The sequence below is a fragment of the Pelophylax lessonae genome (assembly GCF_965119305.1).
Source record: "Pelophylax lessonae genome assembly, chromosome: 1".
NCBI classification, from domain to species: Eukaryota; Metazoa; Chordata; class Amphibia; order Anura; family Ranidae; genus Pelophylax; species Pelophylax lessonae.
In genome coordinates, this window is record NC_138768.1 from 77710021 (window position 1) to 77854199 (window position 144179).

At 43.8% G+C, this 144179-nt stretch overlaps 1 protein-coding gene across 2 annotated transcripts; it reads right to left on the bottom strand.

Moving 5' to 3' along the window:
- Nucleotides 1-1631: 1631 nt before the first annotated feature.
- On the bottom strand, nucleotides 1632-93723 carry RANBP3L (RAN binding protein 3 like). 2 transcript variants are annotated; one of them, XM_082243333.1, is made up of 15 exons: nucleotides 93496-93723; nucleotides 48650-48708; nucleotides 46331-46367; nucleotides 41121-41198; nucleotides 36401-36469; nucleotides 29233-29304; nucleotides 25761-25867; nucleotides 24896-24987; nucleotides 22207-22291; nucleotides 19163-19262; nucleotides 15954-16078; nucleotides 14924-15044; nucleotides 6627-6769; nucleotides 4872-5067; nucleotides 1632-2528 (listed from the first exon to the last, which is right to left on the bottom strand). In XM_082243333.1, the coding sequence occupies exons 1-15, from the start codon at nucleotides 93686-93688 to the stop codon at nucleotides 2485-2487; spliced, it is 1521 nt and encodes a 506-aa protein (XP_082099459.1). In that variant the 5' UTR covers nucleotides 93689-93723; the 3' UTR covers nucleotides 1632-2484. The 2 variants fall into 2 exon arrangements, with proteins under 2 accessions (XP_082099459.1, XP_082099458.1); XM_082243332.1 differs by having other exon boundaries at nucleotides 24896-24990.
- Between the last annotated feature and the right edge of the window lie 50456 nt (nucleotides 93724-144179).

Here is a 144179-nt window from a genome sequence, read left to right on the forward strand (position 1 = left end):
TATTTAGTTGAAGGTAGTGGCATTTTCATAATGACCACCCAATGTACTAATCCTAGCAGGAGCTTCTTGAGGCCTGAAAATTATTTAAATTCCTCTGGGGGTAAAACATTTTAAAAAGCCTGCAGTACATGGTAGATCTAAAGGAAATTATACAGATTGCAACATGAATTGTAAGCTTTAGACAGAGATTCAGATATCAAAAAGATAATCTTTATCTGTTTGTGTCTGTCTTTACACGTTGAATAACCAATTTCACTGGGGCAGTAGTTGAACGGAGGGCCCGTTGGCGACTATTGGTGTCTGCCACTGAAAACAGCTGTAGCCTAACTGATTGCTCTACAGGGATTCCCAAACTACGGCCCTCCAGTTGTTCAGGAACTACAATTCCCATCATGCCTAGTCATGTCTGTGAATGTCAGAGTTTTACAATTCCTCATGGGATGTGCAGTTCTGCAACAGCTGGAGGGCCGTAGTTTGGGAATCCCTGCTTTAGAAAACATACATTTTCAGGTCATGCAGCTCATTGCTCATACAGGCCTAGTAATGTGCCCTTCACAAATCCTTCCGAGTGACTAAAGCCCTGTACACACGATCAGATTATCGAACGATCTGTCGTCTGTTTTTTTGTGGCATGCTAGTCTGATGTTGAAAGTGAAGAGGTTATTGTCATACGAATTTTCCCGTACGACAGAATTCTACTTCAGAAGTGCTGTCATGTGTTGGATTGCTTTCTATGTGTTCTTTCGTCTCTGAGCATGCCTAGTCTTGCTCTTAAGATTTTTTTCTGTCGAAATCTGTACTAAGGAGACGAAAATCAGACGTTGTTTTGACAGATGACAAAAATGATATACCCCACTGAAGAAGTCACGCCCACTGACGCAACGCGTACGGGGGAGGAGCTGTGACGTCACCCGCGACGCTCTGGAGGTATCGCTGCATCGGAGCACATCATTGCTACATGTTTCTGTCATATGTCTTCCTTAATGCACTGGGAAAGTGCTTTCTATGTGAGTAGTACCTTTTAAGCATTTAATAAAAGCCGTTTTAGATGGAGAGCACTAGATTTTTTCATGTCTTTTATGGGATGAACGGCTGCTGATTGATCTTGGAGTCTGCTTCAGAGCACAGGAGATCGGGTTTTTGCAGGAGTCCATCTGGCTATTTACCCTGATTTAAAGTGCAGTGACCTTTAGTGGTCGAGTGATGGAGGTGAGAGGCTTGTACTAACTTTGGTGATGGATTCACGTTTGACGTGGTGCCTGCATTCATCCTAACAGCCCGGGTCTCCTTAGCACACATCTGTGAAGTTGGAGGGACTACTCTTTAAACCTTAATACTTGTTTTTATATATGGACATTTTTTTGTATACATTTAGCAGTTATTGCGATTTATTGTATGCTATTTTAGCGCTGCACCTCTTTGATTTTATTATTACAAAAATTATATAGCCTGCACATCATGATTTTGTCAGCTGAAAAGTCGAAGTCAGCTGTCGAAAGCACCATACTAACAATCCGAAAATCGACAAATCGGTCGTCGGACGAATTTTCCCTGCAAATTTTCTTAGTGTGTACGGGCCTTAAAGAAGGAAACTCACGTCACATCATCAGAAATGAAAACTTAACGCAAAATTCAATTCACATGTAAACAGAGTAACACTTTATAAACGTGCCAAGCAAACCCTGTTAAATAGATTCTCTCTAAATATGTATATATTACACTACCATAAAACAACCTTTAATAAAATATAAATATATATTTATATTTATATATATAGAATGAAAATTTTAAATACACAATAGATTAGATATATATTACAAATTAGCAGAAAAAAAAAAAAAAAAAAAAATAGCCCTCTAAAGTCTCAGCCACCGTGACCAAATAAAAATGATAAAACATGTCAAATAGGATGTAAAAGACTGTAATTGTGTGCAATAGGAATATGGCAATGCATATACAAAGTAAGCTTGATCATTGCCATCAATATGATGCACAGTATTGTGACCAAGTTATACCTATTTTTTTTTTTTTTTTTAATTCACACACAATGCACACTTTGACTTGCTGGTATAATGCATGATCACGGAGCTCCAAATTAATGAATATTAAATAACAAGGGGAGGAGAGACGTTGTTGATTTTGGGAATGTTTGTCTCAAGATCCTTTGGCTAAAAATTAAGGTGCACTCAGTCATCATTCTTGAGGTATGTATATATATTTATATATATGTTAAAGTGTCCCAATTAATGATCCTGTCAAATAAGTCTTTAGTAGATACTGGATTCCAAACGCGTCGCAGAGGCCGGCAAGTCTATCCATTGGTATTATTTTGACACTCCTTGTCTGAGTAGTACTTTTTAATAGATGATGATTTTGTTCCATGTAATTCCTTCTCCCTATCGGATTCCAGTTTGAGATTGGCGTTCTCGCAGATGATGTTGTACAAAGACGCATGACTGAGAGAGGATGGATGGTAAGCAACTGTCAGGAGTACAGGACGGGCCGCTGACGGATCAGCTGGAGATGATCTGCAAAAGGGAGAAAAGTTTTAATTTTGATTTTGTGTCATTTTAATACTGTGTAATTCAAAATCAAAATAATTTTTTTTTTTTTTAATTTCCCATAGTTTTGGGAAACACAGAAGACTGATGGCAAGAAAGAGACCAAAAGTGATTAAATGGGGTTGATATACTAAAATAGACTGCGCCCTTTGCAATGCAGTTTAACTCTGCAAGTACAGCTGCTCCAGGGCTTAGTAAATATGATAAAGCTTCATTTCACAATGAATACACAAACCCCATGCAAGGATAATAAAAAAAAAAAAAAATTAGCATTTTTTTTTTTTGCACGTGACTGGGTGATGGAAGTCAGCAGAGCTTCCCTTCATTTGCTTTGCCTTTAGTATGTCAACCCAATAAAATCTGCCATTTCACAGTATTTCAAACTATTGCCAAAACTTTTTTTCTGCATATTGAATAGCACAACAGAAGGTTTTTCTCTGTCATCTGTGTACAATTGGGGCGATTTCCCTTCACTTCCCGTCCCAAAGCCAGAACAGGAAGTGAGAGTAAATCCCTCTAAACCGAGGTTGTAAAGTTGACACCAGTGTCCCTATTGAAAAATTCCCCCCTCTATTCCTTCTGAGGTCAATCTACACTGAGATGGAAAGTAAATCTCAAATTTTAATGGTCACAAGAACAACTAAAGGTAAGAGGGTGAATTTCCCTAATAAGGACAAAGACAGCAATAAAAACCTGACAGGTGTTCTGATCCTCCACCACTCTATCCAAAACTTAAAAGGTTTTGCCTTTATAGATTAGGTGATTCTAAAGCAGGCATGTCCAACCTGTGGCCCGAGGGCCACATGCGGCCTGGAACCTCATGCAATGCGGCCCACTGCCCCCTGACAATTTTTTTTTTTTGCTAGGAAGGAAGGAAGTCAGATCGGGGGCGCGGCCACAGCAGCTGCCAACTAACGGTAGGAAGAGGCTGCCTCAGAGGGGATGGGGGGAGGGGGGGGAGCATGTGCAGTGTTTCTGACTCCTACCACCATGACCACTTCAAATCACTGAAGTGGCCATGGTGGTTAGAGTGTTCCTTTATTATCGCTCAGAAAAAGTAAACCTCTGTATATTGTTTCCATTTCATTTGATCATCCTCTAGTTGTGTTAAATTAGTGCGGGGGGTGCGGCGGCGTGGGAAGGGCGCAGCGGCATTTTATTACTTATATACCTTAACTATAGTATATATTTTATATATACGGCCCGAGAAAAATTCTCTACACACAATGTGGCCCAGAGAAGCCAAAAGGTTGCACACCCATGTTCTAAAGGCAGAAGGATTTTTACCTTGACTGCTTAAGGTCCACCCTATAGCAGTTTTACTGCTACAGGGCGGCACCTCTGCACCCGATCACGTATATACGTGTGACTCGCACTTCCGGGTAGGGGGTGGCATGAGTGCCGCTGGTGGCTTTCTCCTTCTGTGATCACACACAGTGGGAGCCAAGTGGCAGATACTGTGAACTCAATGTAAATAAGGCAGATCCCCGTTCTGACAGGAGGGAAGGCATGGATCCTGTGTCTCTGCAAAGCAGGGACGTGGATCCATGTCTCCCCCAAGTAAAAGCACCTCCCATTGTACATATAAACACTGGCTAGGCACACAGTTAACCCTTTATTTGCCCCTGATGTTAACCCCTTTCCATCCAGTGTCATTAGTACAGTGACAGTGCATTTATTTAGCACTGATTACTGTCCCTGGTACCCTTTAAGTGTCAAAAGTGTCAATTAGTGTCAGAATGTCCACTGTAACATTGCAGTCCAGCTATAAGTCGCTAATCGCTGCCATTACTAGTTAAAAAACAAAATTATAAAAATATTCTATAGTTTGTAGACACCATAACTTTTGCGCAAACCAATAATTATACATTTATTATTATTTTTTTTTTTAAATATCAAGCAGAATACCTATTGGCCTAAATTTATGAAGAAATTTGAGGTTTTACATTTTTTAATGGATATGTTTTATAACAGAAAAAACATTTTTTTTCAAAATCCTCTGTCTTTTCTTTTTTTGTTTATAGCACAATCAATATTAATAAAAACGCAGAGGTGATCAAAGACCACCAAAAGAAAGTTCTATTCGTGTGAAAAAAAAATGACAAATTTTATTTGGGTACAGCGTCGCATGACTGCGCAATTGGGAGTTAAAGTAACTCAGTGCCGTATCACAAACAAATGGCCTGGTCATGAGGCGGGGGGGGGGGTAAATCTTCCCGAGGTCAAGTGGTTAATGAATTCTATGACCATCTTATGCAGAGCGTCTGTTATGATCGTTCATCCATTAATCTCATTTATTGGCAATCATACCGGACATCTTGCTAGAACAGAATTTCATTTCGTCATCCTCTTCATCCTCAGAGTCGCTGTTGGGAAGCTGTGAATGGCAGCTGTTTTCATCCTCAGTGATGGGCATGCTCTGCTCCTGCCTGGCCCGGAAGCTGCTCATTGCAATGAGCCGATGATGGATTGCAGCATGAAGGCGTGCGGTATCTTTCACACTTGCCTGAAAAATAAAGAGGGGCAAGAAAATGCAAAAACACTGATCAGTGAATCTGGTGAACGATTTAGTAAAAAATTAGCATTGAGAATGAACAGAAGCTAATTTTATTGCTTCTGATGGGTAATCAGCAGAGAAAGATTAGGGGAGTTGCAGACAACTACTTAAACATTTCACTGTAAAGAAGAAAGCTTCATAGTCTCAAAAGTGGGACTCTGCTTAAAGCGGAGTTCCAGCCTGTATTAAAATTAAAAGTCCGCAACTACAAATACTGTAGCTGCTGACTTTTAATATAAAAGGACACTTAACTGTCCAGGTATCCCGCGATTTCGGCACCCCTAGCCAATCCGTCCATCGGCTTTGGGTGCAGGTGCCGGTGTTCTGCCGAAAACTACAACTTGCCGAGAACTCCAATCATGTCACTTCCAGTGATTGTACATCAGCAATAATTGGAGATTGACAACTTGGTGTGATTTCACAGAACAGGCGGCAGCGTATACACTTCTGTGTACATGCTATAATGAGTGGACATGGTTAGTTTGTCCGCTAGTAACCAAAAACATGGCTGCCTCCAAGGCGGCGACAACTAGCAGACGGACTAACAATGTCCACTCATAGCATGTACCGAAGTGTAAAGGCTGCCAGTGTTCTGTGAAAACATCAAGTGGTTGAAATCTCCAATTATTCCTGGTGTAGAGTCACTGGAGACAACGTCGTTGGAGTTCTCAGCAAGTTGGAGTCTTCGGCAGAACACCGGCATCCTTACTAAGGGAACCAGGAAGTGAGGCCTTGCGGCTTCACAGCCTGGTTTTCTACTGTGCATGTGCGAGTTGCGCGGTGCTTTCTGAATGGTCCCGCTGTCTTCTGGGACTGGTGTGTGTCTCAGAAGGCAGCAGAGGGGGGGGGGGTTGTTTGTGGGGGGAAGGAGGGGCCATAAAAAGGTTGGTCACCTTGGTGACCTTACTTGGAAGTGGGAGCGGATTTCTGTTTTTCCTGTTCCCCCCGTTCCCCCCCCATCATATGAACTGGACGACTGTAAGTGGTTATTCATAACCTGATGAAGCAGCAAAACCCCCGAAATGTGCTGACTGTATATCACCAATGTTTTTACCAATTATTATTATCATACAGGATTTATATAGCGCCAACAATTTGCACAGCGCTTTACATTATGAGGGCAGACAGTACAACTGGTGTGTGTCTCAGAAGGCAGCAGAGGGGGGGGGGGGTTGTTTGTGGGGGGAAGGAGGGGCCATAAAAAGGTTGGTCACCTTGGTGACCTTACTTGGAAGTGGGAGCGGATTTCTGTTTTTCCTGTTCCCCCCGTTCCCCCCCCATCATATGAACTGGACGACTGCGCTGTAAGTGGTTATTCATAACCTGATGAAGCAGCAAAACCCCCCGAAATGTGCTGACTGTATATCACCAATGTTTTTACCAATTATTATTATCATACAGGATTTATATAGCGCCAACAATTTGCACAGCGCTTTACATTATGAGGGCAGACAGTACAATTACAATACAATTCAATTATAGTTGAAAGTTGGCCGCTATTAATTCACCTGCACCAGGAATACTTTGAGGCTGTGGTCGGTCAGATCGGTGGCGGTGATACGCAGACTCTTCCTGTTCGCTCTCTCCAGCTTCATCTCATTGAAGATTTTACTGTTCAGAATCAGCTTCAAATTGCCGTGATTCCGCATCACTAAAATAAAACATGCACGGCTCTTAGTCTGTACATAGTAAACTCGAAAGTGAACATGCTACCCATACATTACAGTAGAACTCCAACCAAAAGTGATTTTAGAAGCTCTGTCTGGTTTCTACTCTGAATAATTTCTCTTCATTTCTGTTCCAGCAAAGAAAAATCACAGAGGCAGAACATTCTGTACCTCCAATAGGGACACAAAGTAATATAAACACTGAATGGGGAAAGGCGAGAACCGCCATCTTTCCAGTATATTTTTAAGTTTTGCTTCTCACATTGCACTGAAGTTAATAGTTCACAATTTTACACGGCAATAGCTGGCAACATGTAGCAAGAAAATAAAAAACATTTATTCAGTATATTTAGGTTTTTGTTGAGAGCGCTGCACCAACCCAACTATATTTGAACTGCTTTACTATTTGCCATTTATAGAAAGTGTCCCGCAGCTTATAGCACTCAATTTTGCACATTATTTCTGGAGGCGCAGAGGTTCATTGCATTATATTTAGTTTGTATGCAGATCTAGGTTTGCTTTCCTGTAGGGGGGTTTCTCCTTACTTACAATACTAGTGATAGAGGGCACTGTGAGAGTAAACAGGCAATGCAATCTTTTTTATCATGCTTTTAAGTGAAGTCACAGTGTATGTAGAAGCAAAAAAAAAAAAAAAACCAACAACTGATTCTAGGGCAATATCCCCCCTGGACATAATCCCCCCCGGACAACATCCCTCCCCCCTGGACATAATCACCCCCGGGCATAATCCCCCCCCGGACATAATCCCCGCTCTAACCCTATGTCCGTCCAGGGGGGATGTTGTCCTGGGGGGATATTATCCGGGGGGATTATGTCCAGGGGGATGTTTTCCGGGGGGATATTGTACTGGGGGATATTGCCCGGGGGATAATGTCCTGATACCACAACGACTGTACATCTCTGCAACAAATTCATGCACATCCCCCTGTGATTTACCCCTTAAAAATGCAGCAACTACAGAAAAAAATACCTATAACAAATATGACACCTGCGCTGTTGTTGAGAATGTGTATAAGACAGATTTCAATCTATGAATGAAGCTGCTTTTACATCAAGACATACTGGGAATTTTATTTTTAATTAATAATTTAATTTTTCTAGTTTTTACACTGTTGTTGTAATTTTCTTTTTTTAATCACTTTTATTGCTGTCACAGGAAATGTAAAACATCCTTTGTTGACCGCAATAGGCAGTGACAGGTACTCTTTATAGAAGAATCTGGGGTTTATAAGACCCCCAAATCCCTCCTCTACTGTTGAAAGCATTCAAAACACCAAGATCAGTGTTTTTGAATACTTTCGATTTTCTTAGAATAGCGCCGTTGACATCCAGGTAAACTGGAAGTGATGCCATGTCAGCAGAGACCCGATCAAAGCCGATCCTAGGTTTGGGTATCCGCCTAGCAGTGGACATTCCAGCTAGTAACTTGAGTCTCCTCCTGGTAAAACGGGGGTGGGGGGGGGGTGGTGGACATCCCCTCCAACTGCTTGTAATAGCAATCGAATTGCTAGTTAGCCTCTCTCTACTAGGCTGTGTAATTTGGTCCCTTCTATCACCTAAAAAAAAACCTGGCTGAACCTGCTTGACTATACTCTCCCCTCTGTAAACTGACCACAGTTTATCATGGCTGCTGAGCCCTGACACCATGGTCAGTTTATGTGCCTCCATCATCTGCAGTTCTCCCCTCCCCCGTCCTCTACCCCCTCCCCTCCCTGCCTGTCAGCTCCGTCTACTCCCCAACCCTTCCCTCCTGCTGCTATCGTAACTATAGTATAACCATACAATCCCCTCTGTAAAATAACACTATGTGTCCCGGTGTCTGTGTTAACTAAAAAAAAAGATGCAGATTTCTACCTTATATCAGAGCGTCTCCCAGCATTCACGTGACAGCTCGGCTCTCTCTCCTCTATCCTCCCCAGATGATGTCAGAGGATGATTCTCGGCCCCTCCTGCTATAGCTATCAGCCTGGGAGAGGAGAGAGCCGAGCAGTCACGTGAGCGCCGGTAGAAATCCGCATCTATTTTTTTTATAAAACACAGATACTAGTACACAATGTTATTTTACAGAGAGGATTGTCTGGTTCAATTGCAGTGGGTTAACAACCACTTTAATGCTGGCCATACATGGTGCACATTTCTTCTTCATCAACACAGACAGTGCTGACAGGGGAGTCAGCAAATTGTCTTCTCCCAGTGGGGGAAGAAAGTGATTATCACTATAGCAGTCGCTTGTGATAATCGCAAGAGAATCTGCCAGGCTGGTTGTACCCCTTATAGCAGACGTTAGCGATAAAAGAGAATCCGACAGGTTTGTTGTACCCAAGGGGATTGATCAATCAACTTGGTAATTTCTGTCTGCCCATTAACCTCTTAAGGACCAAGCCCATTTCTGACACATGTTGGTTACAAGTTAAAATCTGTAGAAAGTTACTTAGAACCCCCAAATATACATACACACACACATATATATATATATATATATATATATATATATATATATATTTAGCAAAGACTCTGGAGAATAAAATGGCCGCCGTTGCAATATTTTTGTCATGCGGTATTTGTGCAGCAGTCTTTCAAACGCAATTTTTTTTGGGAAAAAATAAATTTTACTGCATAAAAAAATAAATAAATAAAAACAGTAAAGTTAGCCCAATTTTTTTGTATATTGTCTTTTTTGAGAATTATTGCTCTCGTTCTGGCGATCGCGGTGATACCTCACGTGTGGTTTGAACACCGCTTTCATATTCGGGCACGACTTACGTATGCGTTTTCCTTCGTGCGCGAGCTCAGGGGGACAGGGGCGCTTTAAAATATATCGATTTTTTTCCTATTTATTTTATTTAATTTTTAATTTTAAACCAAAAAAAAATCAGATCACTTTTATTGCTGTCACAAGCAATGTAAACATCCCTTGTGACAGCAATATGCAGTGACAGGTACTCTTTATGGAAGGACTAGAGGGTCTAAAAGACCCCCAAGCCCTCCACTGCACTTCAAAGTATTCAAAATGCCAAAATATGCATTTAATATGGACTTTTTTTTTTTTTTTTTTAAATTGGCGCCATTAGCAGCAAAGTAAACCAGAAGGGACGTCAGTTCCGGGTTACATGATCGGAGACCGGATCGATGCCGAATCTGGCTTTGTTCGGGACTCCAACCAGCCGGTGGTTGGTTGCTCGGGTCTCCCGGTGGGACAGACGACCCGAGCAGAGCAGCAGAAAGCTGTGGGAGGATGCCCAATCCAGCTCACTGGGATAACAAATCAAGCAGCTGCTGAGCCACGTATTCTGCAAGCGGTCGTACCGTGGTTAAAACGATCACCTTGTAAAACAACCCATCCAGTTTAAAATAGAAATGAAAGGCAAAACATTTGCGTATAGATACATACATTATAAATACCTTTTTTGCCCATTTTTTTTATAAGTGATCACATTCCCTCTGTTCTCAGCTGCATAAGAGCTGGGGGAGGAGAAGCAGCAGCACACTGAGATTCCCAGTGAATGGCTATGCAGCAAAGGGGGTGTCAGGACGAGTCTGATCCTTGGAGGAGAGCACACTGAGATCCAAGCATAGAGAACTGACCACGCTGTGTTCTCCTGCTTAGTGTGGTAAATTTTTAATAGGAATGTAGAGGGACTGGAAGGAACACCGGGGATTGCACTCAAAGGAAGCAATACATAAAGAACAGGAGACTCTCATACAAGTACATGGTACAGCAGACACATATCAGGAATATGAAGTTTTGGGGGGTATCAAACACTTTAATGGTTCGATTCAGCAAGAATCAGCGGAGATTCGAACGGTGTATGGCCAGATATAGGCTTGCAAACCCCATCCGCCTATTTCTCGTCTATGGGACGTGTTTTAGATACGATAACTTGTCAACACGGCAGTAGATTAGGAAACTGCCTACAAGCTGTGCCTTACATTGTTCAGAATAAAAAAGCATGCAAAAGAAAGAATGGACCATTTCAGCTGATAAGAAGGGGAACCAGCCAACTAAAACTATTCTTTTTTATTTTCCTATGAGCACAATCTTGATGGTATTAAGAGTGAAACTTCGGAATGTGCAAACAATTGATAACAGACCAGAGGGAGAAGATCAGCTGACCGCGGTATCAGCTAGTGCGCAAAACGCCTGAGCATTCGCTTGTTTTTAAATCTAAACATGACCTTTCCCCTACATTCCGAGCTGTATGAATGAGAAATACAAAGAGGAAGTGATAGTAAGAAGCAGAATCATAGGACTGTCCCTCCATGGTCTCTGCAGACACCATGTCCACTGCCAGGATCTCTGCTGATTTATTATTAATAAACATCCTGATTGGCAATTCTGGTCACATTATTTCCTGTTTGCTTTCTTTATACACTGCTACAACTTTGTTAGATAGGATTTACTATGCAATGTGGAAGTAGCGGGTGGAAAAATAATCACTCAAAAAAAAAAAAAAAAAAACAACTTAAAAAAAAGGAGAAGTACAACCAAAGCTCGTTTGTCTGTACATCTCCTATGGATCACAGGAGTGCAGGAATAGTGTCCCACCATTGGTGTCAGTGGGAGGAATAGTGCTTCAGCTGACAGCGGGCTGAATTCTGCCCACTGCTCATGTCACAGATGTCAGTCCAGGCTCGGGTGTCATCACAACCTCGTGATCCGCTAGGTACCTGGACCGACACCTGGCTCAGCCTCTCAACGAGCCACTAAGAGCCTGAGCCGGCCCCTCCCCGCCCCTCCACAGCCCAGCGCTCCAATGAGCGAGGAGAGAGCAGAGTAGAGAGCGGCGATTGACAGTCAGCAGCTCTCTGCTCGGGGAGCTGTCAGAACCGAGCGATCGGCGGTGTTCCATCGCTCGGTTCTCAGTGCAGAGGTGCCGGGGGGGGGGGGGGGGGTTGCGATGCTGCATCCACCTGGGTAAGAATACATCGGGGGAAAAAAAGGAAACCCCATACTTCTATTTTAAGCCTAAAACTCCCCATTGCAAAACATGGCGTTCGTTATAGCATAACCCCCCCCCCCCCCCCACCTACCTTTTTAGGCTCAATTCAACCCTATGCATGTTGCCTTTGAGCATTTCTGCGGGTGCTTTTTTGAACACACTATTTTGCTGCGTTTTAGCCGCAATTTGCTTTTGTGCTTTTTTTTGTGAAAATGTTGTTGGGCAGATTAAAAAAACGCAAATCGCAGTAAAACACACTACATGCATTTCTGCAGCTTCTCCACTGAAGTCTATTGAACCAAAAACGCAAAGAAAAGCACTGTTTTGGGTTTCAAAAAGCCCCTGACCCTTTCCAAAAACACAGATGCACAAAAATTCATTGATGTGAACGTGTTCCATAGGAACCCATGTTAAAAATAAATGTCCTGCATTGCTGCAAAAAGCATGAACAAATGCATTGGTGTGAATGGAGCCTTAGGCAAGATTTTCAGGGTACTAAAAACTCACTTTGCTGCTGCCAAAATGCAGTCTAAGGGGAGATTTACTAAAACTCGCACACGTAGAATCTGGTGCAGCTGTGCATAGTAACCAATCAGCTTCCAGGTTTTATTGTAATGTTTAACCAATTGCAGACTTACTGAAGATTTACTGTGGCAGGGCGGCTCAGCTGCGCATAATCAGTTAGATCTACGCGATTATGTGCATTAATGTGATTAGACACAGCGGGAGTCAGACCGCGGGAGGAGCGGGCGCGATCGCTGCCGGCCCTTCCACTATCTTCGGGGAAACTGACAGGAGAGACGCCTGCCTATGTAAACAAAGCAGGCGGCTCTCCTGTCACACAGGCACAATGAGATCATTTGTCTCAGCTAAGCTGAAACACCGATCTCTGTGTGGCGTTCACAGAGCCCTCCCCTCCCCCCCCCCACAGTTAGTAAGCATAATTAGGCTCACACTTAACCCTTTGATCACCCCAGTATTAACCCCTTCCCTGCCAGTGTCATTTATACAGCAACAGTGCATAATATTTAGCACTGATCACTGTAATGGTGTCACTGGTCCCCAAAAAGTGTCACTAATGCCCCATACACACGTGCAGATTATCTGCAGACTTTTGTCTGCAGACTTACCTTTTCTATGTAGTGCAAGGGCCTGCCGGATTGCATACAAATTGAAAGTGTTTAGGTTTGACCTCATATTATATGGTTTTGGTAAGTCTGCAGACAAAAGTCTGCAGATAATCTGCACGTGTGTATGGGGCATTAGTGTCAGATTTGTCCGCTGCAATGTCGCAGTCCCGTTAAAAATTGCTGATAAAAACAAAACAAAAAAATAAAAAGTCCAAAAATCTATCCCGTAGTATAAACGCTATAACATTAGTGCAAACCAATTATACGCTTTTTGGGGATTTTTTTTTACCAATAATATGTAGCCGAATACAAATTGGCCCAAACTGATAAAAAAAGTTTGATTTTTTAATTTTTTTTTTTTTATTGGGAATGTTTTATAGCAGAAAGTAAAAAATGTTTTTTTTTTTTTTTTTTTTACAAAATTGTCGCTCTTTTTTTGTTTATAGCGCAAAATCTAAAAATCGCACAGGTGATCAAATACCACCAAAAGAAAGCTCCATTTGTGGGGAAAAAAGGACATCGATTGTATTTGGGTACAATGTCGCACGACCGCACAATTGTCCGTTAAATAACGCAGTACCGAATCGCAAAAAATGGCCTGGAGCTGAAGTGGTAATTGAACAAGCTGAAGTTAGAAGCTGATTGGTTACTATGCACAGTTGTGCCAGATTCTGTGCCTACCAGTTTTAGTAAATCTACCGCTGTATGCAACGTCATCACTAAAGCTCCGTACACACGTACCGATTGTCGGCCGCAAATATTCGGCCGCCAACCGATCGCCGATTGTAGGCTTGTTAGTATGATGCTTCTGACAGCCGACAGCACATTTTCGGCCGAACAGAATCTGTCATGCAGACTTTAAAATATTTGTTGGCCAACACCAGAACGGCCGATTGTTCGCCAGTCAGTACAGATTTAGGCCGACAGACAGCAGATTAGCAAGACTGGGCATGCTCAGAGAAGAAAAAACACAGGGAAAGTCAACTATCACATGACATCACGTCTGCAGTCGGCTGTTGTTGGCGGACAAAATTCGTGTGCAGTCTTTTGCAGTTTTCAACAGACACGACAGCCCTGGACAAAAGACGGCCGATCGTTCGGCCGACGATCAGTACGGGTGTACGGGGCTTAACTGCTAGGCTGCTGTAGCTGAAAAGTGTACATAAGCATAGGATTGGCGGATTAAAAATCTGAATGTTAATGTTTGCCACTGTGGGTACAGCAGCAAAGAAAAATATATATAATAGGTTGTTCAAAATGAGGCACATTTTTTTTTTTCTTTTAGTGGCGGGGTAATTAGAATAGGTTTTTATTGTTGTGTCTCACTGGGGAGATTTCTCCCCCCTTCCTGTCCTGATTGTCACAGTCACTTAGGCAGGCCATACACAGTATAGATTTCTTTCCTGCAACCACGGGTTGCAAGAAAGAAATTCACACAATTCCCTCATCAACACAGACAGTGTTGACAGGGGAGTTAGCGATTGTCTTCTCCCGGCGGGGGGGGGGGGGGGGGGGGGGGGGAAGGGGGAGAGCCATCCCGCCGGGAGAAGACAAAGATTATTGCTAGTGGCTATATCAGTGGCTAGCGATAATCTAATCGCAAGAGAATCTGGCAGGCTGGTTGTACCCAAGTTGATAGGTCAATCAACTTGGCACATTCAGCCTGCCCATTAACGGTTCAAATCTCGGCCGGTTCCAGGCCAAGGTTCAAACTGTGCATGGCTGGCCTAAGACAGCAATGACAGAACTAACTAAATGGGGGTGCAGATAGAAATAAAAAACCTTAAAAAATATTCTAGCCCCTACCCATTCTAATACTTTTTGTATTGTTATACAATCACATGTTGAAAAGTCCCCCCCCCCTCCCTTAATGGCAGCTGGGGAAGTGTCACATGAACCCGCCACCATACAGCAAACACCCTCCAGCTACAGCTCATGATTGATGATGAGGTTACACTTTGACAGGTCCTCACCCTCCCCCTCTCTATTGAAAGTTTTAAAGAACCAAAAAGCTTAGTCTGGAATTGAACTCAAATCTTCCCCTTACCTATACGAGATGGGAACGGTCCATTATCATCGACAGCCATGTCATTTAGCCTAAGGTAGCCCCGCCCTCTTTCTGTCCACGCCTGATTTTCTTTGTTAAACACAAAGAGCTTGCAGCTAATCTGTGGAAAGAAACATGTCACATTCGGTTATAAAGTAGCGCAAGTCATCATACATCATACAAAAGACACCATACAAAACAGAGGACCACACAATGTTCTCATTCATAAGCCACAATCAGATATAACAAGTGGCTGTGAGTAACACTAATAAAACATGAGTTGGGCTTTAACAGATGATAATGGATGGATGGATTGATAGATGTGTGTATACACTATATTACCAAAAGTATTGGGACGCCTGCCTTTACAGACACATGTACTTTAATGGCACCCCAGTCTTAGTCCGTAGGGTTCAATATTGAGTTGCCCCAGCTATAACAGCTTCAACTCTTCTGGGAAGGCTGTTCACAAGGTTTAGGAGTGCGTCTATGGGAATGTTTCACCATTCTTCCAGAAGCACATTTGTGAGGTCAGGCACTGATGTGGATGAGAAGGCCTGGCTCACAGTCTCCGCTCCAATTCATCCCAAAGGAATAGGGTTACCAATAGAATTCCAAGGAGGGTTACTAATCTGATTGGATACAGCTGTTTTGGCTGGCACATTCCGTTTTTTAGTTGAAGGATGTTGGGCAGGATGGGGCCAATAAGGCACCCACACTAAGTAGATTTCGGAGAGTTCATCAGGAACTTGGCAACATTGCTCAGGGTATGGCCAGCTTTAGGGTTACAGTAAAGATTGGTGAGAGAGTTACAGGAAAGCTGTTCCGGTTACAGGAAAATATAATGTTAGAGATAAAGGGAAGGCTAGTGACCAGGCTGGAGGTAATGTTGGAGATAAAGGGAAGGCTAGTGAACAGGCTGGAGGGAAGGTTAATGTTCGGGTTGTATTGGTTATAAAACCGAGCATTTGCCGAATGGTCTGAGCAAGCAAAAGGAGCGCAGAGCCACATGTGCAATAAACTCCCCCACCTGCAGCACATTGCGCTCGGACTCTTCTCCAGTGATAACGTTCACTTGGTCCAGTTCATATTTCATTCTTGGCCTGGAGGTGTATGCTGCAGCGGACTCTATGAGGCTCGTATGCAGTCTGTGCTCTGGAAAAAAAAAAAAGTAAAATTAGATTTAGAAATCCCTTGACAAGTTTTATTCACAGCAATATTGAAGGCTATTGCATGCAGCACTGAAGTCTCTAATGGCTTGACTGCCAAAGGCAATGCCAATACTGGGACAGAGTAGTGAAAAGCTTTCTTTCCAAACAGCACCAGAAAGCAGGCAAGGGCATCCTCCAATCTGGGAGGGTAACCCTTAGCTGTGACAGGCAACAGCCATCATGACAGGTCCCCTTTAAAGAAATTGTGGAATAAAAACACCTTGTGATAAGCTGACATGAGGTGCACAAAAAGACAACATGTCTGCATATTTATGCAACCCACCTCAATGCAGCATTGTGGTGTGAACAGGGAACAGGACACATAGAAAACAATTGCTGATCTGTGCAGATTGACGCACATGGTGTGACATAGGAAGGAAACCAGCCGGATCATATGACCCGATTTCAGGGGTTTTTTTTGTGTGCCAAGTATGCATATAAAGGTTTATTGTATATGCCAGGGGTTTCTCTACCGAACAATCTCTTTAGTAGGGAGTCATGATTTCCACTTTAAAGCGGAGTTCCACCCTGGATTTTAATACCCCCGGGACAGTCAGGGCTAGTGCATTCCACAATGGCTAGCCTCTGATCTGTCCCGGGTTGCACTTACCTGTTAGGACAAATACTTACCTTGCAAACGTCTTGTCCAGCGCTGCCATCTCAGATGTGGGCAGCTTGAAGCCAGCGCGTCCTCTTCGGCGTCTTCTTCCGCCTTCTTTGGTCCCACGATGCTCTGCGCCGGCCCCGACGTCACTTCCGGGTCGCGCGCGTCATCCCTCCACAGCTTCTGGGCATGCCCAGAAGCTGTTTAGAAGGGGATGACGCGCGCGACCCAGAACTGACGTCGGGGCCAGTGCAGGCGCAATGATTCCTGGGAGCTATGACGTCCAGCTCCCAGGAATCATTGCAGAGCCAGGAAGTGACGACGGGCCGCGGCCGAGGAAGGAGGAAGTAAGGTAAGTATATTTTCTTCGCTACGAGGTAAGTAAAAAAAAAAAAAATATGCGATTATCCATTTCTTTTTCAGGTGACCCGGAGCGAGAAGATGGAGGTAAGTATAAAAATAGGGTGGAACTCCACTTTAAGTATAACAAGCATTCTGTAGAAAGACAGAAGATTACACAGACACAACCTATCACATGCAGTCACTGTTTAGGTACTTCGGCAGCCACGGTGGCATGAATACAAAAGCTGATATCCTCCTGTATATTATGTAATCCAGTGCTCTGTGTTATGTAGTCCTGCGCCCAGCGCTGTGTATTATGTAGTCCTGTGCCCAACGCTCTATGTATTATATAGTCCTGGGCCCAGCGCTCTGTGTATTATATAGTCCTGGGCCCAGCGCTCTGTGTATTATATAGTCCTGCGCCCAGCACTCTGTGTATTATGTAGTCCTGGGCCTAACGCTCTATGTATTATATAGTCCTGGGCCCAGCGCTCTGTGTATTATATAGTCCTGGGCCCAGCGCTCTGTGTATTATAGTCCTGGGCCCAGCGCTCTGTGTATTATATAGTCCTGGGCCCAGCGCTCTGTGTATTATATAGTCCTGGGCTCAACGCTCTATGTACTATATAGTCCTGGGCACAGCGCTCTGTGTATTATATAGTCCTGGGCCCAGCGCTCTGTGTATTATATAGTCCTGGGCTCAACGCCCTATGTACTATATAGTCCTGGGCACAGCGCTCTGTGTATTATATAGTCTTGGGCCCAACGCTCTGTGTATTATATAGTCCTGGGCCCAACGCTCTATGTACTATATAGTCCTGGGCACAGCGCTCTGTGTATTATATAGTCCTGGGCACAGCGCTCTGTGTATTATATAGTCCTGGGCACAGCGCTCTGTGTATTATATAGTCCTGGGCACAGCGCTCTGTGTATTATATAGTCCTGGGCACAGCGCTCTGTGTATTATATAGTCCTGGGCACAGCGCTCTGTGTATTATATAGTCCTGGGCACAGCGCTCTGTGTATTATATAGTCCTGGGCACAGCGCTCTGTGTATTATATAGTCCTGGGCCCAGCGCTCTGTGTATTATATAGTCCTGGGCACAGCGCTCTGTGTATTATATAGTCCTGGGCACAGCGCTCTATGTATTATATAATCCTGGGCCCAGCGCTCTGTGTATTATATAATCCTGGGCCCAACGCTCTGTGTATTATATAATCCTGGGCCCAGCGCTCTGTGTATTATATAATCCTGGGCCCAGCGCTCTGTGCATTATATAATCCTGGGTCCAGCGCTCTGGGTATTATATAATCCTGGGCCCAGCGCTCTGTGTATTATATAGTCCTGGGCCCAGCGCTTTGTGTATTATGTAGTCCTGGGCCCAGCGCTCTGTGTATTATATAGTCCTGGGCCCAGCGCTCTGTGTATTATGTAGTCCTGGGCCCAGCGCTCTGTGTATTATATAATCCTGGGCCCAGCACTCTGTGTATTATATAGTCCTGGGCCCAGCGCTCTGTGTATTATGTAGTCCTGGGCCCAGCGCTCTGTGTATTATATAGTCCTGGGCTCAGCGCTCTGTGCATTATGCAGTCCCGTGCCATTTGCCAAGAAAAATTTAAAAATAAAAATATGTCCCCAGATTTCATTTTAAAAATCTGGTCACATTACTCAACAAGGCATTTTCGTCCACACAACTGCTGCTCACTGGATATTTTCTCTTTTTTTAAACCATTCTCCATAAACCCTAAAGAAGGCTGTGTGTGAAAATCCCAGTAGATCAGCAGTTTTTGAAATACTCAGATCCGCCTGTCTGGCACCTACAATCATACCACGTGTTCAAAATCACTTAAATCCCCCTTTTTCCCCATTCTGATGCTCAGTTTGGACTTCAGCGAGTCGTCTTCCCCACATCTAGATGCCTAAATGCATTCAGTTGCTGCCATGTGATTGGCTGATTAGCAATTTGTGTTACCAAGCAATTGAGCGTACCTAATAAAGTGGGCGGTGAGTGTATATTCCTAAACATTTCCATAAGCATGGCTCATTACAGAATACAAATATATACAGAAAGCACATCTTACTCTGATAAGGCCAGTTCCTGTTATATGATAATCTAGAGGACGCGGATTCCCGCCTGCACAGCGGTACTCTGGTCTGAGATGGTGTCGGCCTCTTGGGACTCTGAAAATAGAATGGATAGTTTATCTTACACTTTGCTATTAATACATGTTTGTTGCTTGTATGCTGTAGATCGTTCCAAATCCTTTTCTGTTGCATAAATCCAGTGCACAATCATTAAAAAAAGGACACATTCAGGCCTATTTAATACGGCAGTGCAAAGGAACGCCCCATGTTTAAAGAGCAGTGTCCCAGGACAGCCAATCAGATTTAATCTTTTTCCACCTTTATAAACTAAAAGCTCATTGCCTGCTGGGAGTTCATGCATTCTGCCCATTGTCACTGCACTTCACGTCATCCTTCAAAAGGAGAGATCAGAAAACGGCACAATATATTTTTTTTATAGCCTACAGGTTGCATTTAACGGTTTAAGGCATCTTTCACACTTGTGCGACTTGTTTTGCGACTTGGGGCTGCAAAGTCACATGGCAACTCGTACGCCATTATTTCCTATGAGTACCATTCATATCTGTGTGACTTCAAGTCGCAGTGACTTCAAAGTAGTTCCTGCACTACTTTGGTTTGACTTTGATGTGACTTACGGTCCCATAAACCTCAAGATTACACAGGCATTGCTTCAAGTCGTGTCAAAGTCACGTGACTTTCAGGTCGTACAAGTGTAAAAAGGGCTCTAAAGAGTGTTTAAAATGCTTGTGCTGCAATATATACACATTGCATAAGTTTATAGAACTTTGTACAGTAATAACCGCTTCCATTAGGAATAGTTTGACTGCTGCAAATAGCCACAGTTCCATATTAAGAGCTCTGTGGGAGTTTATTTCTGCAGACGACCCGTCTCCACTCTCCAGAACATATAGGATTATACTGTCATCCTAACTCACAGGCAACTACGGTCACTTGACTTGGGATTCACATTACAGACCGAGCACTCGGGGCCAAATCCAACACCCATAAACACAAACGGAGAGGATCAATTCTTTAATCACTGGTCTTCCCTAATCCCAACCATATACAGCTTGAAAGTACAACTGCCATTAACAGCTCAGCCTACTACTACTACTTTAGGTAACCTCACTTTTATACTATTAACCACTTTAAGACCAGGCCTCTTTTTGACACTTGGTGTTTACAAGTTTTTTTTTTTTTGCTAGAAAACTACTTAGAACCCCCAAACATTATATATATATACATACACACACACATATATACATACATACACACATTTTTTTTAGCAGAGACCCTAGAGCAGGGATCCTCAAACTACGGCCCTCCAGCTGTTGTGGAACTACACATCCGATGAGGCATTGTAAAACTCTGACATTCACAGACATGACTAGGTATGATGGGAAATGTAGTTCCTGAACAACTGGAGGGCCATAGTTTGAAGACCCCTGCTCTAGAGAATAAAATGGAGATCGTTGCAATATTTTTTATCACTCCGTATTTGCGCAGAGGTCTTCCAAACGCAATTTGTTTGGAAAAAATTAACTTTTTTTTAGTTAAAACATAAAAAAAACAGTAAAGTCAGCCCAATTTATTTCCATAATGTGAAAGATAATGTTTCACCGGGTAAATAGATACCCAACATGTCATGCTTAAAAAATCGTGCACGCTCGCGGAATGGCGACAAACTTTGGTACTTAAAAATCTCATAGGCGACACTTTAAAAATTTCTACAGGTTAACATCATAGAGTTACAGAGTGTTGTTTGATCACCGTTTACATATGTGGGTGGGGCTTCTGTATGCGTTCGCTTCAGCGTGCGAGCTAACGGGGACCGGGCACTTTAATTTTTTTTTTTTCCTATTTATTTTATTATTTTTGATTTTTACACCGGTTTAAAAAAAAAAAAAAATAGAAATAGCCATGACAGGACCTCTTTATTGTGAGATCTGGGGTCAAAAAGTCCTCAGATCTCACAAGTACACTAAAAAAGGAAAAAAATAAAATTAAATAAAATTGGCTCTTTAAGCCAGTTGCTAGGCAACGACGTTTGACATCGCTCCGGTCCTCCAAGACCACAGAGTTGAGTGAGGGCCATCTTGCCCTCACTCAACTTCCTGTCTAAGAGGACCCGGGACTGGATTGTTTTCCCCGCTGGCGGCGGGGGCCCGGTAAGCAGGGAATAAGAACCAGGACGCGGCGGAAGGGGGCACCTCTTCCGCTGCACCGTAAGGGTGGTCCCGCGGCGAATCCACCGCTGAGACCGCCCTTACCTGAAAGCCGATCGCCATTTTTAAAAATACCAGGGTTATGGCAGCTATCTCCATAACCACGGTATTTAGCGTCAAAGTAGCGACATACATCTGCGGTGGGCGGTCTGTAAGTGGTTGACTAAGCTGTGGCCTGTATTCATCCTTTATATGCCAGAGAAAGTAGCCTATGCTTCCCTACACTCTAGGGCAGTGATGGTGAACCTTGGCACCCCAGATGTTTTGGAACTACATTTCCCATGATGATCATGCACTTTGCAGTGTAGTTGAGCATCATGGGAAATGTAGTTCCAAAACATTTGGGGTGCCAAGGTTCACCATCACTGCTGTAGGGCAGCTCTTCAAAACAGTGACTTCTGGCTTTGAAACTTGTGAAGCCTGTAGTAGCCTTTGTACCTTGCTTTATTTATGTGGCAGAGACTAGAACGTTCTCATTGACCTATATAGCTGCAGGCACTGTGGAGCAAATCATCCTTCAAGGTCACAGCAGTAGTTCTGATGGATTTTAAAGTCTCATCAGCTCAGTTCTCCCTGCTCCCCTCTTCCAGAGTTCCTGTTCTGTGTTTAAATTTGAGACTGTAATACCGAACGATGTGGTGTTGCTGGAAAGAGGGGTAGGGGAAGCTGAGAAGATTTGGATTTCTGCTGTAGGCTTTGTTCATAAATTGCTTCACAGTGCTGGTTTAGAATGTGGAATAAGGAACTACTAGTCTCAGCATTACAAAGAAGCTACTTAAAAAAAAAAAAGGACACGCCCCATGTCACCTGCTTACCATGACTCTCTTTTCCATGTTTTCACCAAAGACGAAATCTGTTGTATATTTACGCGACATCTGATCAAAAGGCTGCATCCTAGATCTGGTACAAGAAAAATATATATTTTTTTTATGAAAGAAAACATGGTTGCATTCCCAAACCCTGCACCTTCAATTCTATACCCCACCCCACTATTTACCTAAATTACAGGGTGCTTCTCTCTGCAGACGTTTGGTTTTAAATTTAGGGGACACACAGCACCTTCATCCATTCAAAGGGATCAGTGAATGGAATACTACAAATCCCATCTGACACTGCAGCAGAGGGACTCACAGATTGCGCAGGCAGCAAGGTGATGACATCACCACACTTTTTGTCCATTTTTTACTTCCTCTGTACTTTGTATGGGCCTGGAGCTGAGGGTAACCAATGCAGGAGCCTGTGCAATGCACCCACAATGCACTGATCTTTTGCAATGCTTTGCAAGCCTAAATGCAAAAATGTAATAAATGCACATTTGTTGTTTATTTAACCACTTCTGGACCGGAAGGATTTGTCCCCTTAATGACCAGGCCATTTTTTAGCGATTCGGCACGGTGTTGGGTTACTTTGACAATTGCGCAATCGCGCGACGCTGTACCCAAATAAAATTGATGTATTTTTTTCCCACAAATAGAGCTTTCTTCTGGTGGTATTTGATCACCTGTGTGATTTTTATTATTTGCGCAATAAACAAAACAAAAAAAAAGGCACAATTCTGAAATATATATATATATATATATATATATATATTTTTTTTTTTTTTTACTTTCTGCTATATAACATTCCTAATAGAAAAAAAAAAAAAAAATTAAAAAAACAAAATTTTTCATCATTTTAGGCCAATATGTATTCTGACACATATTTTTGATAAAAAAATCCCAATAAGTGTACATTGATTGGTTTGCACAAAAGTGATCACGTCTACAAACTAGGGGGACGATGTCATTTTTATTTATTTTTTTATTTATTTATTTTTTTACTAATAGTAATGGTGGCAATCAGCGATTTTTAAACGGGACTGCTACATTGCAGCGGACAGATCGGACACCTACCTGACATTTTTGACACTTTTGGGGGGGACCAGTGACATTACTACAGTATTCATTGCTAAAAATATGCACTGTTACTGTAATAATGACACTGGCAGGGAAGGGGTTAAAACCAGGGGCAATCAAAGGGTTAAATGTGGCCTTAGGGGTGCTTTCTAACTGTGTGGGGGATTGGCTTGCTGCATGAACACTGAGACCTGTGTTCATAAATAAGAGAAAAACTGGATTTTTGTAAGAACTTACCGTAAAATCCTTTTCTCTGAAGTCCATTGACAGACGCAGCTCTTATGCTTCATAACCATTGGGTTATGCGCCATCTACAATGGTTAATAAGCATAAGAGCTGCGTCTGTCAGTGGATGATAGAGAAAACTAGTTTTTTGTAAGAACTTACCGTAAAATCCTTTTCTCTGAAGTCCACTGACAGACGCAGCTATTATGTTTCTTAATTTTTGGGTTATGCGCAATCTACAATGGTTAAGAAGCAAAGAGCTGCGTCTGTCAATGGACAATAGAGAAAACAGGATTCCTGTGTTCATAACTGACAGAACAGCGGTCTGCCTCCATGGGGAGCGATCGTGGCTGGCCGACCCACGAATTGGCTTCCCCTGTGGTGAATGGGCGCACGTGCCCCCGTTAGCGGTCCTGCGGAGCGACGTACAGGTATGTTGTTTTTGCGGGACAGAGCCGACAGTATATTTACTGCTGGCGGTCGGCAAGTGGGTAATGTGGGAGCATTACATTTTTTTTTTTTTTTTAAAGGAGACTGTGCCTTTTTTTTGTTTTTAATGAAAAGTTTTTGTGGTTTTACAAACCCAAAAAACAACATTTCAAACTCCAACAGAAAGGCAAATCTAAATGTAAAGGCAAATCTAAATGTAAATGATACAAGCATGTACAGCATCAATCTCATATGACTGCCTTCAAATGTGTAGGTTCCAGAGTAGTAATCATCATCAAGCCGTCCCCACCTAGAGAGTCACTCACCTGGATACATGCACACAGCCAGTCCAGTGTGCAAGGCCTGAACTTCTATTCCACATGGTTGCTCCAGGTCAGAGACTCACTAGGTAGTAAAGCCAGAATCAGGATAACCATCCTGGAGCCTACCACTTTCTAAGCAAGTCAGCAATGGCAGCTTCCAGCCTAGCAGATCTCCTTTGATCAACATAAAAAGGCTTTTCGAAAGTTTCTGACTGATTAGGGTTGTTGTATTTTCATGATGTCAGGATGACCCTCTATTGATAGAGGCAGCACTTTATATATAGAGGTTACTGTGGATGCGGGAACATGATTGGTGCATTGAAGGAACATATTTATTGGAGTATTGGTCAAGACATTTGTACAGTTGTTAATAGACTGAAGGCTGCGCAGAGATTTTCACTATAAAATTATTGACCATGTCTCCTGATACTGGAGACCATTCAGACTTCCACTGGTCAGAACTGGATATGAACCCTTTGCTGTAAAGCTGCAGTAACTCCGGATGGAAGGAATCAATCAATCAGATGCACTGCCTGCTAGCAGATCCTTGTACAGCATTAGTTACACTCCATAGTCAATAACACTTGCCTCTCTCAGCTACTAGAATCAGCTTTAATATTCTGTCTGCTCACCTCGTTTCCATCCCCAGGATGCAAGTAGATCCATGAGCAGACTTTGGCTGTTCTGCATTATTCACCAGAGCTTTGCTTTCTCCTTCTTGGATCTGCTAATGACGAAAACCAACAATAAATTATTATGAAAGATTTATATAGATCCAACGGATTGCACAGTGCTTTCCAAAATGAGAGGACAGTACAGTTAATTACAGGAGAACCAGGTAGGCCCTGGTTGTTAGAGTTTGCAATCCAAAAGGGATGGGCAAGTGATACTCAAGGCTTCCCTGAGATCAGTTTTCAGGGATCGGCTATAGGGTAGGGGGTTCCAGAGGATGGGAGAGACTCTGGAGAAGTCCAAGAGGCGAGCATGAGAGGAGGTGACAAGGGAGCTAGAGAGCAGGAGGTCTTGGGAGGAGAACAATGGACAGTTTTTAGGTGATATTTTGAGACATAGTGGTGAAGTAGATTGCGGTAGAGTTGGGAAATAAAAATGAGAAAACAAAGAAATACTGATAGTAAAATGCTGAAATAAAATAATAAAATATAGAATCATTTTCAGTAAGAGATGCAATGGCTGCTACTACTCTCCATTTCATTTATTTTTAAAGATTGTAACAAGAATGGGAGGTTCTCACTAATAGGGCTCTGAAAAGATGAAAGAAACAGACAGGTGGCCTAATTCTGCAGTATCAACCAAAATGTATCGGTTTTAAAGAACATTAAATCTTTTTTTTTTTTTTCTTTTTTTAAACTTTCATTAAAAGATTTCGATTTGGACTCTTCCTGGTCATTACAGGCAACATTTTGTACATTTTCTTTTTTCGTTTTATGCCATAAATTGCCAAAACCCACTGTACAAATGCGGAGATATAGGAGCTACCTTCTCTTCAGTCCAGGTCTGTGAATTCTCAATGTCCGAAGACACAGTTACTTGTGGAGGCTGTAATGTCGCTGGTTTTATAACTGTCCAGGTATGCAACATTTCCTCTGCAAAATAAGAATTTTCATTTAAAATCAAGTGAAAATATTCCACAGATGTAAAAGCAGAAAACAATTTGTTGTAGCCTATCAAAACTCAAGTTGCAGCAGCTGCTTTCCATTGTTCTAGAACAAGCTCTGTGGCTCATTTTTAGAAAGTGGGAGAAATAAAGTATCTGAATTGGCGAGCCAGCCAAAAATTAGCGGTTGTTCTTAGTTCAGGTTATGGCTCAGAAGGGCAACACAAACACTACTTTTTAGAAAACTAAATTTGTTGTAGCCTACATGAGAAGATGAGGGGGTTTCCTATAAACAGTCCACCATAACAATCAGTGCTCTTATTGTAAGGGCAGTTTGAGTTGATCAGGCTGTTTTCAAGCTTTTAGGTTGCACAACTGAACTGGTGGAAAATCTGTGAGCTCAGCCCAGTTGTTCCTTCTTTTATAGGGCAAAATAAAGGATCAAGGTAGCACACATGTCTACAACAACCACAACAGGTCTTGGTGTTCCAACATCTCATCCATGAGTGGGCAGATCTCTTCCTAACCCTTGTATTTGGCGAGTTAGCTGCAAGACTATAGGCAATGCCAAGCTACACAAAGTTAGAAGGGAGCAATTGTGTATTGTGCCCAACATCAACCAATCAGAACTCCAGTTGCAGCAGCTGCTTTCCATTGTTCTAGAACAAGCTCTGTGGCTCATTTTTAGAAAGTGGGAGAAATAAAGTATCTGAATTGGCGAGCCAGCCAAACATTAGTGGTTGTTCTTAGTTCAGGTTATGGCTCAGAAGGGCAACACAAATACTACTTTTATTCCCCTATTTTTAATCAGCCCACTATCCCCAGACTTGTAGGGCCAAGTCATAGGATTTAGGCTTACCAATACCCTTAATCAGCTATTTTTATCAACCATTATTTTGTTAACCACTTGACTTAACGTCTAGCCACGTAGACCTACGTTGGATGACTTTGCGTGGTTATACCGGCGTAGTGCCTCTAGCTAGAGGCATCACCCCGGTACCGTTTAGAGCCGGCAGTAACGACCGATGCGGCTTGGGAGCCGCTTGATCGTTACCCCGGCGAGCAGGAGGGGACGTCCCCCCCACCTCCCGCTGCTCTGCCTGGGTCTCCCGTCCCACCGGGAGACCCGAGCACCCAGCCGGCATGTCCGCCGGCTGGATGGAGTCCCGGCTTCAATCGGGTCTCCGATGACGTAACCCGGAGAACGGCGTCCATGACGTCACGTCCGGGTTACTCTGCTGCTAAAGGCAGCAGATTCAAAAAGCGACTGTATTCAAAAATGCAGTTTTCGGCGTTTTGAATAAATGGAAGTGTAGTGGGAGGGGTCTGGGGTCTTTTAGACCCTCGATCCCTCCATAAGGAGTACCTGTCACTGCATATTGCGGTCACAAGGGATGTTTACATTGCTTGTGACAGCAATAAAAGTGAGCAGATTTTTTATTTTTTTTAAAAAACCTATGTTAAAATTAGAAAAAAAAAATATAGGAAAAAAAATAAAAATTTAGCCGCCCCCGTTAGCTCGCGCACGAAAGAAAACGTATAAGGAAGTCGCACCGCAAATGAAATGGCTGTTCAAACCACACGTGAGGTATCGCCGCGATCGCCAGAGCGTGAGCAATAATTAAAAAAAAAAAAAAAAAAAGAAGAGCTACACTCTAACTCTAAACTGGTAACCGTTAAAAAATTTTAAAACGTCGCCTATGGAGATTTTTTTTGACCGTAGTTTGTCGCCATTCAGCGGGTGTGCGCAGTTTTGAACCGTAACATGTTGGGTATCTATTTACTTGGCGTGACATCCTCTTTCACAATATATAAAAAAATGGGCTAACTTTACTGTTTAGTTTTTTTTAAATGCAGTGAAATGTGATTTTTCGTAATTTTTTCCAAAAAAATGGTGTTTGAAAGACCGCTGCGCAAATACCGTGTGACAAAAAATATTGCAATGACCGACATTTTATTCTCCAGAGTCTTTGCTAAAAATATATATATATATATATATATATATATATATATATATATATATACACACACACACACACTATTATATATATATATATATATATATATATATATATATATATATATATATATATAATGTTTGGGGGTTTTAAGTAGTTTTCTAGCAAAAAATACTGATTTAAACTTGTAAACAAAAAGTGTCAAAAATAGGCTCAGTGGTAAAGTGGTTAAACATGGAATTGAACAGCAATCTACAAAATAACTGCGGAATTTTGAAACAATCACTAAAAGGATTAGCAGTCTGTGTTCGTTCTATAAAGCCCAGGTGTTAAGATTGATGCAAAACCAACATTTCTCAATATTTGTAAAAGCCAAGATCACATTTTTAGCTTTGGGAATTTTTACTGAATTTTAGTAATATAGGGCAATAGTGGAAGCTGAAATAACTGAATGGAATGTAAAGTCTATGAGCAGCTACGTGCATAGCTATAACAATTTACAATACTTTTTTGAACTCTGTGGATAATAGAAACTGAACAGCAAAATCTGTAGATCTCATACAAGCAAGTTGTTGCCAATAACAAGATCACTCAAGGAACACTTACCTCCTTCTATGATGTTGCTCAATTGCAGGTCCCTCCCTGGCAAGAGAGATTCTGCATTGTTCCAACCCGTGAGGGTGCAACATCATAGAGTAGGCAAGTTATCTCTTTAGTGACCTTCTTGTTTGCAAACTGTGGCCAAAAACAGAACCACCAGTGTGACACGGCCATAAGGTGCCCATAGACATAGAAAGATGGTCAGATGTTTTCCAACACCACCTACAGCAGATCACTCCATAAACATGCTTTCTGGCTTGGAGGGGCATTTGTGTTTATGTTATGGGCAACATGTGGCTCATTTCTGCCTTGCACCACCAGGGTCCTCGGTGCAAATCCCAGCCAGGACATTATCTGCATGGAGTTAGCATGTTCTCCCGGTGCTACCCTACTCTGGTTTCCTCCCACACTCCAAAGACATGCTTGACAGGGTAAATGACTGTCTAAAAGTCGCCCCAGTATGGGTCCATAAACTGTAATATAAGGAAAATTGAATACATAAGTGCTGTGTAAATTAATGGCACTATATAAATACCTGTAATAAATGAATACATGTAATGAAGTTGCTTATTTCTGGGTGAGGAAACAAGCTCTGGACAAAACTTTAAACTTTGAAACTTTAACATTTCTGAACAATGTTCCCCTTAAAGTTGGGTATCTGGGGGTCATCTGCCTCATCTCTCAATCATATTACTATAACCTGGTCTGCCCAATGGTAAGGTCATATCTATAAGCAGTTAATACAGAAACAGGACCGGTCACAGAAAAAACCACACCAACTCTTTCTTGCACTTACTCGAGTCTTTATTGTTCTGCTGTGTTCGTTCTTGCAGGAGAGTAGAAGGCATGAACACATTGTTTTTCAATGCTGTAAAGAAAATTTATGGAAGAATTTTACTACAAACATTTAGTATCCTAAAAATAACAATAGTTTGTTGTAAAAGGAAAACAAAGAATACTGCATATGTAAAGTCAAAACTTTTTTTAGAAATTTTGGTAGAGTAAGAATTGGGTTATAAAAGCGTAGCGGGGAGGGAGACCAACGAACCTCTATTCAATGATCTCCCCAAGCTGGAATGAACATGCAATCAATGTAAATTTCATCATTTCCGTGTTCAGCTGTCACTTTCCCTAACCGCTGTGGCCGGGGAGAAGATAATAAAGCACAATGCACTCCATTGACTAAGATCAAATGTATGATCTGTTCTTATCAGTGATCCAGTAGGGGTGCTGTGTAGGCATTCTGACCTGACCAAGGTTGGAGTGTCTGGCTATGTATCCTTGCTGGAGGTCTGGGGGCTTGAGAGTAATCCCTCCGGGAAAGCTGGAAGAGCCCAATACCTCCTAATTTGCGTGGATCCACCTTGTCTGGCCATGGGCTGGGAAGGCAGAGAGTCTGCAGTGTCTGTGCCCCCTGGGAAGGGTCGCCCCAGGGGTGCTCTTAGTAACACTTGGGTGTGGGACCCCACTGTGTGAACAGGCACATGGTCACAGCCACCAATTTATTATTTTCTGCACTGTGGCTTTTAGGGCTGGGCCCTTTGGCTAAGTCCAGGTCAATTTTTGTCTTCTAGGCCTTAGGGCCCGCCCAGTGCATTATTGCACGGCCACTTTTTTTTGGTATTCATTTTTCTCCCACACTTTGTCTCACTTTCACTTTTGTGTGCGTTTTCTCTTTACTGAATTATGGGTGTGAGTCCTTGCGCTTGCCCTGTCGTCTAGGGTGAGGATGTGAGGCCCTTAGATTCTTCTTCCCCTGCCCCTTGGGGGGGGGGGTGGTCTCTTCAGGAGAGCCCCTCGACCATCTATTCAATGGTGGCTTTGGCTGACCCAGAGCAGAGTCTGCCAGGCAGACCATTGTAAACCCTTTGTCCCTGTCAGGAGCCTTGGGCCCCCGGGGATCAGGGTAGAGGTCCTACCCCTTCGGGAGGGTGGGCTAAAGCTCACCCTCAAGTGCACTTTTTATTGTGCGTTTCACATGCACTTTTTTGTTCACTTAATGGTTTTCCATTTCAGGTTTTTTGCACCACCATGGACTTAAAAGAAAAAACTAATTTGCGCTCCATTAGATTTAGTGGAGAACCTGTCATAGCAAAATGCTATTACATAGGGGAATTTTAGTACTCTTATGTGATTAAAAAAAAAAAAAAAGTTTACAAGTGTACAAAATCAAAGTTACACTTTAGCACTAAAAAAATAAATAAAAATAAAAAAAGGAAACACATTTTGAGCCCTCCTGGAATGTATGTAAACACCTGTTATGTGCCACAACGCACACTGAGATGAGAGAAGTAATTATAGGGTCATTATTCATGGTTAATTCTAAAATGATGACCCGTAGAGGCTTTCAAACAATGGCCTGTGGAAAATTTTGGATACTGAAGTTGATCGCCGTTTTAAAGACAGCGTGCAATTTTAAAATGGGACATATTTAGTATCCATTTACGTGCAAACTCATCCTTTATATAGTACCAAAAATTTACTGACCTATAATGGCTGTGTGCCCTAAAAAATGGATTTTTGTAAAATCTTACCGTAAAATCCTTTTCTCTTAGCTCATCGACAGACGTAGTCCTCGGTGATACACCACCTTCGGGTTATGTTACCTCCGCAGGAGCAGGACTAGACAGGAAATTAAAAAGCTCTGGCCACACCCTAGGGGCAGTCCCAGAGGGTATATCCTCTCTCTCTCTGCCTCAGCAAATCAGTTATGTGAAAAAGCAGTGCTTAGAGAATTTAACCCAACCCAACTCCAAAACAGAGGGGCGGGGACTACGTCTGTCGATGAGCTAAGAGAAAAGGATTTTACGGTAAGATTTTACAAAAATCCATTTTTCTCTAGCGCTCATCGACAGACGTAGTCCTCGGTGATACACCACCTTCGGGTGGGTCCCAGAGCAGTATCACAACTGAGGGGTGGGAAAATGGAAATCAAATCCCAATCTAGAAGGCCCAACCGGTGCCAACTAGAAGTTTACAATGCTCATCCTTAAAGATGAGACTCAACCAAAAAAAAAAGAGAAAACAATTTTTTTTTTTTTTTCAAACAGAAAAAAACCCTCGAGGTAGACCACCGGTCTCCTCAAATTGCGGCCTGCAAAACCTTGCGGCCAAATGAGGCATCCGCCGATGCCGTCACATCAATTTTATAGAATTTTGTAAAGGTATGTACCGACGACCAGGTGGCCGCCTTACATACCTGGACCACTGACGCCTGATGGCGAAAGGCCCAGGAAGTACTGAGCGCTCGAGTGGAGTGCGCCCTAACAGGGAACGGAGGACTCTGACCCTTAATAGAATAAGCCTGTACCACCGTTTGTCTAATCCATTTGGCAATGGTCGCGGCAGATGCAGGCAAACCCTTTCTGGGGCCATCCGTGATCACAAAAAGTGAATCCGTCTTACGGAATGATTCCGTAGCTTTCAGGTATACCCTGATTGCCCGAACCACATCTAAGGAATGCAACGCATGTTCCCGATGATGCTTGGGCTGAGGACACAAGGAAGGTAGTACAATATCTTCATTCAGATGAAAATCTGAAACCACCTTGGGAAGAAAAGATGGCTTAGGATGAAGTACTACCTTATCCCTATGAATCACTAGGTATGGTGACTGGCATGATAATGCAGCCAGTTCTGACACCCTGCGAGCAGAAGTAATAGCCACCAAGAAGGCCACCTTCTGGGATAAAGTAAGCACGGGAATCTCCCTGATGTTTTCAAAGGGAGGTTTCTGTAGAACCGACAAAACCAAATTAAGATCCCAGGGCGGTAAGGGCGCGCGGACTGGAGGAGCCAGGTGCCGCACCCCCTGGATGAAATTCCGCACCAAGGATTTGGTAGCTAAAGGCTTCTGAAAGAAGATTGCTAATGCTGAAACTTGACCCTTGATGGTGCTCAAGGCTAGCTTCTGCTCAACCCCTTGTTGCAAAAAGGCCAATATACGAGTCACCGAATAGGTACGTGGAGGAAATCCTAAAGATTCGCACCACGCAATATAAGTCTTCCATGTGTGATAATAGACTTTGCTGGAAGTCGCTTTCCTTGCTTTAATAAGGGTAGGAATGACTGAAGTAGACAAACCTCTGTCCTTCAGTACTTGGGTCTCAATGGCCAGGCCATTAAAACCAGCGACTGTACAGCACGAAGGTAAATTGGTCCTTGAGACCACAGACACTCCCTGAGACGAAGTTCCCACGGAACGTCTGCGACTAACATGTCCAAGTCGGCCAGGCCGGCTTGAGGAGGCCAGCCTAGAATTTCTAGGACCACTGGCGCTGATTGGATCTGAACCAGGCGTCCCTAGAGCTATCTGGCCCCGACCATCCGAGAAAGTCTGGTCGTTTTCTGTTCCCACACATTTATCAGATACCTGATAGTTATCAGGAAAGGTGATCTTTTCTGGTTGAACCTCAGGGACCGAAGTCACCCGACTAGAGGCTACTTGGCCTATCTGGTCAACCAGATCCGATTCCTGTGAGGTATCGGGACTAATCTTAGGAAAAGGTAAAGGAAAAGATCTTTTCAGGGAACGGTAACTACCGCTACCTGTGGTACTTAAATGTTGGAAGGGAAGAATCGCACCGGTAGTAGTGGTTGATGCTCGATCTAATGTCCTGAATACCGGTGAAAACGTCCCCCCAACCTGAAACCGGGTGGGGGCGCACCTTCAGGCTGTGTACTCCTTTGCTTCGGGTTTGGCTGGGTTGGTCCCCTTCTTGAACCCTCCTGGAGGAGTCTTGCCTTTCCCGCTAGTACCAGCCGGGCGCCCTTTATGGGCGGTAAAGAAAGGTCCTCGCTTGTTGCGAGGTCCCTTAGCTTTTGCAGCCTGTGGCAAAAAAGTGCTCTTGCCCCCAGTGGCATCCTTAATGATTTCATCTAGGTTGGCTCCAAATAGACGATTCCCCTGAAAGGGGAGATTGGTCAAGGTCTTTTTGGAACCTAGGTCAGCTGACCAGCATTTTAACCACAGCACACGTCTGAGGATCACCGCTGACATAGATGCATGCCCTAATAAGGGAGTAGTGTCCAAGGCTGCGTCACAGATAAACCGTAGCCCTTGTATGATCTGTTCCATCAAATCAGATGTCTCCTGGGGAATATCTTTTCCCCTAAGATCTTGGCGTACCATTTTCGCCCATTCCGTAAGTGTCTGGGAAACTAGACCAATAACAATTACTGGTCTAAATGCTGACCCTATCAGAGAAAAGATAGTGCGGGACTCTGCTTCTATCTTTCGATCCACCGGATCCTTAAAGGACGAAGTGTCCTCCACTGGAATAACCGTGGCTTTATTCAGCCTGGAAATAGGCGGATCCACGACTGGTGGTACCGTCCATTTCTTAATGATGGATTCCTCAAACGGATAGCGTCTAGCAATACGCTTGGAAATAGTAAAGGTACGTTTAGAATGCTCCCATTCTCCTTTAATCTGATTACCAAAACATTTAGGTACAGGAAAAGCCTTCGCCGTCTTGATGGGCTTATTAGTCCCAAAAGGCCTCTCTGTTTCAGTTGCCTCTGCCGGTAAAGCCTCAAGTTTTAAGGTTTCTTGCCCTGCCACAACTAGTGCGTCCACCAATGCTTCTTCCTGAATTATAGCAAGAGAAGAAGCGTCCTCCTCACTGTCTGAGGGGGCTTTACCTGGGATAACAGCCCTTGCAGAGGAACCTGCAACTGCCGTGACCATCTCTGAATCGGAGTCAGAGGTGTCAGATGGTATAGGGGTAGGCGGGGGTCGCTTCCTTGACCCCCGTCCCTGACAGGCCGCCTCCACCCGAGCCACCATAGACTCCAAAATTGCTGTAAATGACTCTATACTCTGTGCACCGGTGGGTCCCGAGGCCCCCTCGAGGGAAACAGGTGGGGGAATATGTGTGGCAGGGTCCATAATAACTCCAGTTACTTCCTGGATAATATAATTCAAAAGTAAAGAAAAAACTTTTTTTTTTTTTTTTTTTTCTGACCCCCAGCGCCACAAAAAAAGCCCCTTAGTGTTACCTGCTTAGGGATCCCTATCGATCGAGAGAGAGAGAGATAGACCCCCAGGCTCACCACTTGATGCTCAGAGTTAAACTGCAACAGCTTACAGCGCTGTCTTGACAAACAGGAAGTCTTTTGGCTGGCTGCCCAGGAAGAAAGGAGGCGGCTCCGCCCCTCTGCACGCCTTCCGGCGCCTCCCCCAAGCTCCACGAGGTGTAGGATCACCTCAAACATGGCCGCCCCCATGCTGGAGACACGAGGCTACGCCAAAATGGCGGCTCGTGCGATCCAGCAAAAAAAATGGCGGCGGCCTAAACTGAATAGCGGTGTGCTGCAGGGCACACAACACTCTCTCTGCATGGGGATATGGCGTGGTTGGCGGTACCGGCCCTGGCGGACCGCGTGGCCGTTCGGGAGGCCTGCTAATAGCTGGAGATCTGATTTGGAAGGCAGTCTACATGTCCGTGGCTTCTGACTGGTAGGTAGCTTATACTCAACCCATAAGATTCCCAGAATGCCACAGATTACATCTTTAAAACATGTATACAATAGATTGTTAGCTCCCAAGCCAAGCCTCCTGGCTTTTGCACACATAAATCACACTCAAAGTAGGAGGATTTGTGACATGTTATAGGATAGAAAGGACTCTTTCTTACCATACAGAGAGGGGCCCGCGTTCACCACAAAACCCGTCAGGGAAAAAGGGGGAACATACTACTCACCATACCGGAACCAGGCGGGCACCAACTCCTGACAGTACCCCTCTCCACCGGGGCGGGAGGGCTGTCGACCGATACGGACGCCGTGACTCATGGTCTTTGGCGTTTCGGCGAGACGTTTAACTCGCGTGGACAGTCCTTTAATGGGACTTTGTCGCGGCCGACCCAGCGCGGAGCTATGGCCTGCACGCGCTCGTAGGCTGAACTGGGGTGACCACCGGATCTCAACATCCAGCCCGTCGCCCAGTTCAGCTTTCTTGCTTGAAGATCTCACAGGAACACTGGAGAAAAAAGCTGTCTAAAAAAATCCTTTAAGAAAAAATTCTTGCCAGGACCTAAGATCCCAGCAAGGTGTCTAGGTCCTTACTCCTAACTAGACAGAAAATAACTGATTTGCTGAGGCAGAGAGAGAGAGGATATACCCTCTGGGACTGCCCCTAGGGTGTGGCCAGAGCTTTTTAATTTCCTGTCTAGTCCTGCTCCTGCGGAGGTAACATAACCCGAAGGTGGTGTATCACCGAGGACTACGTCTGTCGATGAGCGCTAGAGAAATTACTTTTGGTGATTATTTTACTGAAAATTTTAGCTTTATAAACAATTGCGCTAACATTGTGCGATATAAAAATTTGGAATTACCACCATTTTATTCTCTAAGGTAACCGTTTCAGAATATACATGACTGTGGGTTTTAACTAATCTGCAGGCCTATTTTTTTTTTTTTTTTTTTTTAACTGGCTCTGGTAGCTAAAGGGTTAAAAGAAGAAGTTTGACTAACAAGATTAGAGCTTCTTCACACCAAGTGTATTTTTTCGCACTTTTCAGTGTTTTGCAGAGTAGACAAATAGCCCCTCTCAGCTCCTTCGGACTACCTACTGCACTGAGTTTTCCGTGCCCTGCTCGCTTTAATGCAAATTTAATTGCAAAAACGCAGTGTAACGCAATAGATTTTAGTGCATTTGAATCTGTGTGACCGAGGAAAATTTTCTAGACTGTCCCTCATCTGATCGACTTTAGTCAAGCGGGGATGGCTACATACTGTACGAAATTTGGAATTTTGATCAGGGCACGGCCAGCTTAAACCAGTCTGCCCCACAATGTTTGCAGATGAAGACAGAAAGAATTCTGCAATTATCTGACATCTATCCTTCCTCCTGGCAATGTGAAAAGATAAGAAGTGGCGAGCAATGACAGGTGAATTGAATTGAGTCTCTGCATTGCCTCTGGGCTCTTCCATGGTTCAGGTTGTAGAACGGCTGCTGTTACCTGGCTGATTTGGAGGAAAGGCGGTCAGAAGGCTGAAGGAAGAGGAACGCACTCTTTTTTCACTTGGGCCTGAAAAACAATGGAAAAACACATGAAAGATGCAGCATGAAAAAAAAAAACCCAAAACAGGTCATATATATATATATTATACATTTTATAAATTATATAAAAAGCTAAAAAACGTTTTCCTTTTTTTTTTTTCTAGTTTTGGATAAAGAGAAGAATAGTTAAAAATTGCAGATGGCGATTCACTATCTGGGGTAGATTATAAAAAAAAAAAAAAAAAGAAAAAAGAAGAAAAAATCTGATGCAGCTCTGCATGGAAAAAAATCAGCTTCTAGGATTTATTGTAAAAGCTTAAAGTGATACTAAATACTTACTGTTAACTTTACATTGTCACTTTTATTTCCGTATGTGGAAAAAGGCAATGTAATTATTTTAATAATAAAAAAAAAAAAAAAAACATCTGATGACTGCATTTTCTCTGCCATACTGTGAAATGTTGTGACTGATCATATTTCACTTGTACAAAACCTTTCATTGGCTCATCTGTCTTTAAATCTGTATGGCATATTTCTATTAATAAACCATGAATGTTTGAAAAGAAAAAAAAAAAAAAAAAAAAAAAAGTACCTTTTTCCTAATCGATTTATAGCTGTCACATGACCCAGATCTTTCCCAGCCTGTCTGCAGGGAAACATAAGCAGGAGGAGCTTCTAGTCCTCTTCTGCTGGTCACATGTTCAAAATAAAAAAAAACAGCCTTTGGAATACAGAGTAAAAAATAAAGAATTAATATCAATAAACTGTTTTAAATAGTCATACAAATAAATATTTGAAATCAAATTTTTATTATTTTTTGGCAATAACAGGGTGAGGATGGATTTCGGCCAGTCACAGGCTGTCAGCCCTCTGTCTTAGAAAAAGAGGGAGATGAAGCCTCCATCAATCTACATGAAATATTCCACCCCCATTGTGTTTAGCTGGTTAGTGGGCATGGAGGAGGGAGGGAGGGGGCTGTTATTTACCACTGTGTATGCGCCCACATGTATCACTCTTCAGTCGACACGGGCTGCTCAGATGTGATAGGGAGGAAATGCTCAGCATAGAAACTCACTGAAAACTGAGCATGTGCAGAGTTGCCACCACAGCTGCAAAATCTCTAGCTGAATTGGAAACATGAACAGAAGAAGGTGGAGAGAGAGAGTAACAGAATCAACCAGTTTTTTTGCAGAATACAGAAAACTAATCTCATAGTGACTAAGGGTCCATTCACACTAGCGCGACTTGTCAGGCGACTTGGTCGCCTGACAAGTCGCAGTCGCTCGCCATTGAATAGTACAGGACCCGTTCTAATTGGAGCGACACAAGTCGCTCCGACTTAGAAAAAGGGTCCTGTACTACTTTGGGGCGACCTGGAGGCGACTTGCATTGACTTCAATTATATGAAGTCCGTGCAAGTCGTGCTGAGGTCGCAGTGCACAGCGTGCACCGCGACTTCACAGGTCGCCCCACAAAATCCTGTCGCGGCAGTGTTAATGGGCTGCGAGTATGAACAGCATGTAATGCAACATTTATTGATAGATTTTAGGAGGTGGGTTTAGTGACACTTTAATTGAACAAGCTGAAGCTAATTGGTTACTATGCATAGCTGCATCAGTTTTAGTAAATCTTCCCCACTGTGTTTTTCCGAGTTATTTTCACTGGGTGTGAAAGTGATAGGAAACCTAAAATGTTACAATTCTCACTGGGACAGGAGAAAAGCAAAAAAATCCTCCAACAAGGACACCTAAGAGAGCATTTACCCCTCACTAAGGGGAGATTTCTTCTTACTTCCGGTTGAGTATCTAGGGGCTGGGAGTGATAATCTTCACAATAAAAAAAAAAACACAGGTTCTTTAGCAGATCATTCCCAATAGATTTTTGGATGAACTTTAATATGAAAACTCTCAGTATATTTAATGTGCTTTAAAAAAATTGTTTGCTTTTAACAATTTTGGATTTTGGAACAATTTTGAAACTAAATTTTACTTTGCTGAACCAACCACATACTCTAAAAAAATAATTTGTTTGAAAAAAAAAAATAAAAGTTCCATCCTGCTCCTTCACATTTTCTCGTCACTGTGGTCAAAGTCAAATGAACATTTGATCCCTCGAATGATTAGGAAATTGAAAAAACTTTCTTAAATACAAAATTCTACTAGTGTATAGCCAGCCTAAATTATCCAAAACAGAAAAAAAGTTATGTTTTTAGTTACTCCTTAATTACTTTTTTCTAATCAGTGCAGCCTATCAGTGCCCATCAGTGCAGCCTATCAGTGCAGCCCATCAGTGCAGCCCATCAGTGCAGCCCATCAGTGCAGCCCATCAGTGCAGCCCATCAGTGCAGCCTATCAGTGCAGCCTATCAGTGCAGCCTATCAGTGCAGCCTATCAGTGCGTGCACATCAGTGCAACATATCAGTGCCCATTAGTGAAGAAGAAATCTACTTTATTCTAACCAGTGCAGCCCCCCCTGAGCCCACACCAGTGCAGCCCCCCCTGAGCCCACACCAGTGCAGCCCCCCCTCAGCCCACATCAGTGCAGCCCCCCTCAGCCCACACCAGCGCAGCCCCCCCCTCAGCCCACACCAGCGCAGCCCCCCCCTCAGCCCACACCAGCGCAGCCCCCCCTCAGCCCACACCAGTGCAGCCCCCCCTCAGCCCACACCAGCGCAGCCCCCCCTCAGCCCACACCAGCGCAGCCCCCCCTCAGCCCACACCAGCGCAGCCCCCCCTCAGCCCACACCAGCGCAGCCCCCCCTCAGCCCACACCAGCGCAGCCCCCCCTCAGCCCACACCAGTGCAGCCCCCCTCAGCCCACACCAGCGCAGCCCCCCCCTCAGCCCACACCAGGGCAGCCCCCCCTCAGCCCACACCAGGGCAGCCCCCCCTCAGCCCACACCAGGGCAGCCCCCCCTCAGCCCACACCAGGGCAGCCCCCCCTCAGCCCACACCAGTGAAGAAGAAAAATTACCTATTTGCAAAATTTTACAACCAAAATGAAGAAAGGGTTTTTTTCCCCAAAATGTTCAGTCTTTTTACCTTTTTTTTTGCTAAACAAACAATGGTGAATAAATAAATATCACCAAAAGAAAGCTCCATTTGTGTGAAAGAAATATGAAAACTTTAATAGATACGTGTTACATTACCGCACAATTGTGACAGCGCTGAAAGCTGAAAACTGGCGTGGGCAGGAATGGGGTGAAAGTCTCCGGTGTAGAGGTGGTTAACCACTTGCCGACCGCCGCACGACTATCTACGGCGGCGGTCAGCCCCTCACAGGCAAAGTGACGTAGGTCTACGTCGCTCGCCTGTGAGGGTTTAGGGAGCGAGCGCGCGCCGCCGGAGGCGCGCTCCCGCGTGGTCACGGACCCCCCCGCGTGTGACCGGCGGACCCGATCGCCGCCGGCCACTCTGCGATCGGCGGGGGAGAGGGAGAAAGTCAGGCAGCTTGTGTAAACAAGCTGCCTGTCATTCTCCTCTCTGTATGAGAGATGATCATATGGATCTACTATGTAGATCCATTGATCACTCTGCATACAGTTGAAGCCACAGCCAATCACAGTTAGAATCACGCCCCTAGGGACACACACAGCCCCTCCCTCTCAAATAAAGTTAACCCCTTCACTACCAGTGTATTTTTACAGTAACAGTGCATATATATAGCACTGATTACTGTAGAAATGTCACTGGTAACCCCAAAAGTGTCAAAAATGTCAGTCAAGGGTCCGATCTGTCCGCCGCAATGTCGCAGTACCGCAAAAAAAAAAAAAAAAAAAATCGCAGATCGCCGCCATTACGCGTTAAAAAAAAAAACAACAAAAATGACAAAAATCTTTCCCTTTGTTAGTAAACGCAATAACTTTTGCGCAAACCAATCAAAATACGCTTTTTGCGATTTTTTTTACCAAACATAGGTAGCATAAAACAAATTGGCCGAAAATATTAAAAAAATTTTGATTTTTACATTTTTTTGGGGGGGAATTTCATATAAAAAAAAGGAAAAATATTGCTATTTTTGCAAAATTTACGCTCTTTTTTTGTTTATAGCGCGTGATCAAAAAATCGCACAGGTGATCAAATACCACCAAAAGAAAGCTCTGTTTGTGGGAAAAAAAGGACGCCAAATTTGTTTAGGTACAGCGTCGCACGACCGCGCAATTGTCCGTTAAAGTCACGCAGTGCCGAATCGCAAAATACCCTCTGGTCGTTTAGCAGCCAAATCCTCCAGGCTTAAGTGGTTAAACACACCAAGCTGTCCAGCAAACGTGGCAGCTAGGGGGTTGAGACAAGTCATTTAACAGTGACAATGGTCAGCTTTTAGGGCCAATTTGCACTGCCTGCATACAAAGGCGTCTCCGATGCTCCATCCAGAGTGGAGACATCCTAAGACAGGAAGTGTTACTCGGCAGATCAGCAGGTGAAAAAGGAAAAAAGCCTAAATATAGAAAACTAAGGCAGCTATAACATCTAAATATTAGTAAACAGACATATATAACATTTTTGTTTTTGGGTTTATACCGTTTTACTAACACTAAGTGCCTATACATATTACATACTGTCATGTTAAAAAACCGAAGCACCAAGTTTATGGATATTTGATTGGGGTATATATTAAGAGTAAATGGGAGGAAAAGAGGGCAGAAACAAATACATTGATAAAAGAAACACATTTCCTACCAGTTTCACTAGAGGAGCTGGACGGCCTGAACGTGAATGAAGAGGATCGGAACCTCTTCTCCTCGTACGCACAAAGGCCTGAGAAAAAACAATAATTCAATACAAATAATACAGAAAATATTTTAAAGGTTTGCCAAATCAGTTGGTTTTGAAAAGAGTCCTCTATATTAGGGTATCCCCAAAGCCAGACTGGAATGGCTCACTCCTCATACAAAATCTTTCAGCCCTGGTTCACACGGATGCGGTGCGATTTCTATGCGTTTGAGGAGCAGTTGCAATGCGATTCTGGTACCATTTTAAAGTGACTGGACTCTGTTCTGGCCAAAATCTCTCTCTAAAGGACCTCACAAATACAGTCTTAGAAAAACGCACTGAAATTGCTGTTGAATTAAAACTGCATTCAAATCACATAGGTGTTCAAATTTAAGCCTAAGGGGCTCTAGAACGCACCACATCGCACCAAACATGCACAGGACCCTTCTGAAAGTTGCATCAGATTTGGAACGCACAAGCGTGAATGACATCTATAGAAATCTATGTTATCTCACTTGATATGCGATTTGGTGTGTTCTGAAACAAATCCAAAACCGCTTCAGTGTGAACCAGGGCTCAGGATTTCAGTTGGGCCTTACATAATATGGAGCACATGGGTTTTAATCATATAAATAATGATATAGGATCCCCTTAGGCCTGGCTCACACCTATGCAGGTTGCAGTTTGCATATTCCAGGTGCATTTTGCGTTTTTCAATAAACATTTTTTGATCCATTGAAGTCTATGGAACCAAAAACCAGAAAAAAAGTCCCTGGCCCTTTCCATAAAATGCACAGATGTGAATGGGACCGGAAGAAAACCATGTTAAATGGACTGTAGTGTGTTTCTGCAAAACTGAAAAATGCACTAAAAAATGCATAGGTGTGAGCCAGGCCTTAGGACTGAACAATACAAGTGTAAGGCTTCGTTCACAAGTGCAGCTAGGGGGCAGTAAAATCAGGGGGTTGAGCCGTGCACGGCTTTATTGTTGCCAACCACCTGCCTCAAGCAATGTGTGTAACTGCTGAGAGCTGTACACGGCGCTGTCCTTCGCGGGCTTGGCAAAAATTAAACAGCATTTTGCATTCTCCAAACGTGACCAATGCAAGTCTAAGGGGCCGAACCGGTGTGGCATTTACAGGGTTAAATCAGGTGGAGAGTAGGCAATTTATTACCTCAATTCCTGGCAAACACCCTCTGAAAAGTGGTCCACTGCAGATCGCTTTGTAGAGGGGTGGCAGGGGCTGCCGCATGCGTGAACGAGCCCTAAAGTAAAAATGTGTCATACACATACTGAGCAAAGGGATAGGCTCACTTTTCATAAGGCAGTGGGATAGGCTCACTTTTCATAAGGCAGTGGGACAGGCTCACTTTTCATATGTCAGTGGGACAGGCTCACTTTTCATAAGTCAGTGGGATAGGCTCACTTTTCATGTGTCCGTGGGATAGGCTCACTTTTCATAAGTCAGGGGGACAGGCTCACTTTTCATATGTCAGTGGGATAGGCTCACTTTTCATATGTCAGTGGGACAGGCTCACTTTTCATATGTCAGTGGGACAGGCTCACTTTTCATATGTCAGTGGGATAGGCTCACTTTTCATATGTCAGTGGGATAGGCTCACTTTTCATATGTCAGTGGGATAGGCTCACTTTTCATATGTCAGTGGGATAGGCTCACTTTTCATAAGTCAGTGGGATAGGCTCACTTTTCATAAGTCAGTGGGATAGGCTCACTTTTCATATGTCAGTGGGACAGGCTCACTTTTCATATGTCAGTGGGATAGGCTCACTTTTCATATGTCAGTGGGATAGGCTCACTTTTCATATGTCAGTGGGATAGGCTCACTTTTCATAAGTCAGTGGGATAGGCTCACTTTTCATAAGTCAGTGGGATAGGCTCACTTTTCATATGTCAGTGGGATAGGCTCACTTTTCATAAGTCAGTGGGATAGGCTCACTTTTCATAAGTCAGTGGGATAGGCTCACTTTTCATATGTCAGTGGGATAGGCTCACTTTTCATAAGGCAGTGTAAACAGGCTCTTTCCATGTACTTTCCATGCTCTCCACAGATCCATGGCCCCGAGAAATCCCTGGTACTAGCAGATATGGGGGGTAGAAGACACCTGCCTCCCTTCAATGCAGCATTTGATGCATGAGTGGCCAATCATCAAGCCTGAGGGTTGTCACATGGGAGCCTACAATGTAGATTGAAAGCTTACACAGGATGTTAGCCATGTAGAGGGGCAGCCGGGGAGACTGGGGGAGCGTAGGATACGGATGCTGCCCCCTGTATGACAGTATGGGTAAAGTACCTCTACTTTCAATCACAGTGCACACACTTTATATAGGGCCAGATTTGCTGCAATAAGCTGAATAGAAGCTCCGACAGCAGAAAAAGGAACAGAAAAAGGGATGTGGAGAAAGAAAGTATTCACAGCATTAAATGGAAGCACACAGCCAATAAACAGGGATGTGTTGGGTGGAGGGGTAATAATAGTGATTCTCAAACTCCAGGAACTTTATTTGTTATGCCAGAGAGCTATTTATTAAAATTATACGAAACCCTCAGTTTTAATGTAGAACTATAGGCAATTTTTTTTTTAATTTAGGATAGAGTAAAGGAGTAAGGGAGGGCCATAACCCCTGTCAATTTATTTTTTGCCATCTGTGTCCCATTGGGGATATTTCCCCTTTACTCCCTGTCCCTCATTGGAAACAGGAAGTGAGAGGAAAACCCTGAAAATCAAGGGAAGGTCACCAGAACTAGTGTCCCGATTGGAAGATTTCCCCTCTATTACTTTTCTGGGGACAACCCCACATAAGATTGATATAATTCGTGAGGAGATCTCCACTATACAGATACCTTCTCCACCTAACGCTCCATGTCCACAGGTACAATCATTACTTCCTTAATTCAACCCCACCACTATTGACGAGGTTGCTAAACTTTTCACTAACATCCAGCTAACCACCTCCCCCCTGGACTTTGTTCCCTTAAAAATTCTGCGTTCACCCTCTGGCTCTACCCTACACTCTCTAACCTAGATCTCCAATCTCACCCTCTCCTCTGGCATCTTTCCCAACTCTCTAAAACATGCATTAGTCACCCCCATAGGTAAAACCACACCAATCTTAACCTTCGCCCCTTTTTATCCAAACTCCTTGAACCTCTGGTCTACAACCGACTGAGCGATCCCCTTCCTGAGACTAACGTTCTTGATCCCCTTCAGTCTGGATTCCGACCCCAACACTCCACAGAAAACTGCTCTCCTAAAACTCACAAACGATCTGCTAATGCTAAATCCAATAGACACTATTCTGTACTCCTACTCCTGGACCTCTCTGCTGCCTTTGACACGGTGAACCACCCCCTCCTCCTCAAAAACCTCCACCCCTTTGGTCTTCATGACTGTACTCTTCGCTGGTTCTCATCCTACTTCTCCAACCGCACCTTTAGGGTTACATACAATTCTACTTCCTCCTCTTCTCTTCCTTTCTCCATCAGGGTTCCCCAAGGTTCTGTTCTTGGACCTCTCCTATTCTCCATCTACACCTCCTCCCTGGATAGGGCAATAGCCTCCCATGGCTTCCCAATACCATCTCTATGCTGAGGACACCCAAATCCATCTCTCTACCCCTCGGCTTACTCCTTCAGTCTCCTCACATATCACTAGTTTACAAACAGAAATATTAGCCTGGATGTCACACCACTTCCTCCAACACTTCCCCCCAACTCAATCTATCCAGTCTTCCCCCCATGTGCCTCTTTCCCCTGATCTCAAAATCAATGGCACAACTAGCAGCCCGTCCCCGCATGCCAAGGTTCTAGGTGTAATCCTGAACTCTGAACTATCCTTTTCGGCCACACGTCCAATCACTGTCCAAATCTTGCCATCTCAACCTCTGTAACATCCCCAAAATATTCCCCTTCTCAATCAACAACACCGCTAAGCCCCTAATTTACTCCCTGGTCATCTCTCGCCTCGACTACTGAAACTCCCTTACTATTGGCTTACATTGCACATAGCCTAATCTCCCTTCAGTCCATCATGAATATTGCTGCCAGGATCATCAACCTTACAAACCACTCAGTGTCTGCTACCCCTCTCTGCCAATCCCTCCATTGGCTTCCACTCACCCAACAAATTAAAGTCAAAACACGGACAATAACTTACAAAGCCATCCACAACTCTGCCCCCAGCTACACCACCAACCTAGTGCCAAAATACCAACCAAATCGTTATTTGTTCCTCCCAAGACCTCCTGCTCTCTGGTCTCCTTGTCACCTCCTCCCATGCTCGCCTCCAGAACTTTTCCAGAGCCTCTCCTATCTTATGGAACTTCCTATCCCCATCTGTCTGACTATCTCCTACTCTGTTTGCTATTAGACGATCCAGGAAAACCTTCCTCTTCAGAGAAACCTATTCTGCCTCCACCTAACAACTGTACTTTTATTTTCTCCATCAGCTCCTCCCCCACAGTTTTTACCTTTTGTATCACTTGACCCTCGCTTCTAGATTGTCAGCTCTCTGATTCCTCCTGTATTAAATGGTATAAATATAAATATATATAATGGTATAAATATATATATATATATATATATATATATATAAAAAATGGTATAAACTGTACTGTCTGCCCTCATGTAAAGCCCTGCGCAAACGGTTGGCGCTATATAATAATAAATAATAACCCACAATTTGGATTTTCTTTTACTTTCAATGGTAGACAGGACAAATAGAGAGGTTTAATGTGCCTAATGGGGGGGGGGCACAGACAGCAATAAAAACTGACAGGTGTTCTAATCAAGTGGTCCTCAACCCCGGTCCTCTGGGCCCACTAACAGGCCAGATTTTAAGTTTTACCTTGGGGAGATGCAGACTAGAATACTGCAATCACTGAGCAGCAAATGAGATCACCTGTGATGTTATTTAGTTATCTTGCAAACCTGGCCTGCTAGTGGGCCCCGAGGACCGGGGTTGAGGACCACTGCTCTAATCCACCTCCACTCTATCCAAAAAAAAAAAAAAAAAAAAAAACCACTTTGCCTTTATTTGTTCTTTAAGCACTTTCAAGCTGATTTAATCATTTACTCTTTTTTTTTAAACCTTCTGTATTTTAATTCCAAATGGTTTTCTGTAGGAATGTGCATTAAATCCATCAGATATGACTTACCATGTTCAGACTTCAGTGCAAGATCTCCTGCATGTCTCTGCAAGTAAGAACAAACATTTACAGAGTGAGAACTTTCCATCTGATGGATATCTATGCTGACTCCGATATATTGGGATTTGAATAATACATGGGATTACAGGACTAAGCAGGTTTTTTTCTTTTTACGTTACAGAAAACCCTGTAGCATTTAGCTTTTAAAAGAGATCACCGCCCAAAACCGTCTTCTCTAGGGTAGAAGGGATTAGGAGAGGTAAAGCCTAATTCAACTTTCCGGTTCACTCAGCTAATTACAGTCTAGATGCATTAAAACAAAAAGGTCTTCAATTATTTACTATTTGTTTTCTTTAAAAAGCCGAGTCGAAAAGCCTGTCCCCTGCCAGCATGCTTCAGAGAGGGACCCTTGCTCTCCATGGGTAAGCAGTGATCTCTCTGCAGAGGTGCGCCACAGCTCTGCCATCATGAGATTTGCAGATTACAGAGTTATAGGTCTAAGATCAGTAGGTGATGTGTCAGACCTCTGCAGAGAGACCACGGCTTCACCACACACAGTAAGGATCCCACTGCGAGTTGCCGGCATGGGACAGGCTTTCCTACTCTGGCAGGCTGGAACTACTTTACAAAAAAAAAAAAAAAAAATACAAGACATAAAACACTCTTTGTTTCAATGCAACTGGAAAGAATTTAAAGGGTAATTCCACTTTGGTGGGGAAATCAATATCAAATAAAGAAAAAACAATATAGTGTATAAAATTGTGACACAGGTCATATTGTAATTGATTGTTATTAAAAATGACCTTTCCTTTTCAATCTGCAGCTGCTGTCATTTTCTGAAAATGCAATGCAATATGGCTACCTGGAGCTGTTCTGTACACAGAATGTATACTGACCACATCCCAGACACATCATTTCCTGCTTATGTGATTGGCTCACTAATTTTCGCAGAAGTCTGCACTAAGATACAAGTCAGATTTCTGGTATCCCCTGCAACAAAAATGTCATTTTTGGCAAGATACTCCCAATAGGAAATCACGTTTAAAAGGGATGCAGGCCCAGCAGCTTTCCTCATTAGTGCTCTGCAGCTGCACAGCTGAGTGGTAATTATGAAACCACTCCCATTATTACCTCTTCCGTTGGATCCACTCATGACAGGGGCACAGAGGAACAAACAATGATTTCTTCAGAACAAAAAAAAAAGTAAGAATCTGCAACAAAGTTTGTTATAATTCTTGTAATGTACAGTGATCACCCAGAGGGGAATGTTTTTTTCTTAACAAAAGTAGAGTTAGGCTTTAACCATATAATAAATATAAAAAATTTGTATAATATATATATATATATATATATATATATATATATATATATATATATATATATATATATATATATATATATATATATATATATATATATATATATATATATATATACACACATACATACATACATACATATATATATATACACACACACACACACACATATATATATATACACACACTATAATTATATATATATATATATATTTATATTTATATTTTGTTTTTTTACTTTCTTCTATATAACATCCAATTAAAAAAAAATTTTAAAAAATCTAATGTCTTCATCAGTTTAGGCCAATATGTATTCTGCTACATATTTTTGGTAAAAATAATCCCAATAAGTGTATATTGATCGGTTTGCACAAATGTTATAGCGCCTACAAACTATGGGATATTGATTTCATTTTTTTTTTTTCTTACTAGTAATAGCAGAGATCAGAGACTTATAGCGGGACTGCGTTATTGTGGCAGACAGTCGGGACACTGACACTTTTTGGGGACCAGTGACACCAATACAGTGCTTGGTGCTAAAAGAAATATGCACTGTCACTGCACTGGCGGGTTAACATCAGGGGCAATCAAAGGGTTAAATGTGTGCCATATATCTGCTTTACTACTGTGGGGGAGGTGTGTGTACTACCAAAAACGCAGAGGCGTGAATGCAGCCTCAAAGATGGAGGGCATACATGTGAATACCAGCACACACACCTCTCCCCAAGAGAAAAAGGGTTGCACTATTAGAACTTTTAGATACATTGCCCAATCAGGACAGGGGATTTGTAAAATGTCCTGTATATCCCTGCCAATCACATCCCTAAACTCCAGAATCCAGATTTCTGTCCCTACAAGTTACTTTTTAAGTCTCCCTTTTAGTTGGGCATACTTGCGGCAAACTTTCCTACATCTTCAACCACTTTTGATTTTGGATTTAACTAAAATTGAAAAAAATAGTTCATTCTGCAAAAATTGAAAAAGAAAAAAAAAAAAAAAAAAACTGTACCTTAATTGAACGTTCCTTCTTGTCCTGTGCAAATGCTGGTTGGGCAAGCAATGAATTATCTGAAAGACAAGAGTCATGTGACGTGTTACTACCAATGAATGAGAGGTTTTAGACACTGTGCACATATCAGCATTGCACGCCCTGAAAGAGTGAACAAAGCATACAGAAACATGATATGCAGTCAAATAATGCAGCAATGGGTTTTTATTATTATCTCTACACATTCCGCTTCGGAATTAAATTCTTGTGGGATGCATACTAAATTGCGCACCATTTTTGGACCGTACCATACACAATATGATTCACGTACAGTAGAACCTTAAGTCCCGGTTCACATCAGTGCATTGTCAGACATCACATGTGATTCGCAGCGCACTGCTCTGAATATCACGAGATGTCTGTGCGATGCGAATTCAGCCATATAGATTGTATGGATGAATTTGCATCACATTTTTACACAACTCGCACAGGACCCTTTTTTGGGTCCACAGCAGAATCGGATCGCATGGTGGTTCACACCTATGCGATCCGATTCATGTCCGAACTGACATTTCGCACTGCGATATGTGAACTAATCTGGGGGCGTCGTTAACTTTGTATTGACATCCCCAGCAATTTGCATATGGCAGTGGGAACTGCCTGTGATTTGAATGCGATGTGGGAACCCACAGTGGATTCGCAGGGTTCCTGCATCGCATATATGTGATCCAGGACTTCTAGCGCACTCTGTGATCCATGAGAATCCAGCAGGGGGCATAGGACACAGATGGTTTATCACCTTTTCCCTATCTCCTGAAGAGATGGATATGTTGGAGTAGGCGACACCAATCACTCAGCTGAATTGTCAAGCCCCATCAGTATGCATCACACCTTAAAGCGGTTGTAAATCCCACTTAAGGCACGTACACACTTGATGACAATCGGACGAAATATCATCCAATTTTTCTCGCTCATGCTCAGCGTTCATTAGCACAGCCTTTAATGTCTAAACCGCTGGCAACAAAAGTGAGTAAAAATTTCCAAATCAGGGCCAATCAGCCATTTTCCCTCCCCGGTGTCATGTGACCCGTTAGGGTTACTGGGTCTCAGATGTGAATGGGGAGCAGGTGTGTTAAATTTGGTGTTATCGCTCTCACTCTCTCATACTGGTCACTGGAAGTTCAACATGGCACCTCATGGCAAAGAACTCTGAGGATCTGAAAAATAAAAAAGAATTGTTGCTCTACATAAAGATGGCCTAGGTTATAAGAAGAAGACGACCCTGAAACTGAGCTGCAGCACGGTGGCCAAGAACATACAGCTGTTTAACAGGACAAGTCCCATTCAGAACAGGCCTCTCCATGGTCAACCATGGAAGTTGAGTGCATGTGCTCAGCGTCATATCCAGAGGTTGTCTTTGGGAAATATATGTATGAGTGCTGCCAGCATAGCTGCAGAGGTTGAAGGGGTAGGGGGGTCAGACCATACACCGCACACTGCATCAGACTGGTCTGTATGGCTGTCGTCCCAGAAGGAAGCCTCTTCTAAGAATGATGCACAAGAAAGCCCGCAAACAGTTTACTGAAGACAAGCAGACTAAGGACATAGATTACTGGAACCATGTTCTGTGGTCTGATGAGACCAAGTTAAACTTATATGGTTCAGATGGTGACAAGTGAGTGTGGCAGCAACCAGGTGAGGAGTACAAATACAAGTGTGTCTTGCCTACAGTCAAGCATGGTGGTGAGAGTGTCATGTCTGGGGCTGCATGAGTGCTGCCAGCACTGGGAAGCTACAGTTCATTGAGGGAATCATGAATGCCAACATGTACTGTGACATACTGAAGCAGAGCATGATCCCCTCCCTTCAGAGGCTGGGCCACAGGGCAGTATTCCAACATAACGACACCAAACACTCCTCCAAGACGACCACTGCCTTGCTAAAGAAGCTGAGGGTAAAGGTGATGGACTGGCCAAGCATGTCTCCAGACCAAAACCCTATTGAGCATCTGTGGGACATCCTCAAAATGAAAGATGGAGGAGCGCAAGGCATCTAACATCCACCAGCCCTGGGAGGATGGAGGAGTGGAAGAGGACTCCAGTGGCAACCTGTGAAGCTCTGGTGAACTCCATGCCCAAGAGAGTTAAGGCAGTGCTGGGAAATAATGGTGGCCACACAAAATATTGACACTTTGGGCCCAATTTGGACATTTTCACTTAGGGGTGTACTCACTTTTGTTGTCAGCAGTTTAGACATTAATGGCTGTGTGTTGAGTTATTTTGAGGGGACAGCAAATTTACACTGTTATACAAGCTGTACACTCACTACTTTACATTGTAGCAAAGGGTAATTTCTTCAGTGTTGTTACGTGAAAAGATATAATAAAATATTTACAAAAATGTGAGGGGTGTACTCACTTTTGTGAGATATTGTAGATTGTAAGCTCCTGGAGGGAGGGGACAGGCATGGGTGTGTGTGTATATATATTTATTTTGCTGCGTAAAATGGTTGGCCTACAATAAATAAATGAAAAATAAAAATCTAGCAAGCTTTAGCTTGGAGGGACCAGGAGGTTCAATAGTCTAATCTGGACTATGTTAAAAAAAAATTGCCATGACTTAAATTCAACTTTAAAAAGTAAAAAAAAAAAAAAAAAAAAAAAAAGCTCCTTGAGGGAGGGGACAGGTGTGGGTGTGTGTTATATATATATATATATATATATATATATATATATATATATATATATATATATATATATATATAAAAATTTAGATTTATTTTGCTGCGTAAAATGGTTGGCACAAAATAAATACCTGTAATAAAAAAAATGAAAAATAAAAATCTAGGAGGGAACAGAAGGTTCAATAATCTAATCTGGACTATGTAAAAAAAAAGTGCCATGCCTTGAATTAAACTTTAAAATGTTTTTAAAAAAAATAATAATAAAATTATATAACAATAATAATAATGAAAGTATAAATCTCAGCGTAAAATGGTCAGCGTAAAATGGTCAGCACGTATTTGGTACCTGTAATAAATAAATAAAAAATAAAATCTAGCTAGATTTCGCTTGGAGGGTCTCTGACCCTAATGAGGAGGGTAAAAATAGTGCCACTAAAAAGGTGGTAATAAAGTTTCAGCATTGAAATAAATAAAAAAAAAAAAAAAAAAGTTAAACAGCCATTTCTTTCATAAAAAAAAATTGCAATTCTATATTTTCTATATAAACGGGATGGTTCTGCGAGAAAACGATGTCCTAAAAATAACCAAACGCAGTGAACGCCTCCCATCCAGCCTAGTGACCTGAGCCGTGTTGTCGATGACACATACCGGAGAGCTGTATTAGGCTGAGGCTCAGTGGCTGGCAAAGGTTAATGAGCTGAGCATTATGCTAATCATACAGTAAGTGTGGATGGTGCTGCCATCCCGCCCAACTCTCCAGAGCCTGCTGGACACCAGCCTGCAGCTGCACGGGGAGGGCAGGAGCGACCAACTCACACTGGATCAGACTGGGCTGGGCTGGTTTGCTGCTCTTGGCGGATGCAAAACTGAAACAACAGGATCAGAGAGAGCGAGAGAGAGAGAGAGATCTGTAACAGGCTGATGGATAAGTCCCAGCAAAGCTGCCAGATCTGGCTGCCAGACAGGAGCAGTTATACAGTAATTGTTCACTAACCTGCTCAGGGTCACATTTACAGTAACACTTCCATCAAGGCCCCTGGCAGCAATGACCATATATGAAAACCACAGGCAACATTCTGCTAACAAAAAGGAAATGCAGCAAGAATTGCATAGATGCAAATTTCGCTAAGATCCAAGGCTGGCCATACACTATACAATCTGATGGAACAATCTCTGTAGAAAACCCATGTAATATATGAGGACAAACCTAAACCATTAATTCAATTAGTATGAAATCAGGCAGGCGGCCCCTATACTATAAAAAAACCTCCAAAAAGTTGCACAGTAATTATTTATTCTCAGCGATTACAAAATTTTACAAATTTTGCAAAAAATGCTTCTGGGACTGGTCTAACAACAAAGGATCAGCAAAGTAAATGTTGTTTTGTGTCCCCCATAGATCTAAACAGACAGGCATGGCCCCAGTGCAAGGAATAGATTTTTCCTAGAGCTGGGCTTCAAAATTATATATATATATATATATATATATATATATATATATACATATACATATATATACATACATATATATACATACATACACACACACATACACATATACATACACACACACACACACACATATACATACATATATATATATTTTTTTATTAAGTTTTCAACAGGCAACAAATCAAACATACAGGTGGTATGGGTAAAATAACCAAACCCCACCCCCCCCCCCCCCCCATTAAAGGTTCAGTTTTTTTAAAACTAACAAACCTGCTCTGTGCAGTGGTTTTGCACAGAGCAGCCACGATCCTTCTCTACTTGGTTCCCCTACTTGTGCTCCTGGCTCCTCCCTCTTGATCACTGCCCCCAATTGCAAGCTGCTTGCTATGGGGGCACTAAGGCATGCTCTCTCCCTTGCCCAGCTCGAAGCGTCCATAAGACACAGAGCCGCGGTTCAGTCCTGCCCCTCGCTCTCTTATTGGCTAACTGGCTGTTATTGACAGCAGTGGGAGTCAATGGCTCCCACTGCTGTCTCTTCTTCAAATCATACAGAACAGAGTGAATCAGGAAAATTTGTTTTTATGGTCACTAGATGGAGCAGATGACCAGAAATAAATACTTATTTACTACAGTCATCAGTGCCAGCTGGTGGCTATAATGTGGTATTTTCCCATCAGTGCCAGCTGGTGGCTATAATGTGGTATTTTCCCATCAGTGCCAGCTGGTGGCTATAATGTGGTATTTTCCTCATCAGTGCCAGCTGGTGGCTATAATGTGGTATTTACCCCCATCAGTGCCAGCTGGTGGCTATAATGTGGTATTTTCCCATCAGTGCCAGCTGGTGGCTATAATGTGGTATTTTCCCATCAGTGCCAGTTGGTGGCTATAATGTGGTATTTTTCCCATCAGTGCCAGCTGGTGGCTATAATGTGGTATTTTCCCATCAGTGCCAGTTGGTGGCTATAATGTGGTATTTTCCCCATCAGTGCCAGCTGGTGGCTATAATGTGGTATTTACCCCCCATCAGTGCCAGCTGGTGGCTATAATGTGGTATTTTCCCATCAGTGCCAGTTGGTGGCTATAATGTGGTATTTTCCCCATCAGTGCCAGCTGGTGGCTATAATGTGGTATTTTCTTATCAGTGCCAGCTGGTGGCTATAATGTGGTATTTTCCCCATCAGTGCCAGCTGGTGGCTATATTGTGGTATTTCCCCATCAGTGCCAGCTGGTGGCTATAATGTGGTATTTTCCCATCAGTGCCAGCTGGTGGCTATAATGTGGTATTTTCCCCCATCAGTGCCAGCTGGTGGCTATAATGTGGTATTTTCCTATCAGTGCCAGCTGGTGGCTATAATGTGGTATTTTCCTCATCAGTGCCAGCTGGTGGCTATAATGTGGTATTTTCCCATCAGTGCCAGCTGGTGGCTATAATGTGGTATTTCCCCCAATCAGTGCCAGCTGGTGGCTATAATGTGGTATTTCCCCCAATCAGTGCCAGCTGGTGGCTATAATGTGCTATTTCCCCCAATCAGTGCCAGCTGGTGGCTATAATGTGGTATTTCCCCCAATCAGTGCCAGCTGGTGGCTATAATGTGGTATTTCCCCCAATCAGTGCCAGCTGGTGGCTATAATGTGGTATTTTCCCATCAGTGCCAGCTGGTGGCTATAATGTGGTATTTTCCTCATCAGTGCCAGCTGGTGGCTATAATGTGGTATTTTCCCATCAGTGCCAGCTGGTGGCTATAATGTGGTATTTCCCCCAATCAGTGCCAGCTGGTGGCTATAATGTGGTATTTCCCCCAATCAGTGCCAGCTGGTGGCTATAATGTGCTATTTCCCCCAATCAGTGCCAGCTGGTGGCTATAATGTGGTATTTCCCATCAGTGCCAGCTGGTGGCTATAATGTGGTATTTCCCCCAATCAGTGCCAGCTGGTGGCTATAATGTGGTATTTCCCCCAATCAGTGCCAGCTGGTGGCTATAATGTGGTATTTCCCATCAGTGCCAGCTGGTGGCTATAATGTGGTATTTTCCTGATTCACTCTAAAAAGAACACTGGAGCTGGAGAGAAAAGCGCCTCAGCAATCTGTTTTTCCCCCACCCACAGGCAGTTTCACAGGACCTTTAGCGTTGCAATTTTATTTAACAAGTAATAAGTGTCTTAAAAAAAAAAAACCTGCATTCCAGGATGGGGTCATGTTCACCCGACATGGCGTATACCTTCATACAGCTTGTATACAGCTATTTATTATTATGGGCGGCTGTATGTTGCAGCTGTCCCTCCCAGGCGTGCAACCACACCTGCAATTCCTCAAACTGCCTGTGTGCATGAGGTCATACATATTTCAGCAAAAATCTTTTCTATGTATATCTTGTATTTATATACTGTATATGCTGGAGATGACCTGAAATTTCAGCAGCTGAAAGTCGTGTTTTCGGCATTTTGTCGATAGAGAAAAAAAGTGAGACTTTGCCACAATTTTACCGTGCGTATGGTGTGTTTTACATAGGTCATGCGACTCAAAAACTGCATCAAAAATGTAACAGGGTGCGCTATTGATGCGTTCTCGTTACGTTTTTAATGCATTTTAACGGTGAGGTGCGTTTTCGGTGCTGTTTTTTAAACCGTCAAAAAATGCAGCAAGCAAGATTAACACCACAATGGAAGCCAATTGACTAATGTGAAATATATATAGAATTTAAAAGGGATGCATTGCTTAAACTTTTCTTGCGCTAAAGGTGCCAATAATGACCGAAAATAAAATCATTTTAATTTAAATAAATTATTTTAATTAAAAAGTCGAATACACACACACACAATATATATATATATATATATACACACATATACACACATATACACACACACAAATATTATACACACACACTATCTCACAAAAGTGAGTACATCCCTCACATTTTTGTAAATATTTTATTCTATCTTTTCATGTGACAACACTGAAGAAATGACACTTTGCTACAATGTAAAGTAGTGAGTGTACAGCTTGTATAACAGTGTAAATTTGCTGTTCCCTCAACAAAAACTCAACACACAGCCATTCATGTCTAAACTGCTGGCAACAAAAGTGAGTACACCCCTAAGTGAAAATGTCCAGATTGGGCCCAATTAGCCATTTTCCCTCCCCGGTGTCATGTGACTCATTAGTGTTACAAGGTCTCAGGTTTAAATAGGGAGCAGGTGTGTTAAATTTGGTGTTATCGCTCTCACACTCTCATACTGGTCACTGGAAGTTTAAAATTGCACCTCATGGCAAAGAACTTGAGGATGTGAAAAAAAAAAAAAAAAAAAAAAAAAAAAAAAATTGTTGCTCTACATAAAGATGGCCTAGACTATAAGAAGATTGCCAAGACCCTGAAACTAAGCTGCAGCACAGTGGCCAAGACCATACAGCGGTTTAACAGGACAGGTTCCACTCAGAACAGGCTTCACCATGGTTGACCAAAGAAGTTGTGTGCACGTGCTCAGCATCATATCCAAAGGTTGTCTTTGGGAAATAGATGTATGAGTGCTGCCAGCATTGCTGCAGAGGTTGAAGGGGTGGGGGGGGTCAGCCTGTCAGTGCTCAGACCATACGCCGCACACTGCATCAAATTGCTCTGCATGACTGTTGTCCCTGATGATTATGCAGAAGAAAGCCAGCAAACAGTTTGCTGAAGACAAGAAGACTAAGGACATGGATTACTGGAACCATGCCCTGTGGTCTGATGAGACCAAGATAAACTTATTTGGTTCAGATGGTGTCAAGCGTGTGTGGCGGTAACCAGGTGAGGAGTACAAAGACAAGTGTGTCTTGCCTACAGTCAAGCATGGTGGTGGAGTGTCATGGTCTGGGGCTGCATGAGTGCTGCCGTCACTGGGAAGCTACAGTTCATTGAGGGAACCGTGAATGCCAACATATACTGTGACATACTGAAGCAGAGCATGATCTCCTCCCTTCAGAGATTGGACTGCAGGGCAGTATTCCAACATGATAACGACCCCAAACACACCTCCAAGATGATCACTGCCTTGCTAAAGAAGCTGAAGGTAAAGGTGATGGACTGGCCAAGCATGTCTCCAGACCTAAACCCTATTGCCGGGCACCTTCGATTGCTCCCCGCTGAGAGAGAAGGACGGTCAGCTATTGCAAACACAGCTGACCGCTCTCTCTGAAATGATCACAGAGCGAGCGCCTGTGATCCTGCTATATAGGATCACAGGTCTCGATGGTCATTTCCCAAGCCCCCCCCCCCACAGTTAGAAAACACCCCCTAGGCTCACATTTAACCCTTTGAGTGCCCCTGGGTTAACCCCTTCCCTGCCAGTGTCATTATTACATATATGTTTATAGCGCAAACAATAAAATCCGCACAGGTGATCAAATAGCACCAAAAGAAAGCTCCATATGGGGGGGTCGGTTTGAGGAAAGGACATGAATTTTATTTTGGTACGGTGTCGCAGGAACGCAAAATTTTCCGTTAAAGTAACGCAATGCCGAATTGCAAAAAAATGGCCTGGTCATTAAGGGGGCAAATCCTTCCGGTCCAGAAGTGGTTAATGTTGCTAGGAGGAGGTGTCTGTTGTCATGCAGGAAATGCACCAAAAAAAAAAAATAATGTACTTTTTCTTACATTTCTGATGCAATTCCACTGAAGTCTTTGGAGCTAAAAACGCACCGACTTACATGTTAAAAAAAAAAAAAAAAAAAAAAAAACGCACAGGTGGAAACTGCATAGAGGTGAACGTGACCCATAGGAATGAATGGTAAATGGACTGTAGTTCATTTCTGTAAATCTGAAAACGCACTGAGAAATGCATAGACGTGAACTTAGCCTAGGAAACAATTTTAATGAAAAACAGATTACAGAACTGGTAAATCTGTATGAAATATTTTTGGAGAATGAGCATTTTATTTGTTGTCACTTCAATCACGTATAAATCTCAGCCACAAAGCAATTCCGATCTGTTCCTCCCCCGTGTCGGAAAAGAGACGCTGCAAAATGTGATTATAAGCACACAATTCGGTCCATTGTTGATCGCTTAATCATAAAAACATCGTACAGAAGAGCAGTAGAGGGAGGTAACCAGTACAAACCTTCCGATTGGCTGCCTGTCTGCTGACACTCTGTTTACTACAAGAAGCAACATGCGGCCAACACCAAACCAGCTTCTGGGCGGAGAAAACCAAACAAACGTAAATCCTACTCCGTTCTCCAATCACCCGGCCAGGTCAATCGCACACTCCGATTATTTACACCAGGATACCTTTCAATTCAGCATTACGTGGATCAGAAACCCGGCTTTGCAATTCAAAGGGAGGAAAAAAAGAAAAAATTGTGGTGTAATAGAGCGACACAAGGAGCCGTGTATAGAAGTGGAAGGGAAGCCCTGCACTCCATCCAGCACAGAATGGACGCTTTGTTCAGCTTAAACAGCAATTCTATTTTCCATCGGAATCACGGGATTGTCTGAGCCCAGGCAGAGCTGAAAGGGAACGCACAGGCAGCGCTGAAAGGAGAGCGCACAGGCAGCGCTGAAAGGAGAGCGCACAGGCAGCGCTGAAAGGAGAGCGCACAGGCAGCGCTGAAAGGAGAGCGCACAGGCAGCGCTGAAAGGAGAGCGCACAGGCAGCGCTGAAAGGGAACGCACAGGCAGCGCTGAAAGGAGAACGCACAGGAAGAGCTGAAAGGGAACGCACAGGAAGAGCTGAAAGGGAACGCACAGGAAGAGCAGCAAGGGAACGCACAGGAAGAGCAGCAAGGGAACGCACAGGAAGAGCAGCAAGGGAACGCACAGGAAGAGCAGCAAGGGAACGCACAGGAAGAGCTGAAAGGGAACGCACAGGAAGAGCTGAAAGGGAACGCACAGGAAGAGCTGAAAGGGAACGCACAGGCAGCGCTGAAAGGGAACGCACAGGCAGCGCTGAAAGGGAACGCACAGGCAGCGCTGAAAGGGAACGCACAGGCAGCGCTGAAAGGGAACGCACAGGCAGCGCTGGAGGACAAACGGCTTTCAATTTACACAAATGTAATATTCTACTTAAGGAAATTGGAGCTTGTTACGCCTCTACGTTCGAGTGCCAGTTCACACTTTAGCGATGTCAGACATTGCATGTGATTCGGAGCGCACTGCTCTGCAAATCCCATGCAATGTCTGTGCAATCCGAATTCAGCCATACAGATTGTATGGCTGAATTCACATCGGAATCGGACAAAAAACTCACACAGGACTCTTTTTTGGATCCGCAAGCAGAATCAGCGTTCACACCTATGCGATCTGATTCATGTCAGAACTGACAGTACACACTGATAGGCGAAATAATCTGGGGGTGTCCCTAACTTTGTATTGACACCCCCAGCGATTCGCATACGACAGTGTTAATACATTCTGTATGGCTGAAATCGCAAAGCACAGACAACGTATGTGATCTGCACAGCAATGGGGTGCAAAACACATGCAATGTCTGGCATCGCACCAGTGTGAACCAGCACTAAATGTGTACAGAGCCTGTCAAATGCTGTTTAACCACTTCCCATCCGGGGCCAATTCTGACACTTCACTCCTACGTGTAAAAATCGAATTTTTTTTTGCTATAAAATTTACTTCGAACCCCAAAAATTTACTATATATACACAGTATCTCACAAAAGTGAGTACACCCCTCACATTTTTGTAAATATTTTATTCTATCTTTTCATGTGACAACACTGAAGAAATGACACTTTCCTACAATGTAAAGTAGTGAGTGTACAGCTTGTATAACAGTGTAAATTTGCTGTCCCCTAAAAATAACTCAACACACAGCCATTAATGTCTAAACCGCTGGCAACAAAAGTGAGTACACCCCTAAGTTTAAATGTCCAAATTGGACCCAATTAGCCATTTTCCCTTTCTGGTGTCATGTGACTCATTAGTGTTACAAGGTCTCAGGTGTGAATGGGGAGCAGGTGTATAAAATTTGGCGTTATCGCTTTCACTCTCTCATACTGGTCACTGGAAGTTCAACATGGCACCTCATGGCAAATAACTCTCAGGATCTGAAAAAAAAAAGAATTGTTACACTACATAAAGATGACCTAGACTATAATAAGATTGCCAAGACCCTGAAACTGAGCTGCAGCCTGGTGGCCAAGACCATACAGCGGTTTAACAGGACAGGTTCCACTCAGAACAGGCCTCACCATGGTCGACCAAAGAAGTTAAGTGCATGTGCTCAGCATCATATCCAGGGGTTGTCTTTGGGAAATAGACGTATGAGTGCTGCCAGCATTGCTGCAGAGGTTGCAGGGGTGGGGGTCACTGTCAGTGCTCAGACCATACGCTGCACACTGCATCAAATTGGTCTGCATGGCTGTCGCCCCAGAAGGAAGCCTCTTCTAAAGATGATGCACAAGAAAGCCGGCAAACAGTTGCTGAAGACAAGCAGATTAAAGACATGGATTACTGGAACCATGTCCTGTGGTCTGATGAGACCAAGATAAACTATTTGGTTCAGATGGTGTCAAGCGTGTGTGGCAGCAACCAGGTGAGGAGTACAAAGACAAGTGTGTCTTACCTACAGTCAAGCATGGTGGTGGGAGTGTCATGGTCTGGGGCTGCATGAGTGCTGCCGGCACTGGGGAGCTACAGTTCATTAAGGGGAACCATGAATGCCAACATGTACTGTGACATACTGAAGCAGAGCATGATCCCCTCCCTTCAGAATCTGGGCCGCAGGGAAGTATTCCAACATAACGACCCCAAACACACCTCCAAGACAACCACTGCCTTGCTAAAGAAGTTGAGGGTAAAGGTGATGGACTGGCCTAGCATGTATCCAAACCTAAACCCTATTGAGCTTCTGTGGGGCATCCTCAAACAGAAGGTGGAGGAGCGCAAGGTCTCCAACATCCCCCAGCTCTGTGACGTCATCATGGAGGAATGGAGAAGGGCTCCAGTGGCAACCCTGTGAAGCTCTGGTGAACGCCATGCCCAAGAGAGTTAAGACAGTGCTGTAAAATAATGGTGGCCACAAATAGAAACTTTGGGCCTAATTTTTACATTTTCACTTAGGGGTGCACTCACTTTTGTTGCCAGCGGTTTAGACATTAATGGCTGTGTGTTGAGTTATTTTGAGGGGACAGCACATTTACACTGTTATACAAACTGTACACTCACTACTTTACATTGTAGCAAAGTGTCATTTCTTCAGCGTTAAGATATAATAAAATATTTACAAAAATGTGAGGGGTGTACTCACTTTTGTGAGATACTGTAGTTACAGTGGCCCAGCTTGCATTTTCTGAATGAACCTAAACAGTTCTCTGATTGGGTGAGGTGGAGAGGCGGGGCAGTAACATCCCGCTTTCTCTGTCTCGTCCAATTAAGGAACGTTTTGTATTCATTCAGAAAATGCAAAAACATTCCCCAAATAGCACTTGTGCCTAAGGCCCCGTTCACACTGGGGCGATCCGACTTCCCGGGGCGACCTCTGAGGTCACGGTGCGAGCAGCGCGCCGCGACCTCGGAGCGGCCGGCACGGACTTCCTAACATTGAAGTCTATGACGGTCGCTCCAAAGAAGCTCCGGACCCTTTTTCTAAGTCGGAGCGACTTGTGTCGCTCCTATTAGAACGGGTCTGCAGCTTCTCTATGGAAGGCGACCTACGGCGACCTGTGAGGTGACCAGGTCGCCCCACAGGTCGCCCCAGTGTGAACGGGGACTCAATGCCAACCTTCTATGTTCAGGGTGCAGCAGGACAGTCACTGGGCATGGGACCTAGAATGTGGAGAGCATTTGAATATACTGTAGGTGTCTTCTTCAGTGATTTCCAGCTTCCAGAGACATGATGGGCCAGGTTTGGTGTGTGTGTGCGTGCGTGCGTGCGTGCGTGCGTGCGTGTGTGTGTGTGTGTGTGTGTGTGTGTACACACATACACATACACACACACACACACATACACACACACACACATTATATATACACACATACATATATATATATATATATATATATATATATATATATATATATATATATATAATATAGTTACATTGGTCCAAAACAAAAGAACCCCGCGCCCCCCCCCCCCCCAAAAAAAAGCACAATTGGGGTTACAACTCCTCCCACAAAAAAGGTGCTCCACAGGGTTTTGAGAAGCTCACATTCTGTCCAAATTCCCCCCATAAATTCTCAATGGGTAAATCTGATACTTCTGGCCATTCAGTGTGGCGCACGTTTGTAGCAATTATACAGGAAAAGTGACAACTTTACCTTTACATATGTGAATTTTAAGGAAAGAGTAACGGTGCAAACAGGCAGAAGTAATGCATTATTATCACCACAAAATGACAAATACTGCCTATACTATGAATGCCAAGAACAATACAGCTTTGTATGACCACCTAAGTGTAAAACTCTAACAGGGAGGGCAATCCAGATAAACAGAGTGTGCAGTAAAGTCAGCTTGCCAGTAATTATTTTTGGATGTCATCTCATGGGAAAGGTATACGTCCAAACTAAGTAAGTGTGCCACTAACATACAAAGCCAAGAAGAGTGAGCCAGAACATACTGTCCTGAAAGATACAGCAGTGATCCCGTGCTCCCGCCTGCTACAGCTCCACAGGTTGTCAAGAAATACATTGATAGGGATACACCATTGTTATGTGCATTAACCTATTAGTCTCTTATCTGATGGAATGCGGTAATTGGCCAGCACCTAAAATATTTCACAGCTTAGCACCATCACCCCTACTACTAGGGCATGGAAAACTTTGTCAGTGCCCATTTTTATTGGGATTCCAAAGGCCAGGCTGTTAGGAATGAAACCTAATAACCACTTAAAACTCTGGGAGAGATACTGGAGGATTTACAACAAACACAGAACAAAATCATAAAAAAATAATTTTATATATTATATATATATATATATATATATATTTTTTTTTTTTTTTATTTTTTTTTATTTGTTTCTTTGAATTTAATGCAGATATAAAAGAACAAAATTAATGCAGCCCTATATTCATTAATATATCACTTAACATTAAACAAATGTTTTCGAAATTCAAACACCATATGTAACCAAATCTGACTAGGCATCGGTCTCTTGCAGGACCTGTACAGCAGAGCTTAGAGTGCGGAAGTAAAATTGGCCGAAGATGCCAATTAGTTGTGTTGCATTGCAAAGAGCATGCTGATAGGAGGAGAGGTTGCCACTGGAAAGAATGCTCTTTTACACTGGTGGCTTCTGAACAGAAATCCTTTCTACATTGGTGGTTATTGAACAAAGCCCCCCCCCCCCCAATACATTAGTGGCCACTGGAAAGAATGCCCCCTTACATTTGTGGTCCGTAAACAAGGCCCCCCTTACACTGGTGGCCATTGGAAAGAATTCCCCCTTACACTGGGGCCATTAGAAAGAATTCCCCCTTACACTGGGGCCATTAGAAAGAATTCCCCCTTACACTGGGGCCATTAGAAAGAATTCCCCCTTACACTGGGGCCATTAGAAAGAATTACCCCTTACACTGGTGGCCATTGGAAAGAATTACCCCTTACACTGGCGGCCATTGGAAAGAATTACCCCTTACAGTGGGGGCCATTGGAAAGAATTACCCCTTACACTGGGGCCATTGGAAAGAATTACCCCTTACACTGGGGCCATTGGAAAGAATTCCCCCTTACACTGGGGGCCATTAGAAAGAATTACCCCTTACACTGGGGGCCATTGGAAAGAATTCCCCTTACACTGGGGGCCATTGGAAAGAATTCCCCCTTACACTGGGGCCATTAGAAAGAATTCCCCCTTACACTGTCGGCCATTAGAAAGAATTCCCCCTTACACTGGGGGCCATTGGAAAGAATTCCCCCTTACACTGGGGCCATTGGAAAGAATTCCCCCTTACACTGGGGGCCATTGGAAAGAATTCCCCCTTACACTGTCGGCCATTGGAAAGAATTCCCCCTTACACTGGGGCCATTGGAAAGAATTCCCCCTTACACTGTCGGCCATTAGAAAGAATTCCCCCTTACACTGGGGCCATTGGAAAGAATTCCCCCTTACACTGGGGCCATTGGAAAGAATTCCCCCTTACACTGGTGGCCACTAGATATAATTCCTCTTACAATGGTGGCCACTGCAAAAAAATTTCATTGGTGGTCATTGTAGTGCCCCAGCTCAAGGAACCCCTAGCAATCTCTAGAGGAAGCCTAGTTTAAAAAGGCCACTTTAGGCTCCTTTCAATGCAAATGGCAACGGGTGTCCTCAAGCTGCCCCAAATACTGCAGTGCTTTAATATTAAAAAATGTTTCCGCTTCTTTGCAGTCTGACTTGCCCTTCTCCAATCTCCTGCACCTATCCATTGTCAGCAAGTAGTAAAAAGTATACAGTAAAACCTTGGTTTGAGAGCGCTTTGCAAGACAAGCAAATTTTTAAAATAAATTTTGACTTGATATACAAGCGATGTCTTGATATACAAGTAGCGTCATGTCACAACTGGGTATAAAAGAGAAGAGAGGCGCCTCCAAGTGTAGCAATATGGTTACATTTAATGAAGGTTCAATATTTAGCAACTCACATGGTTGATGATTAAAACAGGCACATCGAAGTATGCAGGCATCCGGGGTAAAGCTGTCCACATAGACCATCCTCCGCACTGCCATCTTCATCATACCCTTCCACGCTGCGCTCCACGAGCGATTCAAAGTCTCGCTTTCAGACCACTCTACTGCAGGGTAGTCTTCCCAATCACAATTGCAGACTGACATCGGTGAGAGCCGGTGGTTCCAAAGATGGTCTATGTGGACAGCTTTACCCCGGATGTCTGCATACTTAGATGAGCCTCTTAATCATCAACCATGTGAGTTGCTAAATGTTGAACCTTCATTAAATGTAACCATATTGCTACACTTTGAGGCGCCCCTCTTCTCTTTTATACTCTGTAGCTCCTGCTGGATTTTGCTTCTAATCCCCTTTTGGAGGCGCCATTTGTGGATGGACATTTTAGGATTACACAACCTATCACATTGCTATAATCTTTTTATATAGACTATAAACTGAAGGACTTATGAATAAATGGTTGTGGAACGAATCATCAGAGTTTCCATTATTTCTTATGGGAAAATTCGCTTTGATATAAGAGAGCTTTGGATTACAAGCATGTTTCCGGAACGAATTATGCTCGCAATCCAAGGTTTTACTGTATATAAAAAGATTCAAGAAATGCAAAACTACTATGTGAAGGCAGCTAGTTTAAAGACTTTCTGCAGAAACATGCACTCTAGTACAATATTGAACAATTGCCGATCTAACTTAAGCCTCTGACGTAGTGAAAACTTGAATGCTAATTAAAGAGTCAAAGTGACATTAGTGTGAAGCAACAGGGCATGCCATTTACTTGTAAGAATCCTGCACATAGAATTATCGCTATGAGGTTTCACCATGCCTTACGAACTGACAACAAACGTGTATTGACAGTCAAAGCTATTAACACATGACAGAGAAAATGTGCCCCGGCCTCGGCTTCTTCATCTCCACCTGTTATTTCTAGTCTACATGAAGGTTGGGAGCTCGGTGTGTGGGCTTCAGCAACCGGCTTTAGCTACCAAAACTGTGCGGCTAATATGGAGGCACTGAGAAAATAAAAATATTTATATTGCCATTACCAATCCAATCCAATCCTGGGTTTTCTTTTAATTACATACTGAAATTTTATTGATTTATTATCAGAATGAGGCTGCAAGTGTTGGAAATGAGGCGTCTTTGTTGGGTTGATGGGCTTCCTTTCTCTGAGTGCTAGAGATCAAGAATAAAACCACTGCTCCTTCAAACCACAATGTCCCATTTGGCCAGTTTTTACAGTAGATTTGATACAGATGGAAGTTGCCCTGGTAGCTGTGCCAAGCTCATACAACCAGAGAGCTATCACAGGGCACACTGGGACATGCCCAATCTCCCGGCTGACCTAAAGAAGCCTTGTAGTGGCCCAAGAAGAGCTGGAGTCTTTGTTAAAGTGCATAAACCCAGGAAAGAAATGTAATATTTTGCAACTTTCTATTATTATGATGCGGCGGCTGCGTTCGTTTGCAAATTTCTGTTTTACATTCATCTTCAGCTGATGGGCAACTGTAACACACAGGTAACATACCGGTCCTAGGGAGACAACGCTCACCCACTGTATGGAATCTATACAGAAGCAGTATTGCCATGCTAATACCAGATTACAAATAATTAGTGTTCGGACTACAGGAAGCCTCCCCCCCTTTCCTCATCTTACACCATAGGGGATAGGGGGGGGGGGGGGACTGATAACTGCTAAATGATAGCAGCGCAACCCAGACAAAGAGCAGATAACGTTATCAGCTGATTTGGGTCAGGAGTGAAGTGGTTCTAAAGGCTGAAGTTTCACTTCTGTGTGCAGCCCCCCCCCCCCCTCCAATCCTCCCCGGAGCTTTCATTGATCCAGCCATGTGCACAATAGCTTCAGCTATCGTTAGACTCTCCCTCCTCATTGCCTGAGACAGCAGCAGGAGCCTGTTGGCTCCCACTGCTGTCAATCACAGCCAGTGAGCCAATGAGAAGAGAGCGAGGGGCTGGGCCAAGCCGCGGCTCCATGTGTCTTATAGAGCGGCTCCGGAGAAAACAAGCAGTGGTGCCCCCAGGGCAAGCAGCTTTTAATGGGGACACTGCTTGAGGGGGAAGAAACAGGAGCGCTGGTGGTGGACCCAAAAAGAAGAGGATCAGAGCTGCTCTGTGCAAAACCATTGCACAGAGCCGGTAAGTATAACATGTCATTGCAAAGAGCCGGTAAGTATAACATGTTACTGCACAGAGTAGGTAAGTATATAACATGTTTGCTATTCAAAACAAACAAAAAAATAAATAAAGTAATAAAAAAACAAAAGCAAAAACAAAGCTTTAATATAAATTTAACTTGTATATTTATGCACTTATATCATATACAATTTAAACAGTCTATTTAATAAACCAATCAGGAGCAAATAGTAAATGATTTTTTTTTAAGTGTATGTGAAGCCAAAAAATTAACAAAAATACAAAAAAAAACCCCTAAACCTACAGAACAGTGGACACACTGAGCTAGAGCAGGATATACAAAATGACACAATATATAACAAAAAATACATGACTGATTAACACAACGGTAGAATTACCATAAAATAGGTAAAAATAATTTGTTCTGCATGTTCCAAGGAATGAGAGGTACATCGGAAACAAATACGGTATACTGTAGAAGTTGACTGATTACACAAAGAAACTAAAGTTAAGCGTTATATAACTTTCTCATGTAACCCTACAATTAAACTGCCAAGGGTAATGAGATGCTCTAGTGATATCTCATTCTAAGCTGGTTCTAACCATACCAGTTGGATTTACATATTGATTAACCTGGTAACGTCACACTACAGACTGGTTCTTAGTGGTTCCAGCAGGTTTCCTTTTGCTGTCCTTTGTTTATCATTAGTAGAGCAATGAATGTGTAATGCAATAAAAGATGTTCAGCGTGTGCACTGTACAGTCACTGTCTGCAGGATCGCTGTGATGCAATGTACATGTTTATTGGCCTGTAGGCCAAGGTTGTTTTGCAAAAGAATTGTTGTGCGTGCATCAGCATTAATACAGAAAGTCTGACAGTGCATAGTGGAATAATGAAGCCAGACGACCAGTATAGTAGCAAAAATGGATCTCCAGCTGACCACAGACATTACAGGACCATTGGAGGTGTAGGTACATATTCTCTATGAAGCCCTGGGCTTGGATTGTTATCCTAAGTCCCGGGTTCCTGCTTTAAAACCATTTTAGAGCAGCTTTGGCTTCAAGTTTATGATCATTACCAACAAGAGGATTTCGGCAGATTGGTGCCTAAAGCTGGATACACACTATACAATTTCCTTTAGATTTACCAAAACCATATAATACGAGGTCAAAACTAAACACTTTCGATGTGTATTCAATCAGGTGGGCCCTTAAGGCCCGTACACACGAGTCGAAATTCGGCTGGGAATTTTCGTCCGACGACCGATCTGCTGATTTTCGGCTTGTTAGTATGATGTTTCCGACAACCGACTCAGACTTTTCGGCCAAAAAATCCTGGTGTGCAGGCTATAAAATTTTTGTCGCCCATCAAAACACGTCCGATTTTCGTCTCATTAGTACAGATTTCGATGGGGAAAAATCTTATGAGCAAGACTAGGCATGCTCAGAGATGAAAGAACACATACAAAGCAATCCAACACATGACATCACTTCTGAATTAGAATTCTATCATGCGGGAAAATTCGTGTGCAGTCTAGAGCACATTCCAACCAACAGACACCACTCTGGACAAAAGACGGATGACCGGTCGGCGGAAATTCGTTGCGTGTGTACGAGGCTTTACACTACATAGTTGAAGGTAAATCTAAAGGCAATCAAACAACAAAAGTTGTATAGTGTGTATCCAGCTTTAGGCCAGTGGTTTTTATTGGCCCACTGCCAAGCTTTGGCCAACCTCCTCCCAGGCCTCCAGCTAGTTGCAGATCCCCATAAGCTCACACTGTGTCTCCCAGCTGCCATAGTGCTACAAACCTCCCACTGATCCGCAGTGCCCCTCAACCTGTCATAGTGCCCCCAGGCCCATTTAGTACCCACCAGCCCCCCCCCCCTAGATTTCAACAGAGCTTACAGCCGTCCATAGTTTCACCAACAGTGTTCCACAGTTCCCCCAGTGCCCTCCAATCTCCCACTCTCAGGCCACTCCTCAGACTCTATCCCCCACAGTTGCCCCCAGAATCCTTATCCCGTACAGGGCCAACAAGTCTGCAGCAAAGTCTCCCAAACCCCTTCCAGAACCTTCATCCCCCCCCCAAAGTGACAGCCAACCCTATCCAAAGTCTTCCAGCATTTCAATACATATTTTGTATTCCCATACTTATTGTGCAAGTATAAACTTTGTCTTGAAAAATAAAATAATATTCCGTGCAATGGACCAGTGGGTGTATAAGGCCCCGTTCACACAGGGGCGATCCGACTTGGGGGGGGGGCGACCTCCGAGGTCGCGGTGCGAGCAGCGCGCCGCGACCTCGGAGCAGCCGGCACAGACTTCATAACATTGAAGTCTATGACGGTCGCGCCGGGTCGCCCCAAAGAAGCTCCGGACCCTTTTTCCAAGTCGGAGTGACTTGTGTCGCTCCTATTAGAACGGGTCCGCAGCTTCCCTATGGAAGGCGACCTACGGCGACCTGTGAGGCGACCAGGTCGCCTCACAGGTCGCCTTAGTGTGAACGGGGGCTAAATCTAAAGTGCTAAGTGTAATAGTATGTTGTATTACGTGCAGCTATAATGTTAAAATTAGACCTTTACAGAGCTCCTAAACTGAACTGGAAGCGAGCTGCTGCCCCCCCCCCCCCCCCCCAAGAACAGGGCTGCTACAAATGTAGTGCATGCTAAAGATCCCCATTATAAGACTAAGTTTGGCGCTGCTCCTCCTAAATAAATAAATGCTAAATTGTGCAAATTGCTGCGTGCTGCTCAGGTAAACATTACCACTAAATAAATTCATAAATTGTATGCATCATACATAATACTGTGCAAAAATATAAAAAAAGAGCAAACACCACAAAAAAGTGCTAGTGCCCCATTACAAACAAATTCAAAATTATTTAACATTGTTCCCATTTTAAACTTTAATTTTAGTATTTGGTTATAGTAGAGTGAAGGCAGAGCTAGGTTTACCCATTCACCTCCATAAGGAGCAGGGCCACAAGGGAGGTATATATATGATGTGGATGTATATTGTCACGGTTTAGTGGTAACATGGTACGGTATGTTGACAGGTACCACAGCAACCCGGCATATGAGAGTGTAGTTTTAATCGGAGGATGTGCACGGCTAACACCCTCCCTGTTCATGTGGGTACTATGTACACATTAGTGCGGGATGACTATTGTAAAAGATGGGAGTATACGGAACCAAGCACAATATTGTTGCTAAGATACGGGTACACAACTACACATAATTGGTTTACTAGGCAGGATACGAAGATGGCCGCTTAACACACGCCTACGCGTTTTTGGGATACCGATCAGTATAAACAGGTGCAGTAAGATGGAGCCGCTCCAGATGACGTCAGAGTGACGAAACGCGTAGGATGGGGCTTAGTGCCATTACAACACTTTCGGTTAGGGCTTGTGGAGGGCAGAGCAACCTGGTCTTCCTGGTGAATCTACGATTGTTGGTTTTTATATTGATGCAAGTGACTACATTTGCTTAATACATTTTAAACTATGGGGGCTGTCATTTTGTGTTCCATTATGAGGAAATGAGCGCACTGAGGATACAAGGGTAGTACAGAGAAAGATTTTAGAAGGTAGACTAAGGCAGACACTCCAAGTAAAGACAAGTAGCCCCTTTTGCAAGAGGAATGTCATCTGGAGAGTGTACATCCGACCGGGAGAACCTGGGGCTCACTGCATGCTTGGACTGTAATTGCATTGGAAGCACTAATTCACAGTACTGAAGGCACTACAAGGATCAGCATACTCATGTGAGCATATTTAAAGGACGGACATGTGTTCTTGAAGAACAATACTGCTCACATCAATAAGACATTTGGACACTTTTGAATTTAGGTTTATATTGAGTCACTAGCACTTTCTTGTGGTGTTTGCACAGTATTATGTATGATGCATACAATTTATAAATCTATTTATTTAGTGGTTCCGTTTACCCGAGCAGCATGCATTATTCTGCACAATTTAGCATTTATTTATTTATTTAGGAGGAGCAGCACCAAACCTAGTCTTCTAATAATAGGGATCATAAACTTTTTCTTCTCTTTACTGTTGGGGCATGGAAGGTTTTTAGAAGAATTTACTCAATAGGGTTGATAACCACTGCCCTAAGCTCAGTAGCAGTGTAGCTTGCTCCCCCATCTATTTGATTGATAATGATTGCAACAGGCACAGAAAAGTTCTCATTTGAAATGTGTGTACTGGCACTGATCCATCGGCCACCAACTGCCCACAAGTGCATCCTCCCCTATGAAGCGACAGGCCAGTGCAAGAGTTGGCCGGTTGAACCATTTCTTTGGTTTACTGCAGGAGTATGAAGGTTTTAGCTGCCATCCCTAGACATACACCAGGTCCTAAGCCTAGGATTCCTTGCAGATGAGGATTTGACTCTGATCACCAGTCTCGGGTTTCCTGCAGACTAAAATAGTCTGTCCAACAGAAATGCCCAGTTTTCACTCTCCCGCATGCTGCCGAAGGACAGCCTATCCACAACCTGATGGCACCGTTACCACGCTACACCTCAGGAATGGTGTTGTCCGCTACGTTTTGGTCTCATAAGCATGTGTATAGAGCGTGCCTTTCGGTTAAATTTAAATTGGATTCAATATGGAATTTTTTTACTCAGCAATAGCCTTCTAAAGGCCTATCCAGGGATTCTTCTATCTCAGCTGTGGTGCCCTGCAGACCATTCAGAGTTATCATTGGCCTCTCTGTTGCCACTATCATGCCACCTTTATCCAGTCATTGACTTTTGGTGGACAGGATTTTCTAGGCAGAAATGCCTTAGAGCTGTAGTCTAATACATTTTATTACCCTTTTAATCGGTTTTTGGGGGATGTTTAACTCCTTTATATTTTTTTTATTGTCCAATTGTACCTTTAGTGTGGATTTTGTCATTTGATAGCCCCTTGGTCTTCATGAGATGTCTTGTTTAGATACTATATTGTCAAAAGTATTGGGACGCCTGCCTTTACATGCACATGAACTTTATTGTCATCCCAGTCTTAGTCCATAGGGTTCAATATTGAGTTGGCCCACCCTTTTCAGCTATAACAGCTTTAACTCTTCTGAAAAGGCTGTCCACAAGGTTTAGGAGAGTGTCTATGGGAATGTTTGACCATTTTTCCAGAAGAGTACATGTGAAGTCAGGCACTGATGTTGGATGAGAAGGCCTGGCTCGCAGTCTCCGATCAAGTTAATCCCAAAGGTAATTATCGGGTTGAGGTCAGGACTCTGTGCAGGCCAGTCATGTTCCTCCACCCCAAACTCGCTCATCCATGTCTTTATGGACCTTACTTGGTTGCACTGGTCCAAGTCACTTAGTGAAAGGGGGTTTATGGTGTGGGGTTGTTTTTCAGGGGTTGGGCTTGGCCCCTTAGTTACAGTGAAGTGAACTCTTAAGGTGTCAGCAAACTAAGACATTTTGGACACAGGGGCCAAGCCCAAACCCTGAAAAACAACCCCACACCATAATCCCCCCTACACCAAATGGCATGGACCAGTGCACAAAGCAAGGTACATAAAGACATTAGTGATTGAGTTTGGGGTGGAGGAACTTGACTGACCTGCACAGAGTCCTGACCTCAACCCGATACAGAGTCCTGACCTCAACCCGATAGAACACCTTTGAGATTAGAGTAGAGACTGCGAGACAGGCCTTCTTGTCCACATCCGTGCCTAATCTTACAAATGCGCTTCTGGAAGAATGATAAAAAATTCCCATAGACACACTCCTAAACCTTGTGGACAGCCTTACCAGAAACGTTAAGGCTGTTAAAGCTGCAAAGGGTGGGCCAACTCAATATTGAACCCTACAGACTACGACTGGGATGCCATTAAGGTTCATGTGCGTGTAAAGGCAGGCATCCCAATACTTTTGACAATATGGTGTATATTCTTTAGCAAACTCTGGGGCCAGAGGCCATGAAACAAGAATACTTTTATAACAAAACTACAAAATATGGCTGGAGAAGTTATGGCCATTCACACATGATCCCCCACACAACAATAGACCCCCCCACCCCCCATAATGGACTCCCTGCAACAAAATACCACACCAGCAACAACAGATCTCCCAGCAGCCAGCATCAATAAACCTCTCCCTCAACAGTAGATTCCTCCCAGCAACAATAGACCCCCGCCAGCAATAATAGACCCACCTAGAAACAATATAGAATCCCCCCCCCCCCCAAAAAAAAAGAAATAGATCCTCACCAGCAACGATAGATTATCCAGCAGCCAGCATCAATACACCCTTCAGCATACCCTCAGCACTCCTTGCCATTACATACACTCCAGGTGCCAGAACAACATCCCCCAGCGTTCCCGGTGAAAAAAATCCATTATGGTGGGAATGAGTTTACTCCCTCCCGAAAGACAGTGCTCAAGTCTGAGCAGCTATTCTACAGGACCAAGCAGTGTCACATGGAGTGGTATCAGGGCTGCTGTTAGAAATCGCTGGGCCCCATACAGACTACCTGGCAGGGCCCCCCCAAGAAAATATTAAAGATATATTTAGCTAAAATTACAACAAAATCACTATTAGCAGACACGAATATAACATAACTCGCATAATTCCTGCTAAATCTAAAAAAAAAAACATGTTAATAAATAAAAATGAAGATGAGATGAAAAAGATATACAGGCTGGGCAGTTGGATCTCAGTGATCAGAGAGACAGAGAGAGAGAAACAAAATTACAAATAAACTCCTGAGCAGAGATAACATTATAGCCAGTGCTGGGAGGGGGGCCCACACAGGGATGGGGATTAGTGAGAGACGACTGTCTCTCAGCAGATAAAAGCTGATAGCAGGGAGAGGGACAGAGATCAGATTCAGGTGCTGAAGGAAGATTTCTGTATTTGTTGTCCATCACCAATCCCCCTCTCTGTGTGGGCCCCCCTGTGTACTCTGGGCCCCCTACAAGAGGGCTGGTGGTCCCCCCCTATCAGCATCCCTGAGTGGTATGTCCAAGCAAATAATGACTTTTTGAAAAAAGGTATTTGCATTAGACCTGTGGAAGCTCTGGCAGGGGTGTGTGGTAAGTGGGGAGTCTGCCAAGCTAGCCTTGGTATATTTTACCTCCACATTACTGGTGTACTTAGAACACCAACACAGGTGAGAGTAGCAAACTAGAATGTTGTCGCTATGTTTTATGGCTTTTTAACTTCCTCGCAGCATTTTGTGAAAGAGATCATTAATATAATAATCCTAGAAAACTGGGTCAAATGTATAACCCATTGACACTACTTGCTGGCACATCTCCATGAACAAAGATTATGCACTGACCTGGCTCAAGCTGGTTTACTAGAAAGTCTGCACAAGGGGGAATGCATTGACCAACGAAGACACCTACAAAGAGTGCTAAATGCATCTCATGGGAGGTGAAATATTACTTCCGATCCTGCGCGCACCTTGTATACAAAACCTTTTCCTTGGCACTTATATTGGAAGAGTTTAACGACCATGGCCTATGCACAACAGGGTGGCATCTGCTATAAGGTTTGCGACTAGCTTTGCAGTATTGTAAAGCTGACTTTTTTCTTTAACCAATCTTTTAATTTAAAAATATTAAGGAATAGGAATAGCGCCCCCCGTCATTGGTGTCAGTGGGAGGAATAGCGCCCCCCCGTCATTGGTGTCAGTGGGAGGAATAGCGCCCCCCCGTCATTGGTGTCAGTGGGAGGAATAGCGCCCCCCCGTCATTGGTGTCAGTGGGAGGAATAGCGCCCCCCCGTCATTGGTGTCAGTGGGAGGAATAGCGCCCCCCGTCATTGGTGTCAGTGGGAGGAATAGCGCCCCATCATTGGTATGAGTGGGAGGAATAGCGCCCCATCATTGGTATGAGTGGGAGGAATAGTGCCCCATCATTGAAGTCAATGGGAGAAATAGTGCCCCGTTGTTGATGTCAGTGAGAGGAAGAACGTCTTGTATCAGTGCGAAGAAAAGTGCTCCAAGAGCCGGATAATGGCGAGCGAAGGGCCACATCTGCAACAAGGCTGTTCAAATACTTAGCAACAGCTACTCATGACATGGCCGATCACATGGTTTTCTATTTTTAAATTCATTCACAATATAAAAAAAGAGGTGATAAGTTAACGATCAGAGGTGATAAAGGAACGTGCAGAGAGACAGCTACACAGATACTAACTTTGCTGCTGGTATGTGAACCAACTCATCATGTACAGGAAAAAGCAAACACTACTGCCCAACTCTGGACATACACAGCCTCATAAAAGCAAGAGATGTGGGCAGTAAATATGGGTGGAACATGAAACATGATCAGAAGATTGGTCTTGGTAGGTTGGCGGGTGCCGGCCCCTTAAAGGGGGTTTTACATGCCAGGAAGCAGGGCGGCGCTTAAGGTCATGTGAACGCCGTGACTGGCTGTCACATGATCGGAAATATCCCGATCGCATGCAGTGATCAGTAGTTTTCCGTCAAGCGCTTGTATCTGTGCCCAGAGCACGCAGGGCTTTTTACTAATGCGGCCGATCGGCGCCAAGGTCTGGCCGCCGAGAAGTCGCATGTTTGCCTGCGGCCGGCACCAAGTAATTAAAGTGTTTTTTTAAGCCTTAAAGAGTAACTCCACTTTTGTTGAGAAAAAAAAAACAAAAAAACATTCCCCTCTGGGTGATCCATGTACATTGCAAAGACTTTAACAAACTTTGTTGCCGATTTCAGCTGCTGCACCTGCAGGGCTCTAATGAGGAAAGCTGCTGGGCCTGCATCCCTTTAGATGCGATTTCCTATTGGGAGTATCTCACCAAAAATGACATTTTTATTGCAGGGAATGCCAGAAATCTGACTTGTATCTTAGTGCAGACTTCTGAGAAAAATCAGTGAGCCAATCACACAAGCAGGAAATGTTTCTGGGGGAAGAACTGAACACCTCCAGGTAGCCATATTGCATTGCAAAAAAGTTACAGCACTGCAGATTGAAAAGGAAAGGTACAATTTAACAACATTCAATTACAATATGATTTGTGTCGCAATTGTATACGCTATAATTATTGTATAAGCTATTTTTTACCCCACAAAAGTGGGAGTTCCCATGGGGGCACTTGCCGAAGAGGTGGAGCCTGGAGCACAGGCAGGGGACCCCAGAAGAGAAGGATCGGGGCTGCTCTGTGCAAAACCACTGCACAGAGCAGGTGAAGGCTAATATGTTTATTTAAAGTGATTGTAAAGTGTTTTTTTTTCTATTAAAATAACAAACCTGTCATACTTCCCTCCTCTCTGCAGTTGGTTTTGCACAGAGCAGCTCGGATCCTCCTCTTCTCGGGTCCCTGGCTGGAACTCCTGGCCCCTCCCTCCTGCTGAGTGCCCCCACAGAAAGCAGCTTGCTATGGGGGCACCCAAGCTGAGCTGCAGTTCCGTGTATCAGTTTAGACACGGAGCTGCCCCGCCCCCTCTCCTGATTGGCTTACTTAGTTTGACAGCAGCGGGAGCCAATGGCGCCACTGCGGTGTTTCAGCCAATCAGGAAAGAGAGAGTCCCCGGAGGGCTGAAGGCTCAGGTAAGTATTAGTGGGGCTGAGGGGGGCTGCTGCCCGCAGAAGGCTTTTTATCTTAATACATAGAATGCATTAAGATGAAAAAACTTCTGACTTTACAACCACTTTAAATTAAAACAAAAAAAATGAATCGTTATTGTTGCTTTAAAAGGACACAGTAAAGCATACTTACCAACTTTTTGAGATGGGAACGAGGGACACCTATTTGCAAAAGTATGTAGGCATAGGACACACCCTCTGTCACGCCCCCTTAAAGGAGAATTATACAAAAAAGTTACTCGTTAAACCCACAAGTGCTTTTTTATTCTTTTACTATTACACCTTTATATTGCCTTTTGACATGTACAAATTCAGCAATTTAGAAATTGGAAGATTTAGCACTGTAAAACACTTTAAAAACTGCATTTTTATACAACTATACAGTTTAGACAAAACTGAGGGACAAATGAGGAGGAAACCGGGACTTTGTTTCAAATCAGTGACAGTTGGGAGCTATGAATAAAGCGAGGTGGTACCATACTGTGTAATATAGGTTATATGCAGGGATTTTTTTTCTCAGAGAATAGGTGCAGGAACTCCTCCCTTCTGAGTCACCTCTTTACTCCGTCCCCTACCCGCCTCCGAGCACCGTTCCTTGGTTTCACCTCTTACCCACCTCCCAATACCACCTCTTTTAGAGAATTAACAACAAGAAAGGCAATATAATAGATCTAGAAACAATGGACACCCTAGCGACAATAGATCCACCCCTGCAACAATGGACTTCCAACAGCCAGCATCAATAGACCCTCCAGCAGCCAGCAACATTAGACCCCTCCCTCAACAGTAGATCCCTCCCAGCAATGATTGATGCCCTGCAACATAAGACCCACCCCAGCAACAATAGATACCCCACCAACAACAAACTTCCCCAGCAACAACAACAGACTTCCCCAGCAACAATAGATACCCCACCAACAACAGACTTCCCCAGCAACAATAGATCCTCTGCGCAAATAGATCCCCTCCAGCAATACTAGATCACCCAGTTGCCAGCATCAATAGACCCTCCAGCAGCAAGCGGCAAAGACCTCTCCCTAAACAATAAAGCCCTCCCAGCAACAACTGACCCACCAGCAACATAACACCCACCCCAGTAACAATACATCCCCCATGAGCAACAGAAGACCTCCCCAGTAACTATAGAACCCCATCCTCCGCAAAAATAGATCCCCTCCAGCAACAATAGATTGCCTATTAGCCAGCATCAACAGACCCCCCAGCACACCCGAGCATCCCTTGCCATTACATACATTCAGTTCTGGAGGTGCCGGAACTGCGTTCCCCCGCGTTCCCGCTGAAAAAAAGCCCTGGTTATATGGCTCCTCAACCACAGATCAAGAAAGCCCACCTTCCATGCTTCCAAGCAGAACTCTATTCATCGTCTCTGTGGTTGAGTGGTCTCCTGGTGGCCACATACATCGATGACCCTGATGGGTACATTTTCTTTCAAACTGTATACAGCTTAGAAGCAAAGTAAGTTCTGAGGGACAAATGAGGAGGAAACCAGGACTTTGTTTCAAATCAGGGACAGTTGGGAGCTATGAGTAAAGCGAGGTGGTACCATACTGTGTAATATATGTTATATGGTTCCTCAACCACAGATCAAGAAAGCCCACCTTCCATGCTTCCGAGCACAACTCTATTCATCTTCTCTCGGTTTTTGAGTGGTCTCCTGGTGGCCACATACAGCGATGACCTTCTTTTTCTTTCACACTATATACAGCTTAGAAGCAAACTAAGTTCTTTGGTCACCTGTCAGAATGGATTCCCCCATATTCATCACAAGTACCCACTAGAGGTCAGGAGAGTCAGAAGTGATGCAGAGGGACAGAAGAAGCCCTCTACTGAAGATCAGCTGTCACTGGCATGTAATGGCACTTTTCCACTGCAAGTACCGGCTCGGCTCTACTCGGCCCCGCTTGCTTTTCCACTGCTGGTACTGCACGGTACGGTGTTGGAACAGTTCGGTACGGTTTGCTTTTCCGCTAAAGTAGTACTAAAGTTAAGTGGGTTGGATAACAACGATTCTCTGACCAATCAGGGGCTAGTAGTGACTGCATGCAAAGGATTGTGGGATATGGTACCGGTATGGTACGTCTTGGAACCACAACCAAGGTGGTACTGTTTTAGAGAGTCGTACCGTTCGGTTCTGTGATGTTTGTGCAGTATAACTGTGACCTTTCCCCTTTTCTCCTGATGCATGATGGGGAAGGGGCTGTACCAGGAAGTCAGACCCAGTGTGTGGAGCCTGGAAGCAGCAGCATGGTACAGAGAAGAGATTACATCTGTTAGGAACAGAAGCTGTTATATTAGGACTCCTCATGCCAGCATGTCTCTGAGTGAGTAATAAAGCTCTCCTGGTTAAGAAGTATATCCAGCCTGTGTGTAACTTGCTGAGCAGATACTGGCAGCATTGCTAGCAACACCCTCGTGTCTAAGGGACATAACAGGTTCCATGCAGTGGAAAAGCACCGCCGTACCGTGCCGTTCCTACACCGTACCATGTGGTACCAGCAGTGGAAAAGCACAAAAGGGAGCCGAACCGTTCGGTTCCATGCAGTGGAAAAGCGCCATAAGGGATGGTAGAAGAGCTTCCTGCTCAAGAGACGGGAAGAGGACTAACCCAGAGAAGGATTGAACCTTACCTCCAGTCATCTACCCATATTGCTGTATGGGAAAAAAAAAAAAAAAAAACACACAGGTAGGTTAATTAGGTTTTCAGTCTAAACTGGTCCTTGTGAGTTTACGGGAGTGATTACTTCTTTATTAGGGTAGGAAATGATGAGATCAGCAAACTTGCATGCAGTAAACCTCTGCTGAGTATGATGGAACTCCCCATTCACAAATGTGCACTAAATGGTGCGTCCTCACGCAAAGCACGAATATACTTTTTACACCTACATGCAACTCCCCTACAATAAACATTTTTACTGTAGGTGTACTGCTATTCATTAAGACTAGTTTCACATGGCTTCAGCTTGTATAAGGGCAGTGTGAACAGCAAACCTTGACAAAGCATTTGCAGAACTTTCAGAGAGCTTTTAACAGCTTGAGCTCTGGAAAATTTCACCCCCTTCACGGCCAGGTCATTTTTTTGCTATTCAGCGCTGTGCTTTAACAATTGCGCAGTCATGCAAAAAAAAAAATTTTATCACACAAAAAAGCCTTCTTTTGGTGGCATTTAATCACCGCTAATTTTTTTATTTTCTGTGATATATATATAAAGGAAAAGTTTGGGGAAAAAAAAAAAAAAAAAAGACAACGTATTCAATAAAATCATACTTCATAAATTTAGTCAAAAATGTATTCTGCTACAGGTCTCATAGGATGTAGATTTGGTTTGTGTGAAAGTTAGTGTCTACAAACTATGGTACATAGCTGGGGTATGCAAACTTTGGCCCTTCAGCTGTTACAAAACTACAAGTCCCATCATGCCTCTGGGTGTCATGCTTGTGGCCGTCAAGAGTCTTGCAGTTCTGCAACATCTGGAGGGCCACAGTTTGCAAATCTAATTTGTATATCAATTTGAAAAATTGACCAATCTTAATGTACTGATGGCCTATCTCATTTGTTGAGGCCTAATGCCAGGACAGTACATATCCCCCCCGACCTCCATGACCCCTTTTTGGAAAGTAGACAGGCATTGAGGCATTTAGTAAGAGGCATGGTGAGGTTTGTTTTGGTCAAAATGGTTTTGAAAATGAACAGAATACTTTATTTTTTATACATACAGTCACCAGTGCAGTATAGCGTCATTATAGGACAAAGATTAGGAATGCTGACTGGTAACCATAGGTAAAAAAAAAAAAAAAAAAAAAAAGTATTCATTTTTTTTTTTTTTTTTTTAAACATACTTTCATCGTTGTAGTTCAGTGTCACCATAGTAATGCTGTACTACTCTGAGGGGTGATAGGGATTTTTTTTCTTTTACACTTTGTTTGCGGTTACAATAAAGATCATTGTAACAGCAAAGTTTTCAATGATCATGAATGGGTTACATTCATGACAGCTGTGATCACTAGTAATCAGTGATTGGCCACAGCTAATCATATGGTACTGGGTGCTATGGTTGGCCTAGATACAATGTGATAGCTGTGGGCCAATCACTGCATAGTAAAACAGCTGTTATGAATGACACTAAACCACTTTTATCTGAAAGAATAGAGGCCATAGTAAAAAAAAATAATAAATAATAATGTTACGGGGTTATGGTAGCTAGCTGATACCAACCATAACACCAGTATTTAACATCACAAGTAATGACGTATTGGTACTATGGGCCGGTCAGCAATTAGAAAAAAAAAAAAAAAAAAGAAGTATGTGCACTTCTTTAGTGTGTTTTCTATGTACTGGGCTGCCCAAAAACACAACGCAAAATAAGGGGCATTTAGAGCCGGTTCACATTGAGGCGATCAGACTTCGGGGGGGGGGGGGCGACCTGTGAAGTCGCATGCACCACAACTTCGGCGCGACTTGCAGGGACTTCACATAATGGAAGTCTATGCAAGTCGCTCCCAGGTCGCCCCAAAGTAGTACAGGACCCTTTTTCTAAGTCGGAGCGAGAACGGGTCCTGTACTACTCAATGGACCGCAACCAACCGCGACTTGTCAGGCTGACAAGTCGCCTGACAAGTCGCGCTAGTCTGAATGGGCTCTTATGCACCTGCACTGCTGCATCACATTGATGTGAATCTAGGGAGAGGAATCTCTGCAAATTAAAAAAGGGAATTCCTTGGGGACTCCCAGATCACCGGAACTAATGTCCCCATTGGAAGATTTTTCCCTCTGTTATTTTTCTAGGGACAACCCAAAATTTGGGATTTTTTTTTTCCACTTTCAGTAATAATGGTAAACAAGACAAATAGAGAGAGTGAATCTCCGTAACGAGGGCACAGAAAGCAATAACGAGTGATAGGGGTTAAAATTCCTTTCAAACAAAAAAGTTTTGCTTTTAGTAGCATTGCTAACCACTGTGCTTCTGTAAACCATTTGCAGGAGGAGCACCTCTTGGTTTAGTCCCTTCAAAGCAAATACGTGTTACCCCCTGTGTAAGCTCCAAGTCGAGACAAGAATCTTCCATGGGGCAGTCAACGGTCTTACTCCCATGCACATTCTTCTCTCCTTTGCTCACCAGCAGTGGAGGAGCGAAGGGGAGCCGGAAATGTGCTAATGGTGGGGGCCACTATTAAAGAGTTCCTTTTCCCTGCCTTGTGTCAATCTTGCAATCTGGCCATTTTACCTAAAGCAGGCAACATGCTTGGGAAATCGGACACATGTCCAATGACTGACAATATCCTATTTGACCGACAAAGTAGGAGCAGGTTAGAAAACCGGCCGTGATCAATATTCTTCTTTTCTGAGATAAGCAATGCTGACTGACTCCCTTCGCAGCTCACCTCCTCCCCCCTCCCTTCTCATTGACGTAAACTTGCTAAGTCGGGAGAGCTGGCATTGCAAGTTTATGGAGTGCTCTGCAGTGCTCAGGGGATGTTCTACCACTTTGTCGTATATGTATGTTCTGAATGATCAATGCTTTTATAAAAAGGAGGGGATCCTTGGGCAGGATAAAAAAAACTTTACATAACGTAGAAGCGTGAGAAACGACAACCTCTAGATGAGGGAAAGCAAACCCAAGGACCACAGAGCCACTGAAAATACAGATTATTATTTAAAAATCCCAAACATACTACATTTCTGGAGAACGTTGACCCATTCTCATCAGTTCCAGCCTCACTTGGTCATTTTAATGGAACTACGAAAGCCCAAAATTCTTTGCAAACTGAGAAAAACAAATATTTGAAAAAAAAAAAAAAAATTGTATGAAAATATAAACCCTTATAATTTATTCATTTACAAGAACCATTTGCTTTTCCAATGTTTACAGAAACCGTTGTCAGCGAACAAAGAACTACCCGGTATATAACCAGTGAACAAAAACTCTGTCCACAGAGACCTCATTGTTCCACCACTGGGTGCCACCATCAAGTGGCAGCTTCCAAGAAGGGTAGAGTGGGGGGGGTGTCCAAGGCCTTAGACTCCAGGGGGTCCTAGGAGCATGATAAAAAAAACTTCTGCACTTGACTACTGTCTATAGCAGGGTTTCTCAACAAGGGTTCCACCAGAGGTCCCCAGGGGTTTTGCGGCGATCTGTCAGTCGCAGGCATATGAAAGGAGTATTATATGGACACATGCAGAGATAGGCAGGGAAGCGGCAGGCAGGGAAGCGGCTGGCATACTGCTGGCTGTAGCAAGCTGTTCCCTGCTGGCCCCTCCTCCCCTCTTGTCCATCCCGAGTGGTTGTATGTGACATTATCTGAGATGGAAAGGATAGGCGGAGGGGACAACGGGGAACAGCGTGCCACTGAAGGAGTTATGAAAGCTGGAGGAGTTTCTGAAGCCAGAAGAAGAAGAAAGCCAGTACTGTAGTGTGCCATGCTGGGTCCCCCACAATGTTCCCAACAGTCTGTCCCATGCAACGGGCCCTGTCCCATGCAAGGTGCCCTGTTCCCACGTAATGTGCCCTCCTAAAACCCCTGTACTCTGCCCTGCTGCCCCCCACACACTGTTTATCTCAAGTTGGACCCAGAATGGAGCATCTCTGCAGAAAGCACAAGTTTCACATTAAATAGGTATGTTTTAATATTTTTTTTTAAATTCTATTTCGAAAAATAATTTTTGTTATCAACAGCTCGCTGATCATTCCAATGTTCCCTGAGCAGATGTGAACATTATTTTTAGGGGTTCCTTGAGACCTCAAACTTTTTGCCAAGGGTTCCTCAAAAGGTAAAAAGGTTGAGAAACACTGATCTATAGGAAGTCAATTTATGCTTTGCAATCCTTTAGAGAGCCTATTTTGTTTACCCTTAGGGAATCCTAGAAATCATTTTCAGCGGTGGCCAGTGGGAAGAATGCCCCCCCCCCTCACAGTGGTGGCCAGTGGGAAGAATGCCCCCCCTCACAGTTGTGGCCAGTGGGAAGAATGTTCCCCCCCCCTCACAGTGGTGGCCAGTGGGAAGAATGTCCCCCCCCTCACAGTGGTGGCCAGTGGGAAGAATGTCCCCCCCCCACAGTGGTGGCCAGTGGGAAGGATGCCCCCCTCCCCACAATGGTGGCCAGTGGGAGGAATGCCCCCTACCCCCACACAGTGGTGGCCAGTGAGAAGGATGTCCCCCCCCCCCTCACAGTGGTGGCCGGTGGGAAGAATGCCCCCCCCCCTCACAGTGGTGGCCGGTGGGAAGAATGCCCCCCCCCTCACAGTGGTGGCCAGTGCAAAGAATGCCCCCCCCTCACAGTAGTGGCCAGTGCAAAGAATGTCCCCCCCCCTCTCACAGTGGTGGCCAGTGGGAAGAATGCCCCCCTCCCCACAATGGTGGCCAGTGGGAAGAATGCCCCCCTCCCCACAATGGAGGCCAGTGGGAAGAATGCCCCCCTCCCCACAAAGGTGGCCAGTGGGAAGAATGGCTTCCTAACAGATGGCTAAAAAGATCACTGGTGTCATGTTGTGGACTCAAATGGCAAATGGCATTGGTTCTGGATTGGTGCAGGTATTAAATAGTAGTAGGTCAACCAGCCACAGTTTAAGAAACCCCTAGCAACCTCTGAAGGAACCTTAGGGTTCCAAGGACCCCTGGTTGAGAATGGCTGCTTTAGAGACGGTTTGTAAGAAGGTAGTCAGCAATGGTAGCATGGTGTAAAGTTTCTCTTTAAGCCCGGAGGAACTATACAATCTGTATACAAGGGATGCACGGATCCGACTTTTTTGGTCCTGATCTTTTGCTTTGTGAAATCGCTGATCCCGAGTCCGATCCTGAAGTACTGTTTTGTGAGCTTATAACAAAATAATACTTCCGGATCGTTAGCGGCAGATACCTTATAACATTGTGCATTTAAGAGGTTAAACTTCCCTCCTCTGGCAGACAGAACGAAAAGATACATTGTATTTACTTAACTGGGAGACTGATGTTGATTGGCATTTGCAGGAGGCTTTTTTTTTTTTCTTTGACAGCTGTTCTTTGCTCCCTCACAGCTATGTAAAGAGCAAAACCGGATCGGCCGTGGATCTGTTAATTTTATTGATCCCCCAATCCAGCTATTATGGCCATATCGGCGCCGATATCCGATCCCAATATCGGATCGGTGCATCCCTACTGTATACAGATGGATCTACAAAAAAAAAAAAAAAAAAACAAAACACAAACTGATAGATTATTTGGCTTCGGTCTAAACTAAGACTACTGTCCCAATGGGTTTACAGGAGAGACTGCTTTATGCTGGGGCAAGAATTTGATGTGAAAATGCTGGAACTACATACATATGGGCAATATGAATAATATTAGACCATAAAGAAATAGGTACAGCAAAGAAGATCGCTTGTTAGGGAAGCGTCCTTTCTACTGGAGCCGATTTTCCGCTGGCCCAGTTCCCTCAAAAGACATTGAAGTAAGGTGTTCCTCTACGTTGTCCTGCTGAAATCGGAGACTTTATTGTTGTGCGCTCTCTATGTACAAAAGGTCTTCACAGCCCAGCCTGAAACGCATACTTCAAATGCCACAACTCCATGTTGCTGCAAAAACCTCCCCATGCATTCCACATAAAACAGATCACTGAAAAATGCTCTGAAGTTCCTCTCTATGAAGACTGAGTTTCATTTCTCAGCAAGCGATCCAGCAGTCACACCCCCCGAACCATCCCAAGCACTGGAGCCTCTGGTGGTGGAATCCAACTAGCTTTGTGTCCAGCAAACTTCGTCAGGGGGCGCTAGGGAGACGATTTACAAAGAACCGAGCCAAGGAAACTGGAGCACAACCGTGGCACGTGCAAGCAATCTTTTTCAGTGAAAGAAGTAATCTGGTTGGTTGCTCTGCCAAGTGCATTGTTGTTTGGCATTCTAAAAGATATAGCAAAAGATATTTACGGTGATGATGAAAAGTCATGCATGGGTTACAGATGGAGAAATCCTGGGACGGACTGCAAGCTGCTGGATATCCCCCCCTGGAACAATCGCTAGGACTTGGCTCAATCTTTTATACTTGGCTGCGTCTATACTTGGCTGATAAATCGATACAGCAAACGCGAGCTAAACTGCTCCTTTTTGTTTTTCTCCAAAAATGATTGGCGGCTGTTCAAAGAGGAATTTTCCAGTGTTCAAGAAAACGGCATGGAACAACGCATATTCCCAACACTACGAGCGGGACTGTTGTCTGGGATTATAAATGGCCAGACTGGGGTTAATACACAGATCTGACAAATAAAATGGGACAACAACAATTCTGGCCAATTTTGCAAGTTGGCATTATTTAAATTTTAATCTAATGGCTACTATAAAACCCAACTCACATTAATTGCAACCGCCCATTCCTTATTCACTGCTATTGGCCAATTAGTGAAATGTGGGGGTAAGCCCTCCTATCACAGTTGTTATCGGTACCGGGGAAACTTCACACTGGACCTCATGCAACTTGGATTCCGTGTCTCTCCACTCTTCCTCCAGACTCTGGAAACCTTCATTTCCAAATGAGGATGTCCACGCCGAGGTGAACAAGACGAAGGAGAATATCCACGTCAGACAATTGCCCTACTCTTCACACCGTATTTACCTTCTGCCATGAATATAATGTACTTTACAGAGTGATATTTTGGGACTCGTTTGAGCGACATCTTTACCTCTAAGCTATTTGGACCAGTGACGGATCACTGCGGTGCCCTCGATCCGGTCAGCTTCCGCCTACATTGGTCTATTCTGTTGCTATCTTTCCAATGAATATTGTTCTTGTAGCCTCTGACATCCTCTCATCGGTTGACACCGATTTTAATCGACAGCCCAGTTGCCCCTACTAAGAAGTCCCCCTTGTGGTTGACATTGTGTACTGAACTCTGTTTGACCCCTGATGAAGGGTTTGTAACCCGAAACGCGTAGGGTCTTGTCCGGTTCATCCGACCAATGACACCCAAGGGTCCTCTGTACGGATACTGGTCTGTCAACACTTGCAAGGTTTTTTAATTGTGTGTCTATCTTGTTTTAGACATATACGTTGTATAATTTTTGTATTTTGTGCAATAAAATTGTTTTGTACCCATACAATTTTCGTATTCTTGTTCAGTGTGCATGTGGCATATAAAGTCCCACACCATTGGGGGATTTTCCTTTTCCCATTTCCAAATGAAATGCAACATTTTCCACAGTCAGTGATGATTTGGGGAGCCATGTCATCTGCTGGTGTTGGTCCACTGTGTTTTATCAAGTCCAAAGTCAGTGTAACCCTCTACCAGGAAATTCTAGAGCACTTCATACTTCCCTTTGCTGACCAGCTTTATGGAGATGCTGATTTCACTTTCCCGAAGAACTTGGCAGCTGCCCACACTGCCAAAAGTACCAATACCTGGTTTAAGGATCATGGTATCACTGTGCCTGATTGGCCAGCAAACTCACCTGACCTAAACCCCATAGAGAATCTGTGGGTTATTGTCAAGAGGAAGATGAGAGACACCAGATCCAACCATGCAGACGCGCTGAAGGTTGGGTTTATTAAAGTCAAAGCAACCTGGGCTTCCATAACACCTCAGCAGTGCCACAGGCTGATCGCCTCCATGCCACGCCACATTGATGCAGTAATTCATGCAAAAGGAGCCCCGACCATGTATTGAGTGCATACTATACTGTACATGGACATACTTTTCAGTAAGCAAACATTTCTGTAATAAACCCCCCCCCCCCCCCCTCATTTTTCTTTTTTTTTTTTTTTTTTTTTTTTTAAATGGTCTTCTGTAATAATCACACTCTGAGATACTGAATTTTGGGTTTTCACTAGCTGTAAGCCATAATCATCAAAATTAAAATAAAGAAATGCTTGAAATAGATCACTCCGTGTGTAACGCATCTGTATAAAAATATATGAGTTTTACTTTTTAACGATATTCTAATTTTAGGAGCTGCACATGTATATACAGCAGGCAAAAGTATTGAAAACATCCCCATTTTTCTAAGGCTCGGTTCACTCTGGGGCGGCTTCAAAGTCGCCCGACTCTGAAGCTGCCCGTGCAGCGCAACTTCAGCGTGGCTGGCAAACTACTTCTCTAATAGAAGTCAATGCAAGTCGCCCCAAAAAAGTGCAGGAACCTTTTTCTAAGTCGGAGCGACTTGAGTTGCTCCAATTAGAACGGTTCCATTGCACTGAATGGAGCGCGACTCATCAGGCGGCTAAGTCGCTGCCCCAATGTGAACCGGGACTAAAGGTGCTATTGAACCCATGCAATCCATAAATACAAAAAAACAAATACGTTTAGAAATAAGTTATGTGTAATAAAATGGATTGACAGAGGGAAAAAGTATCGAACCCGCTAACTGAAATTGATTTAATACTTGGTATAGAGCTGCACGATTCTGGACAAAACGAGAAACACGATTTTTTGGGTTGGGCTCCGTTCACATATTAGCGTCTTGGATCAGGGACAGAATCGCCGTGATTCTGCCTGTGCTCCCGAGTCATTGCATATCGCGGGACACCCGTGATTTGCTGCCTGACGAGTCGCAGTAAAGTTGCACAAACAGAATCACGGGACGCCTGTCACCCAAACGAAGTTCTTATCCATTTTTTGGATGACAGGGGTTCTTTACTGGTTCAGGTGCAATTCAGGTTAAACACTATGCACACACACAAAAAATTCCAGATCCATTCCTCTGCCTATGCTTCTCTCCAGCTGGCCATACACATTACAATCTAATTGTACAATTTCTGCAGTCTCGAGGACCTTCTTTCCACCAGATGCAGTACAAAGACACATGCAATGTATATCAAGGATCCATCACTGGTGCCTACATGTACACTGACAAAACTATATAGACTCGGGTTGAGCAGGGATGGAAATTCAGCTGGTTCAGCCCGTTGCAGTTTGGATGAGTGTATGGCCGGCTCGGCAATCCTCGTTTTCAGTGACAGCCCAGATTTGTAATTGCTGGCATGTGACCCTCCCCCATCCTATGACTGTGTACTGTCAGCCTTGTGCACGAGTTTCTCTGACGCTGAACTCCAGGCAGATGGAGAAGACACCAATGAATGCAGATCTGTGATCAGGAATACACCCAGATATTGATTTCTTCTAATGCAAACAGGATCAGTGCCTGAATGTCACCCAATATCAGCCGCTTGCAGCCCCTGTACAGCAGGACTCCGAACAGTAAATGGAGAAACAGCACAAGGAGCCAATCAGCTGTTCAAAATGTATGGTGAGAGGAGAGCAGAGAGGTGATCTCATCAGTGTGCTGCTTCTCCTTTCACTGTCCAGTCACAGGCTGGGGAAGGGAGAAGACCTGCACAAACCTCACTGATTACAGTCCTTAGATGTGGCAGCTGCATGCGTTCATTTTAGAAAATACTTGCTGATCCTGCCAGAAATCCAGCAACCTCGTCACTTCCTGGGCAAGTAAAACTTTCAAGCTCAGCAGTTCTCCCAGCTATTTGATCTACAAAACACCTCCCACCGGTTATGTTGGGCCTTGCTCACAAATGGGTGGCTGAGACGTGTTTTTACCACTTCCCGACCGCCTATCAATGTGCATTAACACACCTACAGAGTTAGCGTTTTAGACCTACAGTGACAGTGCATTTTATTTTTAGCACTGATCACTGTATAAGGCTCCATTCACACCTGGGTGTTTTTGTTTCAGGCGTTTTTATGGGCGTTTTTTTGTGCAGGCGTTTTTAGATTGACTAGAGACCAATGGAAAACGCCTGTAATCTGCCCAAAAAGAAGCTCATGTACTTTTTTGAGCGTTGGGCGTTTTGCTTCAGGCGTTTAAACTCTCAGATGTGAACAGGGGCCATTTAAATGAATGGGGTTTTACTTGTTGGGCGTTTTGGAAACGTTTCTTTTGAGCGTTTTTGGAGCTGAAAACGCCCAGGTGTGAATGGAGCCTTAGTGTCACCAAAAAGTGTCACTTAGTGTCTGATTTGTTCACCGCAACGTCGCAGTCCCGCAAAATAAATAAATAAAAATATTCGCTGATCGCCACCATTGCTAGTAAAATAAATAAATACAAATTTTAAAAATAAAAAAAAGATTGCATAAATCTTTCCCATAGTTTGTAGACGCAATAACTTCTGCGTAAATCAATCAATATACGCTTATTGGGATTTTACACATAACCAGTGAAAGGTGAAACCAATCCACCTACACAGTTTATCTGCAGTCTTCTCTACATACATTCGAAGTCCAGAATTTGTAAAGCTTGTCTAAGCAGTCAGAAAAAAAGGGGGCGGAGAGCTGTAGTTACACTCTGCAGAGCTCAATGAGAAGTCTGAGAGCTGATTGGAGGGAAGGGACACACCCCCCTGCACACAGGAACAGAGCTGAGGCTGTCAATCAGCTGGAGATCCTTCCCCTGTCACCTTTTTTCTCTTGGTGTCAGAAGTGATTCATGCTGATAGCAGGCAACAGACAGAAATGACACTAAAGCCTCGTACACACGTACCGAATGTCGGCCGAACGATCGGCCGTCTTTTGTCCAAGGTCTGTCGTGTCTGTTGAAAACTGCACACGAATATTGTCGGCCAACAACAGCCGACTGCAGAAGGGATGTCATGTGATGGTTAACTTTCCTTGTCTTTTTTCTTTTCTGAGCATGCCCAGTCTTGCTAATCTGCTGTCTGTCGGCCGAAATCTGTACTGACTGGCGAACAATCGGCCGTTCTGGTGACGGCCAACAAAAATTTTAATGCCTGCATGACAGATTCTCTTCGGCCGAAAATGCGCTGTCGGAAGCATCATACTAACAAGCCTACAATCGGCCGATCGTTCGGCGGCTGAATATTTTACGGCCGACAATCGGTACGTGTGTACGGGGCTTAAGGCTCCATTCACACCTAAGCATAGTGCAGCGACAGCTGATGCAGTGCGTTTTTTTTAGCTTTTTTTGGAGCGGCACCTGGGCCTCTCTCTGTTCCAAAGAAGCTTGTGTGCCAAATGTTGGCACAGAGCCAGGAGCAATTGGCTGTGTGAGTTTTTGCTGCATTTTAGTATGTTTTGTTACTTAAAAAAAATAAAAAAATTGCACCATGTGTGGGGCGCCATTAGGAAATAATTTCACTGCAAATGCGTCCCGTGTTTTGCCGCAATTCTGGAATCACATAATTCCTGTAAGCCAGGTGTGAACGGAGGGGTTGATTTACTATAACTGGAGTGCAAAATCTGCATCTAAACCAATCAGCTTCCAGGTTTTATGGTCAAAGCTTACTGAACAAGCTGAAGGTAAAAGCTGATTGGCTGCCATGCACAGCTGCACCAGATTCTAAATTCTCCAGTTTTAGTAAATCTCCCCCTAGCTGCAATTCTCTGCTTTACAGCCACAGCAAAAACAATAATCTGGCTGCGTTCGGCAGGCAGTGACTGGGGCGACATGCAATGTGGTGCAGCGGTGTGGTCTTTCAGGGTTAAGTCCTGGTTCACACCAGTGCAACTCGTCAGGCGCCTTGACAGTTTAAAATCGCATGACAAGTCGCACCCCATTTGCGCCAATTGAACTGTTCAAATTGCTACAACTTTGAAAAAGGTTCCTGCGCTATTTTCTCTGTGACTTGCATTGAAATCTGTTAAATTAAGTCGCACAGATATCCGCAACTCGCAAATGAAACCGCACCGATCGCCCTATTCGAAAGCACGCTGAAGTAGCGCGACTTCAAAGCCGCACTGGTGTGAACCAGGGCTAAAACAGGTGGTGACCCTAACTGTCAACCGCCCTCAGAAAACTGATCCATTGTGGATCTCTTCTCAAATGGGCGGCAAGATCTGCCATTAGTGTGAGCGAGCCCCAATATGGATGAGAGGGGGAAGGTGGGGGAGGGGATGCTTGCAGTCCAAAGCAGCGAAACCTAGGATGACAACCTTGCTTATCCATAGATGACATGTGGCGAGCGTTGTCACCCGAGGACAGGAAGTGTGTCACTGGCAGGATCAAAAAAGGATAAAACAAAAGCCTCAAAGATGAAATCTAAGGCCGGCTGTACAGGGAGCGCGATTCTTTCCTGCAACATTCGCTCCATTCCCCCATCAATACAGACAGTGAAGGGAGTTGGAAAGTCTCACGGATTTTTCCTTAATCCATTCCTTGCAGTAAAGCGCAGTTCCAGCCTCTTCTGTGTTTATTAAAGTCAGCAATACAAAAAGTGTATCTGATGGCTTTAAGGCTCCCTTCACACTTAGGCGTTTCCGATCGCGGGCAGAATTGCCGCGATTCTGCCCACAATTCAGAACCATTACAAGCTGCGGGACGCCCAAGCGATTCCTGTGATTTGCAATGGCACCCCAAACGCGACACGATTTTCCCACGATTGTCGCCTTACGAATCGTGGTAAAGTCACGCAAACAGAATCAAAGGGATGCCTGACGCCCAAAAGAACTACAAGAACTTCTTTTGGGCATCAGGCGTCCCGCAATTCTGTTTGCGTGATTTTACTGCGATTCGTTGGGTGACAATTGCAGCAAAATCCCCACCGCGTTTGGGGTGCCATTGCAAGTCACGGGAATCGCTCAGGTATCCCGCGATTTGCAATGGTTCGGAATCGCGGCAATTCTGCCCACGATCGGAAACGCCTATATGTGAACAGAGCCTTATTAAACACACACTCACCTCTCCCATTATCCAGCAAAGCGCCCGGCGGGAGCCTCCGATCTCTCCCTCTGGTCTCAGCGGTGCCGGCATCTCTAGTGTGGGCACCTGATGGTGACAGCTTGCGGCTTCACAGTCGGGTGCGCACTGTGCATCTTGATTGGTCGGCAATCTTCTGGGACCTCTGACGCATCCTAGAAGATTGCAGAGAGGGAGGTGGAGAGGAGAACTTGCGCTCAGGGCAATGCAAGCGGAAGCGTGGTAACTGTCAAATCTAGGTACCCCCCCCCAAAAAAAAAAAAGAAGACATACCGAGGCATGTCAGGGGGTCAGGACTACTTAAAGCGGAAGTTCCACTTTTGGGTGGAACTCCGCTTTAAGGTGAAAACCCTTCTTGGTTGCAGCTGCCCCCCATTATTCTTACCTGAACTTTCCAGTGACAAGCATGAGCCCAGCAGCTATCTCGCTTCCTCATTGGATAGATTGATAGCAGCGGAAGCCATTGGCTCCTGCTGCTGTCAATCAAAATCCAGTGACACGGGGGCGTGGCCGAGTCCTGCTGTCTGTGTCTATGGATGCAGCAGCAGGACTCGTGAGCGCGCCCGCATGGGTGCCCCCATGGAAAGAAGCTCTTCATGGGGGCACCTAAAGAAGAGGAGGAGCCAGGAGCGCCACCAGGGCATCCCAGAAGAGGAGGATTGGGGCTGCTCTGTGCAAAACCACTGCACAGAGCAGTTAATTAGAACATGTTTGTAAAAGGAACCTTTCTAATGAGTTTAATGTGGGAATCCCTCCTGCGGAGCAGTGTTAATTTCGTCGACTAAAACTTTTTCGTCTACTAAATGAACACAATTTTAGTCGACTAAAGCAATTCAGATGACTAAAATACGACTAAAAACTAAAATGGCATTTTAGTCAAAAGACTATAACTAAATCGAAATTTGCTGCCAAAATTAACACTGGTGCATCCTCAAAGCTTAATACCATAAATAATAACATATTAGAGTTTTCACTCCAGAACCAGCAGTAGTATATAATGAGTTTGGAAATTGTAGAGAAATAATGCATTACAAATTACAATTGAACTACACCCATTCCATTATAGATGACTAAAATGTACTGGAATTTTAGTCGACTAAATACGACTAAAACACTTGCAGAAGACTAAAATGGGACTAAAATGCCATTCTAAGACTAAAACTAAATTGAAATTTGCTGCCAAAATTAACACTGCTGTGGGGCCACTGTCCCTCCCAATACAGGGATTATCGCCAGCAGCTATAGCAGCCAGTAGTGACAATGGCAGGAGAATCGGGCAGGCTGGTTGTACCCAGGTCGATGGCTGAGCTTGGCACAGTCAGCCTGCCCATTAACACTTCGAACCCTGGTTGGTCCCTGCTGAGATTTGAGCGGCGTACGGCCGGCCTGAGGCTCCATTCAAAGTTGTGCGTTCTGTGAATGCGCGCTGCAATTGACGTGACGTTCGCCGCTAACGGCGCCCCAAACACGGCCAGCAGACGCATGCACGCTTTTGCGACCATCAAAAAATGTGCAAAGCTCGATTGCCCAAAAAGGTGCAGGCGCTTCGTTGATGGCGTTCGCCACGGGTATTCCGTTCAGATGACTGGGCCGTTCTTTGCAAAAATAATGCATGACACGCGACACGAAGACGCAAACGCACCCTAAGGGCTAATAGTCTGCCATATCTGACGGTTCTTTTTTTGGTTTGGGTCAGGCACTGTGTGGCGGAGCTGTGTAAACGTCAGGACTGGATGGACAGAAGTAGGATTAAGGGGTCCCCGGCTCTTACCTCCATGGCAGCGATGGTTGGCGCACTCGCTGGCGGTCCGGGCTCGGTGGACGGTGGGGCCACGGTTGCTGGCGGTGATACACATGGCGGATTTGTGGCTTTGTGGTTGGAAGGAGCGGGCAGACAGCGGCTCTATCTCCGGGAAGAACACATTATTATTCTCTCTGATCATAGACGTCTGCTGGTTTCTCATACCGGCCCTCCCCACTCACTCCTCCGGGATAAAGTTCTGCAAACACCGGAGCGGATCGCACTACAAGGCTGGAGCCAACAACAACAAGGCGCTCCGGTCCGCACACACATTCCCCGGCACGGCGGATCCGCTTCACTTCCCCCGTCCTGTCCGCATCTCCGGACATCCACTCACTGACTACGTGCGCCTCCAGCGAGAGACAGGGGGGAAGATAAACATGGGCGGAGACAGCGACAGCGGGCACCGCCCCACTCTCCAACACCAGCCATGCACACTACAGAAAGGCTTGTCTGTGGGCGGTGTTAGGAAGGTTATAAGGCACCGCCCCTTCGGAGGTGTGCCTGTTGAGTAACGGGCACAAGATAATCATGTCTTGCCTCTTTCTCCAGTAACACGAAGCGTGGGCGGTGATATGTAAATAAGCAGGGTAACGCCCATTAATTCAACGGAACTCTGGCTGGCTAGTGATATATCGCTAAGGAGGGTGCCTCCTTACGGGGGCGGTGCTATGTAGATAAGGAGGGTTACGCCCATTCTCTGAGTAGCGGACCCGTGTCAAAAGATATATAGATAAGGAGGATGCCTCCTATTCTACCGGGGGGCGGTGATATGTAGATAAGAAGGGTGCCGCCCATTAACCCTGCAGAACGGTGGCCATTGATATATCGCTAAGGTGGGTGCCTCCTATTGTATGGGGGGCGGTGATATGTAAAGAAGGGTGCCGCCCATTAACCCTGCAGAGCTGTGGAGTTATATATGGCTAAGGAGGGTGCCTCCTATTGTACGGGGGGCGGTGATATGTAAAGAAGGGTGCCGCCCATTAACCCTGCAGAGCTGTGGAGTTATATATGGCTAAGGAGGGTGCCTCCTATTGTACGGGGGGCGGTGATATGTAGATAAGGAGGGTGCCGCCCATTCACTGAGTAACAGACCCCCTGGCCAGTGATATATAGATATGAAGGGTGCCTCTTATTCTACGGGGGGGCGGTGATATGTAGATAAGAAGGGTGCCGCCCATTAACTTTGCAGAACGGTGGCCATTGCGCTGGTTGCCGCCTATTCTACGAGGGGGCGTCAGTCTGTAGATAAGAAAGGTGCCGCCCATTAATCCTGCAGATTTGTGGCCAGTAATCTGGGTGCCGCCTATTCTACGAGGGGGCGGTGATATGTAGATAAGAAGGGTGCCGCCCATTCACTATACAGACAACAGTGGGCGGTGATATGTTGCACAATAAATCGCCACTCAGTCACTGAGTGGAGTATATGTAGGTGTGGGCGGGGACATGCAGATAAGATAGGCGCTCTCCAGTTTCCACGACTTTCTTGTCAAGAGAGAGGCGTGTTCGTAGGCGGGGATATGTAAATAGGATGGGTTCGCCCCACCCTTTGGCCCACAGCTCAGAGCGGAGAAGAGGGGGGATCGTATTTCTCTCGCTGTAGATTAATTTGGTGGGTTTCACAATGTCGTCTCTGACACTGACCAGTCTCCAACCAGTCTGTCCCAGTATACCCCAGCAGGCCTGTGTTTGTCTAGCACTACAGGCGCAATCCAGAGCTCACAATGAACTGAATGAGTCATTTTAAAGGAACTTGCAGGTTTTGAATTTTGTGACTGCAGCAAATTTATATTTTTTTTCACAAATGGTAAAAATCTGTGTTTTCAGGGAATAAAATGCACTAAAATGACTTTTGCTGCACTCAGACTCAGCATCATCCCAAATTTCTTGGTAAAATATTAAAGAAGAGGTTGTGTCAAGTAAATAGATACCAAACGCGTCAAACCTTAACGCTGCGTGCGTCTGTTAATGGTGAAAAGATGGCAGTGTTCTGTCTCTAGGACAGAGAGCTAAACCTTCCTGCTCCATAATCTTCAGAAACCATAATTCTTTGATCTCAAATGTATTAGAACAAGCCAGGTGACACTACAAACTGATAAAAATAATAAAAACAAACATCAGTCAGTACAAAATGACATACAATAAAGAAACAATGATCTATAATACAGGACGGGATAACAAGAACTCACTTTATAGGCTCTCTCAGGGGTGATGGCACACGCCCCAGTGTGAAAGCATTCATTGACTTTAATAGGAATAGGTTTTCGTGAGCTTTTCAGGCGCTTTTTTTCGTGCTTGAAAAACTCCTCAGTGTGAAAAGGTTAACCACTTTACCACCGGAGGATTTTGCTGTCTTACGTCCAGGCCACTTTTTGCGATTCGGCGCTGTGCGAATTTAACTGACAATTGCACGGTCGTGTGATGCTGTACCCAAACGAAATTTACGTCTTTTTTTTCCCCACAAACAGAGCTTTTTTTTGGTGGTATTTGATCACCTGTGTGCTTTTTACTTTTTGCGCTATAAACAAAAAAAGAGCGTTTATTTTGAAAAAATAACAATATTTTTCACATTTTTTTATATGAAATTCCCCCCCAAAAAAATGTAAAAATCACATTTTTTAAAAAATTTTTGGCCAATTTGTTTTCTGCTACATATGTTTGGTAACAAAAATCACGATAAGCGTATTTTGATTGGTTTGCGCAAAAGTTATTGCGTTTACTAACTAAGGGAAAGATTTCTGTCATTTTTGGTGTTTTTTTTTTAAACTTGTAATGGCGGCTATCTGCGATTTTTTTTGCGGGACTGTGACATTGCGGCAGACAGATCGGACCCTTGACTGACATTTTTGACACTTTTGGGGGTACCAGTGACATTACTACAGTAATCAGTGCTATATATATGCACTGTTACTGTAAAAATGACACTGGCAGGGAAGGGGTTAATTTTATTGGAGAGGGAGGGGTTAATGTATGCCTGGTGCTTACTGACATGTGGGGGGGGGGGAGGTGACTGAGTGACACAGGGACAGATCGCATGTTCAGCTATGCTGAACCCTGCAATCTGTCACTCCCTGTCACTTAGGAGATCCGCCCGCTCTGTTTACACAAGCGGCGGATCTCCACACTCGATTCCCCGACGATCGGGGAAGAGCGGCGGCGATCGCCGCCGCTCCTCCCCTGGCCCGACTCCCGCTGTGACTGAAAACAGCAGGAGCGCGCCTCCAGCGGCGCGCGAGCGCCGTCTACAGGGGGAGGAGTCCAGCGAAGTAGGTCTACACCACTGGACGGGAACGAGCCACATTGCTGCAGTAGCAGCAATGTGAGCAGAGGTAAAGTGGTTAAATGATATCGGGTCTGGGATTAAAAGTACCATTTCAGTCTTTGCAGATCACACCACGCTTTGCAGTGGAATAATGTCCTTACAGGAGGTCTCCAATTTACAAGCCGATCTCAATGCACTGTTTCATTGCGCAACTATGTGGCAAATGAGGTTTAGGCCCCTTTTACACGATCGGACCAATCACGTCCGCCTGTCCGTTTTTCAAGTGGACCTGACGGGGCCACCCATTCTCCTCTATGGGCAGGTTAAGTGTTGGCGGACACCCATTTTGCATCCGATCGGACAGGATCTGCTGAAAACAGACGGATGGCGGTACGTTTGCCATCCGTCCAGCTGGTCGGATCAGATGGGATTGGATGAAAATGGACAGGCTGTCCGTTGTCATCCGATCTTCCCATAGAGGAAAGCGGGACTCTGACAGATCCATCTCCTCACAGTGATTAGAGATGGACCTGTCATCTGCCTGCTCTGTGAGGATCAACGGAGCGATCCCTGCTGAGCTACCAGAGTCCGTCCAACCAGGTCTGCCCCGTGTGAAAGGGGCCCCAGTCCCGGATCACATATGTGCGATAATAGACATTGCATGTGATTCGCAGCGCACTGCTCTGCAAATCAAATGCGATGTCTGTGCGATGCAAATTCAGCCACACAGAGTGTATGGATGAATTTGCATCAGATTCGGACACAACTCGCACAGGACCCCTTTTAATGGATCCACACCAGAATCAGATCGCGTGGGTCATCACACCTATGCGATCCGATTCATGTCCGAACTGACAGTTCGCACTGCGATATGTGAACTGATCTGGGGGTGTCGTTAACTTTGTATTGACACCCCAGCAATTCGCATATGGCAGTGTGAACTGCCAGCGAGTTGAGTGCGATGCGGGAACCCGCAGTGGATTCGCAGGGTTCCCGCATTACAAATTTGCGAACTGGCGTTTAAAGTGATTGTAAAGTCCGCCTTTTTTTTTTTTTCTATTAAAATAACAAACATGTTCTGCACAGATCCTCCGCTTCTCGGGGGCCCTGGGCTGGAGCTCCTGGCCCCTCCCTCCTGTAAGTGTCCCCACAGAAAGCAGCTTGCCATGGGGGCACCCAAACCAAGCTGCAGCTCCGTGTATCCATTCAGACACGGAGCTGCCGATCTGCCCCGCCTCTTCTCTCTCCTGTTTGGCTAACTGAGTTTGATTGACAGCAGTGGGAGCCAATGATGCAACTCTTGGATGGTTGAGGCACTCATGGTCATCGCTGGATAGAGGTGGGCTCAGGCAAGTATTGGGGGGGGGAGGGGGAGCTACACACAGAAGGCTTTTTATCCCAATGTATAGAATGCATTAAGATAAAAAACCTTCTGATTTTACAACTCCTTTAATTTTCATAAATGTAAAGTTATGCACTTGGGGGGCTAAGAATATATACATACATAGACATATAGATGCAGGGAAAAAGTCCCTACCTCTTTTTTTAATACCGCGTTGAACCAAGTCGCATGGTACTTGCAGCTAGGGTTGCCACCTCATCCTTTTAATCCGGGACACATATTAATTACACAGGTTCTGAGGCTGATATAATGCACATAAGGCACATAATTACCACCTTAATCAGCCAAAGAACCTGTGTGATTAAGGCCCCTTTCACACATACGGTCCGTTCAGTTTTTCAGGCGGATCTGAACGGACGCCCCATGCATCTCTACGGAGCAGCGGATGTCAGCGGAGACATGTCCGCTGACATCCGATCCGGTAGTGTCCGTCAAATTGGACATGTGTGAAAGGGGCCTTATGTGTGTCCTGGATTAAAGGGATGAGGTGGCAACCCTAGCTGCAGCTATATGTGTTTTGGCACATGCAAAAATATGCTGCGTTTTACAATACTTGGAGGTGCCATTAAGAACGCAGTTGCAGTTTGCTAGTACCAGATTCAAGGGGTTAAAGCAGGTGATGGGGAGACAATACAACCCCTCCTGAAGAGTGATCCCGTTCAGATCATTCATGTGAAAAGAGCCCTAAATCACTGCATTTTTCTCACTGCTTTATTAACCGGTCGCCGACTGCGCACAGTATATTTACTGCGGCAGTCACCCCCTGGCCAGGCAGAGTGACGTAGGTCTACGTCGCTAGCCTGTTACCGGGTTTTGAGGCAATAGCGGGCGAGCGCGCGCCCGCCTCGGCTCGTTCACAGAGGAGTCCGGGCGTGTGATCGGCGGACCCGATGTCCGCCGGTCACACTACGATCGTCGGTAGAGCGGGAGAAAGGCAGACGGCTTATGTAAACAAGCCGCCTGTCATTCTCCCCTGTGTAAAAATGGAGATCAGACGGTTCTACTATGTAGAACCGTTGATCTCTGTTTTTACAATAGGAGACATGTCCCATCACAGTTAGAAACACGCCCCTAGGACACACTTAACCCCTCCCTCTCCAATACAGTTAACCCCTTCCCTGCCAGTGTCATTTTTACAGTAGCAGTGCATATTTATAGCACTGATTACTGCAGTAATGTCACTGGTACCCCCAAAAGTGTCAAAAATGTCAGTCAAGGGTCCGATCTGTCCGCCGCAATGTCGCAGTACCGCAAAAAAAATCGCAGATCGCCGCCATTACTCGTTAAAAAAAAACAAAACACCAAAAATGACAAAAATCTTTCCCTTTGTTAGTAAACGCGATAACTTTTGCGCATACCAATCAAAATACGCTTTTTGCGATTTTTTTTACCAAACGTATGTAGCATAAATCAAATTGGCCGAAAATGTTAAAAAATTTAGATTTTTACATTTTTTTGGGGGGGAATTTCATATAAAAAAAAGTGAAAAGTATTGTTATTTTTGAAAAATTTACGCTCTTTTTTTATTTATAGCGCATGATCAAAAAATCGCACAGGTGATCAAATATCACCAAAAGAAAGCTCTGTTTGTGGGAAAAAAAAGGACGTGAAATTCGTTTAGGTACAGCGTCGCACGACCGCGCAATTGTCCGTTAAAGTCACGCAGTAAAAAAATCGCAAAAAAAACCCTGGTCAGGAAGGGGGTAAAATCTTCCGGGGCTTAAGTGGTTAAATTCTCAAGAATTACACTCTACTGTGATACAGAAACTATAAATTTGTTTTCTTTACTTTATATCATGACATTATTCATTATATTATTCATTATTATTGTATTATTATTATTATTATATTATGTTATTATTATATTATTCATTATTATTATATTATTATTATTATTATATTATGTTATTATTATATTATTCATTATTATTATATTATTATTATTATATTATTCATTATATTCATGACATTGTTCAGAAGTTCAGCATGCCCTGCAGTAAATCAGAACTGTCATTTGAAATAACAAGATGGAAAATGATGTCAAGGACAAAAAAAATCTAGGTAGAGCTAGTCTGTTCTTGTCCTAAACTCTCTATTATCTGGATTCAGTTAGAGTAAAACCGGCCATAGATAGATCGAAATTCAGATGATTTAGCAAGGGCCGGACACATTTTAATCCATCTATGGGCACACTGATTTTATAGAAGTCGATGAGTGTAGTCTGATTCACTTTCCTTCTTTCAAACGGCTGGCTGAACGAAAGAAAAAGAGTCATATATATGGCTTACCTAAAATTAGCCATAGACGGTTCGAATCTCAGCCAGAGAGTCAAACCTTGTATGGGAAGGCTGATTGTAACCAAGGTAATCGATTGATCATCTTAGGTACAACCAGCTTGTTGGAATTTTCATGCGATTATTGCCAGCAGATATGGCCACTAGCAATAATCACTGTGTTCTCCCGGCAGGTCAGGACATGAGATAAGGGACCAATCAGAGACACGCCAGCGACAATTTAAAAAAAAAAAAAAAAAGGAAAAACAATATTTTTCACTTTCTTTGGAAAAACATTCCCAAAAAAAAAAAATATTTTTTTTTCATAATTTTAGGCCAATTTGTATTCTGCTACATATTTTTGGTAAAAAAAATCCCAATAAGCGTATTTTGATTGGTTTGCGCAAAAGTTACAAACTAAGGGAAAGATTTATGTAATTTTTATTTAATTATTATTTTTTTACTAGTAATGGCGGCGATCTGCAATTTTTAGTGGGACTGCGACATTGCGGCGGACAGATCGGACCCCTAACTGACATTTTTGACAGTTTTGGGGGGGACCAGAGACATTACTACAGTAATCTGTGCTAAAAATATGCACTGTTACTGTACTAATGACACTGGCAGGGAAGGGGCTAACACCAGGGGGCGATCAAAGGGTTAACTGTGAGCCTAGGGGGTGCTTTCTAACTGTGGGGAGGTGGGCTTCTGGAATCAACACAGAGACCTGTGTTTCTAAATTGGAGAAACACAGGAGCCCTGTGTTGATTACTGAGAGCAGACCACCGTTCTCTCTTCACGCGGAGCAATTTGCGGGTGCCTGGCGGCAATCGCGGCCGCCGGCCCCATGCACCAGCTTTCCCTGTGGCGAATGAGGGCGAGCGCGCCCCTAGGAGCGCTCCTGCGAACCACCATACAGGTGCGGCGATTCGCTCGTTTGGCTGTACATCTTCTATGGATCACAGGAGTGCAATGTTTGGGTTTTCTATGTCATTTTCTAGCAAAAATAATGATTTTAACTTGTAAGCTGCAAGTCTCAGAAAAAACTTGGGTATGAAGGGGTTAATAATAGGACACCTGCCCCAGGATAAAGCGGTCTCACCGGCCGGTTTCTTCACTGGGCTTCGGGTCCCTGGCACTGGCATACTTACTGTGGGCAGCCGGCTGTGACTGCTTGCAGTTTTACTGCCGGCTGCTCACTGCGCATATGCGAGCCATACTGCGCTCTTTAATTGGTCCCACAGTTTTCTGAGACCTGTGATGTGTCCCAGCAGGCTGCAAGGGAGGAAGGTGGGACCGAACTTCTGCTCAGATCGCTGCCATGATCCAACCAGAGGCTGGGGAGCAGATACCTGTCAAAATCAGGAGGAACAATGGAACTTCCCCTTCTGGGTGAAGTTCCACTTTACAAAGCGATCCTTGAATTCCAGACAAGTGACTTTGCCTAGGCTGAGATGATGTCACTCTGTGATGGGTGCTGTGGCTGGCAGCAGTGCAGATTCCTCCATACACAATATTTAGCATGGATGGGGCAATAAAGTGATTTCCTCATTCATCCCGCAGGCTGCACTAGGGAAATCTACACGTGTTTGGCTAGCTAAAATAATCTCATTATACAAGCGTTGGAGATTGTACAAAAAAGGCATTTCTATTTGGGTGTACCTTATTACAGCCAGGCTGGTGAGTCACATCCTATATGATGGATCCTGGGCGAAGAAACAGTTGGCCAGGATGCAGAGGCATAACTACAACCTTCAGGGCCCAGGTGCAAGAAACCATGAAGGGCCCCCCTTGACCTCATCCCGGGTCCCTTTCTCATATTCTGCGGCGGGCCACCTCCTGCCGTCTTGAGGCCCCATCTTGGGGAACACCAGGGCAAGTGCAACCTTCAAGACCCTGGTAGTTCTGCCACTGATCTTACTATTACTAGGGGGTATTTTGAAGGATGTAAGGAAGCACTCTGAAGATATAAGGGGGCACTCTGAAGGTAATAAAACAGTACCACTTCCACTGACACCAATGATGGGATACTATACCTCCTACTAATAGGGGCACTACTCCTTCTACTGACCACAAACCCAGAGGCCATATTTATTCTCACATACCTCCCAACATTTGAACTTCGGAATGAGGGACACTGAAAGAGGGAAAAGATCTGTGGCGTGCGTAAAATATGGGTGTGGCCAATAGCTTAGCAGTGGGAGGGACTTAAGGGATGCGGTTAAACAAAACCCAGGGTTCCTTGTACCCATAAAATATGCTTTGATTGCTTTGTCTAAGCCTACCTTAAAGAAGAACTTCATTAAAATCATTAAGGAATCGCATAGCAACCAGCATCTGTCCCCCGAACCCATCCCGGCTCTGTCCACCCCCCCGATCCCATCACAGCTCTGTCCATCGCTCCGATTTCATTCCAGCTCCATTCTTTCCCCTGATCCCATACCAACTCCATCCATCCCCCACACCCATTCCAGCTCCATCCATCCCCCTAATCCCATCCCGGCTCCATCCACCCCCAACACCCATACCAGCTCCATCCATCCTCCACACCCATCCCAGCTCCATCCTTTCCCCTAAACACATATCAGCACCATCCATCCCCCACACTTATCCCAGCTCCATCCATCCCAAACACTCATCCCTGCTCCATCTATCCCCCACACGCATCCCAGCTCCATCCATTCCAACCTCCCATCCTCCACTGCACTGTCAGAGGCAGCCGGGGAGAGAGACCGGCTGCCATATGTTGCCCGCACCACCACGGGCTTTCTGGGACTTAGCCCTGATTCACAGGGATCCCGAGACACAGACCATTTTCCGGGAAGATCCCGGCAAATCAAGGACGGTTGGGAGGTATATTCTCACTGATGCTGGGCCTGGGACATTTTCATACCCAATGACCACAATCTGGTCCTCCTTAAGTCTGAAGGACCATAAACTGGCCCTTTGTTTAAAAAGTGCTCTAATGCCTAGTACACATGATGAGAAAAGTGGGCAGAAAAAACATTTTCTGAGCGTTTGCTCGATAAACTGACAGCTTTCGAGAGAATCATGACAGTTCATGCAAAATTATTTGAAGTGGCAAGCACAATTTTTCTCATAAGATAACAGAGCAAACAATTTTTATTGAATTAGTGCAGTATTCGTCTAAAATATCTTGTGACCAAGACCGCACATGCTCAAACAATGAAAGAATAAATGACAATACATTACATTACGTCATTGTAGGAAGTTGTATTCTGTTGTACGAGAATTTTCGTAACTGTAGTAACCTATTCGTTTTTGATATTAGACTAGCATGCCAAAAAATAAAAAATAAATAACGGTCAATCATTCGTCCGATATTCTCATGGTGTGTATCAGGCTTAAGTGAAGGTAGGTACCAGGAGGGTCTACACAGTGTATAAACATGCACACTTGGTCAATATGAGCATGTATGATAAGCACCAGCCTTTTCCAATCATCCCCATGGCCTGGCCTCTGAGGCACAAGGACTACCAGTTCTGTGTACTTTGTGCTGCATGACTTCTTTTAGACCACCACTGTGAATACTTTAAGTGGCACAAAATGATATCCTTATTCTCCAAAAAAGTTTATACACATTTACCACTTCAGCTCCGGAAGGTTTACCCCCCCCCCCCCCTTCATGACCAGACCATTTACTGCGATAGGGCATTGTGTTAATTTAACTGACAATTACGCGTTCATGCGACACTGTACCCAAATAAAATTAATGTCCTTTTTTCCGCACAAATACAGCTTTCTTTTGTTGGTATTTGATCCCCTCTGCGGTTTTTATTTTTTGCGCCATACAAAAAAAAGAGTGACAATTCTGAAAACATTACAATACTTTTACTTTCTGCTATAAAACATATCCAATAAAAAGAAAAAATGAAAAAATCAAGTTTCTTCATCAATTTAGGCCAATATGTATTCTGCTACATTTTTGGTAAAAAAAATCCCAATAAGCATATATTGATTAATTTGTGCAAAAGTTATAATGTCTACAAACTATGTGATATTTTTATTTATTTATTTTCTATTTTTTTTTTTTTACTAAAAATGATGGCGATCAGCAGCTTTTAACAGGACTGCGGTATTGCAACATTGGGACACTAACTGACACTTGTTGGGGACCAGTGACACTAATACAGGGATCAGTGCTAACAGTGTACTGTCACTGTACTAATGACAATGGCTGGGAAGGGGTTAACATCAGGGGTAATCAAAGGGTTAACTGTGTGCCTAGCCAGTGTTTGTGCACTGTGTGGGAGGTGCTTTTACTATGGAAAGGCATTAATCCATGTTCCTGCTTTGCAGGAACACAGGATCAATGCCTTCCCTACTGACAGAACAGTGATCTGCCTTGTTTACATTGCCATTCTGGCTCTCTGCCTAATGACCGGACATTAAGTCTACGGTACCCGCAGATAAGCTCCCGCTACTTCTAATCACAGCAGGAGCGGGTCGCTAACGCCCCAGACCTGGAAGTGCCAGATCACGTACTCGGCCCTATGTATATGTACGGTGAGGAGCATTAGTTAGTTTGTAAAAAATTTAAAGTCAGCAGCTACAAATACTGCAGCTTCTACTTAATAAAAGACACTGTCCAGGGAACCAGTGCTGTAGGTCCCTGGTGCTGCCATGTTTACTGTGGAAAGCCAGTTGTGATTTCTTGTGGCTTCACAGCTGGATCCCCACTGTGAATGCCTGTGCTTTGCTGCGCTATCCAAGTATACAGTATACAGTCTCCTGGGACCTGTGACATGTTCCAAGAGGTTATGGAGGGGGTAGAACTTTTGCTTCGATCATCTAGGCCATCGGAGTAGAATTGGGGAGTGGGTACCCGTCAAAACTAGGTACCCACTCCCTCCAAAAACAAAATTCCAAATAAGATACAGGAGGGGGTGGAGGGGGAAAATTACCCTGTAATTTATTTTTCATGAAATTGTTTCTTACTGGGTTTTTCTGCCTCCTTGTACCATCCTGTTGTTAAGCCAACCATAGATGGATCAAAATTTGGCCGGTTCAGCAGGGACTGGCCGAATTTTGATCCATGTATGGCCATCCCTGTTTAACAGAAGTTGATCATTAGATCAACCTCTGTTGAACTGGAATGTTGGAAAACTTTTGTTGATTGGCCGCAGCCACTGATTAATGTATTCTGACAGCAGAGTAGTCCCTGCTGTCAGAATACAATGTCCCAGTAGGGGGGATCCCTCCATCCACCAATCTTTTGTAGATAAAGGAATCCTTTTTCCTTTTTGTTTGTTTTTTTTGATCAACCCACTGGCTATGGGAAGCTTTATACTATGATAACAGAACAACCAGGATTACATTACAGATCTAACAATAGAGGAGGGGAACAGGGTTCAGTTCTTACTTCCAAAAAAAAAAACGGTCATTCTCTTTGTGTTTTGGTTTTTGTTAATCAAAATGACAGTCAGTAAACTGTATGTAAACCCAAACACTTAACCCAACTACGTTATTGCACATGTCCCTGTAATATCAGAAAGGTAAAGTGACACCTAACAACATCCATATTCTTCAAAAATAATCCATACACCTCCACTATGTAATAGTCCTGCAATCTATTTTTAATAAAAAAAAATCCTACTGTGTTTTCTACCTCATTGTAAGATCTCTCCTTTTCCCCCTCAGTTCTGTTTGTTTGGAATAATCAGTGCACGTTAGTTGTGGTCATGTGCACTGTTCTTTGCACTTTATAAATCCCACAGGTAGGGGAGGGCTACAATCATACAGCGGGACCATGGAGAGTGAACATAGCCACCCTCTAACACACATATGTCAAAAACAGTCCCGGCCTGCCAGGCCTTGTCATGTGGCCCTCACACCCAGTTTTGCAGTCGGAGCCCGGAACAAGGCCGAACTTCTTTCTGCCACCTCCAGCTCTCACTCTATGCCCTGGTTCCCCACTGTAACTTGTAAACACAGAAGCCTTCATTGTATTTAAAGGGACAGCTTTGCTTTCAGCGGCTTCCTGATCTAACATGTCCCTGGACACACTGATAGCCAGGTATGGAGGGGACAGATCTATCTCCAGAACCTGACAGACAGACCGATCTCCCTGCAAGGTGAGGCAGAGCCACCTACACATGGAGGTATTAGAGCCAAATACATGGGTACGAGAGCTGCCTATACAGGGAGGTACTACAACAGAGTACGTGGGTACTAGAGCTGCCTACACAGGGAGGTACTAGAGCAGAGTACACAGTACTAGAGCTGCCTACACAGGGAGGTACTAGAGCAGAGTACACAGTACTAGAGCCGCCTACACAGGGAGGTACTAGGGCAGAGTACACAGTACTAGAGCCGCCTACACAGGGAGGTGCTAGGGCAGAGTACACAGTACTAGAGCCGCCTACACAGGGAGGTACTAGAGCAGAGTACACAGTACTAGAGCTGCCTACACAGGGAGGTACTAGAACAGAGTATGTGGGTACTAGAGCTGCCTACACAGGGAGGTACTAGAGCAGAGTATACAATACTAGAGCCGCCTACACAGGGAGGTACTAGAGCAGAGTACACGGGTACTAGAGCCACCTGCACAGGGAGGTATTAGAGCAGAGTAAACAGGTACTAGATCCGCCTACACAGGGAGGTACTAGAGCAGAGTACACAGTACTAGAGCCGCCTACACAGGGAGGTACTAGAGCAGAGTACACGGGTACTAGAGCCACCTGCACAGGGAGGTATTAGAGCAGAGTAAACAGGTACTAGATCCGTCTACACAGGGAGGTACTAGAGCAGAGTATACGGGTACTAGAGCCACCTACACAGGGAGGTACTAGAGCCGAATACAAGAATATTAGAGCCTCCCTCACAGGGAGGTACTAGAGCTGAGTACACAGGTAAAAGAGGCACCTACACAGGGAGGTACTAGAGCAGAATACAAAATGCAAACAGAAGGAGCAGTGCTAGTACCCATGCAGCTCACCAAAACAAGAGCTCCCGAGTGCCTTATCCACAGCCGTTTAACTGAGTACACATGTAGAAAGATGATCCGCACACTGGTAGCTGCTCTTAAAAAATCTTCATCTTTATTCAGGACCCGCAGAACACAACTGCTGATAAGATCAGTTAACGCGTTTCAGCCTATAAGGCCTTAATCATAATTAGAGCAGAGTACACAGGTACTAGAACCACCTGCACAGGGAGGTACTAGAGCTAAATACGTGGGTACTTAAGCCTACACAGGGAGGTACTAGAGCTGGGCCAGGTTGAAGAGAGTAGAGATGCGAGGAAGCTTTGTGTGTGTGGTGTGTGTGTGTGTAGGGGGGGGGGGGGTTGCGGGTTGCAGACTGTGCACAGCACACCCCTGAACTCTACATTCTGTACATAGCACACCACTGAACTCTACATTCTGTACATAGCACACCCCTGAACTCTACATTCTGTACATAGCACACCACTGAACTCTACATTCTGTACATAGCACACCCCTGAACTCTACATTCTGTACATAGCACACCCCTGAACTCTACATTCTGTACATAGCACACCCCTGAACTCTACATTCTGTACATAGCACACCCCTGAACTCTACATTCTGTACATAGCACACTCCTGAGCACTGGTAAAAGGTGCAAGTGATGTTGGGACCGGCGCTACCACATAAATATTGTGTTTGTGCAATTTCATACACTGTGTAATTCATATAAAACATATAAAAGTGCATATAGTGCTTAAACCAAAGTGCTGCGTGCTGTAAACCTTTTATATATTCGCATGGGCTGTGCTCAGTGTACCATATAAACACATGTATACATATAAAGTGCTGAGTGCTATTGATAACCACGTGTGTGATTGCGTGCTAAACAAAGTTTGGCGCCAGTGGGTGTACCACAAATTGCACCGTTGCTTACCGCACTCTTAGGATGGTGGCTCAGCACTCCCTGGTCACTAGAACAGAAAACAAGCCTCCATTGCGTAGTATATCCTTGTTAGGGTAAAACAACGTAGCATCCACTCACATTTAGGGAGTTCACTATCAGCTTGAGGTGTTCGCCGGGTCGCTTCCGCGTTCCACCAGCTCAAACCACCGTTCCCGGAAGTGACGTACTGACGTACGCAAACCACGCCCTACGCGTTTCGTCATACGACGTCATCTGGAGCGTGCCATCTATCACTACTCCCGGTCTTTTTATAGGCTGGGTCGGCGCCATCTTAGTGTACTGATTTTGAGGCCGGACACGGCGGCCATCTTAGTGCACCCATACCGCAGCCTAAACAGCTTAATTCATCATGTGAACTCCCTATTTGTTACGTGTGCCGCATATATAAACATACATTTTATTTAAAACTTAAAATACGACTCCACATATTAAAACCTTGTAATATAATACATATATATTTTGTGCTATAATTGTGCGAACCAGTGATGTGTCTGATTTGATCGGGGTGAGCCGATAATCAGTGCTGCCGATAAAAATCATAAGTTATGTGAATCAATAGTAAAAAGTGATTCAGTGATGATGTTGACTTTTTCATATTTAATATTTAATAGTGGGCCCAAGTGACTGTGCGATTAATAGACTATAAAAAATTATAAAAGTGCCCATACATGTAGCAATAATATCGGTGAGATAAAAATCGTACAAAAAATTTTTTTATTACTAAAATTATATATATATAAAACTTTATAAAAAGAAATTCTCCATACAAGTCCAATCTTAGATATAAGTCCATGTTGCTTGTGACTTTGTATTTTCTGGGTTAAAACCCATAATTTATGGAAAAAATAATAATAATGCAGTTCCAGGCGAAAAAATATTAAAAGACTGAAAGATGATACCCAATAGGATAAAAACAGGATAACGTAATAGATTGGTGAAACTGAAGGTAATAGGATACTTGCAGTTGGTTATTCCCATGAGGAAGAAACTTTCTTGAAATGAGGAATTTTCAGCGAGAAGTTAAAGGTATAAATATTCTATATGATAAAAAAGGTTCACTTCATAAAAAAGGGGTTTTCTTCATAAAAAAATCTTGGAAGATGATGAAATTAGATGCGTTAAAACCTGCATAAAATGCATTAAAACCGCATCTAAAATTGCAAAATTAAAAAATCAAAAAATCAATCAAAAAATCCGACAATGAAACAGGAGTATGTTGATGCTAAAAATATTTCTCAAACATTCAAAAATTATATATATTAAGGAGATCTAAAAAGGTCAAAGGAGGCTCCTAAAAATTATTAAAAACTCTCAAAAAAGGCCATTAAAACTGTATCTTAAGGAAGGTGGGTCGGGGAGGTTTCCTTAGAAATCGGTGATGAAACAGTTTAAGTCAATATCGATGTTTAGGCCTTTAGGCTGAAGGGTCTGCATCAGATATATCCACTTCGTTTCGTTTTTAGATACATCTATTCTCTTGTTACTTCCTCTCCAGTTATTCTTTATTTTGTCTATGGCATAAAAAACCATTCCCGTGGGGTTCTTTGAATGGTGAGTTTTGAAATGTCGTGACAAGCTGTGTTTATCAAACCCCTTACGGATATTTTTAACATGTTCCCTTATGCGGACGAAAAGGGGTCTGGTGGTGCGGCCTACATATTGTAACCTACATGGACATTCCACCACGTAGGTTACATGCGTGCTTGTGCACGTTATGGTATCTTTAATCTCATAGACTTTTCCTGTACTTTGTGCCGTAAAAGATGTTGTTTTTCTTTTCTTTTCCCTTGATGTTCTACACGGTAAGCATTTTCCGCATCTAAAGAAACCTTTCAGACTGGTTGGAAGATGTATTTTCTTTGGAGGGTCAATGACATTGTGCACTAACCGATTTCTCAGGTTCGGTGCTTTTCTATAGATGAAGGTGGGTTTTGTGGGGAGGATGTCTCTTAAAGTAGTGTCTGCTTTCAATATAGGCCAATGTTTCCTTATAATTTTCTCTAGGGCCTTATGTTGGGTGTTGTATCCTGTTAAGAAAGCAAACTCGGTGTTCTTATTTTCATTTGCTCTATTTGGCGTATCCTTTATCAGATCTTCCCTATCCATCTTTTCCACTATCTTCTTGATATTGATGAGTTCACTGCGTTTGTATCCTTTCTCAACAAACCTATCAATTAATATCTCAGCTTGCGTCTCAAAATCCGTTGGGTCACTGCAATTTCTCCTAATCCTCATCAGTTGCCCTTTGGGGATGTTGCCTAACCACTTGGGATGGTGGCAGCTATTTTTAGGAATGTACCCGTTCCTGTCGGTTTTCTTAAAATATGTTTTGCTGGTGAGTCTGCCATCTTTTTTGGTTAGTTCTAAGTCCAGAAACGCAATATGTTCATGATGAAAATTTCCTGAAAAAGTGATCCCATATATATTAGTGTTGATTTCGTCGAAGAATTCTTGTAAGGAATCCTCGTTTCCCTTCCAAACGATAATGATATCGTCAATGTATCGACGGTAGTATTTCAACTCATTCCTGGGTATACTGAACACCTGCTCCTCTTCCCACTTTTGCATGAAAACGTTTGCCACACTGGGGGCATACTTAGCCCCCATGGCTACGCCTTTCTTCTGTGCAAAATAACTTCCCTTATACCAAAAATAATTGGATTCCATTGCTGTTTTTAATCCTTCTAATATGAATCCAATCTGTGCTTCCTTCATATTCGTGTGGGTATGGAGGGCCCAATCCACTGCTTGTAGGCCATCTTGTTGCTTGATGTTTGTGTAGAGGGAGTTGACATCTATTGTCACCAAGATGTCACTCTCCTCTATTTCCAAATCTTTGATCTCGGCAAGCAATTGCTTGCTGTCCCTTAGGTAGGATTTACCCACTGGCACTAGAGGCTGCAGGAATTGGTCAAGGTATTCCCCTAACCTTGAATGTACAGAATTAATTCCGCTTACAATGGGGCGGCCTGGTGGCTTCTTGTCATTTTTGTGTATCTTTGGAATGTAGTATATGACTGGGGTCTTTGGTTTCTCTAGGCAAATGTACTTGGCCTCCTTCTTGTTTAAAATCCCCATCTCGTTTCCCTTCTTCACGTATTCATGTAGAGTTTTCTCAAATGCTTGTTTTGGATTTCCCTTCAGCTTAATGTAGGTGTCTTTTGTATTAAGAAGATTCTCCATTTCCTCCTCATAGTCCTTTTTGTTTAGAATCACCAGTCCTCCTCCTTTGTCCGCTGGCCTTATTACCACTCCTTTTCTTTTTTCCAGTTTTTTGATGGTTTCCCATGTGTTTTTTTCTTTTCTGTTCTGAATTTTTAATGCTCTAATATCTGCTTCCACCATCCGTTTAAAGACCTCCAAATTCTCATTGTGAGGATTTTTGGGGTTAAACGTGGAGCGATTTTTCAAAGTCGTGTGTTTATATTCACTGTGCGTGGATCTTTGTGTTTGCTTTTGTTTTAATGTGAAATGTTTTTTGATGTTTAGCTTTCTAACATATTTGTTGAGGTCTATGTAGGCCTCAAATTTGTCTAGATTCTTCCCTGGGGCATATTTGAGCCCCAGATCTAGTATTTTCAACTCCTCCTCATCAAATTGTATGTCACTTAGATTAAAAATACCTTTGCCCGATTGAAGAGAAAACACTACAGGAAGGAATAGAGAAATATGACAAAATGATCCAAGGGAAAAAACAGAAAAAATACAAAAGAGATGTTTTAGACTATAAAAATAATGAAGTTTACAGATGGCAGGCAGATGAAGTTTATGGGGTACAAACAGTACAAGTGGATCCAGTGAGTACCCCTTCAAGAGAGACTTCAGAAGATCGAGATGAGGATGACACCTGGATGGAGGTTGGGACCCAAAATGATACACCAAGGGCAAACACCCATGGACAGGTAGAGGTCAGACCACCAAGGGGTGCCCCCAGGCCTAATACACACAACCAAGGGTTTAGAACACCCAGGAATGGCTATCAGAATGCACAAAACAGGACACCGATCAACAACTATAATGGATATGGCAATAGAACACCCATTAACAATTATGGGTATGAGACATACAACAGATATGCCCCATTAGAATATTACACAGAACCTTCATACGACAATCGAGGACCGCCACCACCCCCACCTAGGAGGGGTTTTTTTCAACAAGGCAACAGAGGAAGACCCCCACGAGGAAGAGGAGGCCCACGCAGACCATGGGGACACTGGCAGCAGAATTGGCATCGGGCACCACCACGAGGGGATCACTGGACAGAACAACGACCACAAGGGGATCACCGTGGGAACAGAGAGGATACAATACGGCATCAAGAAAGAGACAGAAACGAAAACCACGAGGAACCCGAGGAGGGAAGAAACGACAGAAAAAGGAGAAGAAATCAATAGGCAAAGGTATTTTTAATCTAAGTGACATACAATTTGATGAGGAGGAGTTGAAAATACTAGATCTGGGGCTCAAATATGCCCCAGGGAAGAATCTAGACAAATTTGAGGCCTACATAGACCTCAACAAATATGTTAGAAAGCTAAACATCAAAAAACATTTCACATTAAAACAAAAGCAAACACAAAGATCCACGCACAGTGAATATAAACACACGACTTTGAAAAATCGCTCCACGTTTAACCCCAAAAATCCTCACAATGAGAATTTGGAGGTCTTTAAACGGATGGTGGAAGCAGATATTAGAGCATTAAAAATTCAGAACAGAAAAGAAAAAAACACATGGGAAACCATCAAAAAACTGGAAAAAAGAAAAGGAGTGGTAATAAGGCCAGCGGACAAAGGAGGAGGACTGGTGATTCTAAACAAAAAGGACTATGAGGAGGAAATGGAGAATCTTCTTAATACAAAAGACACCTACATTAAGCTGAAGGGAAATCCAAAACAAGCATTTGAGAAAACTCTACATGAATACGTGAAGAAGGGAAACGAGATGGGGATTTTAAACAAGAAGGAGGCCAAGTACATTTGCCTAGAGAAACCAAAGACCCCAGTCATATACTACATTCCAAAGATACACAAAAATGACAAGAAGCCACCAGGCCGCCCCATTGTAAGCGGAATTAATTCTGTACATTCAAGGTTAGGGGAATACCTTGACCAATTCCTGCAGCCTCTAGTGCCAGTGGGTAAATCCTACCTAAGGGACAGCAAGCAATTGCTTGCCGAGATCAAAGATTTGGAAATAGAGGAGAGTGACATCTTGGTGACAATAGATGTCAACTCCCTCTACACAAACATCAAGCAACAAGATGGCCTACAAGCAGTGGATTGGGCCCTCCATACCCACACGAATATGAAGGAAGCACAGATTGGATTCATATTAGAAGGATTAAAAACAGCAATGGAATCCAATTATTTTTGGTATAAGGGAAGTTATTTTGCACAGAAGAAAGGCGTAGCCATGGGGGCTAAGTATGCCCCCAGTGTGGCAAACGTTTTCATGCAAAAGTGGGAAGAGGAGCAGGTGTTCAGTATACCCAGGAATGAGTTGAAATACTACCGTCGATACATTGACGATATCATTATCGTTTGGAAGGGAAACGAGGATTCCTTACAAGAATTCTTCGACGAAATCAACACTAATATATATGGGATCACTTTTTCAGGAAATTTTCATCATGAACATATTGCGTTTCTGGACTTAGAACTAACCAAAAAAGATGGCAGACTCACCAGCAAAACATATTTTAAGAAAACCGACAGGAACGGGTACATTCCTAAAAATAGCTGCCACCATCCCAAGTGGTTAGGCAACATCCCCAAAGGGCAACTGATGAGGATTAGGAGAAATTGCAGTGACCCAACGGATTTTGAGACGCAAGCTGAGATATTAATTGATAGGTTTGTTGAGAAAGGATACAAACGCAGTGAACTCATCAATATCAAGAAGATAGTGGAAAAGATGGATAGGGAAGATCTGATAAAGGATACGCCAAATAGAGCAAATGAAAATAAGAACACCGAGTTTGCTTTCTTAACAGGATACAACACCCAACATAAGGCCCTAGAGAAAATTATAAGGAAACATTGGCCTATATTGAAAGCAGACACTACTTTAAGAGACATCCTCCCCACAAAACCCACCTTCATCTATAGAAAAGCACCGAACCTGAGAAATCGGTTAGTGCACAATGTCATTGACCCTCCAAAGAAAATACATCTTCCAACCAGTCTGAAAGGTTTCTTTAGATGCGGAAAATGCTTACCGTGTAGAACATCAAGGGAAAAGAAAAGAAAAACAACATCTTTTACGGCACAAAGTACAGGAAAAGTCTATGAGATTAAAGATACCATAACGTGCACAAGCACGCATGTAACCTACGTGGTGGAATGTCCATGTAGGTTACAATATGTAGGCCGCACCACCAGACCCCTTTTCGTCCGCATAAGGGAACATGTTAAAAATATCCGTAAGGGGTTTGATAAACACAGCTTGTCACGACATTTCAAAACTCACCATTCAAAGAACCCCACGGGAATGGTTTTTTATGCCATAGACAAAATAAAGAATAACTGGAGAGGAAGTAACAAGAGAATAGATGTATCTAAAAACGAAACGAAGTGGATATATCTGATGCAGACCCTTCAGCCTAAAGGCCTAAACATCGATATTGACTTAAACTGTTTCATCACCGATTTCTAAGGAAACCTCCCCGACCCACCTTCCTTAAGATACAGTTTTAATGGCCTTTTTTGAGAGTTTTTAATAATTTTTAGGAGCCTCCTTTGACCTTTTTAGATCTCCTTAATATATATAATTTTTGAATGTTTGAGAAATATTTTTAGCATCAACATACTCCTGTTTCATTGTCGGATTTTTTGATTGATTTTTTGATTTTTTAATTTTGCAATTTTAGATGCGGTTTTAATGCATTTTATGCAGGTTTTAACGCATCTAATTTCATCATCTTCCAAGATTTTTTTATGAAGAAAACCCCTTTTTTATGAAGTGAACCTTTTTTATCATATAGAATATTTATACCTTTAACTTCTCGCTGAAAATTCCTCATTTCAAGAAAGTTTCTTCCTCATGGGAATAACCAACTGCAAGTATCCTATTACCTTCAGTTTCACCAATCTATTACGTTATCCTGTTTTTATCCTATTGGGTATCATCTTTCAGTCTTTTAATATTTTTTCGCCTGGAACTGCATTATTATTATTTTTTCCATAAATTATGGGTTTTAACCCAGAAAATACAAAGTCACAAGCAACATGGACTTATATCTAAGATTGGACTTGTATGGAGAATTTCTTTTTATAAAGTTTTATATATATATAATTTTAGTAATAAAAAAATTTTTTGTACGATTTTTATCTCACCGATATTATTGCTACATGTATGGGCACTTTTATAATTTTTTATAGTCTATTAATCGCACAGTCACTTGGGCCCACTATTAAATATTAAATATGAAAAAGTCAACATCATCACTGAATCACTTTTTACTATTGATTCACATAACTTATGATTTTTATCGGCAGCACTGATTATCGGCTCACCCCGATCAAATCAGACACATCACTGGTTCGCACAATTATAGCACAAAATATATATGTATTATATTACAAGGTTTTAATATGTGGAGTCGTATTTTAAGTTTTAAATAAAATGTATGTTTATATATGCGGCACACGTAACAAATAGGGAGTTCACATGATGAATTAAGCTGTTTAGGCTGCGGTATGGGTGCACCAAGATGGCCGCCGTGTCCGGCCTCAAAATCAGTACACTAAGATGGCGCCGACCCAGCCTATAAAAAGACCGGGAGTAGTGATAGATGGCACGCTCCAGATGACGTCGTATGACGAAACGCGTAGGGCGTGGTTTGCGTACGTCAGTACGTCACTTCCGGGAACGGTGGTTTGAGCTGGTGGAACGCGGAAGCGACCCGGCGAACACCTCAAGCTGATAGTGAACTCCCTAAATGTGAGTGGATGCTACGTTGTTTTACCCTAACAAGGATATACTACGCAATGGAGGCTTGTTTTCTGTTCTAGTGACCAGGGAGTGCTGAGCCACCATCCTAAGAGTGCGGTAAGCAACGGTGCAATTTGTGGTACACCCACTGGCGCCAAACTTTGTTTAGCACGCAATCACACACGTGGTTATCAATAGCACTCAGCACTTTATATGTATACATGTGTTTATATGGTACACTGAGCACAGCCCATGCGAATATATAAAAGGTTTACAGCACGCAGCACTTTGGTTTAAGCACTATATGCACTTTTATATGTTTTATATGAATTACACAGTGTATGAAATTGCACAAACACAATATTTATGTGGTAGCGCCGGTCCCAACATCACTTGCACCTTTTACCATTTTACTACCTCAGTGGTAGGTTGGGGGCAGCTTACACCACCATTTTTTAGTCCAAAAAGTACTGAAAACTCCATAGCGCTGGTATTTAAACCCTTTTCACTCCTGAGCACTGCACTCTGTACACAGTGCACCCCTTAACTAAAACCAGTAATAACTGAATGCAGAGGCAATTAGTTAACATGATAAATAGTAGATACATTTATACAGCTCTTACAGATACCTAAAGAAAAGAGTCTCTCAGCACTCTCAGTTTGAGTCACGAGTAACCATAGAGCATGGATGGTAAAAGCAGAAACAATCACACGAATGTGAAAAGTACTTGAAGTATGATGAATTCTTGGCTCGGAATGGTGGGTGTGGATGGTCAGCAGTCTTGGTAACAGCCAATACAAGTTAAAGATCAGGGATAGATAGATGAGGGGATGAACGGATAATGGCTCGAATTGTTCTGCAGCCAGGCACATCAGATCTGGGAAGGACCTTCGGGAGCATTTAGAGGACAACAGAATGCCCAAGCGCAGGAATCAGTAAAAACATTGTATCATTTATTAAAAAACAAAAAATTACACTTAGGGCTCATTCACACTAGAAACTGCACATCTACTGCACTTTTTTCCTTATATGAATCTATGCATTTGATGTGTTTTAATGCACATTTACATGCAGTTGATGCATGTTTTTTCTGTCTGCATTTGTCCTGTGAGGTCACTTCCTTCTTTCTTTTCCTGGGCGTCTTTGTGCACTGATGTGCCTGCGTTTTTGTGCCTTTGCAGTGCAGCAAAATGCAGCATGTTCTACTTTTTTTTACTGCACTGCATTGCAATAATGCGAACTATGCCCATAGGATTACCTTGATTTCAGACTGTCTATGCAGTTGGAGTACAGTCAAAAAAGGCAGCCAGCTGCATCCCACTGCATTAGGTGTGAATGTGCCTCACATTCAGGATAGAGAAGTGCTGCTTGGACATGGAGGGAGAAGACCGTGTGTGGAATTATGCCCCATACACACGTGCAGATTATCTGCAGACTTTTGTCTGCAGACTTACCAAAACCATATAATATGAGGTCAAACCTAAACACTTTCAATTTGTATGCAATCTGGCAGGCCCTTGCACTACATAGAAAAGGTAAGTCTGCAGACAAAAGTCTGCAGATAATCTGCACATGTGTATGGGCATTAGGGGCAATTCACACCAGAAACTGCACATAACTGCGTGTTTTTGACTGCATGTTTACATGCATTTGAAGCGCCCTTGACGTGTGCTTGAATGTGTTTTGCGCTGCATTTGCAGTGCATTTTTCTATACATGGGCTTGGTTTTCTTAGCCTAAAGGGGTGCTGTGCGGGTGTGGTGCATTTGAAGCATGTTTGTAGCCCATTCCCTGCATTTGCAGTGCAGAAAATAGCAACAATATTAAGGCTAAAATCACACCTATGCATGTACCTTTTGAGCATTTATGTAGTGCTTTTTGCTGTGCTTTCCATGTTTTTTTACCGTGATTTTGCCTGCGATTTGACCTGCGAGATTTTAATGTGTTTTTTTCTTTGAAAAATTTGTTGCTGGGCAGATTTAAATGCAAATCTTGGTAAAATTGCAATACTTGCGTCTTGGATGCAGGTCCATTGAAGTCTATTACATGCAAAATACTGCATTTTGCAGGCAAAAAAGTCCCCGACCTTTTCCAAAAACGCAGAGGCACAAAAATGCATTGATGTGAACGTGTTGAATAGAAATCCACGTTAAAAAAAATTAAATGCAAAAAAAGCAATAAGCACAAAAAAACGCATTAGTGTGAATCCAGCCTTAGGCTTGATTTTCTCCTAATCATGTTGCTTTTAAGCATTTTTGTAGTGCCTTTCACGTTTTTTTTACCACAATTTTGCCACGAGCTTACCGCAATTTTGCTGCGATTTTACAGCGATTTGCGTTTTTTTATGGGGTTTTTTGGAAAGATTTGTTGTTGGGCAGATTTTAATGCAAATTGCGGTAAAAATGCAATACTTGCGTTTTGGATGCAGGTCCATTGAAGTCGATTACATGCAAAATACTGCATTTTACAGACAAAAAAATCCCCGACCTTTTCCAAAAACGCAGAGGCACAAAAATGCTTTGATGTGAACGTGTTGAATAGGAATCCATGTTAAAAAAAATTAAATGCATTTCTGCAATATGCACGAAAAAACACATTAGTGTGAATCCAGCCTTCGGCTTGATTCACACCTATGCATGTTGCTTTTGAGCATTTTTGTAGTGCTTTTCACGTCTGTTTTTACCACAATTTTGCTGCGAGTTTACTGTAATTTTGCTGCGCTTTTTCAACGATTTGAGTTTTTTATGGCTTTTTTTGTGAAAATTTGTTGTTGGGCAGATATAAAATGCAAATCGTGGTAAAAACGCAATACTTGCATTTTGGATGCAGATCTATTGAAGTCTATTACATGCAAAACGCTGCATTGTGCAGGAAAAAAAAAGAAAAAATTCCAGACCTTTTCCAAAAATGCAGAAGCACAAAAATGCATTGATGTGAACATGTTCCATAGGAACCTATGTTAAGAAAATGAAATGCATTTCTGCAAAAATAATGAAACAATGCATTAGTGTGAATCCAGTCTTACTTTTTTTTAACTACACTGAACTGCACTGCAACGATGTGAACTATGCTCATATGATTATCTTGATTTTGGGCTGTCTATGACGTGCAATTAAAAATGCATCCAACTGCAGCCAACTGCATCCAACTGCGTTCAGTATAAAATGGCCTTTATGCCTCGTACACACGCAACGATTATCGGCCGACAGATCGGTCGACTTTTGTCCAGTGTTGTTGTGTTGGTTTAAATGTGCTCTAGACTGCACACAAATTTTCTCGGCCAACAAAAACCAATTTCAGAAGTGATGTCATGTGCTGGTTTACTTTCCGTGTGTTTTTTCTTCTCTGAGCATGCCCAGTCTTGCTCATCAGATTTTTGTCTGCCGTAATCTGTACTGACTGACGGAAAATCGGCCGTGTTGACGGCCAACAAAAATTTTATAGCCTGCACTCCAGATTTTATTCGGCCGAAAAGTCGCAGTTGGTTGTCGAAAGCATCATACTAACAAGCCGAAAATCGGCCGACCGGACGTTGGCCGAAAATTCACGGCCAACTATCGATGCGTGTGTACGAGGCATTAGGATGCACAGTCTGCAGACCAGCAACAGCTGTGATACACTAGAAACCGGACCCGCCATATGGAGATGGAACAGCAGTGGCATCAACGGCCATCCTCAACGAATTGAGCAAGAACCAGGGGGTGAGAAGTGAGCATGTACAATGCGCTTCAGAGGCCCCTTGTACTTTGTCAATTACTTGACTTTTGTTTTTTAATAAAGGATACAATGTTATTACTGATTTCTGCAGTTTGGCCACTTTGTTGTCTTCTAGATCTTACAAATACAACCGACCCCCTTTAAGGGCGGCCATAATGCTGCCGCGGCCTGCGGTGACATTGAGTTTGACTCGCCTGTTCCAACAGAAAGTCAGATCACAGCAGCAAAAAAGAAAAGACTTTGGAGAGTTGGGGGAGGCTGAAAGCAATTGAAGGAGCATTTTTAAAATAAGAACATTTACCTAAAAAGAATGTTTTATTTTTTAAACCAGAGTTTAGTGTCACTTAAAAGCCTAACCAAAATGAACCACTTACCGCCCGCCCGCCGCATATAGACTGCGGCAGGCTGGCTCGACTGCGCGAATCGACGTATGGGTATGTCGGTTCACTGGAGCAGTGCTGAGGGCACCCCGCCGGCAGTGTGCTCCCGCCCCCACTAGGCAGTGGGTAAGCCGATCCACGGGGCCAGCGGCTGCGATTGCCGCCAGGCACCTGTGATCTTTCCCCGCTGAGAGAGAAGGACGGTCAGCTGTTGTAAACACAGCCAACCATTCTTCTCTCTGAAATGATCACAGAGCGCACGTGATCCTTCTTAATAGGAACACAGGTCTCTATGGTCATTTCACAAGTCCCTCCGCCCACAGTTAGAAAACACTCCACTAGTCTCACAGTGAACCCTTTGATCACCCACTAGGTTAACCCCTTCCCTGCCAGTGTCATTATTACAGGAACAGTGCATATTTTTAGCACTGATTACTGTAGTAATATCACTGCCCCCCCCAAAAGTGTCAAAAATGTCATTTAGGGGTCTGAAATTATGGGAATACATGAGGACGCCATATCCCCGTATCCCCACTTTCTATTGCCTGCCCAAGGTCCACAAAGACGTAAGAAATCCACCAGGCCGTCCTATAGTTTCAGGCAATGGTAGTATTACCGAAACAGCAAGCCGGGTGGTGGATGCTCATCTAAGACCGCATGTTACTGGCCTGACATCTTATACCAAAGATACCATCCACATGCTTCAAATTCTAGAGAATGTTACTGTACCTTGTAATGCCCTCCTAGTAACTATAGACGCCGAATGTCTATACAACTCTATACCTCATGAGAAAGGTCTCTCTGCTATCAAAAAAGTTTTGAAACAGAGAGGACTACAGGAACAAAACTACAATAATTTTATCCTTGATATTTTGAGGTTTATTCTCGAACACAATGATGTGTTCTCCTTTGAAGGCTCCCACTACCTCCAGGTACAGGGTGTAGCGATGGGGACTTGTTGTGCCCCATCCTACGCCAACCTGTACCTGGGGGAGTGGGAGCATCTTATTACTACCAGTGAAGACTTGTCGATGTACTTCTGCCACTTTTTATTGTGGCAGAGGTACATCGACGACATCTTCCTGGTATGGGACGGTCCTGCGGAACTATTAGAAGAATGTCTTGTGAAGCTCAATGACAACAATATGAATTTGTTTTTCACCATGCAATATGACCTGTAATCGGTGGATTTTCTGGATATCACCATCACCAAGGGTGATGAGGGCCAGATTTCAACATCCCTATTTAGAAAATCCACAGCGGGAAACACGCTGCTTCATGCAGCTAGTTTCCACCCAGAACCCCTTAAGAAATCTATTCCATATTCACAATATCTAAGAATTAAGAGAAATTGCTCTTCAGAAAAGGTTTATAGGGAAAAGGCTAATGAATTAACAGAGAGACTCCTCGAAAGAGGATACTCTAAGACATGTCTTAGGAAAAGTTATAACAGAGTCCAGACCATGAAGAGAAAGGATTTGCTCTTCAAAAACCCAAAATCTAATGAAGCACCCGTTAAGAACCCTCCTAGAGTAATTCTCAACTACTCTACGGAACATGATAAGATTTATGACATTTTGAAAAAGCACTGGGCAATACTTAGTGAGGACCCTATCCTTCAACAGATAGTGACACCCTCCCCAGCTATCACCTACAGAAGAGCCACCTCTATGAGGGACAGCTTAGTCCAGAGCGAGTATAAAGGTGCAAACAGAGAGGATCCCTGTCGGGATAAAGGGACATTTCCCTGTGGCCATTGTGACCAATGTAAGGTGATAGTTAGATGCAAAACAACTAGGCTCCCTAATGGTGAAATTTTTCACCCCCAACATTTTGTGAACTGCAAAACCAAGGGGGTTGTGTATCTGATGCGTTGCGAATGCAAGGCTTTTTATGTTGGAAAGACCAAGCAGGAAATGGGTAAACGCATCAGTAAACACATGCAAAGCCTAAACATTAGAGACTTGTATCTGCCACTTGGCCGACACATGGCTATTGCCCACAGATACAGGACCCCAATGGTGACTTTTCTTGCCCTGGAAAGGGTGCACATTCCGGCCAGGGGGGGTGATTGGAACAAGCAGCTACTCCAGCGTGAAATGCGCTGGATTGTTAGGCTTGGGGCGACCACCCCCCCCTGGTCTGAATGAAATGGAAAGTTATAGGTCTTTCTTGGAGGGATTTTCCTCCGGGAAGATGGATTAGATGGTCCTCTGTTCCTTCCTTTTCTATCATTATAACCTTTTTTGTTTCCACCCCCTTCCATCTTATATTTTGCTGGTCTACATATGCTTTCAATATAGCCCTGTTACCATCTAAGGCTATACACTAGAAACCTTCCCCTCCCCCAATTTTTCCATTTGTTTGGGGGTTCTTTTAGTTACCCCTCCCTCTCCCTTTCATCTTAAGGGTATATGTTAATGAATATACATTATACTCTATTTAGAAATATACACTCTCTCGGAGTGGGGTAAATATGAAATAACAATGAAATGTTTTTGATGCATTGTATAATGTTAAAATATAATTAAGCAAGAGAATTGTATGATTGCATGTGCGATTTATGTCCTCCCTGGTAATTATGGGGAGGTTTCCTGTTCCTCGAGGGAAATAACCCCTTTTCCTCCCCCCCTCCCCTTTTTTCTTTCCCTTCTCCTCCTCCTCTTTCTTTTCCTTCCCTTCTCCTCCTCCTCTCTCTATTTTTCTTCCTTCCACTAGGTGGATCACGAGCAGAGTGGGATTGCTATATCCTGATCCCTGTGGGGGGATCATCCCCAAGTGGGAGCCCGGCATGGGTGAGACATCTCCAAGGGTGTCCTCAACTTCGGATGTGGCCCCTGAACATCTGGAGAAAGAAGCGTTTTTCGGAATGGTAAATCCCTGGAGACATTTGTTTCCAGAGATTCCAGGTCTGAACCCCTGATAGTTTTCAGGGGTCCAACGCCACTACCCATGCCGGGGCTATATCTGATAACGATTGTCCCTTTTCCCCAAGTGGTGCCCGCCTTAAGTTTTCTCTACTTAGTTGAACCTGTACAACGATTGGATCTTATGTGAGATATAATCATTGATTTATATCCCTATATTTTTGTGATTCCCTTTTCAATTCAATCGGGTTTCACTTATGTGATAAACTTATTCCTTTGCTCATCTTGCTGTGCCTATGAACCGCCGGGATCTCGGGTGGACATTCAATAATGTCCAACACCGAGTAAGGGCGGAAGTAGTCACTAGCGTTGGCTTCATACAACGCCCCGCAACTTGGACATCTAAAACGGAAGTGATGTCATCCACAAAAACCCGCAGGATATCCCGCGATAGACGGAAATGACGACATCATTATATGCAGATCTCGCGATGTTTACCGCGAGATCACGGGCCCCTCTTGGGTTATTTAAGGACACGCCGAGAGTCAGTCCGGAGAGTTATCTCTCCGAAGTCACCTCAGGACTGGTGTTCCTCGAAGCCTTTTACACGATAGTAAGTACCTTTCTAAGGACCTTTATTGTCACATTTATATTTGATCCTGGTTAAGGAGGTTCTTTCTCCCCTCCCTCCAGTCTATTAGGATACACGTGGTGGACGCCATTGCGGCTCTATCAAGGTACCATAGAATTGGATTCTGTCAGCCCTGGTGGATAGCGTGACTCCATGGTTTACTGCCTTCCCTACATTTAATGGTATTATATTTTTTTCTACTTTACTGGAGACATTGATTATTTATTCTAGTCGATATCTCTATATACATTGACATAGATGTATGTATTTTCTTTACATTCATCTTAGGCAAGTAATGGTGCATTTCTCACCAAGGATTTTGGAATATATTTTTATATATATCCCGAGGGACTATATATATGTATTGAACTGACGGAAACACCATAAATGATTCACCGCTACTGAGGTAAGGTACCCCAAACGAAATATGTCCGCCATATTTCATATGACGGTCACTAACATCTATATATGGCTCAGTTTTCCTTTTCTTTTCCTAATATAGGACTTATCAAATTCTGGAGATACTTATATTATGGGATAACCAATTGGAATTTTCCAGGAACATTATCCCCTTTTTTTACCTCAGGGAAAACCCTTTTCTTCTCTTTTTCACATCTTTACTTGTGATAAATCATCGAACCAGGTGAATTGTTTGGAATACTTTTTTGCATAGTGCAGTTTTGCACTCTACATTTTTGGTTTTCTGATCATTTACCATTGTTTCTAGGTTAAGGCCAATAATACACACACCTGACTCTAGCTCTCACCTTGTGGGAATTGAACATATCCCTATTGGGACAGGGTTGTTGGGCTTCCCCATTTCTTGCAGGTATGTGACCTCCTAATCAGTGGTATTCCATCTGGAAGTTTTTCTTTTCTCTTCCCTCCCCCCTTCCCCTCCTTCCCTCCCCCTCTTCCCCTCCTTCCCTTCCCCCCCCCCTCCCCCCCTTTTCCTTTTTTTTTTTTTTCTCGAGAATACATGGTCGCAACTGCAAGATTATTCATATATTTGTAAACTGTATATACTGAACTATGCCCCTCTTTTGGGACTTATTTTGTATGTGGTTACTTTTTCAGGAATATATGCAGATTCCCTGAGGAAGATTCATGTATTATACTACATTTTGAAACGCGTTGGATTCTGCTGTAACCTGTGACTGTATTGTATAAATGTCCATGCATACTGTCCAACATATGTTCTTTTTGTTTTGATGGTTTTTCAATTATTTCACTTCCTTTAAATAAAAGACATGTTTTATTCATAAATCTCTGCCATGAGAGTCAAATATAGTTACCTTTAAAGTCCCAATCATTCCTCAAGGGGGTTTTTTGTCAAAAAACACTCCACTAGTCTCACAGTGAACCCTTTGATCACCCACTAGGTTAACCCCTTCCCTGCCAGTGTCATTATTACAGGAACAGTGCATATTTTAAGCACTGATTACTGTAGTAATATCACTGGCCCCCCCAAAAGTGTCAAAAATGTCATTTAGGGGTCTGATCTGTCCGCCTCAAAGTCGCAGTCCCACTAAAAATCGCAGATCCCTGCCATTACTAGTAAAAATAAATAAGTAAATAAATATAAATAACATAAATCTTTCCCCTAGTTTGTAGACGCGATAACTGTTGCTCAAACCAATCAAAATATGCTTATTGCGATTTTTTTAAAATACAAGAAGTGCGTTGTTAGAGTTTACATCCCCTTTAATGAAGCTAGATGCGTCTATGAGGTGTGACTCCTCCTCCCTAGCAATAAGGCATCTCTTTGCAGTATGGCTTTTCTCTGGCAAGAATACTCTGTCTCTGTTGACCATCTTCCATCGTTGTTGTCAGGAGCATGTAGCGCTTCTGTTCCATCTCAGCTTCTCGCCCCATTCCAGCATCCTGGTTTTGGCAGTGATGAATTCTCCCTTTCTGCTTGTTCACCTTCAAGGTGATTGATGTGGCCAGTCTCTGGGTGGAGACCAAACCTGATTTAAGCCAGCCAAGCTTGCAGTCTCATACTTGTGATATTGTGTTTAGCACCTGCTCCAAGTTCCCTGTTTGTCTGCCCTGTCTGCTAGTTTGGATTCCCTTGTTTATGACCTTGGATTGGATATCGAGTACATTAGGAACTCTGCCTACCTTTTACGGATTTAACCCTGACTATTCTGAACCTTGCCTGCCATGTACCTGGACTGTCATTGAACCACTCTACCGGTATGCCAACCGCAAGTACCTGTTCGCTGTGATCAGTTTTCGATTGCCTCGCATGGTAGCCAGGCACTATAGTAAAAGTCTTGGGGCAAACCTAGCATTGGTAGGCCTGCTTGCCTTATGGGAGAGGGGACTGCTATAGGTGAAGAACACAGAAGCCAACTGTAGTGCCTGACCACCTGTGTTAGGGGTAAGTGTTACAATTGTATTAAATTGGTTTTTAAGCGATATTAAAGCGGTAGTAAACTCATACAAAAAAAAAAACCTGCAAGACAAAGGCATAATGAGCTAGTATGCATGGCATACTAGCTCATTATGAAACGCTTACCTTAGAACGAAGCCCCGACACGGACCCCCGGACACCGCTGTGGGCGCTGACATGATCCCTCGGCGTCTCTTCCGGGTTCGGCGGCTCCGGCGCTGTGATTGGGCGGAGCCGCGATGACGTCACTCCTGCGCATGCATGCGGGAGTCATTTTCCGGCAGTTCCCGGCAAGGAACTCTGAAGGTCCCCCCGGACCTTCAGAGCGCATGCGCCGCACGCATCAGCGGCTGCATGCAAAGCAAATATCTCCTAAACCGTGTAGGTTTAGGAGATATTAATTGTACCTACAGGTAAGCCTTATTATAGGCTTACCTGTAGTTAAAAGTTAAAAAAAAGCAGTATAATACCGCTTTAAACTCAAAAGCAAACATTTAATATATTGCAGCTTACCAGTTCTTAGATGTGGTGGCTGCATTTGTTTTCTTTTTCATCTTTTTTTAGGCTTTCTTTCCTTTATTTTCACCTGGTGATCTGGCCAGTGTGTCTGCTGTTTTTCAACATAACACCCTGTCCTGCAGATGTAGCAGTTAGAGGAGTGAGACAAACCATTTACAGGGTGCTTACAATGATCGGCTGTTATTTCTTTAAGTAATAACTTGATCCCAAAAGGAAAATAACTGTTGCTGTAGCTGCTTGTGAAAGTAGAGTGTATGCTGGAGTTTGGATTCATTTTGTTAGTGTATCTAAATCTGCTAGTCCATCCAACACTCCCCTCCTCCTAGACTGAAAACGCTGCCAGGGCAACCATCAGAAATTTTGGGGCCCCTTACACAGCTTTAGGCCTGGGCCCCTCCAGGCCTAACAACCGATTTTCCCCAGGGCCCACCCTCTGGCCGTCCCACCGAATCCGCCCACTGGCCATCCCACCGAGTCCTTCAGCGCACATACTTTTATTTTAACACTCTTACAGCTTAATATTTGAAAATGAACCCAATCCAGAAAAGATACAGCCCCAAATATTCAGCAAAGAGACACCCCAATCCAGCAAAGAGATGGCTTCAAATATTCAGCAAAGAGAAAGTCCAATCCAGCAAAGAGACATCCCTTCAGCTGCATCGGCTTACTCTGTGGCCACCCTGCTTTAGCAATTTCTAGTTACTATAACAGCAACTACTCGATCTTGTTGATTGGGGCCTGGGCGGCCCCTCAGAATCCCCAGGCCCCCTACATGTGTATGGGCTGTCCCCCCACCCCGATGGCAGCAATGAACGCTGCTGTCCAAAGGTGTCTCTTTTGCTTTTTCATCCAGAGTGGGTGTAGTGTATTAACACAGACAAGCTGTACAGGTTGCTTCTTTATTCACTGCACATCAGCATGCAACTAACCTCAGCCACACCCAGCTCCCAGACATATACATAATTGTAACATTTTGCAGACAGCAACTTAACCCGTTGCTTACCATACTACATTCCCTCCTCTCTTTGAATAAAACATAACATGCACAACGGATTAATAAGATTAACAAAATGCATGGATGAACAACTAAAAATTTAACCTATAAACTCCTGACTATACACATAGTCCTTAAGGTAGGCCGGTGGATTTGTTGCTCGTTTTTCTCTTGGCCATTCCGATGTGGATGGTTGTGGATTGAAGTCTGGATCACTGGCAGTATCATCACTACTCTTTGCCTGTTCGCCATCTTCCGATATTTGACCTTCTGACTCAATAAATTTCTTCACAAATGAGGAATTACGCACTTTTGTGTGTCCATCTAAATCCTCTAAAACCACTTGAGTACCTCTTTTCTCCTTTACAACATAAGGCTCAGGTTCAAAGGACGGAGCCAGTTTGTTAAACCGATCACTTTGAAGCAACACCTTATCACCCTGTTGAAGGCCACTAGGTTGACAATGGCGGCGGTGGTTTGCATACTGTTCAGCCCGGATCTTCCTTTCCTCATCAATATGCCGAAAAGGTTTCTGACTTGTAGGAGGACCCCCAATGTCTGGCAATTTTGTCCTGAATTTGCGACCACAAAGAAGTTCCCGCAGGACTAACGCCAGTGACAGTATGCGGAGTTGTGCGATAAGCCAAAAGAAAACGCCACAGTTCCTTTTTCCAGTCTCTTCTCTCTAAATGAGCAATCCGCAAAGCTTTCAGCAAGGTTCGATTCTGGCGTTCCACTTCCCCGTTAGCCTGTGGCCAGTATGGAGTTGTACGATGATGTTCAATAGCATTTGATTTCAGATAATCCTGAAATTCCTGAGAAGTAAATTGGGCACCATTATCACTCACAATCCCTTTAGGCAACCCATGAGATGCAAAAATGCTCTCCAACCCCTCAATTACAGTTGATGATGTAGCTTTAGTGAGAACTACCACCTCTTGCCACCTTGAATAATAGTCCACAACAACTAAAAGATGGTGTCCAGATGGAATGTCGCACAGATCAATGGCTAAATCTTCCCATGGTCCCTCAGGTAGAACAGTGTGAGTTACTGGTTCTGGTTTAGGTTTGCTGCCCACCAACTGACATGCTCGACATGAAGAAACCAAACGTTCCACATTCTTGTCAATTCCTGGCCACCAGACTTTCTCACGTAATCTTTGTTTGGTGCGTACAATGCCTTGATGGCCCTCATGGGCTAAATGTAATGTACGTTTCCGTAAATCTTTAGGCATCACAATACGATTGCCACGTAGAACTAGTTGTCCTGCAATACTCAGCTCTTGTTTGATTCTGTGATAGCTTGGGTCACAATCCACCCAAACCCCTTGTCTTACACATTTTCTCAACCGAGCAATTTCCGGATCCACAGATGACAATTCTTCAACCTCCCGCGGTGTCAATGCCTGAGGCATGGCGTTAGTAGCCACAAAACGAATGTACTCTTCTGCCAGGTTATGAACAGGTGCAGAAGACTGAGGCAATCTGGAAAGTGCATCTGCCGCATTAGTCGGTCCAGGTCTGTACCGCACTGTAAAGCGATATGGTAACAATCTGAGAACCCATCTCTCAATTCTGGCGGATGGTTTTGAGCGTGGCGAATATATCACTTCCAGAGGCTTGTGGTCTGTGATGATTTCAAAATCAAGGCCGTAGAGATAGGTGTGAAACCTTTCACATCCCCAAACAACAGCCAAAGCTTCTTTCTCGGTCTGAGAATAACGTCTCTCTACATCAGTGAGGGATCTGCTTGCATACTGAATAGGCCTGTAATCGCCTGTGCATTGTCTCTGAACCAAGATGGCGCCTAACCCCACAGGGCTAGCATCGACAATAACTTGGTTGTGTGCAGCAGGATTGAAATAAGCCAAAGTTGTGGCGCAAGTCAGCCGTCTCTTAAGTTCATCAAATGCACCTTGTTCCAAAAAGCCCCACTTCCACGGGACTGCTTTGCGAGTCAACACTCTCAAAGGTTCACTGACAGTCGCCATATCTGGAATAAACTTGGCACAGTAATTCACTAGCCCAAGAAAACTGCGTACTTCTGCAGGGTTTTCAGGATTTCTGGCATCAGACACAGCTTTAATTTTACAGTCCTCCGGACCAATTCCCCTGTCAGACAGCACATGGCCCATAAAAGTCATTTTATTCATTTGAAATGTGCATTTCTTCTCATTTAATGTTAACCCTTTCTCCTTCAAGCGATTTAGCACTGCACGGAGACGTTCGTCGTGCTCCTGTGTGTTTGTTCCCCACACAATTATATCATCAGAAATGTTATGCGTGCCTTCACAACTATGTAGCACTTGCTGAATCACATGTTGATAGGCCTCCGGTGCGGACGATACGCCAAACATCAACCTCTTGTATCTAAAAAGACCTTTATGGCTTGCAAATGTAGTGATGACTCTAGATGCTGGGGTCAATTCAATCTGATGATAACCCCATTTCAAATCCAGTTCACTGAAGACACTTGCCCCGTTCATTGCATGTAGAACATCTTCAATAGTGGGAATTGGATGTCTCTCTCTCTGCACAGCTTGGTTAGCACATCTCATGTCCACACAAATCCGAATATCTGTGCCCTTTGGTACAACAACTAACGGCGATACCCACGGAGTGGGCCCTTCCACAGGTTCAATAATGTCAAGGTCTAGCAGCTCTGCCAGTTTGTGCTCAACAGGTGATCTCAGGCTATAAGGAAGTCTGCGTACTGGCTGTGCAATAGGCTTTACATGTGGATCAATGTGAAGCTCCAACTGAAAATCCTTTAATTTTCCAAACCCAGAGAAGCAATCTTTAAATTCCTCTTTCAATGCAGAAATAGCAGGAGACACCATATTCACTCTTGCGCTGCCTACATCACAGCCAATCTGTAACACCCCTAGTGCCATTGCGGTTTGACGACCAAGCAGAGGCGACCCTGTGCCATCTACAACATAGAATTCGGTCTGCAATGGAGGACCAGTCTCATGTGTTTGAACAGAGGTATAAAATTTGCCTTTAAGTTGTAGTGGTGTACTGGAGCCATAAGTATAAATCTGTTTAGTGGTGTTACACAATTTAAGGTGATTTTCTCTGCCATTAAGACTGTGCCAAGAAGCCAAGTCCATAACATTGCATGTAGCTCCAGAGTCAATCAACACTGACACATCTGTATTTCCAATCTTAATGGTTAATGTCCCAGCTTGCAGAGAACACAGGGAGAATATAAATTCACAGTCAGGAGCACTCTCTTTATCCTCAGCTATAACATTTACTTGTGCAGATTGTCCTTTGGTTTTGTTATCTCTGGTTGTACTTCTACACACAGCTGCAAAATGACCTGTCTTTCCACAAGCAAAGCACATTTTATTCTGTACCACAGCGCAGTCCTGACTTGTGTGTCCCGCCCTGCCACATTTATTGCAGGTGATATGTAAAGTCCTCTTTGGAAAACTCTCTTTCCTACTCCAGATATTCCTATTATTATAGGTAGGTTTGGAGACTGTATTGACAGATGCAGTGTTCTTGGTTTCAATATGCAGAGCCTGGACCTCAGACAGTTCAATGGCTCTTGCAATCTCCTGCAGACTAGTAAGTGTGAGACTAGGTTCTCTCAATAATCTCCTCCTGAGGTGCACAGATGTGCATTTCTCTATGACCTGATTTTTGATTATCTCCTCAGTTACAGTCCCAAAATCACAAGACTTTGCCAGATATTTCAGCCTAGTCACATAACTGTCTGTGGTTTCTCCCAGTTCTTGCACAGCCTGTCTAAACTTATATCTTTCATAGGGAATATTTTTCTTTGGCTCAAAGTACTCACTCAGTCTATTCATGTCTCATAGTCTGAATCTTCCCCTGTTGCTCCCAGGGTTTCAAAAATGTCCTGAACTTGAGGTCCAGCTAGATGCAGCAGCATGGCTCTCTTCTGAGCAGGTGCAGTCACTCCTGTGGCTATAACATAGAGCTGAAATCCCTTCTTCCACTTGTCCCAGCGCTGTGAGAGACTAGTGTGGTCTCCAGACACATCAAACGGTCCGATAGCCGGCAAATCCAGAAAGCTAGCCATCCTCGTCGCCAAAATGTAGTGTATTATCACAGACAAGCTGTACAGGTTGCTTCTTTATTCACTGCACATCAGCATGCAACTAACCTCAGCCACACCCAGCTCCCAGACATATACATAATTGTAACATTTTGCAGACAGCAACTTAACCCGTTGCTTACCATACTACAGTGGGGGCACTCTCTAATAAAGGAAATGTGTTACTGGCCAGATCACCAGAGGGTAAAAAAAATAAAATAAAAAAGGTAAACTAATGCAGCCACCAAAAAAATAAAAAAGGTAAACTAATGCAGCCACCATGTCAAATAATAGGTGTGCTAAAAAAAAATTACATTTTTGTTTTTGGCTTTAATACCACTAAGAATGTAATTAGATGGGAATATGGCCCTTTTTAATCTGCATTGGGATACATTCTAATGTCTGTTAGGCACCCCACACAGCTGATTAAGGCTCATAGATGGAAATAGGGATTAAAGGGGATAAATAGTCTTGTCTGATCTCACTTTTCCCCCTCGAGAAGTTAGAAGTAGAGGTGCCTGCAGCATGCTTGTCTGGAAACATTCCAGAAGACGACTGGATCAAGTCTACAAATCCAGCTGCCCTTTTGTATCTATGGCCAGAGTTACACATGGAATCAATAAATGTTTGCAGAGCTGATTCATAAGACTTTAGTTTTCAAGTACCAGGATTCAGTAATGATTCAGATTCGTCGTCCGTCACATACAAAGTCTGTTGTTTCCTGAAAATGGCCCTTTGTGTGTTTCAATTGGTCCCGGCATGTCCTTGTGGTTATGGCATGAAGCCTTTATTAGAATCCAGCCTGAACAAAAATTGCTTAAAGCATATCTATGGTCAAAATGTAATATCATAATCATTTCCAAATGGTATTTTACTGTAATGTAATTTCCAGCCTACTCCTATTAATCTGAACAATCTTGAAGTCTGTAAACTCACTTTGTGAATGTAGCTCTACTCCCTTGGGAGCTGCTGGTTATGGGTTCCCCTGGGTTACCATTCTGGGTTACCATTAGCAACAACAATATCTCTCCTGCGCTCGAGTGGTATGCGGGAAGGTGAATCTTCTAGGCGGTTTTATGACACAAATGAAGTGGTCTTGCTGCCCCCCTCAGGACCAAGGGTATCCAAAAGGCACTATAAGAAAACAACAAGAGAAGGGCGCACCGACCTTGTGCATTACCACTTAAAAGTTTATTCAAATCAAAGAAGGGTAGCGTACAATATACTCACAAACGTAGCATAAGAACAAGCATATAGGAAATGGGCACCGCTCGCTTCCAGGACACTTCTCTACTGCTGGATAGCGTGATGGCGTCCTCAAAACCTGATGTGGCTTACGCATTTTGAGGGAGGACCCTCTTCCTCAGAGCCAAAATCTCCACTCAGCAGTAGAGAAGTGTCCTGGAAGCGAGCGGTGCCCATTTTCTATATGCTTGTTCTTATGCTACGTTTGTGAGTATATTGTACGCTACCCTTCTTTGATTTTAATAAACTTTTAAGTGGTAATGCACAAGGTCGGTGCTCCCTTCTCTTGTTGTTTTCTTGTAGTACCATTAGCAACAACATGACAGTTTGACAATTTTCCCAAGTGTTTTAGCTCAGTCAGGAAACAGTCCAGTAGCTTTGGTTTTTGTGTTTTTATTTGGAACTTGGATAGGAGAAGGGAATGAGTGGGATACTCCAACTCCTAACTCCACAATAGGCTGGGACAACTTGAAAATAGTAATAGTAAATGAGTAACGCTGAGCAACGCTGAGTAACGCTAGTCACGGCTAGGCCGCTGTTTCACTTTGCCCTTAGCTGTGAAGTATATTTAAATGAGCTTTCTGAGGTAAGCTGTATCCTGAGGTAAACTGTACTGTACTGCAGAACAACTTCAGGGCCCTTCCTGGCATCCCCTTTTGTTCCTAATCTTTAGGGTCAAATACACAGCACCCCCTTTACTGATACACTCCTTATGTCAGCTCGCTCCTTGATCCCCCATGACTTCTCTGGAGCAGTGGAGGCCTGTCAATCGGGGCCACAGGGGCGCCGCCCCCCCCCATCCGAACATCAGCATTTAAGCAAAAAAAAAAATATGTACCTTTAAATGTGAGCGGGGCGCTAGACACGCTGCTGCCTATGGAGAGGGGTGGGAGTTTTGTCATCATGTGCTTTTTTATGTGGCTCTGATTGGCGTCCTTCAGAGTGTCCTCGGGGTGCAGAGCAATGCGCCCCGGACACTCCCACTGTACCACTGCCATCCTGTGATTGGTCCATAGGACATCCGACGTCATAGAGCGGTGCTTGGGCGTCTCTCGGTAGAGCCATTCCACTCAGTGTCTCTGCTGAGGACGGACCGGAGAGGACAACAAGCAAGCCAGCCAGGAGGGGGAGGGCGGCAGCTTTCCCTGGCCGGACTCAAGTTCAACACTCTGCAAACACAAAATGTGAGTGTCTGACACTGGTCACTCTACATTGAAGGGGGCATGCTGTGGTCACTCTACATTGATGGGGGCACGCTGTGGTCACTCTACATTGAAGGGGGCACGCTGTGGTCACTCTACATTGAAGGGGGCACGCTGTGGTCACTCTAAATTGAAGGGAGCATGCTGTGGTCACTCTACATTGAAGGGGGCACGCTGTGGTCACTCTACATTGAAGGGGGCACGCTGTGGTCACTCTACATCGACAGGGGCACGCTGTGGTCACTTCATAATTGGTGCCCTTCATAACTGATCACATGATATTTTCCTGCCTACATTCCTGTACTGAGTGAGTGCCGGTTCACATTGGTGCAATGTGACTTTGGTCTGAATGCGATGCCAATTCAGACATGCAATCTGTATGGCTGAATTTGCATTGCACAGACATCGCATGTGATTTTCAGAGCAGTGCAGTGCGAATCACATGCGATGTCTGACATCGCTAAAGTGTGAACCGCCACTCAAACTACTGAAAACTGAAACTCCTCCGCTTAGCACCTCTGATTGATTAGGTGCACTATTATATTTGTATTATTGATACACTTTTGTTTAAAAGAATTTCATGGGGTATGTAGTCCTTGGAAATTGAAAGTAAACCAAAAGAATGAGCAGAGGAGAAGCTGCAGAGCATGCTGGAAGGATGGTCAGCAGATACAGTAAGCAGAACAACACAAAAGGAAATGTTTCAAGTTTAGCTTATGTAACCATGTGCTGGTCACTGCAAAATGAATAGAGGGGACATCTCCAAAATAAGCCACATAATATTCAGCTCCCTTCCAATGCCTTGGATCTGGACTGTTGCATCACTTCCTGTATATAGAGGGGGAACCGTTCCTCCTGTCAGAGAACGGAGGATCTTACAACCTGTAATCCTGCTGCCAATTCTCACTGTATTCTAGAGCCCCTTTGGGACTACTAATTCCAAAAGAGCTGATTTAAGGGATTTTGGAGAAGCCTATAAATTTGACTTTATCTGGCAGGCTCACTCTCTTGACCTGGAGACATCAATGAGACTGGATGAATGCTGCCGTTTTGCACCTACACGCAGTGGCCCAGCCTGTGCTAGTTGCAGACCATGCATGCATCTGTGCAGCTTCACTGCAGATCACTACGCTGAGTGTTCGCAGCTGCTCTCAACGGACCAGAGATTTTCACAGTTCTCATCATCACCCATCATCACGGTTTTCAGTGCATCAACAGCCATCACTGCTTCTCCGGCAGAGGGGTATAAGACTCGCTCAGCTCATCCCGCAGTGCCAAGGACCGTATCTGAACAGGGAATTGATGAGAGGGCAGTTGCCCACCCTTTGCGTACTGTTGAATAAGGACACTGCTTGCAGACATATACATATATATATATATATATATATATATATATATATATACAGTATCTATCCATATATAAATAATATATATATATATATATATATATATACCGTATACACTATATTACCAAAAGTATTGGGACGCCTGCCTTTACACACACACACATGAAGTTTAATGGCATCCCAGTCTTAGTCCGTAGGGTTCAATATGGAGTTGGCCCACCCTTTGCAGCTGTAACAGCTTCAACTCTTCTGAAGAGGCTGTCCACAAAGTTTAGGAGTGTGTCTATGGGAATGTTTGACCATTCTTTAAGAAGAGCATTTGTGAGGTCAGGAACGGATGTTGGATAGAAAACCCTGGCTCACAATCTGCAATCAAATTCATCCCAAAGGTGTTCTATCGGGTTGAGGTCAGGACTCTGTACAGGCCAGTCAAGTTCCTCCACCCCAAACTTGCTCATCCATGTCTTTATGGACCTTGCTTTGTGCATTGGTCCAAATCAAATGGTGGAGGGGGGGGGGGGTTATGGTGTGGGGTTGTTTTCAGGGGTTAGGCATGGCTCCTTAGTTCCAGTGAAGGGAACTCTTAAGGCGTCAGCAAGCATATCCAGACATTTTGGAAAATTTCATGCTCCCAACTTTGTGGGAACAGTTTGGGGCTTGCCCTTCCTGTTCCAAAATCCAACTTAGATGAGCAAGTTTAGGGTGGAGGAATTTGACTGGCCTGCACAGAGTCCTGACCTCAACCCAATAGAACATCTTTGGGATGAATTAGAGTGCAGACTACGAGCCAGTCCTCCTCTCCAACATCAGTGCCTGACCTCACAAATGCACTTCTGGAAGAATGGTCAAACAATCCCACAGACACACTCCTAAACCTTGTGGACGGCCTTCCCAGAAGAGTTGAACCTAATATAGTTGCAAAGGGTGGGCCAACTCAATATTGATCCCTCCGGACTAAGACAGGGATACTATTAAAGTTCATGTGCATGTAACATGTTAAGCCAGTAAAGGAAACCTTGCTTGCCACTTCTTTGATCCATTTACTGTATGGACTCTTCAACCTTGAAGGACCCCAACTTGCAGGGCCGGTGCTTCCACTAGGCAAACTAGGCAGCCGCCTAGGGCGCATTGCAACCGGCACTCTCTGTCCATCATGAATGATCCTTGTGAGCTGAGGGGAGGGGGCCACAGTGGGGGAGGAAGAATGGACAGAGGAAGGTGCCAGGTGTCTGGGGCAGTGGCTGAACTACCAGGCCCTGGCTTTCCATCACTTTTGGGGGGGGGGGGGGGCCCAAGAGGCAGGAAGGGAGCCAACAGGAGTGCTGCCTGCATGATGATCCTCTTCGGCTGGAGCTGAGAGATGTAAACCCTGGGCAGGAAGTGACTCTCTGCACTGAACTGGTGGGCAGCTGTTCATTTCCCTGGGTCGGTATTAAGCAGGGAGCAGAGGAGAGCTGAACCTGACCCCAAGCTTGGCACTGGAGGGCCGCACCTTTGCTGGAGCAGAAACGACGAGGCATCGGAATGGTCTGAGGAGGTTGGGGATTAGGGAAGTGCGAAGCTATCTGACTGCTGCTTTTCCCTTCACCAGGAGCCGGTTGAAGCTGTGGTGAGCACTGTGGTCCAGGAGAGGAGCATCCTAGGAGAAGGAATCAGCAAAATCACTCTCTTCATACCGCCCAGTGAGTGTCCCCAGAACAGGGGATCAGGGTCCCTGGGTGTGACATGGAGGTTCCCTGGTGTGAAAGGGAATCAGGGTCACCAGGTGTAACAGGGTTTTGTGGTCACCAGGTGTGCCATGAGGAATTGGGGTCCCTGGCTGTGCTATGGGGGATTGAGGTCCCCAGGTGTGACATGGAGGGTCCCCAGGTGTGACATGGAAAAACAGAGTATATTCAAGTAGTAAAACAAAACCTCCTGCGCTCGAGTGCTGTCTGATGGAGTAGAAAGAGGTGCACTACTAACTCAGATGTAGAGAGAGCTGTTTGGTCTTGCTGCCCCCTTCAGGATCAAGGGTATCCAGAACCACTGATAGAAAAGACAAAAAAGAAAAAGAGGGGCGCACCGACCTAGTGCATTACCATAAAACCATTTATTAAAATATTAAAAAGTGTACAAAGTACTCACAAAACTGGTGTGATACAACACACATTAAAGTAGCATATACAGTCTCCAAAGTAGCCAGGTCCCAGTTGAATGGACATGCAGATAGTCACATGGGGCTGCTGTGGCTAGGCTGACGCGTTTCAGGGGCGAGCCCCCTTCCTCAGAGCCAGAGAAAATGCTGCACATATGACATGGAAAAACATCAGGGTCTCTGGGTATGACATGGAGGAGCATCAGGTGCCCCTGGTGTGACATGGAGGATCATTGGGGTCCCTTGGTGTGGCATAGAGGGACATTAGGGTCCCAAGGTGTGACATGGAGGAATATGGGGGTCACTGGGTATGACAGCATAACATAGAGGAACCATCAGATCAGGGTCACTGGGTATGACATAGAGGAGTTTTTAACCCCTTCCCTTTTTACTTTATTTTTTTTGGGGGCGGGGGGGGGGGGTGGGGAGTGCGAGTAGCTGGTCTTGTTGCCTAGGGCGTAAAATAGTCTAGCACCGGCCCTGCCAACTTGCTAGCAGAAAACCTCATCTATAATTTTGGGATTCGCTCTATTTTCTAATCACAAATATCCACCTGTCCTTTAAAGGGGCACCCCTTCTATGTATACTGCATATACAGTATATTGTGGCAAACTGGTTGTAACCCCCCTAAGTATTAACTTGTGTTATTTTGACTTACTCAATACAGTTGTGGTTATCAAAATTTGTGTCTATTGCCCTTTACTCTGTGCTGGGTATTAATGGTGATCAGTTTATTGAACTCTGGTTATCTAAACCCTGTCTGGACCTAGAATGTCAGAAGGGGAGAGGAGCTTGCAAGGTCAGGGCAACATCAGAGGACAGGCATCATCCATGGGCTCCTATGGGGGGTAGCACTACACTTATATTGGATTGTCAAAAATAACAAATGTTTGTATTACTAGCACAATGCCAATGTTAAAAAATAAAAGTGTATTCTGGGACTATAGATCGCCTTTAAATACAAGAATTGTGTATATATTTACCTTAACCAAATAACAATTTGTTTGCTAAAGAACAGTGTATCATAAACAACTGCCATTTAAAAAAAATCAATCATCTTCATCTTTTTGATCCATTTTTTATTTTTACCTCTGATCTCCTACAGTCTCTTTGTAGTCACTTCCTGTCTACATTCACCCCAGTAATGGCTACATGACATTTTTAAAGGCCTGGATTTCTGATGGTGACAATAGTGGACAATGCTCCCATAATATGATGTGAAATGGCCATTTGTAGTCATCATTGGAAGCCAGTGACAGGGTGATATGAAGGAGCACAATTGGGAGACAGGGACAGGGCATTGTCACCTTATAACTGGGAGTACCTGGATAAGGACCTTAATGGTAGGATCACCAGGCATTATTTTAATAAAAGATTTAAAAAATAGAAAATGGCTTGAAACCGCACTAACCTGTAAAAATGTAAATGAGAATTCACTGATTTGATTTACTTATACTTCAGGTTGTGGCGCATGTGGAGCATCACATCTCTTCTACGTAATTGCAGAAACCGTAAATAGTTCAGGTAATCCATGATCATAGCAACACTCCAGGTAATCATGTACTCTTTACTATAGAACACTATCCTGCTGCCAAATTAAAATGTACATTTTGTTTGAAGAGGTTCGCCGTGTTCGATTTTTAGTATTACTGTGAGACAGATTTCGGTTGACCAGATTACCTGCTGAAGCAGTGGTTTCCAAACAGTGGGCCAAGGGCTGGATGCGACCCTTTGCTTATTGTTATCTGACTCTTGGGGCACTATTTTTCCTACTGTTATAAGGCACTCCCCTTCCCACTAACAGCAATGATGGGGCACTATTCCTCCCACTGATACCAATGATGGGGCACTATTCCTCCCACTGATACCAATGATGGGGCACTATTCCTCCCACTGATACCAATGATGGGGCACTATTCCTCCCACTGATACCAATGATGGGGCACTATTCCTCTCACTGATACCAATGATGGGGCACTATTCCTCTCACTGATACCAATGATGGGGCACTATTCCTCCCACTGATACCAATGATGGGGCACTATTCCTCCCACTGATACCAATGATGGGGCACTATTCCTCTCACTTATACCAATGATGAGGCACTATTTCTCCTACTGATACCAATGATGGGGCACTATTCCTCCCACTGATACCAATGATGGGGCACTATTCCTCCCACTGATACCAATGATGGGGCACTATTCCTCCCACTGATACCAATGATGAGGCACTATTCCTCCCACTGATACCAATGATGGGGCACTATTCCTCCCACTGATACCAATGATGGGGCACTATTCCTCTCACTGATACCAATGATGGGGCACCATTCCTCACACTGATACCAATGATGGGGCACTATTACTCCCACTGATACCGATGATGAGGCACTATTCCTCCCACTGATACCAATGATGGGATACTATTCCTCTCACTGATACCAATGATGGGACACTACTCCTCCCACTGATACCAATGATGGGGCACTATTCCTCCCACTGATACCAATGATGAGGCACTATTGCTCCCACTGATACCCATGATGAGGCACTATTCCTCCCACTGATACCAATGATGGGGCACTATTCCTCCCACTGATACCAATGATGGGGCACTATTCCTCCCACTGATACCAATGATGGGGCACTATTCCTCTCACTGATACCAATGATGGGGCACTATTCCTCCCACTGATACCAATGATGGGGCACTATTCCTCCCACTGATACCAATGATGTGGCACTATTCCTCCCACTGATACCAATGATTGGGCACTATTCCTCCCACTGATACCAATGATGGGGCACTATTCCTCCCACTGATACCAATGATGGGGCACTATTCCTCCCACTGATACCAATGATGGGGCACTATTCCTCTCACTGATACCAATGATGGGGCACTGTTCCTCCCACTGATACCAATAATGGGGCACTATTCCTCCCACTGATACCAATGATGGGGCACTGTTCCTCTCACTGATACCAATGATGGGGCACTATTCCTCTCACTGATACCAATGATGGGGCACTATTCCTCCCACTGATACCAATAATGAGGCACTATTCCTCCCACTGATACCAATGATGGGGCACTATTCCTCCCACTGATACCAATGATGGGGCACTATTCCTCCCACTGATACCAATGATGGGGCACTATTCCTCTCACTGATACCAATGATGGGGCACCATTCCTCACACTGATACCAATGATGGGGCACTATTCCTCCCACTGATACCAATGATGGGATACTATTCCTCTCACTGATACCAATGATGGGACACTACTCCTCCCACTGATACCAATGATAGGGCACTATTCCTCCCACTGATACCAATGATGAGGCACTATTGCTCCCACTGATACCCATGATGAGGCACTATTCCTCCCACTGATACCAATGATGGGGCACTATTCCTCCCACTGATACCAATGATGGGGCACTATTCCTCCCACTGATACCAATGATGGGGCACTATTCCTCTCACTGATACCAATGATGGGGCACTATTCCTCCCACTGATACCAATGATGGGGCACTATTCCTCCCACTGATACCAATGATGGGGCACTATTCCTCTCACTGATACCAATGATGGGGCACTATTCCTCCCACTGATACCAATGATGGGGCACTATTCCTCCCACTGATACCAATGATGTGGCACTATTCCTCCCACTGATACCAATGATTGGGCACTATTCCTCCCACTGATACCAATGATGGGGCACTATTCCTCCCACTGATACCAATGATGGGGCACTATTCCTCCCACTGATACCAATGATGGGGCACTATTCCTCTCACTGATACCAATGATGGGGCACTGTTCCTCCCACTGATACCAATGATGGGGCACTATTCCTCCCACTGATACCAATGATGGGGCACTGTTCCTCTCACTGATACCAATGATGGGGCACTATTCCTCTCACTGATACCAATGATGGGGCACTGTTCCTCTCACTGATACCAATGATGAGGCACCATTCCTCACACTGATACCAATGATGGGGCACTATTACTCCCACTGATACCGATGATGAGGCACTATTCCTCCCACTAATACCATTGATGGGGGGTTGGTTACTCTGATGGTTACCATTGATGCCAGGGCATTTTTCTTTTACTCCCAATAGCCAGAGTCTGGTCCCTTGAAGTCTGATGAACAGTATACAGGCCCTTTGTTTAGAAATATAGGCAATCCCTGTGCTAAAGACAAGGCCGTGATTTAAACTTAGGTTGATCATCAAGGACCTTTTATGAAGGCCAGCTTGCCCTTTGGATGAAATTGTAGGTATTAGAGCCTGAATAAACTTGACATGCTGTTCATTTTAATTGGCCCCTGGTGTGCCTTAACACCGGTAACCATATTGAAGAGGTTAGATGAAACAGACAGCAGCTACATGCAGTCTCAGTTCCTGGTTATATCTTTCGATGGACAGGCCATCCTGCAGGCAAACCCCAGCATGATAACTCCAAAATGGAGCTGAAAATACAGAAGGAACTAAGGAAATTGCTGTCTTGATGAATCAATAAATGTCTTGCATGGACCAGTAACTACATGACACAAACATAGCAGCTACTTACATAAAGGCCAGTTCCTTAACCTTTGATAGCCCTCTATTGACATTCCACAAAAGCACAACAAAATAATTAGCATGCCATTGATTTAAAACATTCAGCTTATGAAATTTCATCTAATTAGACATGACTGTTCTAAATTAGAATTGTAATAAATAAGGAGGAATTTGTGAGAGTAAACAGCTGGGATTACTGCACTTGCTACAAGGGTCAAAACATTTTCTCAGCCTTGATATTATCACATTTAACTACTGCTAAAAATTTACTTTCCAGCTCTTATGAGGAAAAATGTATTTTAGTCATGAAGATTTACAGGTCAATATAGATGTCCGTTTTATTTTGGAAGATCTTCAGCCATTGACCATACACATGACAGTTTTATGCCCGTTTCAACCACCAAGGGTGTATGCGGAAGTTGTATTGGGCTCATTAACACTTCCTTAATGGTTGGGAATGGGAGATGATCAATTAATGTAGTGGTTTTTAAAAGAGAAGTATGGGATTTTTTAAAATTTTAGAATCATACTTACTTAGGTGGATGCAGCTTTGGACCGTTTCTGCATCTGTTCCTGCTGGCTCTAAGACTGAGAACCGAGCTATCAAACACCAACAATCGCTCAGTTCTCAGAGCTCCCTAAGCAGAGAGCTGGTGACTGGTACAGAAAATGATAAGAAAGCCAAAATTTTAGAATTGTCATAGGATGTCAGGGGAAATTTTCCAATGAAAACACCTGCTGGCACTTTATAAATTAGGTGAAATAATAATACGTTTTATATACAGTAAATTCCCCTCCATCGATCGCGGAGGTTACGTTCCAGACCCACCCGCGATAAGTGAAAATCCGCAAAATAGAAATACCCCATTTAAATACACCCTAGGCATGTTTTTATAACTTTTACGGTATTTTTAAAAGCATTTTAAGGTCTTTAAACACACTTTTAAAACAATAGAAACACATTTAAACACATAAAAGATACTGAGAGAGAGAGCAAGAGCAATGGAAAACACAAAAATATTTAATTACTAATTAATTAATTAAATAATATTAACTGGTTGCCGAGTAGATCTACGTCGCTCGCCTGTCACTGGGATTTGAGCCAATAGCGGGCGAGCGGGCGCCCGCTGAGGCGCGCGCCCGCCTCGGCTCGTTCAGGGAGGAGTGCGGGCGTGTGACCGGCGGACCCGATGTCCGCCGGTCACACTACGATCGTCGGTACAGCGGGAGAAAGGCAGAGCGGCTAATGTAAACAAGCTGCCTGTCATTCTCCCCTATGTAGAACCGTTGATCTCTGTTTTTACACCAATAGCCATGTCCCACTACAGTTAGAATCACGCCCCTAGGACACACTTAACCCCTCCCTGTCCAATACAGTTAACCCCTTCCCTGCCAGTGTCATTTTTACAGTAACAGTGCACATGTATAGCACTGATTACTGCAGTAATGTCACTGGTACCCCCAAAAGTGTCAAAAATGTCAGTCAAGGGTCCGATCTGTCCGCCACGCCAAAAAAAATCACAGATCGCTGCCATTACTCGTTAAAAAAAAAAACACCAAAAATGACAAAAATCTTTCCCTTTGTTAGTAAACGCGATAACTTTTGCGCAAACCAATCAAAATACGCTTTTTGAGATTTTTTTTTACCAAACATATGTAGCATAAAACAATTTGGCCGAAAATGTTAAAAAATTTAGATTTTTACATTTTTTTGGGGGGAATTTCATATAAAAAAAAAGTGAAAAATATTATTTTTGCAAAAATTACGCT

Coding starts and splice junctions, on each gene's coding strand:
- RANBP3L (XM_082243332.1), bottom strand. CDS start 93,688: ATGAGAAACCAGCAGACGTCTATGATCAGAGAGAATAATAATGTGTTC. Junction 36,470..41,120: donor CAGCTCCTCTAGTGAAACTG/GTAGGAAATGTG, acceptor ATTGTTTTTCAG/GCCCAAGTGAAAAAAGAGTG. Junction 2,529..4,871: donor CTGTTCTAGCAAGATGTCCG/GTATGATTGCCA, acceptor TCCCTTTTGCAG/ATCATCTCCAGCTGATCCGT.